The sequence below is a fragment of the Amblyomma mixtum genome, chromosome 2, assembly GCF_055824585.1.
Source record: "Amblyomma mixtum isolate Tamu chromosome 2, ASM5582458v1, whole genome shotgun sequence".
Classification (NCBI taxonomy): domain Eukaryota; kingdom Metazoa; phylum Arthropoda; class Arachnida; order Ixodida; family Ixodidae; genus Amblyomma; species Amblyomma mixtum.
Window position 1 is genome coordinate 228,240,163 of NC_143013.1, and position 136,606 is coordinate 228,376,768.

General features: G+C 48.5%; 2 protein-coding genes and 1 pseudogene across 2 annotated transcripts in view; 2 read left to right on the forward strand and 1 right to left on the reverse strand.

Annotated features, from left to right (window-relative positions):
* The window catches only part of LOC149362833 (uncharacterized), a 20,457-nt gene extending 7,184 nt beyond the window's left edge, over positions 1-13,273 (forward strand). Inside the window, exons 7-10 of the mRNA XM_089568390.1 lie at positions 6,927-7,045; positions 7,934-7,960; positions 9,381-9,548; positions 13,134-13,273. Of these exons, the coding sequence (XP_089424516.1) occupies positions 6,927-7,045; positions 7,934-7,960; positions 9,381-9,548; positions 13,134-13,145 (326 nt within the window). The 3' untranslated portion in view covers positions 13,146-13,273. The remainder of the gene's footprint in view (positions 1-6,926; positions 7,046-7,933; positions 7,961-9,380; positions 9,549-13,133) is intronic.
* Positions 13,274-43,801: 30,528 nt separating this feature from the next.
* Positions 43,802-46,609, forward strand: LOC149362834 (uncharacterized; annotated as a pseudogene).
* Positions 46,610-82,215: 35,606 nt separating this feature from the next.
* Positions 82,216-102,481, reverse strand: LOC149362835 (techylectin-5A-like). The gene is made up of 5 exons (XM_089569826.1): positions 102,352-102,481; positions 100,275-100,417; positions 97,342-97,447; positions 95,475-95,642; positions 82,216-82,730 (listed from the first exon to the last, which is right to left on the reverse strand). Exons 1-5 carry the CDS (start codon positions 102,443-102,445, stop codon positions 82,429-82,431), a joined length of 813 nt encoding a protein of 270 aa, XP_089425952.1. The 5' UTR covers positions 102,446-102,481; the 3' UTR covers positions 82,216-82,428.
* Positions 102,482-136,606: the final 34,125 nt, after the last annotated feature.

Here is a 136,606-nt window from a genome sequence, read left to right on the forward strand (position 1 = left end):
CTAAATGGTCAAGAAACCAGAGAGCATGCAAGCGTCACTGCTGATTCTCGCCATACTAATTTTCATTTCTGCCGCATTGCCGTTTCCTTTCTCACTCCTATAGGCTTAGTTCGTTCTCCTTCCCTTCCACCCAACTGGCTTGTTGTGGTTGGGTCGTCGGAATGACTGTGTGCGTTATAACTGTAGTGGACTTGTTACTGGCCTCAGTGGAGCTTGAAATGAGGGTTTTAATGCGACAAGATTGGGAGGGCCATGATGGAGAAAACTGCCCGGCATCGGCATCAACGTGCAGCCTGCACCTGCCAACCGTGGCATATGCCGTTTAAGGTTTGTGCTTCCCCCTCCAACCTGCTATGACACCGGCTAGAACGAAACACCGGCAGTAATGACGCACCGAATATAATGAAATACCGGCTGCATAGAAACACCAGTGATGGCAACTTGGTAAGGACATTTTAATGACAGTTGATAGTGAATGGGTTCTAATGATGATAGTGGCTTGGAGAAGTTACAAGTAGCGGTAGCGGTACTCCTGGTACTATTCAAGTTCCAGGCTGCAGAACGATAGCAAAAAGGAATAAAAGGAAAATAAGAGTGCTGTCGCCTTTCCTTCGCATCAATCCAATTGACTTCCCCTCAATTTCTTTTGCATACCTTCTACGTCCCGTGATCACTGCGGACAGATTAGTCAATGTGGTAGGGCGCTGACAGGAAGGGAACCTGAGGGGTTCCATACTCTTATGTCACAGCGCGCTGCGCGTCTTCGGAGCGTCACTATCTCCTTCGGCTTCTTCCCTTTTTGGGACCATGGAGGCGCTTGATCAGACTTTGTGGCACCAGGAATTGTCGGGTGTCGGGGGTTCGAATGTCCACAGCCTGGCCCTCCCCTTTTTTCCCACGCTGACAAGCATTCAGCTGGTCAAGCACGCTCCGCGAGAGTGACAGAGCCGCCGGTAGTAGAGGAAAAAGACCCAACCCGGCGAGGGGTCCGAGGAATGCCGCAGGCGCCGGCGCTTTGACGACGGCGAGGTAGAGAGAAGGATCACCCGAATAGACGTGAAAAGCGCGGAAAACAAGTCAGTGGAGTGAATAGCAAGGCCCGAGATGACACCGCTGGGCAGTCTGCCCTCCAGCGTCTGAAGCACCCAAGCCATCGGGGAGGAGCTTAGCCTCATCGAACGAACAAGGTCAACTTCGCAGCCCCTCCGTTCATTCTGACGAAGACTCCGATGCCGACGCAGTTGCATGTAAACCTGGGCGCCCCAGCCTCTTCATCATGTACTCGATAATATGTAATTATTTAATATGCCTGTTTCCCTCCATATGAGCCTAGCGGTGTCTCTTATCTCCTCCCTCCTTTCCGACTTCTGCGCGTGCTAGGCGCTGAAGTCTCATCGCAAACGTTCGCTCAGTTGGAACAAAACAGATATATTCAAGAATTACATATTTTTGAGTAGATGATGCAGAGGATAGGGTGGCCATTCTTACATGCCGCTGTACATAGGCGCCGAAGTCTTAGTCGGAAAGAACGGATTGACTGCGGAGTTGACCTCGTTCGTTCCCTCCGGCTCGGCTTCTCCGTGATGGCTTGGGCGCCTCGGAAGCTGGAGGGCCGACTGGCCCGCGGTGTCGTCTCCGGCCGTGGACGTGACTCGGCCTACCAGCTTTCCTCGTTTTTTACCGTCCATTTGGGCGATTATTCTTTCCAGTCTGGAGCGTCTCCCTCCCCCATGTTCCCCGGATCCCCCGCCGGGCTGGGTCTTTTTTGCCTCCTGCCGGGGCCCCTATCACTCTTGCGGGGTGTGCTTGACCAGATGAATGCTTGAGAGCGTGGGAATAAAAATTAGGGCCAGGCTATCGGCATTCGTACCCTTAATGAGGATTGGCCTCCGACACCCCACGATTCCTTGTGCCATGCCGTCTCTTGGTCAAGCGCATCCGAGGTGTCACAAAGGGAAGATGCCGCCGGAGATAGTGGCGCCTCCCCCCCCCCCCCCCCCCCCCCCCCCCCCCGGAGACGCGCAGCGCGCTTTCACATTTAGCAAGCATTGGTATTGAGCATCGCTCTACTGGACTGATGGCATACTCCACAAGCGTGAAATTTTAACCCTTTTTTTTCTTTATTTTCTATTACATCAGGTGAAGAGAGCATCGAAGGTGAGAACATATGAATACATTCCCTTTTATTCTCTGGCACACGGCTGTAATGCATCCTTGACGCATGATAGCTTTAGTAGCCTATGTGCCCAACGACCTTTCCACGGCCACCCTGGCCAGCTGGCTTTTGGCTGCTGGGGAGAACGTGGAGTAGCTTTGTGCGTCAACTCCCTCCTGCTGTCAACTTTTGCCCACAGCCTGCACTGTGAATACAGATACCCCTGTATGGGAGTAACAAGAGAATAAGCTGTCTTCTAGAGTGCTCCCTGTTGTAAAAGATTGTTCCCTTTTTACTCCTTTCAGTTCAGAGCGGCCAGTCTGGCCCACGCTATGACCTCGTTTTGAAAAAGACACAATTAGCGGCCGCCTCGCTGGCATTGTTATCAGCCTCTGCTGCCTTTTGCCCTGCATGAATGCTAAGGACAGCTTTATTACTAATCTTTTTCGTGCCCATAGACATTGCCAGAGCATAATCAGTTTGCTAGCGTGGTTCGCCTGGCGGGCTGTGAACGCAGACTAATTCGGTCTTCCAGACGTATTCGTCTTGGTTGCCTGCTCATGAAATCAGGAGTACTGGAATCATCGTATTTTGTGATAGAAATGCACGCAGCCACAACGTTCTCGTAGTAACTTAACGACCCAAAGGAAGGCACCGATTTAATTAACAGAGCGGACATTTGCGGCATGAAAACCTTGCTGGCATGAGCACGATCGGCACAGGCGTCGTGAAAAACAAAACAGTAGAACCCGGCCGATTGAAGATGCGAGTGGAGCAACCCAGTGCTGTCGCCAAGTTGTTGGGACTGAAGATAAGTGGAGCTTAGCGAAACTCTGAGACCGCAGACACCTTGTAATGCATTATGCTCTCATTTGTTGGCTGACCAAAAACGCATGTAAGCCAACCTCCTATGTTTGGGGCCGAAAATAGCGCACGCTGTAACATGTGGCCACGTAAGAGTTGTGCGTGCTTGACTGAACCAGGAACGCTTCTGATCTGTTTCTCTTAGCACTGCGGCCTGGTAAGTGGACTCCACAGCATTCTTGGGTTGTCTGCATATATAAGTTATGAAGCGTAAATATGTCATGAAGCGTAAATATGTGATGCAGCGTAAATATCTAATGAGGCACAAATATGTCATGAGACATTGAGCAGTTGTGCAATCGTGCCACACAAGAGTTGTAACGCCAATTATCCCTGAATGAATCACTCAATTTGGGTGTTCGAGTTTCTGAATGCTTTAGAAAACTATAAACCTTACGGGCTGCACGTACAGCAAAAAAGAAAAACCTTTTATTCCTAGTTGGGTCTGGCCAGTTCAAATCAGCTTCCAAACACCCTGACGATTCTAATCGGCTTGTGGGAAACTCGTTCTCTTGCGACGCACGGGAGTTGTGCGGCCGACAATTTACGCTCTTCTTTAGTCCTCTATAATATTTCAAAAGGACAATATTTTAACAGGTTTTTCAAATATTCCTTCAGAACCGACCGCTTTCATAGCCAAGGAAAGACCCAATTTGTTCTGGTTACCGCAGAGAGGTCTCGACCTGAGGCATGATCAGCGACCATCCCTGGCACGAATTTGTCAAACACAAATTGTGACAAACAATTATTTCCGCAAATTTTATGCAGTATGGCCAGTTTTGGAGAGATACAGGTATACGCTGGGGCAAACATGACAGAAAATGTACCAGAAGTACGTGCCACCTGGACCACTCATCCTATCATAATCTAAGATAATGAGAATTAATGAGGCCCAAAGGAGAGAAGAGACAGTTTGGCACACGCGCAGGGGATAACCGATTGAAAGAAAAAAAAATCATGAAATATTCTGCTGGTCTTTACTGGGAAAAGATGGGATGGGATGTGGGGTGAGGTGAGGTCACGTTAAATATGGATAAGAATGAAGACTGCGAGATTTTTCCCTTTATTACTAGAACCAACTGAGGCTTATTTTCAGGGCTGCGGGCTGGTAGGGTGATTAGTTTTTGCTCAGTTGTGCTGTTCTTTAATTCCAATCAAATTTTACACTGTCTAAACTGGGAGCAAACTCTTAAACTCAGGAAGATGAAAGTCGATAAAGCTAAGTAAGGCATGTTGACGGGACAGTTGGTTTTGCATCTTGAAACTTCGGAAAAACCCACCTAGGCGCGAATAATTTCTCAAGGACACAAAAAGAGACGAGAAGACAACGAGCCGGACATTATTGATGTAATGTCTGCAAGGCAATCGTCTAACGCAACCTAATCTCTTGGTATGAGAAATTATCGCTCAGCTGGCCCGCCGGCGTGCTACTGTTATTAGAAGAGACAGAAATTAAAGTTGGAAAGTTCACGGAGCCTATCCCGTCAAACCCTGAGTCCGGAAAAAAGAAATATTTAGCGGGGTTGAGGTGCCCACCTTGATTAAGACACTGCGTCTTTCATTTCCTCGTTACCAATTTAATATTTACTTATAGACTACACAGAAAAAAACTGGAGCGGCTGATAAATGTTAATTTCTGTATAAATCTACAATTTTCAGCTATTGCGCTATCGTGTGCTCGGGGCAGCTTGGTGGAGGTAGCTCTCTGATTACGGTCCAGCTCCAAATGAACCACCTGGAAACGGAAGAAAGCCGATTACTACAGAGCAACAGCTTCGTGAAAGTTTTGCTAAATCAAGATGCCGCTGTAGAGCCGACGCGGAGAGCGCTGTACAAAGGCCAACTTTGTAGCTTTGCTTACGCTGAAGTCGTCTACATTAAAGGAATAATTAAACGTGCCATTTTGTTGTAGGTGCTCTCTTAACAATCGGCCCCTATCGGTCTTCTTGCTCTTTCAGCCGACTGGTAAGCACGCCATAATGCGAAAACTTCGCATGGTAATGTTTCATTCTATTTACGCGCTGAGTTCGCGTGATATTGGGTTTCAGGGGTTGACTACGGCCGGAATAAAATACTGTTCGAAGGCACGAACTGTCTGAAATCTCTAGACGTTGCTGACGGTAATACAAAGCCGGATGTTCTTGATACTGATAAGCAATATAGAAGGGACACAGCAAACCCTTTGCGGGCAGCACTTGGGACGAGCGTTCATTACTGGTGGATCCTTGGACACAGAGGCCGCGGGGGCGAGCCTTTTCATGTGTGAGCCGACTTTGGCGCATATGTGTATAGTTATGCGGCCAGCTTAAACGAAATTGCACTACCATTGGGAGCTGGCGACCATGTGAGATGCTGTTCATTTCCTGGCTCAAAGTTGTTCGCCCTTCCTCGTGATCGCAACATGTGTGCTTGAACAATGCGGACAACTTCCGCCAGATACAGAAATACGTGACCGTGTCCTGATTCGACACATGCGAAACATGTCGAAACGGAGAGTACCTTGGGAGCAAACAATTGAGGTCAAAAGTATCCTTTTTTGGGATCTGTAATGTTGTGGGACGTTTCAGGAGGAATGAGGAAGGGGGGGGGGGGGGGGGGGGGGGACTATAGCTTCAATAGCGTATGCTTCTCTGCAGAACTTCAAAAAGCACCGGAATTTTATTATTGCATCCAACGCCAGTCATGTAAGGTCTTCATAATTAACATCTTGCATCGGTTCGACAGCGTGACCACCCTGGCAGCAAGCATAGCCAGAGTTGTGTGCAAAATCTTGCCGTGTCTTTCCCGTTTCCTAATGGCGTTCTGTACTAGTTACAGGGTACCTGCAAAAAGTATGTACTTTGTGGGCATTCAGAGGCAAAAAAATTGCTGAGGCTTAGCTAAGGTTAAGCCTAGTCAGATGCGAAGCATATTGATAGCTAGGCTTGGTAATACATGGCTTTCCTTGGTTGAATACTTGGTCATTTTAATACAACCACTAGAAGTGTGGCAAGGATTGCCGTGGCAGCTATATACGGGAAACTTCTGAAGAGCGACGGCAGCGACTTGAGAAAGAACGACCGAGGCGAGAAAGGGCACGCCTATTCCGTTTCGTAGCACTCCAGCGTTCTGAACTTCTAGAACTACTGACGGACTCGGTGGCAGCACTAGTGCAAGCATTGCTGACAAGTTCCTCGCTTTGTTCTTCAGTTGTTGTAGAACGTTGTCGCCGCGCCGCATATTGAGCACGCCGCTTAGCCAGACGTTCATCCCGCTCTTCATCGGTCTCTGTGGCACGCTGAAGCTTTTGCTTCTCGTTCAAATCAGCCCTGCTTGTAGGCGGCATCCCAACACCTGGCCGCCTCGTAAGTGCCCGGAGAGCGAGGCAAGCTCAGCTTTATACCGCGGCTGTCGCGTCACGTGGTCAGCTGCAGCGCCTCTGATGTGGAGCCTCCCCCGCCGCGGCCGACCGCGCGAGCCGGCAGCCCATCTCTCCTCTGCTGTGACGTCATGTTGTCACGTGGTGTCACGTGGTCACGCTAAAGGTCAATGGTAGCTCCACCGCCGCGCTCGACGGGCTGTAGTGTAGCTCTAGTAATATGCTTCGCATAATAGAATTGTTTAACCCTTCACGAAACATGCACTGCACAAGAGAGAACGTGGGCTAAAATACCGCAAAAAAGGCGCATCTGCGTGCGCACATCCTTTCCCTTGAATGCTCACGGCTAGTTCTTCCTCCCGCAGGTCAGTGACCTACTGCCTATGCTGTACGCGGTTCATCTCTCTTGCCTCGCTTCTAATACCCAAAAGCTCGCCTGCTCCTCTTTTTATTACTTACTTCACCCACGCGCCTTCCCCATGTCGTACTTCCACCTGGAAGGCGTCAAGGGATGCTCTATAACGTGAAGCTGCCATCGCTTGTGTGCAGGGACCCCGGCGACGCGGCGCTGTCCCGCAACTGCAACAGCTTCATCAACACCATCTGCGGACTGCTCGTGTGTCCCGCCATTGTGGTCACCGCCGTCTTCTTCGTCCTCGAAGGCATCAGTGAGTAAACGCGCTGACTCATCTGTGATTGCCTTGCATTGCCCTTAACTGGGGACACTGGTCTTAGAAAATATTTTTCAGTTAATGAAGTCACAGCTATGAAATGTTAAGAGAATATGAATTTCAGAGCGCCGATTCTGTATCTCATTATTAAGGCGAAAGCCTTTAACGGTTCATACTGTTGTCCGTTAACAAGCGTGCCACACGCGGAGGAGGGGGGGGGGATCACTGCTGGATTGATGAGAAATTTGAAAAGAACAAATTTGAAGTGCAATGAAGTCGTCATATTACCCTGGCCCGGTTTTTTTATGGCTTTTTTAACCTCTTTCACACTAATCGTCTTCCGAGGTGTGGGAAAATTCCGATGTTTGAGGGAGGCGTGGCGTCGTCTTAGCGAACGACGAACGGTGGGAAGAGCATATACTGGTCTAAACTACAATTGAACTGCCAATCCCTACTGAGCTGCAGCATTTGCGAAGGTTGTGTTACGTTCAGCGCTAAATAATAGGCGGGCCATGTTTTTCAAGCAAGAATTCATTAGTAGTGCGGCCATCAACAGTACCCAGTGCTTAAGAACGGGTGGCTTGAAAGAGTGATGCCGCGAAAATATTTGATCGGAAACGTTCGCCTCTGTATCATATTAGGAATAATTAATGGAATGCGTAAGTTTCTGTCATAGACAGTTCAAGACAATTTCTTCTGTTCATGTAAATTTCTGAATTGAAAGGCGAAAGCCTGCGTGTAGGATGCATTCTTAAGCGCTTAAGGCACTTCGTTGCCCGCCAGATTGTATTACCTTGAATGACAAATTTACCTATTTAAGTTAGTAGATTTAAGGACCTACCAATTCTTGTTTTGCTAATTGCATTTCGTTTCTAATTCCTGCAGAAAACCCACCTTTCTTGGCACTACGAGGTGAGTGCATTAAGTATGTTTATCCCATGATTTGTACAGAGGTCAGCGTAGTACCAAATAAATGGTGTTCGATTTACCGCAGCCCCTAAATGAGTCAAAACTTTGATTTACTTATATTTATTTGATTTGCTCTGTGTTTATATATTTCTTTTTGTAAAATCTAAGATATCTGAGTGATTTGGCGCGAAGGACAAATCCTGTTGGGAGGAGCGGTTCTCCTTGTAGCCGTAGATTAGAGTGACACAGAATGGAGCGGGAACCTCCAAGCGGACCCAAGCGGACGAGAACACATAGCTTGTTGCTCATGGCGTGACGCCTCCTATTTCGATCCCCGTCCCAACTTATCAGCGGCCTAATTGAGGTGTTCCCAAAGTTAAATCGACACTGGGCGTTTTCCTTTTTGTACCGAAGTCCTTTGTCCACCGTCGCCCGCCCTTCCAGCACACATAGTCTACCTTGAAACCCACTGCCTCCGGAGAACGGTCCGCGCTGTCAGTTTCCAGCGTGTCGATGGCCTGGCTGAAGATCAACACAGTAAGGAGGCGGGAGGGCGCCCCACGAAGGCCGACCCGCGAGCTTCGAGAGCCAGTGCAGGATAAGGCGAATGTCCTCTTCGGGAGTCTGAAACCCGAGTGGTCCCAGTTACTATATGCTCAGTGGACTCGCTACCCTTGTGTTGCAAATATTTGTAGGATTCTGCATATATTTCGTATTTACATACGTATGAATCTGAAAGTATAGGCTTCCGTCGTCATTGTTTCAAGTGCCCTCTTCAGAGACTCAACAACAACCTGAACATCACTGAAGTGATGCGGGTACTTCGGTGCCACGCGAAGCATGATGGCAGTAGCAGTAGTAGGGGTTTGTTTAAAAAATAATAATAAAAGGAGGGAAGAGATTTTTGCTAGCCCCGGCATCCGCCATCGCTACGGGAAGTAATAAAGGGATAGCAGGCAGACTGGAGAAATGAAATGAAAGAGTTGAGGGGACAGGCAGAAATGATAGCGGGTAGAGAGGCACAGTATACAGATAGGCTATTTACACTGTAACATATATAGAGGTCGGGAGAGTGTGATGTCTATAATGATGACACTAAATAATACTAAATAAGCACTAGATAATATTCCACCTTCTGCTGGCACGTTCAAGATTGCTCTATCCTTGATAGAAACCAAAGCAGCCGCAGTCACTGCGATCTAGGAAAACTGGGAACGTACAAACAGCTTCAATTAGATGGACGTGCTTAATTTAGTTTTTAGAAGTTATATTGCGGGAGAGATGGCGACTAGGAGGTATTTAACAAGTCCGTTCGCATTTTCCGGGTTGACCGAAATTTCTGTCTTGCATCGCTCAATCAGTACCCGCACTTGTGCACTTGCGCGTACGAGCAACAAGGCCAATTCCCAAGCTTCTTTTGCAGGCTACGAAGAGCCCCTGCGTCGTGAGATTTACGAGACAGGCAACCTGTCGGAGCTACTGCCGACCTTCAATACCAGTCAAGTGTTGCGCGGGGAAATCTTCGGCATGGCGGACAACTGGTGGGACGATACGAATGCGACAGAAGAGGAGCCAGAAATTCCCGTTAAATGTACGTGATCGCGTATGTCGAGAGCTCAACGGTGCCCCTTAGTGCCTTCCCGCGCTAAGGAGAAGGTTCTGCTTTGGTTCCTCCTCGCATGCGGTTCCTGGGGGAGCAGTCCATAGCGCCTTCCAACGCACTGTTGAATCCCTCTGTACTGCATGTGTGGGCTTGTTGCGGCATGTTTTATTCATGCATATCTTCAACACATTCTTGAGTCACCCTCAGTTGGTCGTCGAATAGTCGGGTGGCACGTTTGCTAAACTTGGCCGGTACGCTGGATCCAGCATTTTATTTATTTATTTATTTATTTATTTATTTATTTATTTATTTATTTATTTATTTATTTATTTATTTATTTATTTATTTATTTATTTATTTACATTTTCTATAGCGCCGTGAAGGCATAACTGCAGAGGGGATGCATGCATACACAAGTCCAACATACGGCATGGCCGAACGATTTGTACAATGATGAAATGAATGGCGAAAAGAGATTCAACTGCGAATTCACACTCGCCAAATTTCTGTAAAAAAATACACGAAAGAAAAAAAAGTGGAAAATAGCAACTGAGCACGTCACAAGTCCGACACCAGCGTAACTACAAACCTTCGGACTGGCATTCCACAAAACTATGGGGCAGCTTGTTCTATTCATTGATGGCATGCGCGACGAAGGAGTGCTTGAAAACATCAGCACGGCATTGTGTCTCGCGTATTTTCCACCCGTGGTCGCACCTTGTGGATGAGAAGGGCGGTGGCAGGAAGTAACCTTTAGGATTAAGACCGGTTTTATTGAAAGAGATGCGGTCGAGAAAGTCCAACCTAGTTCCCAATCGGTTCTCTTTTAGCGAGTCCATATTCAGCTCCTCTTTCATACAGCTACTACAAACATTAAGACAACACTCGTAAGTAACAAACAGCGCTGCACGATTTTTAACGCATTACAATATAGCAGAATGGGTCCCAGCATGACGATCGCAAACTGCGCAGGCACGCTCCATACTTGGCGAGATATTAAGAAAATATAAAATTTCCTTATCTTTCTGAGGAGCAGCCGACAACCTCCTTTTTGATACGTTTAACATTTGTGAAGTCTTTGTAAAAATATATTGAACGTTTTTCTCCAGGTCAGGAGCCAAAAAATAAACATCGCGATATATATAGTCTGCCGTTTTAGATGAATGCTAGTTGTTGTATGAATAATCTGGCGCAACAGGAGTACGCCTGCGCGTAAAGGAAACGGAGTAGCATTTTGCAGGAATCAAAATCAACTTGCAGTTTTGGCACCAGCCGTAGTGAAGGGGTCCGGAAATTTCGACCACCTGTGGTTCATTAACGTGCACTGACAGTGCACAGTACACGAGCCTCTAGAATTTCGCCCTCATAGGCTGAGTCGCTTTGGGACGTTAAACCCCATAAACTAAACTGAACTAACTAAACTTTTCGCCCCTGCGTTGAATGCGCCCCAAGTTTGCTGGAGATTATCTGTGTCACATGAGGCTTTATCCGGATGATACAAAACTCGGTCATCCGCGCACAACCGCACCCGACAAATAACATTTTTCAGTACGTCATTGACATAAATTAAGAACAGAAGAGGCCTTAAGTGGACAGGGTAAGCAAAAAATCTGAAAAGTATCAATTTTTAGTTTTTGCTAAATATGAAATTACATTCTTTTCTGCATCGTTTGATGTATCACACTTCGTTCTGTGCAATTTATATCAACCTGAAAAAGCTATCTGACAGCAAAGCGGTCAGCGACACACCCCCTTTACGAGCGATGTGTTTTCTCCGTTTTTACTAAAACTAAAAAAACTCGAAATGTTACTGAATTTAGCTGCAAGAGAAAGCTCTCTGGCAACCATCCAAGCTGTCTGGCAACCATTCAAGGTCTCTGGCAACCATCCAGAGCCCAAACGAGTCCTTCAACAACGTGTTATGGGAGTGTGCTGAAAAAATGTCTTTGCGGGCCTACAGACAATGAAGATTGCTACATTGGATGCTGTTCTGACCTTCAATGATGGCGCCGTCGCAATAACTAAAGTTCTTGAGCCATGCGGACTAAGTCCGGGCAGCAACACTGTCCACTGGCTGAAGAAAGTCGACCGGCGTCGAGTTTACTTTGCTGACGAGCTACGCAGCAAGTGACAAAACAGGCACGAGAAGCCGAACAGCAGGAAAAGAAGCGCCGAGCTGACATAGATGATGACTATGCAGCTGGTGCCTACTGAATAAATTGGTCAAAATGAGTTGGCTAAGTCGAAATCTAGGGATTGAAGGTTTTGTTTACTTTTAAGTCGGTTTTCTCAAAACAAATTTTTTGTTACGTCGGTACCATTATTTTCGAAATGACTATAGATATCAAGCTGATTTTTTCTCTGTATACAGTACATATATGTGGCAATTTACTGTACCAAAATTATCAGCGTGCAAATAGCATTGGTTGTTTTAAAATAAAAATATATACAAAATTTAGTCAAAATTAGATTGTAGAAAGTAAAAAAATCACTAATAATTTAATTTCTCGTATACTAAAATAATTTTGGTACGGCGGCTAGAAGATGCAATTCTGAACAAAATGAAGTAAACATCGTGCCGCTATCTTTATTAGTTGCTGCGAAAAGTGCACCACAATGTGCCCCAAAATATATTGGAAAGATGGGGCTTACCCTGTCCCCTTAACATAAATCCCTGCAGAACACCAAAAGTAACCATTGCTATGTATGAAAACTGGTCATCGATCACCTCGTTGCTTGCGCCATTCAAGAAAATTTTTATTCCATTGAAGCACTTTGCTTGTTACACCAAGACACGATAGCTTATAAAGTACCCTGGAGATGGGGAACTGAAGTCCAAGGATGCGCACTCAACCTCCTTCCGGCTGTCGAAAGCAGAAGACAGGTCATGAGATAATTCAGCGAACTGCGTTGCACTTGAACGGCCAGCTCCAAAACCATGTTGGGATTCAGTGAACAATTTATTATATACAAGGTATTTGATCACAGAACTGTAAATCATGTGTTCCATTATTATACAATACATGCGAGTCAGGGAGATATGCCTCTACTTTACAAGACCATTTCGTTAACGACCTTTGTGGATTGGGACTACGTTGGCTTCTTTCCGTTCCTTAATCAGACAGCTTGTTTTGTTATTTGTTATACTAAATAACTAAATAATACGCAACCATATCGGAGCAGGCCCGCAGCGCGAACGCAGAGAGAGCGTCCCACGATGTGCTGCTGTATTATCTAACCTACCCTTCAACCACCTTGAAATGGTTGCAGAAAGTTCTCAGTCACTCACTTTTTCTCCAAAAAGCGAGAAGAAATCAAATGACGCGACGGACAACCTACGACTTTAAACGAAATATGTGCGCCTTGTAACTTCGACTAAACGCTGCTTTACAGGGCTAGTATATTTGTATGACGTAGTCGGTGCGTAAAATGTGCGGCCATGCACGGTTTTGTCGCTGCCGCTGGTGGCGCTGGTAGTCAGGCGCTGTAGCTACCACGTTTTGTAAATGGCTAACCTCAGCCGACGCATTCGTGAAAAGTCAACAGCGCTGCACGTGTCTCCGCTCCACGCAGTGCATTGGCTGACGGTCGCCGACGCTCACCACCCGCGGTCGTCGGTGGCCGCTGGCTTCGACGGCCGCTCGCTGTACTACGCGGGCCGCGCCGACCGGGGAGACGCCTGGACGCCGTGCTTAGTTGCTCGGAAGGCCAAGTAAGCTGCTGAGACTGCGCAACGGAATAAGCGCTTTGCTCTTCTTTGCTGCTTTAAGAAATTTGTATCTCTGTCCCGGGAGTATTTTATGAGCTTTGCGACAACTTTGGGTCTCTCCCGAAAGAGGAAGGTTAAAGAGCACTGCGACCATGGAGGACCATGGAGGCCCTTGCTATCCCAGCTTCTCACCGAAAAGTGCGCCGGAAGGCACGTGACTTTGCAAGGCACTACTGCGAGTCATGGGCAGAGGGTGCAGCCAATGGTAACGCTGGGCGCAGCGGCGTCGTCTGCTGCGGATGCGCGAGCACGCTGAGAGGGCGGCCAAGTGTGTGTGTGTGTGTGTGTGGGGGGGGGGGGGGGGGGGGAGTGAGGGGTTTCCGAGTCGGCTTCAAAAAATGTGACGTAGCCGCCTCTCCTGAGTTCTTTCCTTCCTCCAGGGCTGCAATGTCCTTCCCACAGCATAATTGCCTGGTTGGAGTCCTGATTCTACCTCAAAAAGAATTACTGAAACGGAGCGTGCAAACAAAACTTATTACACTTAGGAAAATCCACATAAGATCAGACGAAATCGCGTCTCACTCGCCTATTGCACTCACCGAGAGAAGTATACAGCCGCTAATTTTGACGACGTCGTTCCTTCGCGTAAGTTCTGTAGACCTTGCAGGCACGACCAACGTTGCTGGCGACTGATTCAGCAAAGGAATCTCCCCATTTTTTCTTTGCGGGTAGCATTGGATGGATAAATTCAGTAAACCCTTCGTCTAACCTCGCGTGCTGTGCGGTTTTTGTCTTCACATGTTTGGCCAATGCGGGTCGATTACCTTTTCTTATCGCTGCCTTCTCGGTGCGGTTGAAACAGCAGCGCTCGCCTCCACGAAAGTTTGAAGCGAACTGGATAGTGGTGCCCCTAGCGTTACTTCTATTAGTTCTTGTTCGCTTTCGCTGCTTCTTCTGAAAGAGGAGACATATCTTCCAGTTTTAAGGCCCATCGGCCCTGTCGGGAGTCAGGCAGGCAAGCAACATGAATGTCTTTGTGCAATTGTCCGATCGAGACGCTGCTTCTGGTGAGGCGAAATGGGAATGGGAAGTTGGAGGGATGTTTTGTAAGGAGTGTTGAGAGCATACGATAGTTTTTGGAGTTGTTGTTGAGTGAAAGTGATGTACATGTTCTGCCCGTGATAAAGTCACATACGCAGCTGTCGCTGAGAGAAGCACCTGAGTACGCAACAAACGAATACCTGTTCTCTGAGGAAACTCGACTCACTTTTCTGATTGAGAGCGGACGATGCACGAAAGTCCCTACCGTGATTGTCATCCCTTACTCCAGTATAGATTGAAGGATGGCCTGCACGCCGGAATACAGTGATACAGCTAACCTCTTGTGTAGTGCTGAAAGTGTGCCCGTCCACCCACACACGGGCAGACGGCATGCGCCTATTTTCTGTGCATGAGCTGCCCACTTTCTCGGCTAACTCACCCAGTACACCCTGAATACCTCCAGCGGTAATGATGGCCTTTGGGGAGCATTGTGAATAACACCAAACTGACTGTTGCATCACCAGGCCGACGTGCGTGTCCAGCCTGAGCTCCGGCCTGGTGCGCAGCGGCTACTTCCAGTACCTCCTGGAGACCGAGGGACTGGTGCTCGCCTGGCTGCCGGCAGGTGTACACGCCAGTGTACCGGACAACGCGGTCAGGGCAGACCCCGCCGCCTTGGGTGACGTCATCTTCTTCGCCAGGCAGCTCAAGTACGAAGACAAAGGGTGCGTCTTTTGAAGAGCCAGTACTCTGATGGCACCTCAGAAAAGCCAAGAATAAAAATAAAGCCAGAGTGCTACGCGAACGAAAAAAAAATTGCCAATAAAAAGTTGCCAGAGTAGGTAACTCAGCATGCTGGTCTATTTGGAACATGAGAAACGTGTCAAAACGGTGAAGACATAAAAGTTGACCGAAAAATAGCAGCGATGGTTAAATGAAAAACAACTGAAAACAGATTGTAGAGCGCCAAAGCTGAGATTAAAAATGAAGCATACATGAGTGAGACATCCTTAAGCAGCACGGGACCAGTTAAATATACATAAATATAGGTCTCCTTAGACGCTGCAGGAAACAGAGTAATCGGGCACGTAAAGTCAACATAATGGGGCAATAGCGGCTTTCCTAAGCCTACATCAGTGCAATTCACACCACTGGAGCACAAAGGGGATGTGCAGTTCTCAGCGTTGAATGAAAATCATAGCATGTAGTGTGGCCAAGTGAGAAATTCACGCAATCTCACAGAGGAAAATTCGTGAACTTCTCGTGTCTCGCAGTGTATTGAGGACTAGTACACCTGGGATTGTTCGAGGCTATGAAAGGGCTCACAGTAAAGCTAGAGGGTCGCTTAATACACACGTCAAACTGTACTGCACGACGGTACATGTGAATTGCATTGGCTGCGGTTGCATCATCATTCTCACGTCGCCGCACAGCCTCCCGTCCGGCGGTCTGCTGTCTTCAGCGCGGCGGGTGCTGTCCGGCCCGGACGGCGTGGTGAGGCCTCCGTCGCGGTCGCTGCAGGTGCTGAGCAAACGGCTGGACGCCTTCCCCGTCGAGCGATGGCTGCCCGCAGTGCTGCCTCGCAGTGCACCTCTGTGGCCCGCGAGGATCGGAGCGGACGAGGCTGTCGGGCAGATCGTGGGCCGCACGGTGACCAGGCACGGGCGGTTAGGAAATTCCTCCGCTGAGACTCACAGTGGACGCTTATGAGTGTGTTTTTCGTAGCCATGTGTGGGTGTAGAGAGGCTATGAATTACTAACTGGCCGCGTAAGTCCACTTCCTCTTGTGAAGATGTCATACGCCATGGATAAAGACTAGTTGGTCTTCCCGGCGATCATCCATGTATCCATGTGAGGTTTGTGCACCAGTGATGAAGGGACATGAGTTTGTGAGGGGTACTGAAAGGTACTGCTCCGCGATGTTATTAATTTCCAGTCATGTGAAGTAGATTTCACCTCCAGAACAAAAAGTAGTGAAGCTAGTTGGGACATCCTTGTCCTTCCTTCCTTCCTCGTCCCTTGCCTGTTTTAGTGCGCTAACACGGTTGGCCACGGTGAACGATTTAAGCGGTCTCTGAGGTCCTCCTGCGTTGCGGAAACAAATCCACGAGGGAAAAAAACACTCCCACGGGTCGGATTCGAACGCGGATATTTTGCGCGTGACAGCAGTACTGCACCTAACAGCCACGACAAGTGCGGCAAGTCTTGATGAATAGAGGTGAGCATGGTCTGTTCGGAAGACAGCAGCGGTGCCAGCAGCGGTGGCAGCAGTACGTTTCTATGACGTCATCTTAGTTGCCTTGAGTGAACAAAAGGTGCATGCAGCATGAGCTGTACCACTACGGCCACTACCGCTACTCTTAACTTCCCTAACACACTGACATTACAAGGACACAATATACATCACATTTCACTGAAGTGTCCTTCGCCGGTGCTTCATTATAGCCGCTGTTTCGTTCTAGCCGGTCTTATGGCAGGAGGATGGTGGTAGGTGGAGAGCGGGAACTCTCCACAAACGCTACCTGCCAAGCTTGGCCGGTCGAGGCTTCACACAGACACCGACGCCGGACACTTGTCGTCGTCGTGGCCCACGTGATGCTCTCGCATTAAAAGCTGTTCGCTGCCTCTGCAGGGGCGATACGCTGCCGTGCTACGCCGACGGCCGCGGCTGCCTCGTGGCGGATCGTGCCACGGGCTGCTGCCGCCTGGCGTCCGTCTTCGAATACCTGGCACAGAGCAGAGGCACTCGCTACCGCTGGCAGCCTCTGTCGCAGTCCTTGGGCGCAGGCTCCCATTGGCTGGTTCCACACGCCGGGGGCGGGGCCACAGTGAAGGCAGTTGTCGTCGTTGCTCACGAGGCTCCCAGCAAGTGGCTTCTGGGGACCACGGCTCGCCACCACGGGGCACTCGTTGTGGGGTACCTCGCCGTTAACGGATTGGGATCCGTTGTCGAAGATGGCGACGTGGTGGGCTGCGACCCGCGGGCGGGGCCAGATTCCCCCGTCGTCTCTGCTCGGCACGATGTTCGGGTGAGTGCGGCCGCTGCGTTTGTCTCTTTCAAGGCACACCGCGCAGTCTGCCTGAAACCTTTCCGCCAGATCTTATTCTTAAATAAGGGAAAGAAATGCGTGGAAACTATGGCGATAAATATAAAACCGGAGGAAATTAAGAAGCGTCTTGACCAATGAACGAAGAAAACAATGTTTCGCGCAGTATTCAGCGCTGGCGCATGCGGTATTGATATGTGCTTTCCGGAAAATCATCTCGTTCTCAGATTCTGCGCGGATTCTACGCTGATTCTGCGTTAACTCAGCGCAGCAGTCTTCGTATACAGTCGTGCCTCCTTAGTATGGACGCTTTCGTTCTCGAGCAGAGCATAAAGCGAGACGTTCGTAATAGCGAACGTTGGTAAACGAGTTTAGAGCCCCTAGGCTCTAAACTTTTGGCAGAGACTGTACGGTAGAGTGTACAAGAACCTAATGAGGACGAATGCCTGTATCAGTCGGCAGAGGTCATTCTCCCTCATGCTCCGTCTCTTGTTGGCGATTCGTCGTATGAGCCGGGTGGTTTGATCGTCCGGGGCGGCCAGTTTGCCCATCGTTTTGTTATTCCTGCGGTTGCTCTGAATGAGCATTCCGAGAATTCAAATGGTAGATACTTCCTTGATAGGGTGTCCTTCTACATTTATGTGTAGCGGAGGGGGGGGGGGGGGGGGTGCCTGGTTCTGAGGCTGCCTCTCGGTCTGTCTCTGAGCACAAGCAATTCTTATTTGGGATTCGAGCCCCGCTCCAGAGGGATAGGACTCGATTACGTTAACTGACGGCCTCCTGCAGCGTCTCCTCTATTTGGCCGTCACTGCCCATGGACATCCACAGGGTGATGTCGTCCGCGTATAAGCTGTGTTGTAGACCCTCGACTGCGGCCAGTTTCGGGGTTAGCGTGATTAGGGAGAGGTTGAATAGGAAGGACGAGAGGACCGAGCCTTGCGGCGTGCCTCTGCTTTCTAAGGGGATGGGATCCGACGTGAGACCTCCGAGCCATATCTCAGCCGTACGCAGGGAGAATTTTTTTCCCAGTCATTCATGCAATGAAGAAAACAGTAATTCGTGTTGACCGGGCACCTTGCTTCTATACAAGCATGAAAGCACTCACACAATAAAGAAATTATTACGGCATCTGCACGTTCGTACTGGTGTCCGCTGGTGGTGGTTTCGCGCTGTTCTGCGCAAAAAAAAATGGATGGGCCGGAACATGTGGTTGAGGGAGTCGGGATTTTGTTATCATCATTGTTTGTATTAAAGGGACAAAAATACATGGGTCTGAATAGGCTCCGTGCATTTTCATGCTTTCCTTTGTCCGCAATTCGATTTTCCATATCAACGAGGCGTAAATATATTGAAAAAGCTTGTTCGCAGAAATATTGTCGACAATTCGAGCCTCATGTAATAACGGGGCACGACTGCAGCATAATTTGATGCTTGTAGCCACTCCTATCTTGGTTCAGCTTGGAATTATGGTGTGCATAATGGAAATAGGTAAATATCTAGTGGGCCTAATCCTTCGTCGCAACATGCGGTTTTTTTTCAAAAATCTGTCAGAGCTGCCCAAAAAAACCTTCAGAAAAAAACAATAGTGAGCAATTCGCAAAACTGTTGAGTACTGCTCAGTGCAGCTTGGTGCGATATCGGAGAGGAGCAAAAACTTCACTTGCGCCACGCCGCTTTGAAGAGAATTCTTACTACGCAGAAATCGGAAGATCCAAATTGGGGAAAAGTGTAAAATGATGTCTGACAAAAAGCTGGAATGTTGCCGCGTGGACAGTTGTGTACGTATTGCAACAAACGATTTACTTATTGAACGAATAAATCTGGAGCTTTTATGCCCTCTATGACGAGAGAACTGCTTCTGGTACTCGTGCATTCTCAAGATCTGCTGAAACGAAGGAGGACTACCTCACCTCTGTTTCTTTACTTGGCTGGAATAAAGTCTTAGCGTTAATTTCTTCATTATTGAAATGAAATATAGGCCTTGCAACTAATTCTGAAAACTGCCTTTTTCAGGGCTCCGCGTTTTCTGCTTAAGTTCCACCCAGCGAATTTCCCCCTCCTAGTAAAAAAAAAATAAAAGAAATCTAGTTGTATCCTTCTCCGCGTTCTCTGCTTAAATTCCACCCAGTGAATTTTTCCTCTGCCAGTAAAAAAAAATAAAAATCTAGTATCCTTCTCTCCAAAGAATTAAACGCGCTAGCACGTGCATCTTTTTTTTTTCTTTTCATGTACCTAATCAAATGTTTTCTTCTTTTCCTGCAGATGCTGGTAAAAATACCTGCCGGCTCTCCTTAGACCAGCCGACGCTTTGACGCTACGGACGGCTGCATCTGCCAACTGAGCCGGCCCGCCGACATCCAGCTGCATAACAAACTTTTTTAAAATTTTATTTCTATATTTCTATTTTTTGCTTTTTTATGCCGTCAGAAAGAGAGTGAGAACGATGAACTCTGAGACCAGTGTGTGTACACAGCGGAAGCCCTGGTGGCGTACATATTGTGCAAGCGGATTTAAAATATTGGTCATTTGATTTATGTAATACCACATACCATTAGCAAGAAGCGATACGCGATTTTTCGAAAGAAAGGACAAAATGCTTATCCCCAAAACGAACTGTAATCTTGCTTCATCGCTTTAAACAGCGAGAAATGATTTTTCCTATGCAGTAACTTCATTACTGGGTATCAGCGCCTAGGTGTCATTCATGTGTAAAATGACCTCATATCACTTCCAATTGCCTGGCTGTTCTTCTCGACATATCGAGATCTCGATAACTTTTGGAACGAATAAATTCGAGAAATGTCGACACGTGCACAAAATATGGTTGGGAAGGAACCTATCCTTTAGCGCAGGCATACATATGGAATATATTCTTGGTTTCAAACGTGTGGTACTTGTTGCAGGTCCTTTCGTGCTCTCGACTTGGCATTCAAAAGTATCAGTCTCTTCGCAGTTTCTGTTTGGCAGTCCTCATGGAGAGGACAAAGCGCGATAATCTTTTGTACGCTTGGAAAAAAGGGGTCTTGTCTTGCCGCACTTGTATCTAAGGCAAGTGTGGCCAAGATTCATGTTTCTACCCTTTCATCAGAGCGACCCTTTCCTGCGGAATTCAGTGCGGCTTTCTTCGGCTTTGCCGTATTAAGTTGTTTCCCCTGAAAACGGGTTGCGATGCAGTGCAAGTCGATTTCGAAAGATGCGATGTTTGCTTTCCGGTTGCTGAATGCTCGCTTCAGTTCGGATTAGCTTTCGAATGTTACGCATAAGCAACTATACTCAAATATTTGCTTGACTGTGTCTTCCCCGAGCCAATGTACCGGTCTTTGTATAGTGGAGGCCGAGGAGGAAATTCTTTTAAAAAAGACAATTTTCTTTGCGTTGCACACGTGTATGTTGCCGGTAAAACATGGATGGAGGAGAAGGCATCGTTTCCTATGGTCAGCTGACTGCTGGTTGAGTCACAAACCTGAGTCAGTTGAAGAAGAATTTATTGACTGCTGGAATGCGCTGCTCTTTTGGAACGCGATCCAGCGGATAATAAAGAATTACCCTCTATGCCGTTAGGGATGCGACTCTTAGGCGTAGAACCGAATCTTGATATACGAGGTCTGTTAGAAAAGTATCCCAACTTTTGCCGAAGAAAAAAACCTGGCATAACTGGAGCGTTGGAAACCTAATCACCTTCAAAGTAGTCTCCTTGGGACTCCACATACTTCTCCCAGTGGTGCTGCCATTGTTGGAAGTATTCCGAAAAGGCCCCTTTCGGAATGGAGTTTAGCTCAGCTGTCGTTGCAGCCATATTGTCCTCTCTTGTCTGAAATCGCGCTCCTTTCAATGGCCTCTTGATTTTGGGAAACAGCCAGAAGTCACAGGAGGCCATATCAGGAAAGTAAGGAGTCTGTTGAACTACAGAAGTCTGGTTTTTCGCGAAAAAAGTGTGAATTTAGTGCGACGAATGTGCAGGAGGATTGTCATGATGGATGCGCCAATTTCCTGTTGACCTCAACTTCGACCTCTTGCGCCGCACAGCACCACGCAGGCGACGGAGGACATCCCTGTAGTATTCTTTTGGTCAATGTTTACTCTGTGGGGCGCGTACACGTGGTGTGCCACACAGAGGGAACCAAAGAAAGCAGTCAGCATCACTCTGACATTGCTGCCCACTTGGCGGGCCTTCTTTGGTCTTGGTGACATGGAATGCTGCCATTGTGACGACTGGGATTTGGTTTCGGGTCGTACCTGTACACCCAAGACTCGTCACCAGCGATTATAGTGTTGATGAAGTCGGGGTCACTGTTTTTGGAATCCAGCATATCCTGTGAGACTTCAACACGAAGCTCCTTTTGCTCCACCGTGAGCAGCTTCGGCGCGAATTTCACCGCAACTCTCTCCACGGCCAAATTTTCGGTGATAATGGAATGTGCAGAAAAATTGGTGATGTCCACCTCTTCCACAATTTCTCGGATAGTCACACGATGGTCCCGCGTCACCACAGCGTTCAGTTCGGCAATGTCCTGGTCATTTTGGCATGTTGATGGCCGATTGGAGCGTGGCTCGTTCTCCACCGATGTGCGGCCATCTTTAAACCAATTGTACCACTGCTTAATGTGTGTGCTGCTCATAGTATTGTCACCGAAAGCCGTCTGAATATTCCGAATGGTTTCCACTTGGCTGTCGGCCAGTTTCTGGCAAAATTTGACGCAGTAGCGCTGCTCCTGTCGCTCCGCCATTTTTCATGCAATAAAAAACCGACGAGAGCACTGCGCACTGCCTCACTTAAACGCTGCGTGCCAGTGACTGACGCTATCGGTAGGCGAGAAAAAATTTGTGCATGCGCACGAAGGTTCAAGGTAGGCTGGTGAAAGCGTGCTTGTATCAAATCCATCAGGTGTTCCTAAAAAATAATAGTTGGATACTTTTCTAACAGACCTCGTATACGATGTAGTCTTCCTTCTTGGCCAGCACAGTATATTTGGCGCAGCAGGATGGGTGTAAGAAAGTTGAAGATGCGCGATCTGTCAGCGATTACTTCAAATAGAACGTGCTTAAGCTGCATGAAGTGCACGAAGCGCTGTGCTTTGGTGATGAAGTGATGGAGGGGATGGGAACAACATTTTAACAAAAGAATAAAAGGTCCTCAAGTGTGCGTTCCTGCTCGTCCAAGAGTCTACAAACCTGGAGCGGTTATGTTCCTTGAAACGGTTCTGAGTTTCTGGTGGCCAACAATTGAATAATATCGACAGTGTTACTACCTAAGCGGTACTATGGGTAGTAATAATATCGATAGTTTTTTTTTTACACTATACATAGCTTCAAAAAACTATCGATACCATAGATAGGCAATTTCCCGGTAGTTATTCATCTCTAGCACGGATAGGAAAACTTTTTATGTCCTACAGAAAGAGGGTAGCCAGAGGGCTGCCCGCCTATACGACGGCCGAAAGGTCTTGACTCTAGGGGGCGGCTGCGGCCAGTCGGACGAGCTGTTATTCTGCACAACTAGATTGCACTTCTGAGTATTGAAGTAGGGACACAAATTACGTTGTTAATACCTTCTTTCTTTGGAGTTCATGACAGGGGGCTGAAACGGCCACCCAAGAATTTCGCTCAAAGAAATTCCCCCCAACAACGCAGGTGGTTGATGCATGAATTTACCCCCCCCCCCCCCCCCCCCCCCCCCCAGAGGAGATATTAGGTCTAGTTAGTACGGGTTCTCCAGCGCCTTTCTTTTCTTAGTACACTTTATATTCCGAGAAGAATTCCCCCGAGAAGAATTAACCCGCGAAGGAAATAGAGGAGGGATACAGTCTTTCTTTGGATTGAATACAAGCCCCCCGAAGGAGGCCTACAAAAATTTGTCTCCACTTGGGGAGCAGGCTTACTACCTTCGGATACGACCCTCATCACACTATGCCGTATTTTTTCTGAACAGATGGAACTCGTTTGGACCTCCTGCGGAAGAGCACTGACGTTACAAATTCGGTACAAGTTAATTCAACTTTTTTTGTGCGCTGTTCTCATTTCATCAACAGAACTGATCAAATTCCTTTGTCCAATGTGTTCTCTTAAATAAAAAGACACTTGTCTATTTGGCAAAGTCCGGTTTATTTAAACTAGTTACTTATTTCTTGTACAACGTTTTAATCCCGAAGGTGTTTCTCTAGCGAATCTTTCAGTCTGAAAGTCTGTGTGTGTTCGATTTCTGCCGATAGATGGCGGAAGCATTTAAGCGGCCGCGCGTCTCCGCCACGGCTCTTTCCTATGACCTTCACATTCGCCGCGGAAGCAAAAATGAGTTTTCTCCGGGAGTTACGCCGTCCGCCGCCGCCAGGGGCGCGACGACCCCAACTCTCGTAGGGTGCCTCGATGCGCGCGCGCTCGCGCGCGCATCGAGGCACCCTAAACTCTCGCGACCGCTCTCTCCTCGCCTGCTTCTGCGACGGCGGCCGGTGATCGCCTGGTTCCGTGCTGTTTTCCGCTGCTTCTCGGTGAACGATTGACCGAGACGAAGGAAACAGAAAGCAGATACTTTATCTGCATGTCAGCCAAAGAAGTTCACACGTAAAAGGAGCTTTTATAGCAAAATTGGGACGTTAGTATCAAAACACGTCCTCCGGCTCAGAGCTGAGCACTTTAACCACTGAGCCATCGCGGAGGATTCATGCCCCGTCATCAGCATCAGCGACGCCCTGGCAGAAACCTACGTGCGTCTGGCGCGTCTGGAGCATCATCCATCATTCCCGGGCCCATACACCTCGCGTTACGGAAGCGACTGCTGCCAGTTTGGTCCGCACGGCCTCAATCATTTTCACGGAGGCGAACAGAGCTAGAGATCCGAACCATTACATGGCGCCTGGTCGGTCAGATTCAATCAACATGTGGTAGATGACGCGCCGCCGGTAGGCCAGATTCAGAGTGTGAATGATGCCCATGTACGCTGCAGCTACATCTTCCACGCAATGCCGATTGGGCAAGCGACGCCATGCCGACTGGCTGGGCCAGCGAGGCTCACAACATGACTCTAATTGAAACTGCAGATCGCTGCCATTTGTTAATCACAGCCCTGTCACAACGCTGCCCCTGCCTCAGGCCCATCACGCTTTTGCTTCTACTTTAGATTCCGCTGGCACGAACTGATTGGCATTGTTGTCTTCTGGCGCGCGACTGTCCTGCGGTTATCTGCAGTTTCAATGCCGCCATATTTATTGCTTTCTTTTTGTCGCCAGACTGTCAGGAATAAGGGGTAGCATGGGGCTGGGAGACACTCTGGCCGTTAAGCAAGCTCGACTATTTCTTTAAAACTCAACGAGCCACGCCGCCGCCCGCAAGGTTTTACTCCCGAGCATCGTGTGCATTCCGCGATGCCGTTAATGCACCGTTAAAGCCCGAACACATGCAAGAAAACAGCTCAAAGACAAACACGCAACCACACTCACCCTTTCACTGTCCGTCTTCGGGACACCTGACCCTCGTTGCGCGGTTGTCCAGAAGGAATCGACAACAGCCATGCCATAAGGTCTGCTTCTTTAATATCTGAGAACTTTCTCAGAATACTTCTTGTTAACTACACCAAGAAAGTCACCGACAGGAACGAGAAGCCAGCTAATTGTATGTGCATAAACCGTGAAGGAAGTTTTTCAGACTGTAAACTTTCCTACCGCCGGTTGTACTTATGTGGATATATATTGCGGCTACAGATTAAAAGAATGCCCAGCATTTGAGGAGGATGGTTTTTTTCTTGTTTTTTGCCGCTGTTCTGACTTCTAAAGCGTTGTTCATGCCTGCTTCTTTGATGGGAAGTTGTTGATCAATGTACTAAACCGACTAAACCTGTAAGAGATGTGCGCAAGTCGCGAGACTAGATATAGACAGTATTTCAGCCAACTGATATATGTTTTGAAAGTAAAACATATTAAAGTTATGGATATGAACGCTCTCCATTCGACAATTTGCAGTTAGCTGCGAATAAAATTGTTTTCTTTTCTTTGAATCCGTGCAGCATCGTGATTTCTTGCTAAAGCCGCTTTCATGCGAAGCGAACACGGCAGCGCTTGAGATTTCATGAACTTTATTCACGCTTCGGAAGCCTTAGGAACCGGTGACGCAAACGCTTCAGGTCACTTATAAATCTGCACACTGGTTAATACCTGCCAGTAGACGAACTGATGAGGCTGGTAGATTTGTTTTTGTGTAAACTTTAGGGGTAAGAAGCGTTGACGTTAGTTTACTCGAAGGCTCATATGCGGCCATACAGTCATACTGAAGGAGAGCGCGTTTTGCCACGCGGTAATTATTCAGTTGTTTTATAAATCTCAGATGTCAAATCGAAGAGGCTGATTGCACGGTCTGTGAATAATGCATAGTGGCGAAATATCAGGACCTGACGGTTATTGCTGGACAGACTTGGAGCGGGCGCGCGTTCTCCTTTCGCGTGAACGGCGGAAACAGCGGGGGATCGGTGGGGCAGTGGCGACCTCACCGCGGTGCGGTGGGAGGCGAAAACAGACCCCGTTGCGAAGGCAGTAAGAAAAAAAAGTGGCAGAGGCTCACCTTGGTTAAGCCCGGAAATTGCGAAAGCAACTTCATCCGTTTCCTCAGCCCGCATCCGCCGTGTCTACCGCCGCTCTGCGCCGACGGTTGGTTGGTTGCGACTAAGAGAAGGATGAAAAGGAAAGTGCACGAGCCTGCCTACTAGCTCCAGTCGAGCCACCACCGCTGCCACGTGCAGATAGAAGAGAGTTGAAAGATATGAGGCAAGATAAACACCACTCATTAAACTTGGCCCTGCACTTGTAGATGCACCCGCATCAAGCGATGTTGACCGGCGTGCTCGCCAGGCTGCTCCATACGCACGTTGTTTAGCTAACCGTTCTTCCCGTTCTTCGTCTGTTTCTTCGGCGCGGCGCCGTCGCTTGGCCGTAGCAGATCGTTCCAGCCTCGCCTTGTACACATCATCCGACATAGCGCACTGAGAGGAGCGCAGCTGCACCCCCCCCCCCCCCCCCCCACGTTTTATCCCGCTCTACCGAGCGCCCACTCTCGGCAGCGGCGCAGCCAGCGTGTCATGCTGTACCTCCGCCATCGATGGCGCGAGCTGGAGCCCCGTCTCTCGGTCTGTCGTGACGTCACACGGTCAGGTGACGCGCCGCTGTGTAAGGAGGCGCCACGACCATTAATGGCAGAAAAGTGGTGGTGGTGGTGTAAAACATTTATTTATACTATATACAAGAGAGGTATTGCTTGGACCGTGCCTGAAGGGCCCGGCCCTCACAATCACTAGGAGGGATCCCTAGTCCGGGACCCCTGTGGCCTCCGCGGCGGCCCGGGCTCTTGTCACCAGGGCTCGTTGGCCCTGGAGAGTTGAGCAGCCGAGCAGGGCAGCCTCCCAGTCCTCTCGGGTGGGGTGGGGGTGGGGTGGGAAAGCAGGATTGGCAGGGCATGCCCACACCATGTGATACGTGTCCGCAAACACTTCCCCACAGTGTGGACACCCGCCCGGAAAGGCCGAATTGAAATGTTTGAGCACTGCCGGGCACAGTACCGTGTTGGTGTAGAGGCGAAGTAGCCAACGCTCCTCTGCCTTATTGAGGCCTTTACAGGGGGGTGGGTATCGGCCGTGAGCGTTTTGATACAGGAGAGATATCTCCCGAAAAGTAATAGCCGGATTAAAATCAGTAGCCGGATCAGGCGGCGAGAGAGGCGATGCCCGGTGGTTAAGCGCGCGGGCGGTAGTGTCCGCTACCTTATTTCCCTCTATCCCCGCATGTGCTGGGGCCCAGATGATGGTACGCCGGGTTGGGAAATCCCGGTACTCACAACTGTGTAAAATTTGGAAAGCACGATCTGGAATTTGGCCCTGTTCAAAATTGCGGCAAGCTTCTCTTGAGTCGGTGATAATGACTCGGGACGCTGGATCCGCAGCTGCAAGTGCGATAGCAACTTCCTCCGCGAATGTAATGTTGGGGGCACGGAAGGTGAGGCCCTGAACTGGGTTGTTTTGGTGGACAACGGCAGCCGTGTACCAACCCCCATGGTGCGGACCTGCCGCGTCCGTGTAAAATACCCCTGGTCGAGCACCGTACTGCTTGGAAATGGCCTCCGCTCGCGCGAGGCGGCGGCCATCATGGGCATCTTTTGTCATGTTATTGGGGAGGGGGCGAACCTTTAGTGCGAAGCGCCAGGCCTCGGGCATGGATACCCGCTTCTCCTCTTGGGTTGTGTAATTGATGTGGAGGCGGGTCAGTAGGCGGCTACCCGCACGTGTTTTGCTTAACCGCAAGTATTGATTGCTGAGATGAGCCTCGCGCAGCTCCCCAAAGGTGTTCGTCATCCCCAGGCCGAGGAGACGTTGGTTGGATGTTGCAATTGGGAGGTCGAGAGCTCTCTTATAGATTTTTCGGAGAATCACTTCGAAAGCGTTCTCATCGCATTTGCGCAGGTGGAGGTACAGTGCCGAATACCGGATTCGACTGGTTACGAATGCATTCGCCAGCCGCAGGGCGTCTTTGCATCGCAACCCCCCTCGTTTGTTTGATACCCGGCGGACCATACGGCCCACCTGATCCCCCACCTTGCGGAGTTTCTTCAGCGTGGTGTCAATCTTGCGGTTCTTTTGTATGTAGAGTCCCAATACTCTGATTTCATCTTGTTCAGGTATCGGGCCACTAAGCAGGGAGAGGGCAATCAGTATTGCTTTCGCAATAAATGAGTGAGCGCGCCCGCCTCGAGACCGGCCGTGCCTCCGCTTTCAGGGCGGGGATTTCCGCCGATAGATGGCGGAAGCATTTAAGCGCGCTTATGTCCGCGCGCCTCCGCTTTCAGGGTAGGGACGCCCTTTGTACCAACGTTTATAGATCTTTGTACCACCCCGCGCCGCCGTTTCTCTCTCGCAGCGTCATGTTGGGTCCCACGCGCCGGTCGCGTACAGTGCGCTATGCGTGTGGCATGGTTTGTATGCGGTTGCGTAGGGACAGGAATAATGCGACTGAACTGGAAACATGCAGTACGTAGTTGATTCGCTCGTCGCAATAATATTCTGGTATGGTACTTTTGAGTGTCTATTATGCATCGTACAGTCGCTCTAATCACACGGCAACCGAAAATGAATGACGGGCTGCTGTGTTCACCAGTCACTGGCTGCACTGAAATAGGACAGCGGTGATTTGGTGTTCCTTCATGGTTGTAATTTATAGTCCCATGGTCGCCGAATTCAGTACAATTATGCTGCATTTGTTGTTCGTAAGTAAGGACTGGGCGCAGGGCGCGAATTTTCTCGCGTACGAACAGAAGCGCGGAGGATGACCTGCCAAATATTTCTACGAGTTAACACCCAACTTTTTAACCATTCTTTGGGAACCCTTCGTCTTATTACTGCACCATATGCGGAGAATTGCACGAAGTAATGGCAAATTTCTCATCCAAACTGTCCGTCGCGCCACACTGCTCTGAGGAGTACAGCTGTGACATGTCTTAAACCTGTTGCTCATACTTTCGTAACTGCTTGTTCCGCAAAAGAATCATGCAGCGGTTGAGTTTCCCTCTGTACGGTGTTGACTACATGTAGATTGATGATACGATGAGATGAGGTTTTGTCGACTCGTATTTGTAAGCAGGCAAGTGCAGTGCTAAGTCCAGGACAAATTTAACCAACACATTTAATTTTTCTGTTCAAAACTTCAAGAAAGAAATCATCAAAAGCGTTCTGTTGCCTGCGTCGGTGCACACATCTGTTCTGCGTCCCAGTCACCGCAAATGCGGCAAATCGCGAATTTCTTTTATTGCGAAAGCAATACTACTCGCACTGTCAAGCCTTCCCGTGACCCCGCCGCAGTTACGTTTGACCTTTAGCGGAGTGAATATGGACGACCAACTCGCTCCTTCAGATAGCCCGGCTGCAGTTACGGTGTGTGTTTGCCGCGCTGCGCACCTGTGACGCTACTGCCTCTGTTATAAGGGAGTAATTACTCATTGGCATCCACCCAAGCGCAGCCATACGGCTACAAAGGAAAGCTATACAGCTTTCTCAGAAACTTCGTAGTTAAAGAAAAATTCGTCCTGGTCCGGGGTTCGAACCCGGAACCACCGCCACACCGGAGCAGTCGCTCTACCAATTGAGCTAACCGGGACGGCAAGCTTATGGTAGGGCGAGAGCGAATTGATCAGTAACTCGAAGTGGGAAGAGTGTTGGTCAAATGTTTAGGGGAATCCCCCAAGGTGGAGTAGATTTGTAATAAGGGAGTAATTACTCATTGGCATCCACCCAAGCGCAGCCATACGGCTACAAAGGAAAGCTATACAGCTTTCTCAGAAACTTCGTAGTTAAAGAAAAATTCGTCCTGGTCCGGGGTTCGAACCCGGAACCACCGCCACACCGGAGCAGTCGCTCTACCAATTGAGCTAACCGGGACGGCAAGCTTATGGTAGGGCGAGAGCGAATTGATCAGTAACTCGAAGTGGGAAGAGTGTTGGTCAAATGTTTAGGGGAATCCCCCAAGGTGGAGTAGATTTGTAATAAGGGAGTAATTACTCATTGGCATCCACCCAAGCGCAGCCATACGGCTACAAAGGAAAGCTATACAGCTTTCTCAGAAACTTCGTAGTTAAAGAAAAATTCGTCCTGGTCCGGGGTTCGAACCCGGAACCACCGCCACACCGGAGCAGTCGCTCTACCAATTGAGCTAACCGGGACGGCAAGCTTATGGTAGGGCGAGAGCGAATTGATCAGTAACTCGAAGTGGGAAGAGTGTTGGTCAAATGTTTAGGGGAATCCCCCAAGGTGGAGTAGATTTGTAATAAGGGAGTAATTACTCATTGGCATCCACCCAAGCGCAGCCATACGGCTACAAAGGAAAGCTATACAGCTTTCTCAGAAACTTCGTAGTTAAAGAAAAATTCGTCCTGGTCCGGGGTTCGAACCCGGAACCACCGCCACACCGGAGCAGTCGCTCTACCAATTGAGCTAACCGGGACGGCAAGCTTATGGTAGGGCTAGAGCGAATTGATCAGTAACTCGAAGTGGGAAGAGTGTTGGTCAAATGTTTAGGGGAATCCCCCAAGGTGGAGTAGATTTGTAATAAGGGAGTAATTACTCATTGGCATCCACCCAAGCGCAGCCATACGGCTACAAAGGAAAGCTATACAGCTTTCTCAGAAACTTCGTAGTTAAAGAAAAATTCGTCCTGGTCCGGGGTTCGAACCCGGAACCACCGCCACACCGGAGCAGTCGCTCTACCAATTGAGCTAACCGGGACGGCAAGCTTATGGTAGGGCGAGAGCGAATTGATCAGTAACTCGAAGTGGGAAGAGTGTTGGTCAAATGTTTAGGGGAATCCCCCAAGGTGGAGTAGATTTGTAATAAGGGAGTAATTACTCATTGGCATCCACCCAAGCGCAGCCATACGGCTACAAAGGAAAGCTATACAGCTTTCTCAGAAACTTCGTAGTTAAAGAAAAATTCGTCCTGGTCCGGGGTTCGAACCCGGAACCACCGCCACACCGGAGCAGTCGCTCTACCAATTGAGCTAACCGGGACGGCAAGCTTATGGTAGGGCGAGAGCGAATTGATCAGTAACTCGAAGTGGGAAGAGTGTTGGTCAAATGTTTAGGGGAATCCCCCAAGGTGGAGTAGATTTGTAATAAGGGAGTAATTACTCATTGGCATCCACCCAAGCGCAGCCATACGGCTACAAAGGAAAGCTATACAGCTTTCTCAGAAACTTCGTAGTTAAAGAAAAATTCGTCCTGGTCCGGGGTTCGAACCCGGAACCACCGCCACACCGGAGCAGTCGCTCTACCAATTGAGCTAACCGGGACGGCAAGCTTATGGTAGGGCGAGAGCGAATTGATCAGTAACTCGAAGTGGGAAGAGTGTTGGTCAAATTACAAATCCCTTATCACAAATCTACTCCACCTTGGGGGATTCCCCTAAACATTTGACCAATACTGCCTCTGTTACGTCATACCAGCTGTAGATTGTTTTCTTTCTCTCAGTCGCAACAACATAAAAAACAAAATATAAAAAAATACCGAAGACGCTCTGAGTTGTCGCGCAGCGGCGGCCGGTAGCCACGCGTGACCTGTAAACGCGGCGCACGGCGTTCCTTCTGTTGGAGGCGCAGCGCTTTTGCTTTCGCAACCTACCAGGCTTGACCAAAGCTAAGCCCCCGCCAATTTTTCGCTTAGGACACACATGTAAGGTATGCTTGAGATAGTTGACGTACTACTGTGGGACGCTTTTGGAGGTGGAAACCACGATTCTTAGCACCATTATTTTTCCTCCAAAAACAAATGGAAGGCCACGTCACCAGAGAACGCCAGGCAAGTCAATACGGCGGCCGACAGGGCGGCTACGAAGCCGTTATGGTGCATCGCGGCGGCAGGAAATTGGGGCAGCGTTCGGTGGAATCACACCATCGGCGTCTACCTCCAAACCGCGTGAAAATCGTAACTCTACCGAAAGGGGTACTGAACCTTGGACTCCTGATGAGACAGAGATCCAAGAAGTGGTGAGAAAAGCGGCAACGCTCGACTCGGAAGAAAATGAAGCAGACACAGCCTGCATAAACGAGACGTAAAGCAAGAACGGACAAGTGCCAAAAGATCGAAAGTATCGCGGTGAAACATAACAGTTGCGAAGTCTAGCGAGAAAGCAGTTCCTTTATCTGTTCCGGTGACAAATAAGACGTGTCATTCAGTCTTAAGTTATTGGCATTGTATGTTCGGAGCACTTCAGCTATAAATTCGAGTCTAGTAGATAGAGTACGGGGGTTCGAGGCTGTTGGAGCGGAGAGGCGCTACATCTACTGTAGAATTCTTAAAGGGGGTGGGGGGGGGGGGGGGGTGATTATCTCTCTGCCATGAGTGAGTGGGAGACGCTTGTCAAAAAAGAAAACAAAGATGGAAACTATGGCAGATAGAAAGTATGGGAGAGAGCGAAGTTGACGGTTCAAAGTGCGCGCGTCTCCGCGGAAGCAAAATTAGATAACTTCGGCAACGTGTATTGGGAGAATGCGAAAGCACTGACGCCTCATCAGTGCTCGTCGCCTCTCTTTATTGATTAATTATCGATCAATCGATTAATTATTTGTGAATTGATTAATTATCGGTGAACTGTTTAATTATAGGTCAATTGATTGATTGTCAATCAATTCATTGATTATCGATTTTTAACCGTATCGGTCGATGATTGAGTACCCATTTCTGTTGTTCAAATTCGACGCCTTAATTTGTTTCTCGTCCACTTACTATATACCCATCCAAACAGTTCAACCCTCCTTTGCTTTTGTTTCTAATTAATTAACTAATTACTCGAAATAAATGATGTGTTTTTAATCGATTTGGATTCAATTCATCATGCACGTTTCAACCCATTTCGAACTTTATTTTTTCACTTCTTTCGTACAATTCTCTACTTATTGCTTGCCGTCTGCGCTATTTGGACATTCAGTTTCGACATTTTGACTATAGTTATTGGCAGTAATTAATCATTTAATCATCTTAGGGACAATTTTTTTTGCGCATCATCCTCACACCGTCTTCTATCGATCACAACCATTCGTTTGATGCTGCCTCTGCTGAGAATGTCACAACTGCGGGGGACACGTTCTGCGAACACGTTTTTTTTAACATGACCCCGCCGACATAGCCTAGAAACGCTTTCGCATTACTAATCTTTTACACGGAGACAGAAGAAACCCTCCGATATTCCGGAGTCTCAATGCATCTCGCAAAACCGAAGGCAGAAACCATACCGATCGAGCCCAATGATGCTTTGAGCGTCCATGTTGGCTGAAGTGCAGCGCCGCCAGCTTTCCCTCTACGCGATAGTGAGAAACTCTATGATTTATTGACTCACGTCCTAGACAGCTTGTGCCACGCTTCCTCCTCTATTCCTGAGTCCCTGGGCGTAACACGATCGCCCCACTCTGGTGTTTCGTTTAGCATTACGTGTTCCGTTAGCGATTATCGATTCAGATTGCAATCCCAGCGATAGCTCGAAGCTCAACAGGCTTACCATTAGTAGTATCCATGTGAGGTGGAGCGGACATCATGGCACCCTTAGCGCGCTTAGGGTGTCTCGATGGCCAGCGGAGCTTTCAGGGTGAGGACACCGCTCTCCACGGAGGCATGCTGGCTCTAACTCTCCCGTTCGGCTACGTTGGGAGCAATGCGGCGGCGGGCTGTTTCGCAGAGAAATGTTCCTCTACCGCGGGAAATTCCGCAAATTTGTTGTCATCTAAAGACAGGGTGGTACCACAGAATGCTTAATGGTGAATCAAAGTCAGTTACGCTAAAATACATCGTCTTTCGCAGTAATCTGCCTTGAAACAGGGTGCCTTGTGAACAGTCGTTACATTCTCAGAACGGGCGTTGCATACTCCAGTGGAATATCTGTATTGGGATGCTTTACATTTCATTCTTTTGCAAACAAAGAGGATTACTTATTTCGGGCTACATTTTCATATTCGCAGAAGTCTGCCATTTAAACAGCTTCTCCGCTCGCCGCTAAGTCAAGTGGGAGAAGTTTACGAGGATGAAACGTTAAAGTTGCGCATTATAATTCCGCAACAAGCAGACATTGTTCCGAAATGCAAGCATTTCGCACGCCTTGCCTCGCATACTTTGGAGCTATGTTAGTTTACAGCCGTCTCACCTGGCCTGTGATTCCCACTTTTTTCGGCGCGCGCTTCCGCGAGCAAACGCGAAATAGCCGCTGCCTTCTTGACAGAGCACCCGGGAACACAGCAGACCCTCACAGCTTGACCTCCGACAGCTGCATCACGATCACAACACGAGCACTTCAAGAAAAGAAGCCTGGCCCAATGGGCGAAATTGCGTATATTTTCGCCCCGGTGTTCCGCGGTACTTTTCTTTTCCCGACTGGAGACGCATCATTGCGTAGTAGCCTCAGTACGCATCGAACATTCTGCGCACCGCTCTGTCAGAAGTCTCGTCTTTTATCCAGACCGCTAGCACGTGCATCGATGACGTCGGCCGCGAAAGCTATAATCGTCCTGCACTTGACTGCGGCAGGGAGAGGCGAGGGTTAAAACATGCCAGGCCACATCCAAATTTGCTGAGCGCTTCCTACAGAACCTGACGGCAACGACGTGTCCCTGTAAGGCACCCATATTATTTTGCCACGCTTTCGCCGCTAAGCGAGTATGCAAGTTTCGTCAAGCATTCTGTTCAATTTATTTATCTTTATTTCACCAAAAAATTCTAACTCCCCTCCACCCCCCCCCCCTCCCCCTCCAGTTCCTTGCGCCAGCTCACTACGAGTATATTGGGGGCGCAGCTACATTCCGTGCGTCAGTAAGCAAAGAAGTCGCGACTGCGTGACGCCAACGACAGGACCCCCCCTTTTTTTTTTCTTCGCTAGAAAGAAAAAAAAAAAGCTCGATTTGGTTGGCGTCACACAGTCACATCAGTAAAATTCGTTACGCGTGTTTTTGGGCAGGCATTTCCTACAGTTTACGCTTTTTTTTATTGCCTCTCTTGATGACAGCTGCCGGGATAAAAGCTTGTCTGTTCTGTTGACTCGTCCGTGTCTTTCTGCGCGCTTTACGTCAAACGTGGTTTTCCAACTAGGCCAGACCCGTACCTTAATGACAGGTCCGTTGTCTTGCCGGAATATTACTGAGTGAGGCGACAAGACAGCGCCTTTTCGAAACTAGAGCAGACGGTTCCGCCGAAGTGAGGAAGGCGGCCCGCATTGCTCCGACCCCCCCCCCCCCCCTTTTTTTTTTAATCTGCCTGGCAGGGAGAATGGGATTCAAGCGCTGTAGTTATGAGAGACTCACTTTACGTGGTTACTTTGTGAATCGTTCACTTTTGATGTTTTTTTTTTGAAGTTTTGGAACGAAAAAATAAATGTCAGTTAAATTTGTCCTGGAGTTAGCACTGGACTTGCCTACTTAGCAACCACTAATCAGCAAAACCTCACCTCATCGTATCATCAGTTTACATGTAGTCAACACCGTTCAGAGCGAAACTAAACCGCTGCATGATTCTTTTGTGGAACAAGCAGTTACGAAAGTATGACCAACAGGTTTCAGATATGCCACAGCTGTACTCTTCAGAGCAGTGTAGTGACGTCCCGTTTGGAAGAGAAATTTGCCACTACTTCGTGGAATTCTTCACATATAGTGCAGTAATAAGACAAAGGGCTCCCAAATAATGTTGAAAAATTGGGTGCTAACTGCGCAGAAATGCTTTTATTTGGTAGGTAATCCTCCGCGCTGCTGGCATACCCGAGAAAATTTGCCTCCTGCGACCACTCCCTACTGACGAACAACAAATGTAGCATAATTGTACTGAATTCGGCCACCATGGCACTATAAATTACAACTACGAAGGAACACCAAGTGACCGCTGTCCTATTTCAGGTGCAGCGAGTTACTGGGGAACACAGCAGTCCGTCATTCATTTTCGGTTGCCGTGTGATTAGAGCGACTGTACGATGCATAATAGACACTCAAAAGTACCAGAATATTATTGCGACGAGCGAACCAACTGCGTACTGCATATTTCCAGTTCAGTCGCATTATTCCAGTCGCCACGTAACCGCATACAAACAACGCCACACGCATAGCGCATTGTACGCGACCGGCGTGTGGGGCCAAACGTTACCCTGCGAGGGGGAAAAGGCGGCGCGGGGTGTCCCCGCCCTGAAAACGGATGCGCGCAGACATCAGCGCGCTTAAGGCCGTTGTACGATCGTTTTTGGACGGATCCGCCAGCGAGCGAACCGCTCGCTTTCGGCCTTCGCTCGGGCGTGGGGCGGAATTGGTGTTGTACGATCATTTTGGAGCTGGCGGACAAGGCGGATGGTTTAAAGCGTTCCGATTGGCGCGCCCGGGATTGCAGTCTGTCCAATAGCATGCTCCTGTTGGCAACCTAGACGGCGCGAAAACGTGGTCTTTTTTTGCTCCTCGGCGACCGGCACCTAGGCTGAACTTCGGCATAGCCATGGCGTGCCGAAGTTCAGCCGGCAACAGGACGAAGAACTTTGCACACGCAAAGGTGACGCCACGCGGCGAACCACGGAGATGCGAACCGGTTTCAAAGTGAATCGTCTCGTGGGTTGATGCCTTGATTCCCCGCTGTGCCCGCGCATTGAGCCGCTGCGAAAGAGCTTCCGTACTACTGGGGCACGTGATGGAAGGCGAAGAAACGGGCGCATGTACAGTATGGTAGCACTCGAAATTAAGGCAGGCTGTGACCTGTACATTTCCGCGTGAGCGAATTCGGAAGCACATATTTGCGGAATCTGTAACGCGTACCAATCCCACGGATGCCGGGATGGATGCGCGCAATGTCAAGACCGCATACTAGGGGTATTTAAAATGAAGAATGTCAAATTTTCAGAAAGGAATGCTGCGACGGTCATACAATGACAAAGGATAACAAATTAACTGACAAAAGAGATTATGACGTCTGCATTTATTGGGAGAAGCCCAAAAAACAACTAAGACAGGTGGAAAATGACATTATGGAGGAACATGTACCAGTGAACAGCCTCAAGAGGGAACAGTTATTGATGGATGAACTGAGGGGGCTAATTAGAAGCACTGTCCCCATAATGGGACAGAGGTGTGAAAAGGCCCAGGAAAGTACCTGAAGGCATTCCTGAGGTTATAATTGAAAATCAGGATTAATGATAGCCATCATGGGTGAACTGCTGACACTTACTGGGAATTCTTGTATGCAGTGCTGTACAGTTGGATACTAATTACCGCACATGCATTTGAGCATTGATCTTGCATAGTGATGGAAATGGGGCAATAGCTGCTGGGTGGTAACTGGCAAAGGCCAGCATTCTGAAGTAAGAAACAGTACGTGCAGCATGCACTCCATACATGCGTATACACAGTGGTTCCTGCACTCTGTCGTTCGTTGCCACAAAATTGTTGCATAGGGTTCTCTGTGCTGCTGAATGATAGCAGTGATGTCGGGTGAATATGACTGTTATTATTTTCAACTGGTAACCGTCTGTGCAATCAAACACATGCTTTTAGTGAGTTTCCATTGTTTGCAGAAGCAAACCTACATCCATCTTGAGTGGAGTACTTTAACACAGACGTTGGCTACCTACCTACAACATAACTGCAAGTAAAAAAATAATGGTGCATTTCATGACAATTGTTAGCTGGATTTGAGGATGGTGACCTTGTGGAACACACATCAGACATCTGAACAAGATGAAATTGCTGTGACTGAAATTTTATGATTCTGGTTCACATACCGCGTACCTCATGTATAGTAGGATAAAACTTAAAAGAAACAGCAGTTGTTAGCACTCGGTCATGGCCCGAGGCATCCTGTATTACTCCACTAACCAATAACAGTAAATAAAATAAGTTGTTCGATGTTTGACTTTATTAATCTATCCAGGTATCAGAATTCTAGAGCTTATCATTTTTTCTTGTAATAAGCTTCTTATGGTAGTATACAATAAAAGTTTAAACAGCGGACTACTTTTTTTGGCGCGGAAGAATTCTGTGCGGCGGTGCAGATGGCAAAGCTTCACTGCAGACTTAAATTGAATCTGACTATAGTGTTCGGTGATAACATGTTCTGACAGCCAAAAACCAAAACTGAACATTGGTTGTTGACTGAGCTTAGATGCCAATTCAATGCAAACAAAAATATTTGTTGTAGGAATAGATACGCATAGTTAACATGAAACAAAAAGAGACAACCCGCAACAAACACCTCACTGATACTGCCAACTGTCCAAAGTGATATCACGAACAGTGTATGCTGGACTGTCCTACACAAGAGGGGACGTAGAGCAGATGCCTCTGTGTGCTCTTAGATAAAAGGGAATAGTACCAAGGCTTAGTCCATGCTACTGCTTCTGACGTCAAGGTGACCTTGACAAGATTGGTTCTTGCATCTGTACAGAGGGCATCTGCTGCTGCTGATGTGGACTGCTTGTTCACAGCCTTTAACAATGCTCTGTCATAGCACGTTAAAGAACCCCAGGTGGTCGAAATTTCCGGAGCCCTCCACTACGGCGTCTCTCATAGCCTTAGTCGCTTTGGGACGTTAAACCCCATAAACCAAACCAAACCAGATCATTTTTGCCCAGCTTGGTTCTTCAGCTGTGGGAAATCCAGCATCACCTGTATATCATTCTTCTTGTGTCCCTGTTCACTCCTGCCGCACTTCAACTCTATCCACATCATAGAATGTGTGGTCAAATGACATCAAACACGCCACTGTCTCTCATTAAAGAAAAGGTGTATGTGTATGTGTGTATTATGTATGCATGAAAAAATCAGCATATTTTAGCATGTTACCATCAGATATGAATGCATCTATACATGAGGAAATTACAATGTTCCCAACCTTTACTAATATGGAAGATCAGTGTTAACTGCAGGTGTTTACAATATCACATCACAGAAAAATGACGACGCAATAATACTGATTTCTTTTTTCTGATTTTTTTTTCGTCATGTTTTTCACACCATTACGAAAATTGAAATAGAAATACCACTCAGTGGCTTCAAAGCGGATATGGTGCGCATCACTGTACTAAAGTGCACGCTTTTGTTCTGCAGTGACAGTGGGCAGGCCGCTTCCTTTTACCAGTGCTTCCTGAGGTGACATTGCAGTGAACATTGTGCAAACCAGTATGCAGCATAGTAAACAAGTGTGGAAAGTTCTGTTGAGAGCCAATCAATGTTGACATGCACAGAAACAAGGTGGCGTATTGTGCGTATGACCACAAAGCATTCTTAACTGTCCCATGAATTTAAAACAAAGTGGTTGGAGTAAGTACACTGGCCTAGAGGTTAAGGAAATGCAAGAACCGATTTGGAAAGTTTACATAGCAAATATTGGCGGAGACTAGGATATAATGCTTTGTATAGTCAAGGGAACGGGAACTGCTTCATATTTTGCAGTTACCTCAAGCAAACACAATCATATCAAGCAGAATGCGAAAAAGTTAATTTTCAGAAATAAGAGCTATGATGTCTCAGGACAGAATGAATTGAAAAATAAGCCATTGAAGTATGTGTGGGCCATAGATGCTTAAGTTCTCCAGTAAAGCTCTACAGCAATCTTGAAGGTACGTCCTTTCTGATCAGTAAAAAATAATATGAGAAATTTTAAGGGCAACTCTGATTCCCAAAGCAGCAAGCAAAAGAGAGAATCTGTATTTGTTAATCGATATCCGCACCACTTGTTATATATAGAATAATGTCGTACTAGTTACTAATTACCAATTTCTTAGCAAAATATCCTTATTCCACTGCCAGTCTGGGTTGCAAGGAAACGAATTAACTGAGCCATCAGTAGTCATAAGGAAGTTGGAAAAAAACCAAGTTGAAGTCAGGCCGAAGGATGATGAAGAAAAACAGAAAGGCAGTGATGACTTTTGTCTTTTATTGCTATCTCTTTGCTGCAATCTGATGATGAGAGCTTTTAAGCTGAACCAATTGCCCAGTTAATACTATCCTTAGTACATGTGACTATATACAAGTTACATGCATAAGCATACAGATGTATAATTCTCACTGAGCCACATCATGAAGTCAGTGTGTTGCTCAGCTGAGCAGAACAGACAAGCACAAAGAGAAGCCTGGTCAACAACAGGTGGGTGCACTAATGCATGTTTAGCTTTGCAGTCGGCGAATGTAGGTAGCTAAAGCTAGCTTGTGCAAAGTTAGCCCAAATGCTACTATTGTGTAAATCTGCCCCGATATAGTTTGAAATAAATTATGAACAAAGTTCTCAATGAACACGTTATGTATAAGAGAGCATTGTACTGGTTTGCCGAGGTGACCGAGTGACTGAGCACTATATCAGATCTATTTGTTTTCATATTTATCACACCTCAGTGGTCCTAAATGACATTACTTTAGTAGCGAGCTTTAAAATGGTGTGCCAGGTAGGAGCTCAGTGAGTTCGTAATTTATACCACGATTTCTGTAGTAACCACTTCGCAGGACAGTAAGATACACAGCCTTGTGGGATGCAAGACCGTTACAGCCTTCTGTGGCACGAACAAAAACGAATCTTGAAATTCAGTGGCATATGAGCTAAACGAGGCACAAGAGTGTTAGTGCACCTAGTGCACGAGAGACTACAAGTTGGGACTGATTACTTGGGGACGTGTTGGTAAGGAGCAAAAAAAACCTGCATAAGATGAAGACATTCAAATATGCACTTTTGGTGCTGTCACACTGGACCTTCAAAAATGGCCTGAGAAAATAAAACAAGCGGCTCAGGACTGAACTAATTCAAGGATTCTAGTTAAGTTAGATTTGTGCCATGTGCCATTAGAATACCCAAGTTGATGACACACAGGGGAATTGAATGCAAGTAACTTGGAAGATGGTGATACTAACAACATGTCATGGTGTAAATATCCTAGGTTGTGGGTGGGTGTATGAGGATTATTAGGTATTTGAACCAGTATACAGTGAATATACCTTTATCGGAAGGCCTTATAAGTTGGCAAAATGTAATGCTGACAATAAAAAACAATATTACTGCATTCTTAGTAACATTAGCAAACAGGACAATCTAGGGCATGCTAATTGTTGTTTTGAACAACTGAAATGCTGGTATTGATTGCAATATGGCACACACCATATGGCTGTCATTGAAGGCATATGACAAAACACTGAAGGGACGGTAATAATGCAAGTAATGAAAAGCTGAGGCCCAAAGGAGTGCCTTGGCGGACGTCCGAGATTGCAGGAAAAGGCAAGATACATAAGAATTGGCAAGGGAAATCTGCCGAAGGCTGGCTGTTTAAGCTTGGATCCAGTTTAGAGCTATTGGATGCAAGTTAAAGCACGAGAAAACCAGCCTCACATAAATAGGGGAAATGCATGCTTTTTCAAAGCAAAGAACAAAAGCATCATAGGGGGATGTTGCAGTCAAGGTGCATGTCGTGAAGAACAAGAAAAAGTTGGCTATTGCAGAAATGTCTTCTAAAAGCTTGCCGATTTGAATCAAACAACTTAATGGGCCAAAACAATCTAGCAGGGTCAAGAGTATGAAATGTGTTTGGTGATTTGCAGCACATGCCAATAACACAAATAGGGCCATAGGTGCTGGGTGATGAAGGATTAAAAACAGAGGGGCCAGGCTATAATAAGGCAGGAAGCTATCTGTACAGCATGCACTAGATATGCCTATACAACCTACTTCCTCTCCCGTTGTTGCTTTCCGTAAATTTCACAGAACTTGATCATAGCGTACTGTGGGGTGCACCGGTGGCAAGTTGGCATGTCGAAACTGTGCTAAGGGACGACAACAGAGCAAGAATTGCTACGCTGTGCAGTGATGTTACCATCGTCTTTGTTCCTAGCGTAGCTTTACCAGCTCCACAGGGCTTATTTTGCAGTCTGCAAGTAGTCATGTCTGTAGCAAGCAGTCACAGGCAAATGAAGGTGGAAGCAGACAGACATATGCAAGTGCATCGACAAGATCTTCTCAAAGCTTCGAGAATGGCTTGTTAAACAAAGTGCTGCGGCTGACCCAGGAAGCACCGCTGAACAACCACTTAACACCAATAAGGCCGATTTCGCAAGCAGCTCTGCAACAATAGCATTGCGAACACATCCAGTTTCGTACCACTGATCCCCGGATCGAAAAGGACCATGAGCAAAATCAACAACAGACACTGTCATTGCCTATGAGGTGCTTCAAGACCACTGTATTTTTCTGATTGCAGTGGAAACCAACATCCCACTTAAACTGAATACTGCCAAGCATTTGTCAATATTGACTTTACACTGCTAAGCAAAAAGAGAAAAAAAGCAATGGCAAAGGTTTTCTCAATATTTTTTTCTTCTTTTTCATCAAGACTCGTTATGCTCAACTTGCTCTGTGGTCAGTTTTGATTGCAAAAGCTGCTGCCACACTTTTTTTTTTTCTGCGCTACATCAATTCAAATGCTCATGAAAACAGACTTATGAGTTGGCACATATTAGAGATTTGTACACTGTCAATCAGTCGTGATTCAAAAGCGGCAATGATTCTTGTTTCCATGTTACAACCTAAACCGAAAGCGGAAGTCTTCAGTCACCCATTCATCACGCCGATATGTTTATTGCAGGCAAATGTGCGCACAGCCGGCAGGAAATAAAAAGAAATGACGCTCCCGAAGTTACATTTGCACTGCACCGATGTTTTCACACAGGTTACACAGTTTCTCCGGCGAGTCGTAGCCCGAGCACCCATCATCACAAAACGTACTGAATGGAGCACCAAAGCGCAGAGGATGGCGACATCGCTGTTGTCGCCGCAAAACAATCCTACGGCCGTGCAGCCAAGCTCGCGTCGCGTCACGTCGCACACACGGCAATTCTCAAGCACAGTGCCAACACGAATCGCGAACAAAATGGTAACGAATGCGTAGCCAGCAACAACGTCGTGTGCACGCTTCGGTCGCGATCACTGCAACCATCGCAACGAATGCGACTAGCTGCACAACGCCACGTTCATTTCAGCATTCCGAAAGCACGGCGTGCGTAGTGAGCTCTCGAAGGTGCACATTTCACTGCCTTGATGTAAAAGCACTCGCTTCGATCGCAATCACTTTCACTACGCGGACACTAGTCACTGTGCTAGGCAGCTCATGCACCCACAGAAGTTCACCGTGAGCAGCTTTTGCTCGCCGCTGTGCGTGATGATCCTCGCAGGAATTAGGAACGCTTGCAGCAACCACAAACAGCTCCATATAAACACTTCGTGACACCGCCAACGCGTAGGTCTTGCGTCGGTTTGAAGAGGCGCTCTGTCAACTACATCAGCGTCGATTACAACTCGGGAAACTGTCGCTGCTCGCCGCTGCTGCACGCGGAGAAGTTCGCAGTCGCTCTGAACACTCGTAATATCAACATGTGGCCAATATAGTATGCCTCGCGGCATAGATGCCACCACTACAGCCACGACCTATGCCTCGCTCCCCAGTTCAGTCGACGGACGGCCATCTTGCCCGGCAGGAGCGGATGCCTACGTCACGTAAAAAGCAGCCAATCGCTGCAATTCGGTCGCCGGGCGGTTCGCTCGTCCGCCCCAAAGTTGAAGTTCACCAACTTTCCTTTCGCCTGCCGAACGGGGCGAATGCCTATTGTCTGGTCGTTCGGTCCGCCAGTCCGCCTGCCTGGCGGATCCGCTCAAAAGCGATCGTACAACGGCCTTTAGGGTGCCTCGATGCCTGCCCGCCGCGCCGCCGTTCAGGGTGGTGACAGCCTTTGTACCGCTCCGCGCCGCCGTTCGCCAGACACGCCGCCATTTTGGTTCGACGTTGCTGGCCGTTGCACGTGTCTCCCGTGCGGTCGACGAGTTGGTGAGGCGGCATTTTCGTGCTCTCGTGCGAACGACAGCAACCGACATTGAAAACATTTTCGCACACGCTCTTGCAGTGTAACAGTGTTCTTATCGTTCACCCGTGGGTGGGTGAACAAGATAAGAGAATGACTGGCTGCTGCGTTCCGCTGTGCACCGGCTCATGGAAAAAAGGACTGCGGACTTTTCGGTTTCCCCGAGACCCTGAGAGAAGAAAGAAGTGGGAGGATCAAGTGAAGCGGGAGAAGTGGAAATCGACTGACACATCGAAGACATGCGAGGTACGTGATCGACGCTTGCTTGTGCCTCGGAGTTTGATAGGGAAGTTGTCTAAGTTGGTCGGCCGTCGTTTAACGCGTAGGATTTCTTCTTCATGCGTGACGTGTACAGAATATGTCCGCAGTGGCTGTGCAGACTATGTTTAGTATACAGCCGCAAGTGTTATATCGTTGGCTAGCTTATGTATAGTAAAATTACGCTGCGCTCATTAGAGGTTTCAATTAATTACTGCTAGTTAATTGTAATTAAATTGCTGTTTACGCTGCATTATTTAGTCATATATTTTTGGAAAGCCTTTGTAGGGAGACTTAAGTGCCTTCGGTACTTTTCTCTTTACTGTTCTGTCTTCTTTGTTTGCAGCTGCAGGTGCGCATGCTTATGTCGCTCTTGTTGGGGGGCTAGTTGGTGCATGTTTGCAGAAAATGGTTGTAGCGCCGAAACAGACAACACATATAAAGCTAGACGGGACAGGCGCAACTTCCAACTTGGAGTTGGAAGTTGCGCCTGTCCCGGCGCTACAACCATTTTCTATAAATGTCGCTCTATTTAGTGCGCGCAACGTGTCGCGACTCAGTGCACCTTCACTGCGATCCTGATAGCGGTACGTGAATAATCGCGGTGGTATAAGCAGAAAGTTCGATGATGCGAATTTGTTTCAGCATCCCAGTAAATAACCAGAATGTTAGCAGTGATCAGCTCGGTGGTGTCAATATGGCACTTTCGTGAATATAAGTGCCTCTGCATGATAGTTCAGAAGAGTCTGTCCCGCTTACTCTGTGTGCTTGCATGTTTGGTCTTATTGTCTCTAAGATTGCTTCCGTGTTAACATTTTCTAGCGCCACTTTGAGCCTGACCAGTACGAAAATGCTAGACAAGACAGGCGGCGGCTGCTGAAGTCTACTGCAGTTCCGACTCTCTTTGATTTTACACGCAAGTAATGATTTCTTGTGAGTCACTGTGTTGCTTCCAATTACAAGCGTTATGAGTATTGAATATGAATGCCTTTATTTCTCCATGCAGTGCAACCGAAACGCGGGAAACCTCCTGTGAGGCGACGAAGTTTAGCTGATTCTGCAACTTCAGCTACCGAATCATTTCAGTCGACAGATATTGCCTCACCCGGACCTTCATCTCCCAACGATCAGGAGCTAGACACAGGTGAACTCTGCGTCAGCGATAGCACAGAAGAAGAGGAACAGGAGGAGCACTGTGACATCCTGGATGTTGACTCACTGTCAACAAGCGAAATGCGGAAAGCTCTCCAGGACACGCAGAAGAAAAGCTCTCAGCTTAAGGAAAGTCTGTCTGTCGCTAAAAAGAAGATGAGGACTGCTACGAGACAAGCAGCCAAGCTGGAAACAAAGGTCACAATGTTGACTGCCAACTTGAAATATCTGAACGAAGACCAGAAGACAGCTCTAGAAAGACAGGATAGAACATGTCGCACGTGGAGTGCCGACACAGTAAAAAAGGCACTGCAACTCAAGTTCGCCTGTGGAAGTACAGGTTATGACCTCCTCATAGAGCAAGGCTAACCCCTGCCATCACGGCGCACACTATGTAGAAGATTGCAGCATCTGTCTTTCAAGCCTGGCGTGCTACATGAAATATTGTCTGCAATGCAAACAAAAATGTCTTCAATGAAAGATATCGAAAAAGATTGCATACTATTTCTTGATGAGATTGAAATCCGGAGTGGGATAGAACTTGACCGTGGCAACGATACTCTGCATGGAATGATAACATTGCCTTCATCTGACCAGCCAGCAAAGCATGCGCTTGTCTTTATGGTGGGTGGCACAAATACCCGTCGGAAACAAGTAATTGCTTTCCATTACACAGGTGCTTACGTCAGTGGAGATGTGCTCAAGGACTTCGTATTCCACCTTGTCAAGCTCTTCACAGACAATGGCCTTCGTGTGCGGTGTGTAACTTCTGACATGGGAAGCTCCAACCGCGCGATGTGGAGGTCACTGAACTTAAGCAGCTCTCGCAACGCTGTTACAGTGTCCAGTGTGCCGCATCCCTTCATAAGCAACGAGACACTACATTTTATGCCAGACCCTGCCCATGTGCTGAAGAACGTGAGGGGACATTTTGTTCGGAAAGATCCGATGCACCTGAGTAGCGAGATAGTTTCACAGTTCAACTTACCGGCAACTGAAATAACAGTCGAACACGTTGAGGCTCTTTTGAACTTAGATAGCAATCAGCTACAAGTTGCACCTAATTTAACCGATGTGCATGTGTCCACTGGGCACTTTACAAAAATTAAAGTAGGAATAGCTGTACAATTATTTAGAGAGTCACCTGCAGCTATTCGGTATTATATCGAGCAGCGGCTACTGCCACCTGAAGCTGAGCCAACTGCGTGGTTTCTTGAACTGATCTCTAAGTGGTACTCCCTGATGACAGCTCGCCACCCAGTTGTGGCTCTTAGCTTCATGAATGAAGAGAAATACAGGGAAGCAATTTCAGTGCTAAACCTCACTGTTGAGGTCATTAATAGCCTAAGCATTGGTGTGAAGAAGGTATGGAAGCCATGCCAGGCGGGTGTTATGTCGACGAATGTTATTTTGCAGCTGCACATTTTCCTCCTGAAGGAATGTGGATACAAGTTTGTATTAACGGGACGGTTTGCACAGGACTGCCTGTAGAACTTGTTCTCTGTTATAAGAATGCTGAAACCAGTCCCGAGTCCATAAGACTTGAAAAATGCCATAAAGATTCTTTCCGTGAGCCAGTTCTTGAAAGTGCCAAAATCCACCAGTTATGACACTGATGACAGTGAGTACCTCGTAGACATTTTTTCTGCGGAAATTAGGCAAGTACAACAAGAGGTCTCAGTTGACGTAAATGATTTTGATTTTGAAGATCTTGAACCTCTTTCTCATATTGAAAGCAACATTGTGGCCCATCTAGCAGGGTTTCTGGTGAGGCCACTGCTGTCAACTGTAACTTCTTGTGCTCCGCATTTGCCTTAGAGATATGATTATGCACAGTGCTATTATGCCACCAATACACTAATTGGAAGCTCAAAATCGTAGCTCATGTGTAATGTAGACTCATCGTGTACAGGATCACTGTGAAATAAAAATACGGCCGGGACTCTATGATACAAGGCCGTGAACTGCTGTTAAACGCAGGAAACGAAACATGTGCTTCAAATTTTCGAGGGAGCCTACCAACACGTGAATAGAAAAGCGTTGTGTAATTTCACAAACGGTTTTGTCAAAAAATTGTTCTACCGTGCAAAGGAAATAAAACTGCGACAGTGAAAGCTCAATTAACATTCCGACTCGCCAATCGCCTCTCCTCGTAACACCGCAGCGCTCCGCCAACAAGACTACTGTGCTTTTTTACAACAGAATATGAGCTCTGCATTTCAGCACGGAAGCATAATTCCACACATGCCAGAAATTTTCAGCTTCCGATGCGATTGGTGAGACTCCTGCCCTCTGCAACGATAGCTCGGCGGTCGCGCTGGCACTCCTTCAAACCAAAATGGCGGCTGCGCGGGGCTGTCACCACCATGGTCACCACCCTGAACGGCGGCGCGGTGACCAGGCATCGAGGCACCCTAAGCGCGCTTAAATGCTGCCGCCATCTATCGGCAGGAGTCGAAAACACAGACACAGGCTTTCACAAAGATTCGCCAGGGAAATACCTTCGGAGTGAAAACGTGGGACAAGAAATAAGTAACTAATTTAAATAAACCGGACTTTGCCAAATAGACAAGTGTCTTTTCATTTAAGAGAACACATTGGACAAAGGAACTTAATCGGTTTTGTTTATAAAAAGATTACAGTAGCCAAAATAAGTTGAATTAACTTATTGCCGCATATGTAACGTCTGTGGATCTCTGCAGGAGGTCCAAACGAGTTCCGTCTGTTGGCAGAGTGAGAGAATGCATCTTGATCGGGGTTGCCTCTGAGCATGGTTTGTTGCTCTCAGCGTAGAGCGTAATTTTTGTAAGCCTCCTTCTGTGGGGGCTTGTGTTGAATGCCGAAAGGAGGACTTCGTAATAGCTCTCTGTGCTGTTAATTTTAATATTCGTGACGCTATTTACGTCGCAGGATGACTCTTCTTGATAGTGTCGCTAAAAAACGCCATAAAATTGTTAACTGCTCTGGTGGAGGTAAGCTCATGCGGAAACCCCCTGCGTTGCAGGGGGGAATTTCTTTGAGCGACAGTTTTGGTCAGGAATTCCATACGAAGAAGTATTCAGAACAAAAACTTGTTCTCCAATGTTCCTCGCTAATAGGAAATTATATTCAATACTCAGCTAATGCAATAATTTCAAAAGTAAGGCCATTAATTAGACGTGTAATCTAGTTTTGCTGGGTAATTATTCCGTGCTAGTGATGCATAACTATCGGGAAAGTGACTATCTATGGTATCGATAGTTTCTTTTTTTTTTGAAGCTATGTATAGTTAAAAAAACTCGCTAATATTACTATTGCTATCGATAGTAACCCTGTTGATATGCATTTGTTGGCCAGCGACATAACCAAAACGTTTGCGTTACTTGGTTTCACGATCTTATGAGGTTTAACATCCCAAAGACACTCTACCTATGAGGGGTGCCTTTCTAATCACCAGCCGTGTGCCATAACCCCCATGCCAGCACAGCGGGATTTGCGATAGCTGACTACCAGTAACACTCAATTTATCCATTTATGAAATATCTTGTGGGCAAATGAAATACTCAATTCCGCAGCAAAGGACCCGGAATATGTTCATCGATACATGCTTACTCAAAAGTAAAGCTTCTCTCAAATTGCACTACTTTGAGCTGTCCGATCTTCTTTGTTTACTTGAACTGTCGCATCCTAATCGCAACATGGTTTGATCTAGATTGTGCGCGGTGTCATGCCGGGAAACCCGCCCGGATTCCAATTCTGCCGGCCGCTAACTTTCTCCTGCGAGCGTCCCTTTTGACAAGCCCTGGTGCTGCGCCGCAAGGCACGCGCCCTAACGCTCCCTGACAAGCCACGATGCTGCGCCGTACGGCAGCGGAGTCCTAGGAGAAGCATCTGCAAGTAACACGCCTGGACCTGTCGCAAGAGGCCAGACAGCGAGGCGCCAGATTCCTTCTCTCTCGGACGCCACCGCGCGCGGCAAAATTTGAAGCGGTTGGCCCGCGCGATCGCTGATTGGTCCTTTCGGACTGCCGTCGAGTGCTGCCTTTGGATTGGCCAGTTCTGAGGGGCCACCGTTCCTCAGGCTATAAAAGCCCCAACGCTGCAGCTTGGAGGTGTGTGACGGAGTGACCGAGTGACCGACCCACCGTGAGTCGAGTGCTGCTCACGAGTGGAGTTGGATGGTGTGACGTGCTGGTGTCTCGCTGATCGTCGCTGTGCGAGAACAGTCGCGTTGTGTAGCTCTCGGCCCCCGTGCCGATGTTGATCTATATTATGCCCTGTACATAATGTATAAAGCATTTTCTTAGTCTCACCGACGCCTGACTCGGAGTCTTCGCTACCGCTAAGATAGGCTAAGGAGGTTAAGCTAGACAAGGCAGCAGAATTAGCTGGAGAGTATTACCTCCGCCGCAGCTTGCACAGCAGGGCAGTGCGTGTAGAAAAAGCAGATAAGAGAGACGGGTTTTCAAGGAAGCCCGACGAACGGAAGCAAATCAAGCGTCGCGAGTTTCGGAAAGACGAGTCCCTTACCAAAGAAACTGCGAAGGAAGGGCAGAATGCATCTCAGAATGCTAGCGATGGTCCCAAGCAGCGAAACGATGCGACGCGTTCTTTTGAAAAACGGAAGCCGTTAATCTGCTACAACTGCAAAAAGCAAGGGCACATCGCGGCGAACTGCCAAGAGAAAGTTGCTTTTGCAACGATACGGGAAACAAACAAAAACATGCGACTGTTGGAGCCATACATGCAGGAAATTAAAGTAAACGGCAAGAAGTGCAGAGCACTTCGGGGCTCGGCAGCAACTATGGACGTCGTCCACCCGTCTTTCGTCTCCTCTAGTGACTTTACAGGAGAATGCGCTTGGATACGGCAAGTGGCCGAGGATGAGAGTGTCTGCTTACCGATCGCAGCGGTCATCATTGAAGGAGAGTTTGGAAAACTTAACACAGAAGCCGCTGTGTCTGCCGCCCTTCCGGAGCACTTTCCCTACCTGTTCTCAAATAGCTCGGAGCAGATGCTGAAGGATCAGGGCAAATCATTCTTTGCCGACGTGGCGTACATGGCCCTCACGCGATCCAAAGCGCGCCAACTGTCGAGGGAACTGGACTTTGAGTCGGTGAACGAACAGCGGTGCGGCACGCGGAGCGATCAAGGTAACTTGAGTGGCGGGCAGACACGGGAGATGCAGAGCTCGGAGACTGGCTTGGGAGAGCGTGGTTTGGACGAGACTGAGAGTGATACGTGCACTGCTAGCCGCGATCTAGACACGACGCCGCAGTTAGCCGACGCGGGCTCCATACTCGCTCCGGTTTCTGCCGGCTGGCAGGAGCTGGCCGCAGTTGAAAAGGAAACGCTCATTCGCGAGCAGCAGCAAGACTGCTCAATAGCCGATCTGATGAAGAGCGTCAAACTGGGAGTGGAGAAAAAGAGGGTTTCATTTTACGAGAGATCTGGCTTATTGTATCGCTGCTACACCGATTAGCAGGGACGCAAATATGAGCAGATTTTGATCCCTCGAAAATATCGCTGTCAGTTACTGGAACTCGCGCACGAAAATCCGTGGGCAGGGCATCTTGGCTTAAAAAAGACCAAGGCTAGATTGGCTCAGGAGTTTTATTGGCCGTATTGTTGGAAGGATGTCGAACAATTCGTGCGATCTTGCGAGACCTGCCAGAGAGTGGGCAAATCCACTGACAAGTGGAAGGCGCCGATGAAGTTAGTGCCAGTCATAACAGAACCTTTTCGGCGACTGGTAATTGATATTGTAGGTCCTCTGCCAGAATCAACGAACGGGTGTAGGTATGTTCTGACGGCCCTGTGCGTCGCGACCAAGTTCCCGGAGGCGGTACCACTTAAGGAGCTAAATTCTTCCCAGGTCGTGGACGCTCTGCTCTCAATGTTCGCACGAGTCGGGTTCCCTTCTGAGATCCAGTGCGACAATGGCAGCGTCTTCACCAGCTGCCTAACTTCTACCTTTTTGGAAAGATGCGGCATTAAAGTGGTGCACAGTTCTATCCATCACCCGCAATCTAATCCAGTAGAGCGAATGCATTCGGTGCTGAAGCGCATATTGAGAGCCCTGTGCTTTGAGCGTCACTGTGACTGGGAGGCCTGCATTCCCGCCGCTATGTTCGCCTTGAGGTCTGCTCCCCATGAGAGCACAGGCTTTAGCCCCGCGGAGCTCGTGTATGGCCGAAGCCTTAGAACTCCGCTGCGCATGTTGCGAGAGTGTTGGGAAGGCAGTGATGACGACCCAAATGTAGTCTCCTACGTCCTCGACCTTCTTCAGAGGCTCGGGAAAACAAAAGATATTGTAGAGAGGCACATGAAGGCGGCGCAAATCTTGTCAAAGGGATATTACGACAAGTCAGCAAAAAAACGCACCTTCGAAGTGGGTAGTCAAGTGATGTTGCTGCGTCCGTCGAAGAAAAACAAGCTCGAGGTTCACTGGGAAGGACCCGCGAAGGTTGTATCGAAGCTTTCCGATACCAACTACGAAGTGAAATTAGGGAGACGGCCCAACAAAATTTATCACAGCAACTTGATGAAGCCCTACATTCAGCGTCACGCGATTGTAAGCATGACGATAAATGCTGCCGATGAGGAAGGGGCGGAAATCCTGACGACAGCTGACATGAAAGATTGTGGTTTAGAGCTAATGTTAGAACAGCTGACTTTGGACGCGCGTCTAAGTACCACCCAAAAGGAGGATTTAAAGGGAATAGTTTCCGAGTTTAAGGAGGTTTTTTCGAACCGTCCCGGAAAGACCACGGTCTTAGAGCACGACATCGAGCTAACATCTGAGCAACCGATCCGCAGTAAACCGTATCGTTGTTCACCCGTGCAGAAAAAAATCATGGCTGAGGAGATTCAGCGCATGCGTGACTTGGGGGTTATAGTGCCAAGTGAGAGCGACTACACATCGCCCCTGATACTTGTCCAGGTTCCGGGAAAGGATCCGAGGCCATGCGTCGATTATCGGCGTCTGAACGCGATCACCCGAGATCAGACATATCCGATACCGAACCTAGAAGAAAGAGTGGAGACGGTGTCGAAGTCAAATTATATATCTACGCTAGACCTCGTGCGAGGCTATTGGCAAGTACCCCTTACAGAACGGGCTAGCCGTTGCGCCGCGTTCGTTTCCCCGTTCGGAACCTTCCGCCCACTCATGCTGAGCTTCGGACTTAAAAACGCGCCGTATTGTTTCTCTAGCCTGATGGACAGAGTGCTTCATGGTTTGGGCGAGTTTGCATTGCCATACCTCGACGATGTTGCCATCTTTTCGGACACTTGGGAAGAACATCTCGAGCACTTGCGAGTCGTATTGTGCAGGTTGAAAGAGGCAGGCCTCACTGTGAAACCAGCTAAATGTCGCCTAGGTTGCGGTGAGGTGACTTATTTGGGCCATGTGGTGGGGCGCGGCCGGCGTAGACCTTCCGACATCAAGGTAGCCGCTATTGTAAACTATCCCCGGCCAACCACTAAGACGGATATAAGGGCTTTTTTAGGTTTGGCTGGATATTACCAACACTATGTGAGAGACTACTCTGACCTTGCGAGCCCGCTAACAGACGCGCTTCGAAAATCGGAGCCCGTTAAGGTGACGTGGGACTCGAAGAAAGAAAATGCGTTCCAAATGTTGAAACAAGCATTGAGCCATAAGCCGGTTCTAACGGCGCCAGACTTTTCGAAAGGTTTCATCATTCAATGTGACGCGAGTGATCGCGGAATGGGAGCGGTGCTATGCCAAGAAGATGCTAGTGGTCATGAACGACCAATTTTGTATTTCAGTCGGAAATTAAGCTGTAGGGAAGAGGCATACAGCACCTCTGAAAAAGAGTGCGCCTGCCTTGTGTGGGCAGTTCAGAAGCTGGCTTGTTATGTCTCCGGTTCTAAGTTTGTTGTGGAAACGGACCATTGCCCTCTAACCTGGTTAAGTAACATGTCGTCTAAAAGCGGCCGTTTGCTGAGGTGGAGCATGACCCTCCAGCAGCACAATCTGGTTGTCTGCTATAAGAAGGGAAGGTTGAACGCGAACGCCGATGCTCTAAGTCGTGCATTCTAGGCCTCGCTTCTTTCAGTGACCTCCTCGTTACTTACCTTCTCTCGCTTTGCAGCAAACTATCATGTTCGAAGGAAGAAAGGGGCAAAAATGAATGACCTCATTTGCTTCCTCAGTAGTGTGTTTTCGGTCCAAATGATTTCAAGGGGACCAATCATATTTTCATTATTATTGTTGATTATTAAGTGCTCCTGCTATTTTGATGTGTTGATACTTTGCAAAATGGTTGTTTGAACCTTGTGTACCAGATCGTACACATGCCTCTTGTTGCAGCGGGAATAAATGGGGACATCAATTTAGTTAGGTTAATTTGGATTATGGCTTCGTCTGGTGTTTGATGGGAGACAGAGGGCACTTGCTTGTGTTGGGTGTTGCCTTTTGCCGGTCGGTTTTGTAGTCTGCAGAACGACCAACCATGACCAGTGGCGAGAAGCAAGGGGATCGGAACGACCTCAGCGAAGCTGGTCGAGGTGCCTTGGCGACAACGAGGTCAACAGAGCTCCTGGCCTGCGAGTGGGACCTGGTGCTCGTGAAGTTACCTGGACTGGACGTGAACTTGGAAGAGCCTGACGAAGATGCGCGCCTGGCATCCGAGCCACGTGGAAGCAGTTCGTCTTCCCGGCGCCTTATCTGATGGCGGGGATGCTGTCATGCCGGGAAACCCGCCCGGATTCCAATTCTGCCGGCCGCTAACTTTCTCCTGCGAGCGTCCCTTTTGACAAGCCCTGGTGCTGCGCCGCAAGGCACGCGCCCTAACGCTCCCTGACAAGCCACGATGCTGCGCCGTACGGCAGCGGAGTCCTAGGAGAAGCATCTGCAAGCAACACGCCTGGACCTGTCGCAAGAGGCCAGACAGCGAGGCGCCAGATTCCTTCTCTCCCGGACGCCACCGCGCGCGGCAAAATTTGAAGCGGTTGGCCCGCGCGATCGCTGATTGGTCCTTTCGGACTGCCGTCGAGTGCTGCCTTTGGATTGGCCAGTTCTGAGGGGCCACCGTTCCTCAGGCTATAAAAGCCCCAACGCTGCAGCTTGGAGGTGTGTGACGGAGTGACCGAGTGACCGACCCACCGTGAGTCGAGTGCTGCTCACGAGTGGAGTCGGATGGTGTGACGTGCTGGTGTCTCGCTGATCGTCGCTGTGCGAGAACAGTCGCGTTGTGTAGCTCTCGGCCCCCGTGCCGATGTTGATCTATATTATGCCCTGTACATAATGTATAACGCATTTTCTTAGTCTCACCGACGCCTGACTCGGAGTCTTCGCTACCGCTAAGAGAGCTGGCAACGCTCAGTCACGAAACGGGTGGCGAGCGCAACGGGACCAACTCTATGGCACAACAGCGGTCATATCTAACTTGTGTTCAGTAGATGGAAACATAATGCGGTGCTTATCAAAGATTTCGAAGATGGTGAGGTTGTAAGCGGGCCATGGTTTGTCGCTCAAACCTCTGAGGTATTTCCAATAGAATACTAGATGAGCAGGACATCTGATACATGAACTAGATAAAAGCTACATATAAACATAAAATCACATATTGCAGGAAACAGTTCAACTGTATCACATCGTAACGAAGGCATTCGACAGCATGATGGCCGGAACACGAAGAACGAACGTTAATTGCTGCGCATCTCATTCTTTGCAGGCTCGTGATAGCATGCCATCCGCACTGCGCATGTCAGGTGCATTTTTCTACTATACGCCGACCTTTGTAAGAGTTAATCAAATTTAAAGATAACTGGTGGGGTGCTGAGAGCATACTAAAGATAAAATAAAGTTACTTTAAACTCAGACGCAAAAGCGGGTCAGTTGAGTTAAAAAAGGTAGCTGGGAGAGTTCGGAAAAATGTCTAGAACTATACATCCGATGAAAGAGCACTCAGCGCAACAACATATGTTGGACTGCAGACGGCGCTTGCTGACGTAACCGCTGCAGAAATGCTTTTGGCACAGATTCTTCGCAACTAGGACATTCGCTACACTATCGTTTTATCCAGTAACTTTACGACAGCTGCTAACTTTACGTAGGGAGCGTCTGCAGAGCTCGGTGCCGCGTAGGCTGCGAAAACGGGCCAGTCCGCGTTCGCCCAACCGCGTTCGCGACATGCTTGCGGCTTACAGGGCGCAGGGACTCATCACTGACAGTGCCTCGGCGCTCCTGTGGCCACGGGGCAGTGCGCGCCCGTGAGTGATCTCTGGTGAGCCTCTGTGTACACTTCGAACAGACGGGCTTGACGTTCCGTGTGTTCTCCGCCAGGTAGCTTTCCGCAGTGACAAGACGCTCCGCGTGTGCTACCTTCGAACGCTTTACAGCTAGGCGCCCCCACACCAGCGTCTCTGTACAGTGAGCCGTGTTATGCCGAGAAACCCGCCCGGATTCCAATTCTGCAGGCCGCAAACTTTCTGCTTCGAACGTCCCTTTGACAAGCCCTGGTGCTGCGCCGCAAGGCGCCGCACCCTAAATCTCCCTTGACAAGCCACGATGCTGCGCCGTAAGTCAGCGCGGTCTTAAGGAGAAGCATCGGCGAGCAGCGTGCCTGTACACGTCGCTGGGTGCCAACTACGAGGCGCCGGTTTCCCTTTCCCCGGGGTGTCACCGCGCGCGGCAAAATTTGAAGCGGGTGGCCGGCGCGGCCGCTGGTTGGACCTCGCGGACTGCCGTCGAGTGCTGCCTTCGGATTGGACAGTTTTGAGTGACCGCCGTTCCTCAGGCTACATAAGCCCCACCGCTGCCGCTCGGATAGCAGCAGCTAGCTAAGTGACCGAGTGACCGTGAGTCGAGTGCTGCTCACGAGTGGAGTCGGATGGTGTGACGTGCTGGTGTCTCGCTGATCGTCGCTGTGCGAGAACAGTCGCGTTGTGTAGCTCTCGGCCCCCGTGCCGATGTTCAACTATATTATGCCCTGTACATAATGTATAAAGCGTTTTCTTAGTCTCACCGACGCCTGACTCGGAGTCTTCGCTACCGCTAAGAGAGCTGGCAACGCTCAGTCACGAAACGGGTGGCGAGCGCAATGGGACCACCTCTATGGCACAACATAGGTGGCAGCGGTGGGATCGACCGACATCAGCTACCTCGGCGCGGTGAGTGCCCGAAGTTTTCCTCAAACGCCAGACTTTCTCTAACACAGGTTATGGTAGCTTAGAGAATTTTGGTGTAGAATTGTGTTAACCTTGTGTGTTTCAAGCCTAGGAAGAATGTTTTGAAAACCAAGGGATGCTGAGGTGGAAAATAAGGCAGTGTGCAAAATGCTTGCGCGTGGCTAACTAGTAGTGATATAGTAGTGTACGGCAAGTATTTTCTAAAATGGCAAACAGCGAGAGGCCATTGTGAACGATGGAGGGTTACAAGGTCAAAGAACTTCTCCAAATTTGTGAGGAGTTAGGCATTGATTTGGGCCCAGCAAAAAGAAAGAATGCGATCCTTGAGGTCATGAGAACCGAGGACGTGACGGCTGAGGAAGCCGAGGAGGCCTGGGCTGATGTCATTGAACGGCGTGGGCGGGAGGAAAAGAGGGAAAAGGAACGTCGCGAGAGGGAAGAAGAGGAGAGGCGGGAGCGCCAGGCGCTTAGAGAGCACGAGGTTAGAATGATGGAGCTGGAGCTGCTCGAAACCTCGCCAGCGCCTATTATTGCTTCTACGACAGTTCCCTCTAACGGTCCAAGAATAAGCGACCAACTGCCGCCCATGGTCGTCGGCGAGGATATGAATAGATACCTCGAGAAAGTTGAGCACGTGTGCAAGGGTAATGACATTGAGGCTCTAATCTGCGGCCCAGAGCGTGGCTGTGAGTCACATGACGGTGACGCTGAAGCGCCAAGCCAGAGCGCAGCGTTAGCTGTAAAGTGCGATGCTACAGAGATTACCGCTGCGGTCCTGAAAGATGAAGGCGTAGCGCCAAGATATAGACCACAGGAGAGCGAGCAGCTGTTCTCTGCGGAAACTGAGACAGGTCGGTCTGAGTTCGCGACGAGCAGTGGCGCACCGATAGCGCCAACTGAGAGTTCGATCGTGGGCGAGGAATGCCGCTCAGCGCTGCATCGAGACAAAGATCAGCTTAGTGAAGGTCAAACTCCAGCGTCTTGTGATAGACTGCCGGAAAACGAGCTATTGTGCTCAAAGGAAATAGCACTGAACGGTTCGTCAGGTGAACCGTCGCCTGGCACTGCTAGAAAAGCGCAGGTTTTGTGGCTGCGCGAGCAAAGTCTTTCTCGGGACGACTGCATGGATTCTTCAAGACCAGATTTTGCCGGTCAGACGAAGGCTGGTAGCTTGAAGGATGAGGGCACCGAAATAACCGGGAAATCGCACAACAGATCCGCTAGGGCAGTTCCCAAAAAGCGGCGGCGTAGAAGAAAAACCAATGTGAATGGTTGCGCTAAAAAGGGAAAAGTGCGGAAGAAGCTTGTACGATCGAGGGCCGGCAATGTGCGTAAGAGCCCGAAATTGTCACCTTGGAGCCCAAGAGTTCGCAGGCGTCGCGTAAAAGGAAAACCGACTCACCAGGCGCAGCCTGGTTTAAAGCGTACTACGCCGCTGTGGAAGAACCGCAGAAGAATTCCTAGGATTCGGGACGGGCGTGATGGACTCCAGAGAAGGGTGCGCGGTCGCCACACAAAAGAGCGCCACAGTGCACGCGCTAGTCAGAAAGGGAAACGACATGACTGGGTCCGAGAAAGGAGGAAGCGCCCCTCTCGCTTTTGGCCTTCCAAGCGCTGCCTAGGCTTTGGACGCAGTCGCGGAGAGGCGTGACTAATCAGCCCCTCCGCTTCTGTGAAGCGTCGGCTGGTCGAGCGGCCGTCCGACCCCGACCGCGCAGGGCGCGGCTGAAGTTTGTGGATTCTAAGAATACATCTTTCTTGTATTTAGTGTTTTTTTTTGGTCATTCACTCAGATGTAAAAGGAAAGATGGAGGCAAACCAAAATTTTTGCTTTGGATTTAGAAACGAGCCGTCTTGTTTTTCAAGCCTGATGGGCAGAGTGATTCATGGTTTCGGCGGGTTCGCATTGCCATACCTCGACGATGTTGCCATCTTTTCGGACACTTGGGAAGAACATCTCGAGCACTTGCGAGTCGTATTTTGCAGGTTGAAAGAGACAGGCCGTACTGTGAAACCAGCTAAATGTCACCTAGGTTGCGATGAAGTGACTTATTCGGATCATCTGGTTAGGCGCGGCCGGCGTAGACCTTCCGACATCAAGATAGCCGCTATTGTAAACTATTCCCAGCCAACCACTAAGACGGAGGATATAAAGGCCTTTTTTAGGTTTAGCTGGGTATTACCAACACTATGTGAGAGACTACTCTGACCTTGCCAGCCCGCTAACAGACGCGCTTCGAAAATCGGAGCCCGTTAAGGTGACGTGGGACTCGAAGGAAGAGAATGCGTTCCAAATGTTGAAACAAGCCTTGAGCCATAAGCCGGTTCTAAGGGCACCAGACTTTTGAAAGGTTTCATCATTCAGTGTGACGCGAGTGTTCGCGGAATGGGAGTGGTGCTTTGCCAAGAAGATGCTAGTAGTCATGAATGACCAATTTTGTATTTGAGTTGCAAACTAAGTTGTAGGGAAGAGGCAGAGGGGAGAGAGTGCGCCTGCCTTGTGTGGGCAGTTCAGAAGCTGGCTTGTTATGCCTCCGGTTCTGAGTTTGTTGTGGAAACGGGCCACTGCCCTCTAACCTGATTAAGTAACATTTAGTCTAAAAGCGGTCGTTTGCTGAGGTGGAGCATGACCCTCCAGCAGCATAATCTCGTTGTCCGCTATAAGAAGGAAAGGTTGAACGCGAACGCCGATGCTCTAAGTCGTGCATTTTAGGCCTCGCTTCTTTCAGTGACCTCCTCGTTACTTACCTTCTCTCACTTCGCTACACTGTTTGAAGGAAGAAAGGAACAATAATGAATGACCGCATTTGCTTCCTCAGTAGTGTGTTTTCGGTCGAAATGATTTCAAGGGGACCAAGATGATTTTCATTATTATTGCTGATTATTAAGTTCTCCTGCTATTTTGGTGTGTGGATACTTTGTAAAATGGTTGTTTGAACCTTGTGTACCAGATCGTACGCATGCCTCTTGTTGCAGCGGGAAAAAAATGGGGACAGCAATGTAGTTAGGTTGATTTGGATTATGGCTTTGTCTGGTGTTTGACGGGAGACAGAGGGCACTGTTCGTGTTAGGTGTTGCCTTTTGCCGGTCGGTTTTGCAGTCTGCAGAACGACCAACCATGACCGGTGGCGAGAAGCAAGGGGACCGGAACGAGCGCAGCGAAGCTGATCGAGGTGCCTTGACGACAACGCTGTGAGCACAGCTCCTGGCCCGGCGAGTGGGACCTGGTGCATGTTGTGGGGTTTAAATGGGGGAGATAAACACGTATTCCCCGTTTAAGCGCGGCTGACATGGTTCAAAACCGCGCGGACCCCACCCCGTGGTCGCGTACGCTACTGAGCGCACGCCGACCACGGCGGGCCGTGCTCTGCGGGAACAAAGGAACGACACACTGGCTGACACAAACAAGGCATTTATTGCTATAGCAACAATAACGCCAGCTAGCAACAAAATACACTGAGGAATCTAGGATGTCCGACTCACCAGCACGGCTACGAGCGAACGTCCGCCCACGCTAGGGCAAAGGGAAGCCCCGAGGCCCGACGGGACGAGGTGGCGGGAGTAAGTTCCAACCACGAGAGGCCCGCGGCACAGAGCGGAGCTTTGCGCGTGAACGTCCACACGCTATCCTGTCCCAGGGAGAAGAGACCCCGTCGCTCCCCGCGAGCGCGCAGCAAAACGCCATCCGTGGCGCTGGTGTCGCTGCGACGCGAGCGCCCTCCCTTGTTAGTTACAGTAACCGAACCGAGAGGAGTGCTTTTCGGGGGGGCAGCTAACAACAGTGGGGTGCGTTGAGGGAAAGCGTACGCAGGGGACGAAGGCGTCCCCACATCCCCCCAACCTTAAATAGACCCACGCGCCTGCAAGTTACATGCTATGGAGGAGTCTCCTGGTCTTCATGCACTTGAGGCAGGTCGTGCAGCGGAGGTCACGCCGACAGGGTGCACGCAGTCTTCCGCGGTATTCCGAAGGCGGCGTGAAGGTCTCCGCTGGGACGACTCGCATGGCCCGCGGGCTAAGTGCCCGCAGGCCCGCGAAGAGGAGGGCCGGTTGACCACTGCAGGCCAAGATTCCGCAGTAGTCGCCAGGGCAACAGCAGCCAGACGTGGCTGCTGTCTGGTCTCGCCACGGCTGCCCCGGATGGATGCGGCGAACCGGATACAGGCCGCTCCGTCGCAGCAGGCGGCAGCGAGACGATGTGCACAGGACAGCAAGCCGCAGTGGCTCCAGATCTGTAAAATTTACGAAACACACTCCGCATGCCTTTAACGTAGGTCACGGGAGGGGAAACGGTGTACACAAGGGCCTGGTGGCTCAATGCTCAACTCGCTAGCAAAATGTGTCGGGCGGCTGTGCAACGCAAAGTTCGAGTGAACAAAGCCCTTTCTTTAGTTGAACGAGAATGCTCGGTTCATGCGAGGTTAAAAAAAACGGGCGGGCCAGCAAAGTGCGCCCCCTCTCAATACCACGGTCCGGTGGTCGTGTCACTTTTGACAAGGTGCAGGCGGCTATGAATAGCCTTAGGCCTCAATGCCACTGTGAAGGTCGACGACCCCCAACAAAAGAAAGACCCGAAACGGGTTTCGTGCGCGCAGCCGCGAGGAGACATCAGCGTTGTGGGGTGGTCCTCCCCGCTCACTGCACGAAGCAGCTGCTGAGTGATCGGCGCCCACCGTATCGGACGGTGTCGGAACGCCCGGTGCCGAGCTGCAATACCAGCGAGCTCGTAATGGCACCCGTGGCCCCAGGCCACCCGGCTCCCAGAGCCGCGACTCCCAGAGTCGAAAAAGAGACAGCGAGAAAATATATACAGAAAACTCGGACCACCCACGCGGCTTCCGTACTCACTCGCTTCGGGCTCGGCAACTCCGCGGGCGCTAGGCCTCGCGCTCCCTCGATGCGGACCAAGTGGTTCTTGAAGAAACTCCAGGAAGAAAACTTCACAAAAAAAAACATGCTGAGCATGTCGAAAAGTTCAAACATGCTGCAGCGCAATACACCTCGCACTCAAGAAAGCATGCCGCAGGTCCTAGCGATCAAAATTCACTCTAGGCCTAGCACTTGTCAAGTCCGGACAAAGAGCGTTCCTCGAACCGAACAGACTGTCGTCCAATGTTCCAAGAGCAGGCCCCACGTTGGGCGCCAGATGTGGGGTTTAAATGGGGGAGATAAACACGTATTCCCCGTTTAAGCGCGGCTGACATGGTTCAAAACCGCGCGGACCCCACCCCGTGGTCGCGTACGCTACTGAGCGCACGCCGACCACGGCGGGCCGTGCTCTGCGGGAACAAAGGAACGACACACTGGCTGACACAAACAAGGCATTTATTGCTATAGCAACAATAACGCCAGCTAGCAACAAAATACACTGAGGAATCTAGGATGTCCGACTCACCAGCACGGCTACGAGCGAACGTCCGCCCACGCTAGGGCAAAGGGAAGCCCCGAGGCCCGACGGGACGAGGTGGCGGGAGTAAGTTCCAACCACGAGAGGCCCGCGGCACAGAGCGGAGCTTTGCGCGTGAACGTCCACACGCTATCCTGTCCCAGGGAGAAGAGACCCCGTCGCTCCCCGCGAGCGCGCAGCAAAACGCCATCCGTGGCGCTGGTGTCGCTGCGACGCGAGCGCCCTCCCTTGTTAGTTACAGTAACCGAACCGAGAGGAGTGCTTTTCGGGGGGGCAGCTAACAACAGTGGGGTGCGTTGAGGGAAAGCGTACGCAGGGGACGAAGGCGTCCCCACAATGTGAAGTTACCAGGACGTGAACTTGGAAGAGCCTGAGAAGATGCCCGCCAGGCATCCGAGCCACGTGGAAGCAGCTCGTCTTCCTGGCGCCTTATCTGATGGCGGGGGTGCTGTTATGCTGGGAAAACTGCCCGGATTCCAATTCTGCAGGCCGCAAACTTTATGCTTCAAACGTCCCTTTGACAAGCCTTGGTGCTGCGCCGCAAGGCAACGCGCCCTAACACTCCCTTGACAAGCCACGATGCTGCGCCGTAAGTCAGCGGGGTCTTAAGGAGAAGCATCGGCGAGCAGCGTGCCTGGACACGTCGCTGGGTGCCAGACTACGAGGCGCCGGTTTCCCTTTCCCCGGGGTGTCACCGCGCGCGGCAAAATTTGAAGTGGGTGGCCGGCGCGGTCGCTGGTTGGACCTCGCGGACTGCCGTCGAGTGCTGCCTTCGGATTGCACAGTTTTGAGTGACCGCCGTTCCTCAGGCTATATAAGCCCCACCGCTGCCGCTCGGATAGCAGCAGCTAGCTAAGTGACCGAGTGACCGACCCACCGTGAGTCGAGTGCTGCTCACGAGTGGAGTCGGATGGTGTGACGTGCTGGTGTCTCGCTGATCGTCGCTGTGCGAGAACAGTCGCGTTGTATAGCTCTCGGCTCCCGTGCCGATGTTCAACTATAATATGCCCTGTACATAATGTATAAAGCGTTTTCTTAGTCTCACCGACGCCTGACTCGGAGTCTTCGCTACCACTAAGAGAGCTGGCAACGCTCAGTCACGAAACGGGTGGCGAGTGCAACGGGACCACCTCGATGGCACAACAGCCGCGAGCGCGCGTTTTTGTCCTGTTTCTCCTTCCTTCCCTCGGGACAGGACAGGACACTTGTGCGGCATTCAAAAAAATGGCCTGGCTTAGCTTATGGTTAAGCCTAGGATGCGAAGCATACCGCCGGGGGAGCCTGCGCGTCCGCAAGCGAGCGCACGAGCTGAGCCCCAGCTTTCACAGCTGTTGTGACGTCAGCGCCCCTAGAGGAAGGAGCGGGAGTTAGGCCGCCGGTGGAGGCTGCGCTTCCGCAAGCGAGCGCACGAGTTGAGCCCCAGCTTTCACAGCTGTTGTGGCGTCATATCACGTGGTGCGCCGATGTAGGTCAAGTGCTAGCTACGCGGCCGCGCGCGGCGCAGCAAGGAAGAGCTGGGTTGTGCGGCTAGTATGTTTCGCATAATATCTACTTCGAGCGGCCGGCCTGCGAGGACCAAATGAGTGTGCGCGCGCTCTGCTGCTCCCTCACGAACAACGGCCCCGCGTGATGCTCTCACTGGCGCAGGGCATCGCATCTGTGCCGGCCTGATAGTCATCGCGTAGGCCACAGTCCCCCCCCCCCCCCTCCTCCACCACGCAATCTGCACACCCGCGCACCGCATACTCCCAGCAACCTTGTGCGGGCAGCACCTCACATTTATTTTTTATTTCAATACCCTTTACTTGTGCACAGTGTATACTTCCGCCCGACCCCTATCCTTTATTATATCGATTCCCCCTTTCCTCCTTCTCCCTGTGTCCTCTCCGTGTTATTTTATTCCCGCTAGCCGCAGCTCAGGTGCTTCAGGCTTCGATGACAGATGCCGCGGCTAGCAACATCTGGTCCTTCATTTTTTTATTTTCTTATTACCAATAAATAGCCACTGACAATTGTCAGTTACTCGTGCCATCACCTCCATACCAGTCACTCGAGATAGGAGGTTGTTTGTACGCGTCGTGGATTTCATAGAATGGATCATCATCATCATCAGCCTCACTACGCCCACTGCAGGGCAAAAGCATCTCCTGTGTCTCTCCAATTAACCCTGTCCTTCGCCAGTTGCGGCCACCGTATTCCCGCAAATTTCTTAATTTCATCCGCTCACCTAACCTTCTGCCACCCCCTGCTACGGTTGCCTTCTCTTGGAATCCACTCCATTACCCTTAAGAACCGGTGGTTATCTTGCCTTCGCATTATATGCCCTGGCCAAGCCCACTTCTTCCTCTTCTTTTCAACTAGGATGTCATTAACCCGCCTTTGTTCCCTAACCCATTCCGCCCTCTTCCGATCTCTTAACGTTACGCAGCGCACATCCAAGGCGCACTCACCACGAAGCTTGTGGCTTGCGGCCCGTTTGCTCGGCGCGGAAACGATGCTGGCTTCGTGGCATCGGGTTTGTTGAGAGGTCTCCTAGAGACTCCGAGAGATTTGTCCAACGGGCTCGGGTCCTCTTATAAGCTATTATTGCATATGCGCACCCAAGATGACAATCACTTAAACAAACTACATTCTATTGAGTCTGCGCAAGAAGAAGCGTTTCAAATACTTTTTTTTATTGCTGTTACTCAGCCCAAACAATTAACCCTTCATCAAAATTCTTCCAGTCAGTCGTGTTACAGTGCGCAACTAGGGCATCATAGTCACCTAGGTATTTACAAACAAACAGTAAGGGTCTGCCATCAGTCGGTTCCTTTTAACGTTAGCCTGCGAGGTGTCAGAGGTATAAAGTAAATCCAAAATAATCGCTGAGCTTTCCTGCACTAAAAAAATTAAAGCTGAGATGAGCAGGCGCCTATGCACAGCCCATTGCACGAGCAAACGCGCCTTTGAGAGAAGAAAATATTATGGCAGCATTACACCGCCATCCGCTCATATAAAGCCTAGGCTGCACGTCTATAGTCGTATGTTCTACCACTTCTTCTTGGCGGAGTTTATTTTTGAATAAGATTGGGCAAAAGACGCCAGTAGAAAAAGAAAACTCGACAATGTTCACTGATGTGCCGCTCGCTCGCTTGCGCATGCTATATCCACCACGTGCACCGCAATGAAAGCGATGGCAGTGCGAAAAATCCCGATAAAGCAGTGCAACATTGGTCGGGGAATTGTTTTGGTATACCTATATTTTTTATAATCTCACATGTCGTCTTCTTATTGCGGCTGAATCGAAGGCAGAAAATGCAAGCAAATTATTCGGGCGCGCGGTCCACTGCGTGCCGAAGCGCGAGCGTTGAAGAAGAACTCTGACGATATTCTCGGCCGCGCAAGCACCTCCACCACGTGCTCCGCAATCAAATCGATCACAGTAAAAAACGTTTCGATAAAGGAGTGAAACGCTGCTCGGGGCAGTTATTTGAGTAACAAATTTTTCAGTCTCTTATGCCATGATCTCATTTTGAGCGAAGCCAAGGCAGACGACAGAACGCGGTCTACTGCGCGCCTAAGGGCTGGCGTTGGGAGCGTCTGCTAGCTTCCTGGTGCCTAGGTGCCGCCACCATCGGCGCCCTGAAGGAGACGGGGGAAGGAGCACCGGCATAGGAGAAGAATGGAGGAGATGTTACTTTTAGTTTATTGAGGGGTTTTACCTTGGATGAAGGAAAAACTAAGGAGAGACGATTTCCACACAAAACCCTGGGAGGAACGTATGGAGGAAATCACGTGGTTTCTCTCGATCAAGAGGCCATCTTATCCGGGCGGCTTAGCAACGGCGTCGTAGTTGCTGTTTACAAAACGGGCGGAAGCAGACGGCCGCGGCGTAGCATTTGCGGTGCGGCGTAGGCGTACTTTCGTCAACTGCTCGAGTTTGTTTTCGATCGTGCTCACAGGCTAACGTTGGCGCCGTTCGCTCACATCTCAGGTGGAATTCGCTGCAAAACTCTCGTTGTTGCGTGCATTGATTTCAACGTGCTCGGCGACCACGATCGCACGGGCATTTAGTCCACTGGGTCACTGCTCGCAGCCGTCGGGAGACCGCCGCTGCTCACTGAGGAGCATTCGCGCTGTTCGTTCACCAGTGATTCAATACGGCGTGCGCTAGAAAGGTTGTCGGCGTATTGTGCGCACGTTTCGCGTCCTGTGCGTGCAGTGCGCGTGTGCCATTCGCGCTCCCGTTTCCATTGGCAGTGAAACCTTTTTGCTACTTATGCATGTTCTTGCAACGCTCCAGCGATTGTCAGTGGTGTTGGTATAACTGTCATTTTCGTTTTTAGGCGATTGCGCTTGTGTGAGAGGGGGGGCCTATGTCATGGGCGGAGGGCGATATTTTAAAGGAAGCAGCGGCGCTCGCTTTGCTCTTAGTATACAGAAACTTTGTTACATGGCCGTTTCAAGCGAGTAACGTTTGAAGCGTCTAGCGAGCTATTAGCCTCCGGGACGTGCCGGGCTCTAGTGTATATATTTGTTCATATCGTGGCGAAGTCTGTGTTTCTGGTCGCGCGCTATGTTTAGACCGGTTTCCTGCAGCAGGTTTTCAATTGCTTTTCTAGCTTATGTCATGGTCAAGAAGTGCGAAAAAGGCGGATCTCCAACTGAATTTGGAGGCCTTTTGTCACATTTGTATTGTGCCCATGTCCTGTGGCAGTGTTATTTGGGGTAAAATGTACTTAGTGAAATGAGGATCCATATGTGCGCTGAATTTCATAGATTCCTGTGGTTATGTTGAAGAAAAATAATTTGATGCATTCATTACGTACAATACATCGGCTTTCATTTTGTTTATTTTTGATCACAAGTAAAGTGTGCTGCTATGCAGCGACATTATACAAGCTAGTATTTCACCAAGTAGCGAAAAGCGCTGCATACAGCGGCAGCTCTGCACATTAAGCATGAAACACAGCATTGAAATGATGCACAACACCATAAAACTTATACTGCAGTCACTGAGTACTCCTAAACTTCTAGAAGTCTGAAAAGCTATGGTATTATGCACCCCAACAAACACAAAACCTCCTCAGAAACTCCAAAAAAGGATGGAATGTCCCAGTCCCAGTACAGCATTTATCAAACGTTTCCAGACCATAGAGGCAAGACATAGAAACACAAGAAAAACGCAGTGCTCCCACCAAAGGTCTAGAAACGTTCTTTCGAGAGTTTTAAGCAGCAACGAAAAAGAATGAATGCATTTTTGTCCCAGAAAGGTAACTGGGTATAACGTTTCGGGACCAATGGTTTTCAACAAGAAATAAAAATTCACAGCTCGCTCTCTTTTCTCTCTCCCTCGCGCCACAAGCTGCGGAGAGAGAAAGTTTTCCTCTTGCACTCGCCGTTATGAGAGATGAAACAGCAGTTTTATTCGAACAGCCGAAGGAAACGGTAAACCCCGCATCTCTCTCGGCGCATGCGTTTCTCGCACGTGGGCCGTCGGCTCCATGCTGCAGGCAGGCGGCGGCGGTCTGCATTTTCATCGCGCCGCCGGCAGCGGCGGTCACCAGCTTTCACGTCTTCTAGCGTTTTCCCAGCTTGCGCCCAACTTCAACATTGTGTGGTGGTCCCTCCAGGCGTCTCCGACTCTCGGCACTCCTCGCTGCGCCGCTGTCTAGCAGAAGTGCAATAATGGCCTCCCGTCGCTCGCCCGGCTTCCTCGCTGGACGGACGCCATTTTGCGCGCGCTTATTCGCACTGCCAGAGACGTTCGAGCACATGTCCCAGCGCGCGGCAGTTCTTGCTCTCGTCACTGCGCCAACTGGGCTGTCGTGGACTTCGTAGCTACGGATTCACGGAAGTTTTCCCGCGCACCTCGGCGTGCCTACACCATTCCTTTTGGAACTGATGCCACGGCGGCGCATCGCAAGTCCTTTGCGCAGCTCCACGGCCCTACTGATGCCGCTATTCGAGGCGGCGTTCGCGGCAGCGGAGTTCGTGGCAATAGGTGACTCCTCGCACGCACCCTGCATTCCTCAGCGCCTCCGACGACTGCAGCACGTTGGTGGTGGCAGAGTGGCCGTCTACTACGGTCTGAGGCGGGAAGGACCTTCGGAGACCCACCACTCTCTTTCTGCGAGTGCCCATGGACTAGCCTGCTCTACCTACTTCGCCACCGCGCAGCCATCCTGCCGTAGCGGTATAGTTTGTGCAGTGTTCGCGTGGTTATATTGACTCTCTCCCACTGGATTAATCGTGCCTTGATCTCGACTCCCAAGCTGGACTGTGCCGCATGCGTGGTCTGCCGCACCATGGATGCAGCGCGCCACCGCACGTACCTGAGCACGTTCACCTTCCCGCCTGGCTCCAAGCAGTCTTATCCCCACACTTAGTCACAAGAAAATAAAACTCCCAGGATCGTTACGAGGGTGTAACGCGTATGTTTGAGCGCTCGCTGTGCTGTGAGAAGGCGCAGGACAGAAGCCTGCGTTTAATTTATGCATGGTTTCAGCTGTTGCAGCCTATTTCATCCCTGGGTTCCCGTAGGCAACGTCGTCAAGGTATGTTGGTTTATTTTAATTATTTTATTTATTTATTTATTTAGGCATACTGCAGGCCCTTTTCGCACTTTTTTATTTTCGCCTAGCAGAACTAATATTTTTTTTCTGTTTTGATAACATGTCGCTGAAGCTTGCTCCGAGTCTCTAAGCGTGAGGGGGGTTTCAACTTGAAGAAAATCCGTGACCTGAAACTGCGTGTCTGCAGCGTACGCCCATCCCGTGTTTTCTTTTGTCACCCAAGTTGCTCATTACATACGTTTGCTTTTACGTGTGCATATCTGCTTTTGTAAACCTTAGAATTCTCGTTTAAGGTGCATCAACTTGCTGCCGCTATTCTGTTTTACTTGCTTCATATTGCAGATTTTTCAGGGCTGGAGAAAAAAGTGGCCATCATTATATGCATGGCGCCGTAGTGTATGTACACTGTGTATTAAATGGTGCATACGTTTGCGTCTGCTGTTTGTATTCATTCAGATTTGCGCCGTTGAACGCAAGTTTTGTTCGGCACGGACTTTCAATTCGGTCTGTATTGTTTTTCTTTGACTGAAACATCAATGCATTTTGATTGTGGTGGTGTAGGTGCGGTCGCCGGCATGGACGACAAGATGCAATTCGTGCTAAGAGCACAGCTAGTAAACTGAAATTATTTCTGTATGGCGCTGCTATTTGCTCTTATATGGGCCAAATCGGGTGACTTTTTGAGTTCATATTTCCTTTGTGTGCAAAATGCTAGGACATTTCACGTAAACGGATAAGTGCAGAACGGCCGAGCCAGCACGCATTCAGACGAGTGGAACGGTGGATTACACCATCTGTAACGTAAGTATGCACCTGAAATTTGTCACATATGTGCGCTTGGACGCCTGCAGGCTGCATGAAAAAGGAGGAATAATTTTATTGAACCGGAGCCGAAAAATCGAGCATTAACCTTTTTGGGCTTTCCATGGGACGCACATCTTTTTGGACATTGCTAGTTGTGGGGACGTTTTTAAGATGTGTTCGGGAAAAATGAGCACCTCTTGGGGAGATTCCAGATGTCCCGATGGGTCATTTTTGGGAGATTTTGAGGAGGTTTTGTGTTTGTTGGGACAATACTAGATCTGTGAATATGTGAAACATGCTATGTTGCCATGCTACAAAGGGTGGATTTATGGAGGGGGGCAGTCACATTTTAGACATATATTCGTTGGGCTTTTTTCATTGAGAAAAAGGTGTTCAGAATGGATGTCCTGTGGAAAATTTCATATAAATCCTCCCCTGCTGTCTACTATATGCACTTTGGCCCTCTACGTTTCTGTCACCTGTGTGCGTGGCTCTTGGAGTTGTGAATCAAAAGTGTTTGCTGGCACGGCCACCATTACAACACGTTATGATATTACATTTTGCGTTCAGGGTCAAGAACTCAAACTTTCTACTATATTTGCCCATCCTCACTGCGGTGTGAGAAAGCATTCCTTGCGTGACCAGCCGCCAGAAAACATGTACTTCATGAAATTTTTACGTTGAGAAAAGGGCGTTCAGAGTGGTTATCCTATGTAAAATTTCAGTCTTTTGGAGGGAGGCGACACCAGCACCCCTATAAATCCTCCTCACCGTCTACTATATGTCCTTTGGCCTTCTCCGTTTCTGTCACCTCTATGAGTGGCTCTTGGAGTTGTGAATCAAAAGTCATTGCTGGCACGGCCACCATTACAACACATTATGATACTACATTTTGCGTTCAGTGTCTTGGGGAGATAAATACGTTCTCCCCACTTAAGCGCGGCTGACACGGTTCGAAACCGCCGGACCCCGTCCCGTGGTCGCGTACGCTACCGAACGCAAGCCGACTACGGCGGGCCTTGCTCTGAGGGAACAAAGGAACAACACACTGGCTGACGCAAACAAGGCATTTATTGCTACAACAAGAGTAACGCCAGCTAGCAACAAAATACACTCAGGAATCGAGGACGTCCGACTCACCAGCACGGTTACGAGCGAATGTTCGCCCACGCTAGGGCAAGGGGAAAAATCCGAGGCCAGACGGGACGAGCTGACGGGAACATGTTTCCACACGAGGTCGCCCGCCGGCGAAGAGCGGAGATGCGCGCGACACGTCCGCGCGCTTTCCCGGGCCCAAGCAGAAGACAACCGCGTCTCCCCCGCGTGCGCGCAGCAAACACCCCATCCGTGGCGTTCGCATCGCTGCGATGCCAGCGCCCTCCCCTGTTACTTAAAGTAACACCACTAAGGGGGGTGCATTGCGGGGAAGCTAACCACAATGAAAGAGTTTAGGGTGCATTGCGGGTAAGCGAACCAAAGGGATAGCGAACCACAGGGGATAAGCGAACCACAGGAAGCGAACCACAGGGGAATAGTGCGTAGTAGAACGGCAGATTGGGCGAGTTGGTGTTCCATGGTGACAAGTACAATTTGCCCATCCTCACTACTCTATGAAAAAGCGTTCCTTGCATCACCACCGCACGAAAAAATCCTATGAAGATAGGTATAGTATTTAAGACCAACAGCAAAATACTGCATAATTTCTCTTATCTTCACTGCTGCAGCAGAAGACACTGTTGACACCGCCAGCTTCCCAAACATAAGCATTGGAGGCAGATTGCAACAATCAGCAACAAGAGCTGCATTAAAAGGCGGGTTGAACACTAAGCTGGGCTGTTACCATGCATGGCAGCATTGTTCACGACTCAGCCGAAAGCACACAAGTGCACACTCATCCAGCATAAAACTGAGAGGTTTGTGCTATCCACCAGAGAGCGCGATAAAAGTGTGGCCAGTGTGTGGGACACTTTTATGCGAGCATAGCATGAAAACAACCCAATGTCAATAACCTTGCTCAAGAATCTCATGCATGAATCTCTAAACTCATTCTAGCAAAGAAGGATTTTTGAAGCGAAAAGCTTCACTAGGCTCGTCACCACCGCGCTTCTCGTGGGCCACCCCTGGGCGCCGCCGTGGCGCGCTCTTTCCCTCCTCGCCACCCCTTCCGTTCTCCTCCTCGCCAACGGTTTACCCTTCGCCGCTGATGCGCGGTCTCCCTCGCAGTCCGAAGAGAAGGTTCTTTCGCAAGGTGTTGCGATAACGCGTGAGCGGCGGCGGCGGCCGTAGAAGAGGCGCAGACATTCACCATGAAAGGAAGAAAAGAAGACCTAGATGTGATAGCGGGGGAGTTGGCTCAAAATCTACACCACTATCGCGGTGCTCCTAGTGCCTTGTGCGCGAACTGCGCACAAAGTCTTTATCTTTATATTTGTTTTTATCTTGCCCTTATAGGGCAAGCGCTTTAATGAAATGCTCGATTCATATCATTTTCCTTTTCTAGCGGAATAACTAAGCAGGTCTAAAAAAAAGACGTTTCCAGTGGCTGTCTAAAGTTTATCCGGTATTCATAAATGGCAAAAAGGTACCGATGATGAGAACGTGGTCATTTTTAAATGGGATTTTTAACCTTATGCGGCTTGCATGTGGCTTGCCATCCCGCGTGTGCAGTTGCTCGGACTAAACATCCTTTTACTGTTGAATACGTATCTGCAGGCTAGTTGGTGGGACATAGTTGCAACAGCAACGCATGGAGGTGGTAAAGAAAGTAACGCAACCAGCCCCTCTGGCTGCAGCCATTTCGTTATTTTTGTCCGTATGCTTACATGCGCTGCTCTTTCCAAGTTGCTTGTATTGTCGGGAGAGCGAGGAGAGAGTAAAAAAAACTGTAGAGCACTGCAGTGTGCTGCATTGAAGAAATGCGAAAGCATTTGATTTTGAACGCCAGCAAATGTTCTTTTTTTTTTGCAAGTCATCGTTCTGTTACATCAGTACACATCCCCCGCACTCTTCACCGTCGTACACTACACAACGCGTTAACTTCGTGCCCCCCGAACACGCCAGAACCAACGACCCTTCGTGGCGTATGCGTCGACTGCCCGTCTGGCACACAGAGGGCTCGAGTTCGAACCGTAATGCCGGCGAATTTCTTTCTTTCGATTGTTCATTTTCGTGCGTCCGCACTAAAATGCCTACCGACACGCTCTGCTGAAAGGTCCTGTACACGCCATTCACCAGACAAGAAATGCCTTCGCTTTAAAAGGTTTTTGGACGAACTGGAAAACGGCTACCAATTTGTGCTTGCTCATCGAACCAAACAGAGGAACTTGTTTGCCACCATGCCTTGCTCAGTTTCTTGGGCTCGATAATTTCCCGGCAAGTAACACTATCACATCCAGAGCTTAAGCAAGACGGAAACGGATAGCTACATACGCACGATGGATATCGAATCGATAGTGGCTGCTGAGTCACCAGGCACTTCCGGCCGAGCGCTGAAAGCGTGAAAACGGACATATCGATAGCGCTTCCGACAGAAATCAAAAGAGCTGTAACACATGGACTAGGACGCTAGCCTCCTTGTGCGACCACTTGCTTTTACATCGGGTTACACGCGTAGCTGAAGGATTTCTTCATTCCTGCTTGCAATGTTTCAGTTACGACGTCTTTGTTATATGATTGTTCAAGCAAAATACTGATTCGATGCTTAATCATTGTTTTTTGAGTCATTCCTTTTTTAAATGAATTAAATCATCGTAGCCTGTGCTTGTTTTGTTTATCCAAACATGTGCCTTAATTCTTCGACTCGGAGGACTTCTGTCAGTACGACCGCATCATGTGTGCAGCGTTTAGGCTTTCTCCTTATGCATAGTTTTCCCGTCAGTAAAAACAACCTGTCCTTCCTGCAACCATCTTGGGCCAACTCTTTTTTTTCTGAGCGTCTTTTATTTACTGAAAACATAGAAGGAATGAAGTATCTGAACTTGAGATGGTTTCGTCAACAAATAAACGCCGAAAGGCACCGACGGTGGTATAACTTGTACCTCATTTACTCACCTGCCTTGGACGTATTCTTTTACTCTGAAGACCCATCGCCTCTCTTGTCACGTGGTGCATTACTGGTCCAGCGACTAACGACAGAAACTAGAAACAGGCATGGAAATAATGAGACATTAGCCTGTAATGCTTTTTCTTTGCTTTCTTTCTTCTTGTGGTTGTACCCGTCCTGGTAGATCAGTGACTTTAGCGGTCGCATGCTGATCTCAAGGTTGCGGGTTTCAATCCGATCGCGGCGACGTGTTTTGATGAAGACGAAAAGACAAACACGCTGGCGTGCTACGCTATGGCAGCATGCGTTAAAGAACCTTAGGTGATCTAAAATATTCCGGCTCCCACTACAACGGCGTTCCTTATGAAGGACGTGCCGATTAGCTATGTTAAAACGCCACATGCCACAACTTGTGCCTTAAATATTGTTCCCCAGGGCTGTTGCAATACTAGGTTCAGTAACAAGTCGTCCACAGGCACGCTTTAATAGCTATTATCCATCTATCTCCGCACACAACGATGTCCAGCATTTCTGGACAAAAATTTTGAATATTCATGCGAAAGCACTATTCCAACGGGTAAACCCCGAGCAAGATATTAAGATGCTTGTATGCTAGCGGTGTTTGGGGGTTTGTGCCAAGTGAAAGAAATTAAGAAAAATAAATCAAATAAACATCAGTGACTGACATTTGAACCCGCCCGGCGCGAAAAGACCACCTTCGCTGGCATTTGCGTGAGAGTACTAGGTTGCCGCCACTTATTTTTAAACATGGTATTTATTGCAGTATTCAATGTTTTATGTGAACTATGTACTGCAAATAATGAAATAAACAGTCGCAAATCAAAACAATGTATAATACGAGACATGTAAGCAGTCAAGCACGAGAAAGGGCGCGACATAGGCCAAGGATTGTTGCATCATAATACGACACACATCAGGAATGATGCACTAAGGCACTGAAGAGCACAGCACTAAGTGGTTCCCACTCCGCTTCAAATTCAGTCGGGGCATACAATTCGTTTAGATGAACAATCATTCTTCTGAAGTGGTCTCTTGCAGAAAGAGTAGGCTTACAATGTAGGCCTATCATGCGCGTCTTCCAGGTGATGTGCAGTGCATCCAGAAAGAACATGTTTAAACGTTCAGCAACAAATCGCAGTGCGGTGGCATATCGCAAAGAACGCGGTGTAAAATTCAGTTTTTTTTTTGCAATGTCCGTTGCAAGATATCTCAAAAGCGCACTGCATCTTTGCAGTTAACGAGACAATGCTCAATATCTTCTGAAGCATAACAAAACCGGCAATTAACCATGGACGCAAAAATGGCCTTGTTTTTCTAACCGCGCTTTAACAGGCAATGTCTCGCTATGTAGCTTATAGAAAAATGTCTTAGTACAAGGCGAGAGGGGCATTTTATGCTCTCTTTTGAGTACGTCATGATCCTGTAAACAAATATACATAGAGCGGTACCTATGCAGAGGGAACAGCATGCAGATTAAATCCTTATACAAGCGTGTCATCTGCATTGAAAACAGGGACTCAGGGGAGAAAACAACAAGCAGGAAACGAAGAACCAAATACAACTCTTGCATGAATTCCCATAAACACGGACGACCAGAAATATTAGAAGACACAGCGATGCTCGGTAAAGCATGAACTGAATTTACTTGCAAGAATGCACGCACTGTTGGGTGGGTAGCGTCATAAAAAAACATGAATCGCGAAACCATCTGTCGGACATACAGGCGGACTAAACCGAGGCCGCTAGCGCTTACAGGTCGGAAAATGTTATCATGCCTCATAGATTCACAAGACGAATCTCGCAAAAACGTTGTGAAAACTCTGTGCAAATGTTGGATATAAAGTCTTGAGCAATTATTAATTTGGAGCACATAATAAATTTTAGTGGCGAGATGCAGATTACATGCGGTCGTTCTTCCAAAAATCGACATATCATGGATCACAAAAGTATGAGCATAGCGCTGAAGAGCTGGTACGCAGTCCTTCCAGTAATGTGCACTATGGTTATAGGCACTCAAAGGAACGCCGAGGTACTTTGCTTGCCTGCATTTCCGTTGCATAGCAGCATATTCAGCAGGTGTGGATCCACAAGTTCCAAAATAGAGACAGCAACTCTTAGAACGATTAGTGTGAGCTCCCGAAACTGAACCAATGTCCTCCGTTTAATCTAATAACTGTCTAGGTGCTTGGCTTATCAGCGCAGGAAATCGCGAGGTCATCTGCGTAAGCCAATACCTTTAGTTCGTGACCCATAATACAAAAACCACGGACAGCTGCACTGTTTATAACACTTGGACAAAGTGGCTCCAAGAATAAGGCGAACAGAAGCCGGGACAGTGGGCAACCTTGTTTTACAGATGACTGAATGCAGACTGGTTGTGAGAGAGAGCCATTTAAAATTAAACGCGCGGAACAGTTTCTGTAGCAAAGACGTATACCAGAAAAAAAATTCAGCCAATGTCGTCGATATTTAAAAGAGAAAAAATAAATGAGTGCCACACTCGATCGAACGCCCTTGCCAGATGAGTCTGCAGCAGGGCTAGCTGATCATGGGCGTCGCAGCAGTACTGCAACACCGTGCGGGCAACATGTAGAGTAGATTGTAGTGACCGTCCCCTCAGGCCACACGTTTGATGAGGTCCAATCAATGTAGAGATTGCAAGCTCTAGTCGACTGGAGGGTACTTTAGAGAAAAATCTGATAATCAACATCAGAAAGCCCTGTCGGCGTGTAGCAATCTACAAACCGAGTTTTTCGTTATCATTAGTTTTAGGTATTAAGCCGTAACGGCTTATGGTAAATGACGGCAGCCGAACTGCTAAATACTCTCGCGCTGTGCATTGCACGTCGTCTTCGTCATCAACTAACGCTACTGTCAAGTTAATATTCGCCCTTTGATGTATGTGGCAGTAGCGACAGAGATGTGCACGGGATGCGTTCACGTGGACAACGTTTTCACAGAAACACGGGACTAGAGCGATATGCTTTGGCGTTGACAGCATTGCTCCAGAAACGTTGAACTGGAGCACGGGCCGCTGCCGTAGATTGGATAAATTTGGAGTAACGAGGAAAAAGTTGAAACCTGGCATAACTGGCACCATAGGTCAGTGGACACCTCGATCGCGCTTCCCGGTACGTGACAGTGGCGTCCGCCTGCACAAAAATGTGCCTTCGCACAATATCTCATGCATAGCGATGCTATTAAAATACCGTAGGTCCTGTTATTCACATATTCAAGGTGATGGTCCATTCTTCCGCTGTGTAGCAAAATCTTTCTTTATAATTGTTTCCATCGCTCGCATCGAGCACTTAGGACTGCTATATGAAAGCAATGGGGAACGGTTTTGACGATAGCAATAACGTTAATAAAAAAAATTCAACCCTGCAGACGAGAAATCTGCGGATATATTGATTGCTACAGTGAAACCTTAGAATCCATGAAAAAATTGCGTACATAAACTCTTTGCAGTTCAAAAATGGTTTTGTCCGGAACTGTTCGGTACGCACACATTTGAGTGCCATTAAAAGGGATCTTCTCTCTCACTTCTAGTTTTTTCTGGCGCTGAGGTTTTTGCTGCTGAGGTCATGTGTACACGATAGCCACAATATCGATGATAACGCACGGAAGTTGTCCCATTGTGAGCGCAATAAGCAGAGCATAGAATTCAGTGAAGGTGGAAGAAGCATCCATAGCCCTTGCCATACGTTGGAACGCAAATGCAACAGTGATGTCCATATCTCAAACAATAGTACGGAGTCCCATCAGAGGACGAAAAACGTTCCTTGCTGGAATGGGCTAAAAGAAGTACTAAACCATGTAATAGTCATCTGGGGCTCATCTGGGACTCTGAGGCTCGAGCCGCACTTTTCCAAGGCCTGAGTACACAGCTGTGAAACCCTGTTGACAACGCATCAAGCTGGCTACTAAGCTACGCGCACATCACCTAATATTATAGGGTGAACTCAAGAGTTTTTTCCATACCTAGCAGAAATCTTAATGGGGGAGAATACCAAACATTTTTAGGAGAATACAAACTGACTATCAACTCCAGTATAGTCACTCTGAAGAAACGGTAGCCCGACATACACTACCCAGGAGCGCTAAGATGCCACCGTGCGTAGCGAAGACCCCGTTGTCCGCAAGAACCTGGCGGACAGGGGACAAGCAACGCTTCAAACCATGAAGCTCACGGACAGAGGCAAACCAAGTTTTAAGCTCTGAATAGGATGCTTTTCCTACTTTTTCTCGGGGCGTGAGGGAAAGAATAGAGGGAGTGAAAGAAGGGAGAGAAAAAATTACGAGGGCGCTTAAGATTTGCCTTGAGAGTAGACGCGATCGTGCCACTTCCCCCTTTTTTTTTAAATCACTACAACATCCGTATACATCTCCAGAACACTTTGCTGTCACACACACCATAATCCGTGCACTTGGTGCCACTGTAACACGCTTGAACCAGCGGCCCTTTGCGTCGTAAACAGAGTAGTATATTTGGTTTACCGACACATGACATACTGAAGAATACGTAATATGCCCCTCAATAAATGTGCAGCAACATTGTTATATAAGCTACACACACATTGCCGGTCAAAACATGGCTAGAGAAAAAAGTATTTTTGTCTCTAAGGCAAATGTCGCCTTTGTGATGGTCCTGAAAGGACTGAGCATTGTTTCGCCCACTGCAAAGATGCCATACCCTTCCGGAACATAATACAAAGGACATTGAAAAAAAGGCAGGTTGGCGCCGCATTCTGTACGATATCTCACTGCACTGCCATTTGCTGCTGAACCCTTATACATGTTATCTTAAATTAGACTACACACCTCTGCTAAACACACATGATGGACCTACATTGTGAATCTGTTGTTTCTGCAAAAAAAAAATCATTTCAGTAGAATGATTGCACGTCTAAAAAATTGTATTCCCTGAAAGAGTTCGAACTGAAGTGATACTCGCTCTTAGTACTGTGCTCTATGTTGCCTTTCTACTAGTTCTTTGCTGCTTAAATGTCTTGTATTATTATGTATTAGCTATGTGCTCTTCATTGACTCTTTTCTCATGCTTGGTTGCTCAGGTGTGTCGATATTCCAGTGTTCCTAATTATTGCGCATAGCTCATTTATATATGACCTCGCATCAATCCAATAAATACAATGTTTAAAAAAAAGAGCAATCATTTGTGGCATATGCGTTGTGTGCCCGCCTGGTGTGCAAAGGGCCTTAGTTCCAACGCCAGTGCCGGCGGATTCCTTTTTTTCACTTCAAACTTCCGGGAATATTTCCGTAATTTTTCTGAGGCCTTCCTGTCAACTCTATAGTTTACGACGACGGCTTTTCGATCGAACAATCCGCATACGCTATCGCGTAAAAGTGGTGCGGCAGTGGACTGCTCCGGATTGATTTCGACCACCTAGGGATCTTGAACGTGCCATCACGTCAAAGAGGTTTTGACCTCCACCAAAACACGGCCACCGCAGCGGGGTTCAAACCCGGGAGCTCAGGCTCAGTAGCCCAGTGCGCTTAACAGCTCGCGACAAATAAGCGAACGGAGAGTTTCACACAGACAGTTCTGGATTCAGCGTTTGTGGAATCAGCGTTATGAGGCGCCTCTTTGTTTCATTTTCTCAATGTGCAACCTGCGTAAAGGTCGGACGCTCACGATGACACACTTATGTTTTCGCCCAGCAGTCCTAAGTGCCCTGTGAATTTTTTTGCTTGTCATCGCTGAGATTTTCTGTATAATGTGCGAACACACACACACACACACACACACACACACACACACACACACACACACACACACACACACACACACACACACACACACACACACACACACACACGCGCGCGCGCGCGCGCGCACGCACGCACGCACACACTGACATATTAACATATTGTCATTAAGACTATTGACGTGCTATGAATGCCAAAGCATGCACGCGGGCCGTTCGGCTTAGGCGACTGCGTGCTGCTCTGAGGCAGCGGCAAGCGAGGCTGATCTGATCACGGCGCGCGAATTGAGTTTGATCAGGACGACGCTACTCAAATCCAGCGCGAAAGACTGGCAGTTCAGCGCGTGGGGTGTTGTGCTTCGGTGATAGCGTACTACCCTAAAGCAGTGGCCAGCGAAGCCGATCTGTTCGCTCCGCCCGAATGAAGCTTGATGAACACGGCGATCCCAAAGCCAGCATGAGAGACTGAGACTACACCTGAGGCCAACAACAACAGTCTGGCGTGCGGGGTGCTGTGCTGTGGTGATTCCGCTGTGCTCTAATGAAGTTGCCCGCGAAGTTGGTCGGTTCGCGCCGGCTTGAACTCGAAAACCGATATCAGGACAAATTTCATTTTTCTTTCTTCTCTGATGATGTAGGCACTGAAGATGTGATCGTGATGTCACTTGGGTTTTATATGACCATCTGTCCTAACTTGTCCTAAGCTTAGCACTGCTGTAGCTGGAAAAGTTTGCTCAAAATGTGATCCCTAGCAAAATGATGACGGTGTGTGTAGCAAAGAGGAACTAGATACGAATAAATGTGGCGAGAACGTACCGTCTTTGTCAAAAGTAACCAGGCTGCATGGTTTGCTTCAAGCTTGTATAGTGGAGCCCTTGTGACTTTCCTAAAGATCAAAATTTATTCGAAGGTAAGAAGGCCCCCAGTCCTTACCTTTAGCGACCATTTCTGCTTCAGGGAAGCTGTAAGGGTTCCACTGTACAAGCTAGAAGCAAACCATGCAGCCTGGTTATGCACTCGACGAGTTCGTCTGTCTCATGGTATCAGTGACTAAGGAGCATGATCTTGCGGCATCAAAGTGGCTGGCAAACCCCAGCGCTTCAAAGCATTCTTGAAAGGCTATTACCTCCTCTTCCTTCTCCCTCCCCTTCTTCGCATATATTTTTGAGCGGTGCCTGGTGTAGTCCGCAGTGTATGGAGAACACCATCGTTGCATGAGGTGAGTCCGCCTTCAGAAGCGTTGAGAATTCGAGGCCAAGCTTTGTGTTGGAAAGGACACGCTGAGCGTGGCTCGCGCATTGATTTCCACGTGAAGCCCGTATGCGGCCTTGCACCTCGTGACCAGTAAAAGGGTGTGTTCTTATTAATTTCAGATATTTCCTGGGTGGCGATAGTCTGAAGAAAGGTAGCAGCACTAAAGTCAGCAGCTAAGGGATCAGCTAAGGGATCAGCTAAGGGATCAGCTAAGGGAGCAGCTAAGGGAGCAGCTAAGGGAGCAGCTAAGGGAGCAGACAGAGCTAAAGTCCTTGAGACTGGGTACTCGCAGACGCCGGGACGAGTCTGATCATTCAGTCAACATTCCCAACCGTGCGAAGGATTTAGCAGTCGACGGGGAGCATAAACGCGCTAAACGGGCAGCCGGAACCGATGAAGAGCTGGTGCTTCGAAAGCAAAGAAAAATCTCATAACAGGCCTTCTGGGACAGGGGACACCTCAGGCGCGCGTCAAGCTATGGGCGGTAGTGACAGATGTGCGCTGCATGCGTAGGCATTGACAACGTTGTGCAAGAAACGCTGCACTGAAGCTCGTCTGCCGAGCCGGAGTGCCAGGGTTCGAACCCGACCGAGGTGGCCGTACTTTGATGTAGGCGGAACGCAAAAGGTGCCCGTGTGCATGTCAGAGATCCCCAGGCTGTAGAAATTATTCCAACCTCCACTACGCCACCTCTTTCTCTCTTTCTTCTTTCACTCCCACCTTCCTCTCTTCCCTTACGGCGCGGTTCAGGTGACCACTCAGATATGTGAGAAAGATACTGTGCCATTTACCTCCCACAAAAATTGGCAGAGGCTTAGCTTGGTTAAGCCTAGTGGATTGCGAAAGCAAGCACCCAGATCAAGAGATGCTGAACGCGTTCGCCTGGCTGCATAATATGCATGCCGTTTAGCTAAACGTTGTTCCTGCTCTTTTTCCGTTTCTTCCGCACGCCGCCGCTTCTCGTTGCAGCTTCACCTTATACACATCATCCGACATGTCGTGGAGGATTCGCTGGGACGACAGCGACGAGCCGATTTGGGGGGCCGCTTTTCCACAGCTGGCATGACGTCACGTACAGCGAGTGCCCCTCGCGGCAGCGGCGTGCAGCTGCGGCATCGAGGATGCGCTGGGACGATCGCGACGAGCCGAGTTGGGGCCCCGCTTTTCCACAGTTGGTATGACGTCACACATAGGTCACGCTAAAGGTAAATGGTGGATTCTCCGCGACGACGTGCAAGAGCGGAAACCTCGAGCAGTATTGCTTTCGCAATAAAAAACCAAACCGATTACCAAGCTACAGGCCGTCAGAGTGCGTTGTGTCCATAGGCTTTGGCGTTGACGTTCAAAGGAAGGGCGGTGGTGGTGAAAACATTTATTTCGAAGAGAAAGGAGGTATGCTTCGATCAGCCCGTAAGAGACCGAACCTTAAAGCACTAGGTGAAGGTCCCTAGTTTAAGACCACAGTGGCGGTGGCCGCCGCCTGGGCGCGCTCGACTAACGCTTGTTGGTCCTGTAAGTCGTGGCAACCGACGAGGGTCACCTCCCAGTCCTCCCGTGTTGGGTTGAGGATGGGGGAAATGGCCGGGTTGGAGGGGCAGGCCCACAGAAGGAAGGGCGCATAACTGGCTCCCTAGGTAAATGGACGCCTCCATCACACTTTGAAGTGCGTGGTGGTGTTGAGAGATGGCTGCATGCGTTAGCGCTGACAGTTTTTAGGCCGGCGTGGGGCGCTGCAGCAATAGGCCGCAGCGTTTATTCGGTGAGCAGCCTTTAGCGATCAACGATTAAACTACCACCTGCCAAGGTGGCAGGGTGGGCGCACAATCATTTCCAAGTATGGCTGGTATGCCTAGGTACTCAAGCCAGTCGAAATTTCCATGTTCAAGAAGGCAGCAATAGTTCAACCAGGTGAGTTGTGTCAAAGTTGCGAGAGTTCTGAAGGTAGTTTCTATAAGCAGTCAGTAAACATGTCAGGATGTGAAAGAAACTTTTAATTATTCATTTACAATAGTGATAGTCTAAATCGAAGACCACAGCAGGTGAGCTAACAAAAGGAGAAAATAAACCACATGTTTTGAAATATGCAGGCATTCATTTCCCATCAAAAACTGAAGCGAACGTAAGAGCGATTCAAGATGGTAGATTATAAATATTAAAACACATATCCCAATAATCAATACCGAGCAGGCATGTGCCGCATCACGGGTGAAAACATGTATAAAACAAGGACAAATCAGAAAAAAACACCGCTCACGAATCAGACGTTATGGAAGTGTAGTGGTGCGTTTAAATATAACAGCATTACTAAGTGTATAGTTCTGTGTGTGGTATGAGCTAAAATAATATGTCTATAGAAATTATTTAGATGGTTCAAGGTTTGTGACCATTGTATGCGATCCAGCAGGACGGATCTTCATGTGGACGCTGGGGTAGGAGTAGTGTAAGAATGGGTAGGGATCCCCTCGAGAACCCCACTCAATGCCGTCAGAGTAACTGTCGTGTTTGCCGTTCAGGTTCAGGCCGTTCAAGTTGGACCAATGACAGTCGCTGTACCACCACGCTCCGCGGAATTGCACGGCGCAGTTCCCCCGCCAATTGTCATTGTCCCGATCGAAAGTGCTGAAACCGCACTTGTTGCTGCTGCTCAGCCCGTCCCAGCCTGCGTGTAACACGATATATTATTGCTAACAGGAAAGCATTGCTGCCACGGCATCAAGAAGCATCTTATATATGTTAGAGCATGATTTAAGTACTCAAGCGCCTCACAAGCCACGCTTGGACTCTACAGCATTGCTTGCGTCTAGGCGCACACTTCAAGAAAGAGTCCGCCCTCTCCGTCGACACATTCAGAACCCAAAAGTGGAAGCTGTGGAATACAGTTCAATAAAGAAATTACAGGCATCAAATACGGCCGAATCTAAATAACGTGATGGGAAAAAAGACCGAAAATTAACAAAATTATAAGAAATGACAACGTGGCCATTAAAGAAATTACAGGCATCGACATATAGCCCAATGTAAATAACTTCATGGGAAAGGAACTGAAGATTAACAAAAATGATACGAAATTACAATGTGTGCATGCACCTTGCTCCTAAAGTAAGAAAACATTCTGCGCGGATGTGAACTTTGGGTAGGCGCTATTGAATAGTCACTGGCCGGCCTTCGAATTCTGACACATCGGTGCGAATCGTGCCCGCTTCGCCGAGGCTGTAACAATAACCTGTGAACCATCGCGACAACTATGCTACTGGTTGCAGACACAGATGGCAGATAAAGGCAAGCAACGCACGCCCACAGAGACCTCTCGAATACTGTGCCATCAAAACACACACGCTTCATTCCCATGGCGCGGCCGCCTAAATGCGCGTCTCCATGGGCCCATCCGAGGCGCACGAGCGCAGCGCCTACGCGTACCAGCGTACGCCGGAGCCGGTCTTCGCATGCGCGAGGAGCAGACGCTTGCTGGCGCTGGCGCGTGACAAATATTTGTCCAAGTCACATGTTTGCGGCGTGCTCGCGCTGCCTTCAGAAGTGGCTCGCTGGTTTCCGGTCGGTGTAACCAATCAGAGAACGCTGTTCGCCCGGCATCCGGTACGGCCCTTCACGCAGTTTTCTTCACTGAGCTGAGATGAGCGCGAGTATCAGCGACAGGACGCGACAGGCCATAGGCGACTGGGCGCGTAGGCGCTGCGCTCCTGTGCCTCTGATGTGCCCATGGAGACGAGACTTAACGCTGGACCGGCGGCCGTGGCATGCCGGCTCTGTATCTTGTTCCAGTTTACCATTCGATGCGTTATACTTTAGATTTACCATTCTCTGTCACCGAAACATGACTGTGTTAGAAGCAGCCAAATGTCTGTCTGAATTAAAGGTAAGTTTAAAGAAGTGACTTCGAAGGTTTCACACTCGCTTTGATAAATATGGGCTCTGAGCCACTTATTTACCGATGTCAAAAAACACCCTTGCTACTCAGCATGCCTTGAGGATGATATCGTTCCTCGACAAAAAAAAACACGCAACAGAAGTGGGCAAATAATTCTTCCTCAGCCGCAGCAACTGCACAAGCAGCAACCAACAGCCAGCAGCAGCAGCAGCAAGCATCATACAGCAGCAAGTAGATTCAGCAAGCATTTTACAGCAGCCAGCAGAAACAGCAGCAGCCGCGGCGAGCCTCATGGCGCAATAATAAGAAGCAAGCAGCAGCAAGCATACAGCAGAAGTAGCAGCATCTGCAGCAAGCATCATGCAGCAATCAGCAGAAACAGGCATCATGCAACAGCAAGCAGCCAGGAGAAGTAGCAGCAGCCGCAGCAACCATCATGCAAAACAGCAGCAGCAGCAAGCAGACTGCAGCCGCCACAGCAAGCATCATGCAGCAGCAAGCAACAACAAGAAGCAGCAATCAGCACCTCCACCAGCAAGCAGTAGCGAGCTGCACATGCAGTAATAGCAGCAGCAGCCACCATGCAGCAGCAAGCAACAACCAGCCGCAGCAAGCAGCATGAAGCAACAACAGCAGCGGCAAGCAGCAACAGCAGCGGCAAGCAACAGCCAGCAGCAGCAGCAAAAATCCACATGCAGCAGCAGGTACCATCACCAGCAAGCAACAGCACGCAACAGCCAGCAGCAGCAAGCAGCAACTACGGTATGCATCATTCAGCAGCAAGCACCACCAAGGAGCAGCAAGCTCCAGCTAGCAGCAGCTAGCACTACCAAGCATCTCTAGCAAGCAACAGCATGCAACACCCAGAAGCAGCAAGCAGCAACCGCAGTATGTATCATGCAGCAGCAAAATCCAGCTAGCAGCAGCAAGCATCACCAGCAAGCAACAGCACGCAACAGCCAGAAGCAGCAAGTCGTAATCACAGTATGTATCGTGCAGCAGCAAGCTCCAGCTAGCAGCAGCTAGCAGCAGCCAGCAGAAGCATCAAGCATCACCAGCAAGCAACAGCAAGCAACAGCAAGCAACAGCCAGCAGCAGCAAGTAGCAAGCACGGTATGCATCATGCAGCAGCAAGCTCTAGCTAGCAGCAGCTAGCAGCAGCCAGCAGCAGCAGCAAGCATTACAGGCAAGCAACATCACGCAACAGCCAGCAGCAGCAAGCAGCAAACGCAGTATGCATCATGCAGAAGCAAGCTCCAGCTCACAGCAGCAGCAAGCATCCCGAACAAGCAACAGCACGCAACAGCCAGCAGAAGGAAGTATCAAGCACGGTATGCATCATGCAGCAGCAAGCTCCAGCTAGCAGCAGCAGCAAGCATCACCAGCGAGCAACATCACGCAAAAGCCAGCAGCAGCAAGCAGCAAACGCAGTATGCAGCATGCAGAAGCAAGCTCCAGCTAAGAGCAGTAGCAAGCATCCCCAACAAGCAACAACACGCAACAGCCAAGCAACAGCAAGTCGCAAGCCCGGTATGCATCATGCAGCAGCAAGCTCCAGCTAGCAGCAGCAGCAAGCATCACCAGCGAGCAACATCACGCAACAGCGAGCAGCAGCAAGCAGCAAACGCAGTATGCATCATGCAGAAGCAAGCTCCAGCTAAAAGCAGTAGCAAGCATCCCCAACAAGCAACAGCACGCAACAGCCAAGCAACAGCTAGTAGCAAGCCCGGTATGCATCATGCAGCAGCAAGCGCCAGCGAGCAGCAGCTAGCAGCAGCCAGCAGCAGCAGCAGCAAGCATCACCAACAAGCAACATCACGCAACAGCCAGGAGCAGCAAGAAGCAAGCACAGTATGTATCAAGCAGCAGCAAGCTCCTGCTAGAGAGCAACCAGCAGTACCAGCAGCAAGCAGCATGCAGGAGCAGGCAGGAGTAGCAAGGAACCGCCAGTAGTGGCAAGCAGCCGCAGCAGCAGTAGCCAGCAAGATCCAGCAGCAGCAGTAGCTAGAACCATGCAGCAGCAAGCAGCACGCAACCAGCAGTAACATTCAGTTGGTACTTCTTATTAGCCGCCGCGGTGGCTCAGCGGTTACGGTGCTCGGCTGCTGTCCCGAAAGACGCGGGTTCGATCCCGGCCGCGGCGGCTAGAATTTCTTTGGAGGAGAAATTCTAGAGGCCCGTGTACTGTGCGATGTCAGTGCACGTTAAAGAACCCCAGGTGGTCCAAATTTCCGGAGCCGTCCACTACGGCGTCTCTCATAGCCTTAGTCGCTTTGGGACGTTAAACCCCAAAAATCAAACCAAACCATACTTTTTATTAAGCTTAACTACGATAACGTTCACCCTTTGGATCATGGTGTTGCCAGCTATATCCTCACTGACCAGCAATCCCAGAGCTAGCTCTCGCCGGTCCGGCAATTCACCATAGCATAGTATTAGCATGCTCTTTAACGATTTACAGCCGCTGACAGTATGATTTGAACCAGGCTTCGGCGTTCAAACTCTTCAGTTTTCGTCTGTGAAACGACTGCCTTTATAAATATTAGGAAACTTTACAAATTACAAAAGCGATCTGTCAGAATAATAGTCACCGTTTCCTGTGATGCTCATAAAGACACAATTTTTCACACTGAATAAGATCCGAATGCCGCAGATGTATAAATACGTATACTTTATTAATACGATACAGAGCAACTGCCGACAAACCAAGCATGTTCTTCAAAACGGATGCTTTGATTTGAGAACAAGTCCCATAACAAAGGCACCCACGCCCATGATCATTTCTACAAGCAGCAAACACGAACAAATTATAATGGTAAGATGATCAGTTCTTATTTACCCCTCTTTATGAACACACCAGACGATTTATATCCTATATAGTGCATTTTCCTATGTATCTGTGCCCTATGTTTTGTATAGCTCTAAAATCATTTTAGAGCGCAGCTCTTTGGAGACCGTTTCTGCGTTTCGCGGCGTCGCCGTCGCCGTTGTCCGCTCTAACCAGCAGTTGTTGTTGTTGCGACTAAGAATGAAAACGAAAGTGCACGGGCCTGCCTAGTGGCTGAAGCCGAGCCACCACCGCTGCCGGGTGCAGATAGAGGAGAGTTAAAAGATAAGAGGAAAGAGTGAAAGAAGAGATGCGGTTCGAAACAACCGCGTCCGCCGAAGCAAAGACACTGGCTGCAACAACCGATACTCCTAAATCTCCCAACCCGTATCAATTACCAGCAGAGGACACCTTAGTCGCGCTTTATGCTGCGAAACCAATGGAGCGGGAGCTTGGAAAGCAGAGGGCAAAATTGGTGGACACCTGAACCAGAGGGAAGGAGCATAACTGCCCTGTTGGAGCAGTGGACACCTCAATCGTGTTTTAAGCAATGTGGCGGCAGTGACAGATGTGCGCTGCATGCGTTGGCATTGACAACGTTGTGCCATCCATGAGGGCGAGTGCTACCGCCGCTTCCTCCGCATCTTCTGCGCGTTTGCACGCTACCCTTGCCGTTATGCGCGTTTTGCCACACGAATCAATGACCACAATCGCAAATCGCGAGTGTTCTGCGCATTCCGCAGCGTAAACGAACCTTGTCCCCATATCGTCTCTGTGGCTGTGTAGGAGAGCTCTGGCCCTGGCCACTCTTCTTCCCCGGTTGTGTTCCGGGTGGACGTTCCGTGGAATCGGGTCGACTCTTAGCGTTTGTCTGATTGCGTCCGGAATGGCGTCTTTCTGGCCTTGTTGTGCGTGGTAACGGATGCCGAGACTTTCCGTGATCTGGCGGCCTGCTGTCGTTCCCGTTACTGTTTCTAGTTGTAAAGTGCGCTGCGCCTCGGCTTTTTCGCTAAGCGTGTTGTGAAGTGCGAGCTGGAGCAAGGGTTGCGTACTGGTGGACTCAAATAGGCCCAGTGCTATCTTCTACACCCTGCGAATGAGCACATTGATCTTGGCTTCTTCTCCCTTGTACCAGTTGTGGAATGCCGCAACGTACGCAATATGGCTAATGACGAAAGAGTGTATAAGTCGTGTGAGACTCTCCTCCCTCATTCCGTTTCTTCTGTTAGTGACCCTCTTGAGGATTCGCATGGCGTTAGCTGTCTTGTGCTTTAATTTAGTGACCGTTTTGCCGTTGACGCCGTTGGCCTTGATTATCATGCCGAGGATCCTAATTGTGCGTACTATCGGGATGGTTTCTCTGTTTCTCGTGCGTTGTCTGATCTCTTCGTATTCGTGCTTTCTCGCTGCATTCCGGCCACTCTCGGGTGGTCTGCCCCTCTGCGTGGGGCGGTAAAGCAGGAATTCTGACTTTTCCGGCGAACATCGTAAACCCGTAGCCACAAGGTTTTCTTCTATTGTTTAGATTGCTAGTTGCAGCGTCGTTTCGATGTGACCGTCGCTGTCTTTGTGCACCCAAAGGGTTATATCGCACGCGTATATTGTGTGCCGGACGTCTTTCAGTTCTTGTAGCTTCTCTGCTAGGCCGATCATGACCAGGTTGAAGACCGTGGGCGAGATGACGGAGCCCTGCGGTGTTCCGGTGCTCCCCAGCGTTTGCTCTTCTAGCTGGAGGTCCCCTGCCACTAAAACAGCTCGTCTGTTTTGATGTTAAAATGATGTTAGAATGATGTTGGAATTCTTTCAAGGTTCCTTCCGGTGTTTTCGAGGTCATAATGCGCTACGTATAAAGGTTGGAAAGTTTTTCGAGCACAATCTTCCTTCATCTGATCTGCAGCTACCTAATCCATCCCCACCAGCTTTCCGCTTTTACGTTATACCTAAGACTTTCTTTACTCCTTGTAGAGTTACCAATGGTATGTGTACATTTCATTCACGCCACCAGATTTATCATTAAAATCCTATTGTTTTGACCACTTTAAAGATCCTTTTTAATATTCCTTTGCTATTGTGGTTATCTCTCCTTTTTAGATTGGTTTGGTTTGGTTTGGTTTATTGGGGTTTAACGTCCCGAAGCAACTCAGGCTATGAGTGACGCTGTAGTGAAGGGCTCCGGAAATCCGCCTTCATCGAAATTAGGCCGCCGCGGCCGGGATCGAAACCACGTCTTTCGGGTCAGCAGCCGAGCGCCGTAACCACTGCGCCCCCGCGGCGGGGCTCTCCTGTTTAGAGTCTCCACAGTCACATCCATGCTGTACATCCTTATATCGTTTAGCTTACGCTTATTGAAAGCCTTTGACCGTTCAGTTAGCTATTTGGTGACTGACAGAGGGGATCGCTCACATATTGATGCTGACAGTGCAGGCAGAGCAGCCAACGCATCTATATCGTCCTAGCGCGTCCCTTTCTTCATGCAGGCATTCGTTCCAGCGGCGATCTGCACAAATTGGTCTTCCGTTTGAATTGGCGGCACGTGTGAACATGACAATGCACTATCTTCTTCCTCGAGGCGTAGCGTATCCCGGATTTCAAAGGCCTGGTGAGGGACCAAGCATCGCCGCCGGTGATACCGCCGACAGCTGCCAAATAAAAGAACGCAGTATCTCTGGACAGAACCACAGAGCGCACCAAGCAGTCGTATGCCGTCTACGTTGGTCTAAAGCGTTTCCTTTCAGATGCAGGGGGTTTTCAACATTCAGTGTAATCGCTGCATGGTTTAGCACGTCGACTGCCCATCTGCTCTGGAATTTCATTATTTCGTGAGTGCTTCTTAATCGTAGTGAATTTCATGCCGAATTCTTTATGAGTGGCTGGAAAATAAGGTGACGCCTCTACGGACTTGGCCAAAGGCCTCGGCGGTGAAGAGCCAAACAGCAAAATGAAGTCACTAAGGCGCTGCTGTAATTAACCACGAAGTTGCTATGCGCTTTCAGTGACCTAAAGCTGCTCTAAAGAAAAGCAATTCGTCCAGTGTTGGCATAAATGCTGAACTTACAACACCCTTCACAGCATAAGCGCAGTTTATCCGTGACAGTTATGAAGAGTGTACGGATGAAGTAAAGTAGTTACGTCTAACGTTGAATGAGGTTAAAACCACAGCCTTTGACATGAAGAAGAAAACCTTATGATACAGTCCGCTTTCTTCTTACTATATTTCGTGCCTTTCCATGGCGTTTGAGAACTGCTTTTCCGTAATGTTCTCTAGGCAGTTTCGTTACAACGAATGCATCAGTGAACAAATGTAGGACACGCGAAAGCATGGCGGAAGCCTGATGGTCGTCTGCTTCGTTTACCCTGCTGTTTGAGGACAGTCTGTAAAGAACACGTTGCATACGTATGAACGGCAGCATTTTCGAGGGAATGCAGCGTGCAGGGAAGAAATGTCACGCTACGAAAGAAGCTCGCGAGGCTTCGTAGAAACACCAAGCGGAGAGAACGCCTCTTGGGGTATATCCGGCTGCACGACACGCATTTATCGTGGCGTTTTAAAAAGATATACTTCAATGACGTAGCATACTCTGTCACATTCTTCTTCGAAGCGCTCGCCGACTGCTCACAGTCAGCCGCCTGCAAGGGTAATCTGTGAAACGAGAAAACTATTTCTGAAAGTTATACGAGCCGCCACGGTGGCTCAGTGGCTATGGTGCTCGGCTGCTGGCCCGAAAGACGCGGGTTCGATCCCGGCCGCGGCGGTTGAATTTCTTTGGAGGAGAAATTCGAGGCCCGTGTACTGTGCGATGTCAGTGCACGTTAAAGAACCCCAGGTGGCCGAAATTTCCGGAGCCCTCCACTACGGCGTCTCTCATAGCCTTAGTCGCTTTGGGACGTTAAACCCCATAAACCAAACCAAACCAAAGTTATACGTGCATATGTTTGAATAGCCCAATCTCCCGTTCCGTACCCCCAGCCGGGGATCATCCCCGCGTGTACTTAACACGGTATTTTAAAAATACATTGCCTTCGAAATGATGCTTCACACTTTCAGAATCTCATCTAGGATGACTTTGGTGGTTCTTCCTGAGGGGACGACATCATAGGTGCACTGTGAAATCAGAAATATGTTTTTAAATCCTCTGCTTCCATTTATTCCTATGGGAATTAAGCCTTCTTTTCCACGCGCACTTTTACCCAGTCACCCCAGCCGGTGACAACGGCGCCACCGCATCTTGCTTACGCCACATATCCGTTATGGTCTATATGTACTCCCCATGCATATCGCTTCTTGTCTATATTAGAAATGATAACATGACGAGCAAATTAGAACAAGCAGTTCACCAGAATTCATTACGAACCACTACCGGACGACGTTCTGTCACTTAATACTGATGATATCTATCATGGCAGTGTTCACACGAAACTAATTCACTTTGTAGTGGCCCCAAGCCGAGCTTTAAGCAATTACCGCAAGGCAGGGAACAATTAATTAATCGTCCAAAACACCAATATGTATTTGGATGAACAACCAGGTTATCGACTTGTGAAGGTAGCAAGACTATTGGTATCGAAAATGGCGGCATCGCAAAGACAACAAATACTGTACTTGGCAGTTTACTGTGCTGCGAAGGTATCTACCACTGCACTCAGAGCAATGAATAAGCAGTATTGTGCAAGGCTTAATAAGCGGGCAGCCCGAGCACTAGGAAATTTCAGAAGGTTACAGAGAAAGACAGGAGCACTTGTTGTGCTCAAAAAACTTTTCCCGGAGAATGTTAACGAACACACTGTTGAAACGTTTAACGCTTTTTTTTTGCTAACATATTGCCACGTTTCCACAAGCAGCCACTAGGCGGCTGCTCTTCGCAAGTCGTGTGCACCGGCGAGTGAAAGAAGAAGAAGATCGGTTCCGGCCTTCTCTGGGTGCTCTTGGCTTGTTCTCCGGTGCCGTCTACGTCACCCCCCATTAAAGCCTTTCGGTTACGAGCCCCAACGGCTACATAACACTGGTGGAGGTGCATTCAAGATCCCATGTCCGGGACCTCTTCTCGCAGTGGTTCAGCGAATCCCGACCGACTCCCGCTGGTGTCTACGCCCGTCCATCGCAGCAGCCGCCGCGTTCACGGCCTCTCCCCAGAGTTCGGTCTCCTTCCCGACCACCGCCCCGTTCAGCTTCATCCCATGGCGTGCGAGTTCCCCTCATCTAACCCTCCAGCAGCCCCGTGTACCGAAGAGTTTCCATGGCGCTCCTGCTGAAGACGTCGACGACTGGCTTGAACAGTTTGAACGCCTATACCTATCCTTACGTAAGTGCTTTCAGTACCTGACCAACAAACTAGAATTACCAAGCAGAATCTGCAACGGGTTAGTGATAAGCGCACTGTAGGTGTATGAAATATTATTCGTCTTTTCTAGTGCACTCGTTAGCAAAGCTACTGGACCGGATGATATTTTGTGCGACTAATCAAGGATAGCATATTTCAACTCCCAGATTCTGTAATCTTTTCTGCCTCTTCTTCCACAAGTCAACATATCCGTCACCAGTCTAGTTTGCAAACCTTATTCGAATATTTAAGGATGCCATCTGTTCAGATCCGCCCATCTACTGACCTATTTCAGTTTTGACTGCAGTTAAGATTATTTTTGAAAAAAAAGCGTTACTCTATACAAAAAAATTGCGCCTCTCCCGTAACCGAGAGCAGATTAAGCATGAAATGTTTACGGGCCTAACACAGGCTCCATTGCTCGGCTTAAGCAGCTGTGACGATGGCGGCAATGAAATCCAGGACGATGCAGAAGCGTACGCCGACACGACAAGACGCAGGCCTGACAAGAATGTATATGCAGCGCGTTCGAATACTCCGCGAGCGTGTATACATCTGCCTGCCAGAGGGGGAAAGGGCATGAAGGCCCTGCGGCCGGTCTTTTACATGCGTGAGTGTAGGACCGCAGCGCCATCCTTGGGGAGCGCGCGAAAGCAGTTTTTCAGCCGAAAGCCCTTCTCGCCCTGGAGCTCCCCTCTTTCTCTAAGCGGCCTTCGCTCAAAGTCCCTAACAGATCACATATGACAACGAAGTGTATCGTGGCATGTATGTGCTTTTTGCACGCGTTATTAGAAATCGGAAATTATAATTCCGTGCATTATCAAATGCACAGCTCGACTGATATCTTGATAAACATTGAGAAGACACTGGCAGCACTTATTTTTTGAGACTCGTTTGAAGAGCAACCGGCGCTTGTATGCCGGTCCCGTAGGAGGGCTTAGAGAGTCTCGTTGAATCTCGGTTAAGTCTCGTACGGTGCCCGGATGTTATCGTTTCAGAGCCCGGATGAGTGGAATTCAGAGCCCGGATGAGTGGAATTCAGTGCCCGGATGAGTGGATTTCAGTGCCCGGATGATGGCTCTCGGTCTCGGCGTGACTTCACCACACTGCCGACAACGGGAGCTAAAAGCATTTCATGCTTAAAAAGTTTTTGATAGTATAGCATTCTTACGCGCAGGAGCATGGATTTCGGTTCAGCTAATCCACCTGATCTGCTATCATTCTTTTTCTCCTTTAACTGCAGAGCTAATGTTTTTGTGGCAGAACCCTCTACATTCAGCCAGCTACCGAAATGATCGCAGGTCAAGGTTGTCACTGAGGACCGTTTCCTGTCTGCAGCCTGCTCTTACTGGAGTTCTCCAAGGTGTACACGCAGGTACACGCAGGTGTATACGTTAATGACTTTCTAAAAGTAGCAACGTCAACAAAAATAAGCACACAGAATTCGATTTACGGAATAAATTAGTTGATTCCATGCATAAAAAATAATTACGAATGACTGCTTACATCAACAACACATTCCTTCAAATATCTTGGAGTAACACTGGACTTGGCTTACGCTGGCAGGCTGGTATCGACGCTCTTAGTGGTAAACTGGCATCTGCATGCTATGTTGTTAAGTTTCAAACGCGGGAACTATTTATTTCAGGTGTGCGAAAATATTTTACTTTGCTGTATCTAATAGTCATTCATCGTATCGCACTGAATCATGTGGAGAGATAAAAAACCGCCTTCATCAAATTCAGCGCACACAAAGAAGACATTAAGAATAACGACCAGCTCGAAAACGCATACACCTAGCAGAGCATTAGATAGCCAATTAGTAATATTTCCTTTCGATCGTCTGCCGTGAACTTAAAACTGTAGTCAATGTTAAACTGCGGTGTAAAACGCAGTCCTCCTTTCCATGTGCAAATGATCCTGCAATAGAAAGCTTTATCTGAAATTTTATTCGGTGTTGGTCAAATGTTTAGGGGAATCCCCCAAGGTGGAGTAAATTTGTAATAAGGGAGTAATTACTCATTGGCATCCACCCAAGCGCAGCCATACGGCTACAAAGGAAAGCTATAAAGCTTTCTCAGAAACTTCGTAGTTAAAGAAAAATTCGTCCTGGTCCGGGGTTCGAACCCGGGACCACCGCTACACCGGAGCAGTCGCTCTACCAACTGAGCTAACAGGGACGGCAAGCTTATGGTAGGGCGAGAGCGAATTGATCAATAACTCGAAGTGGGAACAGTGTTGGTCAAATGTTTAGGGGAATCCCCCAAGGTGGAGTAAATTTGTAATAAGGGAGTAATTACTCATTGGCATCCACCCAAGCGCAGCCATACGGCTACAAAGGAAAGCTATACAGCTTTCTCAGAAACTTCGTAGTTAAAGAAAAATTCGTCCTGGTCCGGGGTTCGAACCCGGGACCACCGCTACACCGGAGCAGTCGCTCTACCAACTGAGCTAACAGGGACGGCAAGCTTATGGTAGGGCGAGAGCGAATTGATCAATAACTCGAAGTGGGAACAGTGTTGGTCAAATGTTTAGGGGAATCCCCCAAGGTGGAGTAAATTTGTAATAAGGGAGTAATTACTCATTGGCATCCACCCAAGCGCAGCCATACGGCTACAAAGGAAAGCTATACTTATAGCTTTCCTTTGTAGCCGTATGGCTGCGCTTGGGTGGATGCCAATGAGTAATTACTCCCTTATTACAAATTTTATTCGCAAGGACAGCAATTTGAGTATATGTTGCAGGCGTCCGGGAGGCCGGTATACCTCCGGGAGACCACCATCAAAGCGCGGCTGCCGCGGCTTCGAAGACATTCTCAGTTCTGGCAGCATGCTTGCCACCACTTCTGTAGGCGGAGCGAAAACTCGATAACTCGATGCCCTCTGTGGGGGACTGCGCCTCGTCTTTCCGGCTCATCCTCGAAACGACCGTTACAAGTTTCCAGCGGGCCTCGTTACTGTATTGTACCACACCTCTGCATAATGACATAGGCATCCAAGGAATGGGAATGCGTGCGCCAGCCTGGTAATGACGCGAAATCAAAGCGGGGTTGAGATATTCGAAACTTCATTAAACCAACTTCTTTCGATTTATAATTATGAGTTTATTCCTTCCCCGCATGGGCGAATGAAACAGCTTGTCTCGACTACTCCTGCTACGCGCGTATTTGCCGTCTTCTTTCTGCGCTTTCCTTTCCTGCTCCACTCCACATTGCTAAGGAGGACTGATGCTGGGAGGAGGGGGATGTGCTCGATTTTGGAGAGAGGAGGGCGTACCCTTCTTTGGCTAGGTGCCTGCAGCTCGATACATTTTTGCGTTGCTTCCTATTTGTACCCATAAGGAAATTGCTGCGAGGTGACTGGCTTGACATACCATCCGGACCAACGAACGCTCCCAGATTCAGCTTGAACAGTTCCTCTTCGCTGCCAACCCGGAAGCTCTTGTAACCAAGAGCGGCTGTATCGCCCGTGTGGTTGCTGAGAACAACTCTCAGCTCCATGTCACTGGGAGCCGAGGTGAGAGCGTGTAACGCCTTGTTCCCTGCGAGTGACGAACATGACGAAAATAGTTGGAAATGTTAGGCAAATGCGATTGAATGCGATAAGCGACGCGCTGCTTTAAATGACATTTTTGCACCATAAGCACTAAGCACCCAGACGTGTGATATCCCCGAGTTCTCTATAAGGAAGAAACAAATACTTCCACAGATTTATACAAAACATTTGGGCAAAAGGCCGCATTTCACCTGATAGGAATTCAGACAGGGAAGTCCGTTGCAGCTCGCTTCTTAGAAAGGTTTCCTTTCTCGTTTCTTTAACATCCTGTTGCACCGAAGCCAAGATACAGACACATTGACCACGTAGTAAAGCGTGTCTTATATCTTTTTTTTGTTTTCCAATGCACCCACACAGACAGGATGTCAAGCATATTAACGTTCATGTCCTATAACATTACTTGCACCGCGCAAGTTTTACCTGAATTCAGAATGCGCTTAATCACTATGCACGAAGAGCACTTAAATCGAACAACCGCGCATTAACGTGTAACAATGCGTATGTGTGCGGCGCTTAATGTCCTAAAGCGATACATCGTCTTTGAGGGACCCCGTATAGGGGAGCAGATTACTTTAAAACGCATCATCGTATAAAATTTGAGCTGGCGTAGCATAGCAGTTAACTTGAAACACTGGTACTCCTGGTCAGGGCACCAGTTAAACTTGAGACACTGTTCATCCTGGTAGACGACACCAGTTAAGTTGCTACAGTCGTAAAATGTCGGAATTGCCGGTTCGTCTATGATCGTATGTGGTCAGCAGCTCTTAGGGCACTTCGCGCCTTCGTCCACTCCTCCGGTGACACGTTGCCGGTTGGGGCCGCAACTCCAAACTTCTTGGAGTTGCGGCCCCAACCGGCAAAACTTGTTTATTGAAGACGGGAATCAAAATAAAGGCAACAGGAGAAAAAGGCGGTTAAAAGAAAGGCTGTCTAAAACCGGCCGAGACTGAGACTCGGCGCGCTCCCTCTCTTTGTTTGCAGTGGGTTTTAATACCTTCGATAATTCGGCGGTGCTTTATTAAATCTGCTCTCGCCCAATTTCAACCAACCCTGCTGCAATGGCACTGTGCATACAAGTGGGCGGGGCCCAGTGCTCGCCAGAGCCCGACTCGGCGCACCGCGCACTTTTCCTGCAACTTTCGCACTTTTCGAGGCGCCAGCAAAGCCGAACTCCACTGCTTAGCGCGACAGTCGGGTGGTTTCAGAAGGCGCCGACCTTACTGACACCCACCCCTTGAGAGCTAATCTCTTCTCAATGGGAAACGGTCGTCAGCCCCTTGGTCCACGTTTCCCGCGGCTTTGGACAGCGTCCGAAGCGCGCGACCCGCTCTCACCATTCCTAATCCCTCCAGACGGACACGGTAGGATGAAATTAGCTACTGGCGCCGTAGGCTTCTACCTTAACAATAGCTCTCGAGCATTCTTGCATTTTACGGATGATGATGATGATGAAATGATGCAACCGTGGACAGGATACGATCCCGCTACCTTTAAACCAGCATTGGAAAGCCAGATGCACTGGGCCACCACGGAGGGACATTGATGTCTAACCTGTAGTTCTATTTTCACCACGTAATTGATATATTAACCCGATATTTTGTTCTGGTGATTCGTAATTGCCCTGACATTCTCCTTTGTCTGAGGCCCGATGAAAATTTGTGAAATGCAAGTCCGCAGTTTCTTACCAATCCAGTATTCCTTGGCTGGATCGCCGAAACCATTGGCGTACTCTGTCCAGTTTCTATAGAAGTAGTAGACAGCATTGCCGAACTGGCCACGCCATTGAATCACCTGCGAAAACACACCAAGGGAGGATAATACGGCCGTATTGTTGCTCTAGAACCCTGAACACCTGAGATAAGCGCAGCAAATCCCATCTCGCGGAAGAAGTAAGCAAATACATATATCGAAGGAGTAGAAACACTAACTTCAGGGATCGCACTTTTTTCCAGTAAAATTGCATATCACGTAAGAAACCTTTAACATGATATATCATTTAGCAAAGCGCCTTACGTAGTAAACATTTCTAGACTACCTCGATGTCGAGAGTTGGTGCAAGCATCCAAGGACCAAACGACGCAAAACAAGTTGCGCTGATCAGTTGGCGGGCATCATGGTAGCCTCCGCTCAGGCGAACACATTTCCCTCAATACATGTCTGTCATGCGAAGAAGTATTGTGGCCCACGTGGTCGTCAGATTGTGGCAATTATAATCACAACGGGTATCGCGTCTCGCCTCGATCACCTATAAAGCAGGAATAAGCAGACGCTAAAGGTTCGCTCCCTTCCCCGGAACATGGACCCCAACTTGCGTGCGGCCCGTAGGGCAGCCCGGGCGAGGTATGTACAACAAAATCTATAGCTACAAAATCCACAACGGTATACACAGACGCGGCTCCGTATACAGGAAGCTCACATAACAGCACAGTGGCGGTAGTTATTGATTAGAACATAAAGGAATTAGCTAGCGCCTCAGTGAGGGATTGCACGGTAACCGAAGGGGAGGAGCTGGCCGTAGCTCTAGCGGCGGTAGCCGGTTATCGAAGCAACATGTCCCTTACCATCCTTACAGATTCGAGAGAAGCGTGCCGTAACTACATGAACGGCCGCATAGGTCGCGCCGCGCTCCGGCTCCTCCAGAGCGCGACCCCACCAAAAGTCACACATAGCATTTACTGGGTGCCAGGACACACCGACATAGCGGGGAACGAACGCGCCGACGAGGTAGCTAGTGGGTATACGAGCCGACCTTCCTCCCAATCGGACGATCTACCCGACCGAGTCAGCCCTACGTACTCAGACATTCTGAACTACTATAAGGGGGTACGGATCCGCTATCCGCCGCCTCATCCTGATTTAAATCAACTAGAGGCAGTGTATTGGCGAAGATTGCAGACAGGAACATTCCCAAACCTGCATATCCTTAGCAAGATTTACCCGACGCAATATCGGGACACTTGCCCGTGGTGTGGCAGCAAACCATCGTTGTACCACGTCACGTGGGAATGCAGTAAAAACGACAACTTTCGCAAAGACCCGAGCGCAGAACAGTGGGAGTGCCGGCTCTCCAGCGGCGATCTGGGTTGCCAACAAGGTCTGATCCAGCACGCCCAACGAGCAGCGAAGCTCAGCGGGGCTCCGGAATAGGGGCACCAACCCTGTGAGAAGAAGGAAGATGGACCTCTTCTTTCTCGTCTGCTACTAGCACCTTTCTAGAGCAATAAAAGTCTTTCCTACCTAAGCACTCTGGGTAGGTCTCTCTTAGTCCTCTACGGCGTTATTCCTCCAACACCCGTTTTCTTGTCTCTGAAGCACGTGTGGATTGTGAAAAACAAGCGTGCTTGTTGACAGGGCTGACTTATTCGGTTAGTGTACGCATATGCGGCCACATAATAGACGTTCATTGCGCGTTTTCAAGGTTCCAGCAACACACATCGGGCGCACGCTAAACACCAGTTATATTGTCACCGGTATACTCAGAGGCAGGTAAGACTGTTAGCGTCCACAGTCGCAACTAATTTCATGTACTGCTACAACGAAGTAACAGCTATCACGAAGAAATCACGGGGTCTCTTCGCCTTCGTTATAAACAGGTTCAACTGTGTACACATAAAAAGCAGCACGAGAGTCATAGCAATACTGTGACGATGCTGTTGAAGCCGGCGCTGCTGCGAATCCCGCTCGAGCCTTAAGGTTGTTTTTTTTTTCTCTTTTTTTCTGCTGTCTATCGTTGTCATGGAAAAATTCGGAAGTATTTGGTTATGTCCGGCTTTTTATTTTGCCGCAGATTTTCAGTGATTTCAGGAAAACGTTTGTCTGAACATAGCGATGTAGGGAGAAAGAAGCATTTCGTGCTTAATAGAATCGCGTACCTTCAAAAAGCTTCAGTACCCGTTCCTGCGATACGAACTCTCCGTACCGAGTCACAAGGTGAAAGGGGGGGGGGGGGGGGAGCTATTCAACAATATATTTGGGCTCGTGAATTAGAAAAAAACATATCGCACGTACTAGTTCCGATCAACTGTTCGCCTGCATGTAAGCAGATTGTGACGCCTGGAAAGTGCGCACGAACGACAAATTTTCTCCGCCCCCAACGGAAGAAATTGTGGCCCGTCCCTAGGAGACAGGGGAATAGAGAACACCTGTTTCGGCCAAGCTACACACCTCTGCGATATAAACTGAGCACTAAGGCAATCGTTATCAACAACACCGGGTATTTGTTATATTATCTCATTACGTGTTTTTCATATTCACCCTGTTCTGTTTCGTTATGTTATGTCGTAAGTATTTACCACCCCGAAGCTGCGTACAAGCTATGAGAAATGTCGTGCTAGAGGCTCCGGATTAATTAGACCGCTTTGCCTTCTTTACGTGCATTGAGATTGCACAGCACACGGACTTCTTATCCACGCAGATTCCTTTGAAATACGGCCGCCGCGGCCAAAGCTGGATACCGCAACCCTCGAGTGGGCAGGCAGGCAAAAGCCACTGAGCCAGAACAGCAGGTGATGCACGACACCTTCTCTTGGGTAATGCAAAACGAGCTCAGGAATTCTTGGGCAAGCGTTAGAGGTAAACGTAACAGACGCTAGCCAGGTAGCTATGTGGATCAACTTACCGTCCAACCTCCCCCGTCCGTTTCCATGTCGCAGTACACAGCCTGTCCCGCCGCGGCATCCACCCAGGGGAAGATTGTGTACACTCCGCTAGTCGTCTGTCCCGCGTGCAAGAGGTCGGTGCAATGCTTCGGCCGCATTCTCACTGCGAACATAGTTGTCGTACTTACAACGTGATTCAATTTTGCGACATTGAGAACTTTTCTTGTTCATATTCCGCTATAAATCAGACTCCGTGACTTGAGCGGCGGAACTAAGATTTACTGATGTAAAAAGAATCCACGTCACGGGAAAAGCCGCTATTCCGAGGCAATGGCGAGGGCCACAAAGCGCCTGTCGTCAACCAGACATTGCTCGTGGCTCAACGCTGGTATTCCATGTGAAAAAATTGCAGGGGACATTAAAGCTCTGCCTTAATTAAGGATATGACGCGGTAGCATCAATGAGTTAATAGACACCTTTAGCATACCGTCTACCGTGTTACCGTAACCGTTACCGGAGTACCGGGTGCCCGCCCACCGCCGCTGAGCTCGCGCTGATTGGTCCCGATGCTACACGCGCGCGCGCAGCTGTCGGGTACATGGCCCCATCTTGCGCCGACAAGGCGATCTGCGCATGCGCATTGGCTGCGCGCGGGCTCCCGGTACTCCCGTAACGCTAACGGTAACACGGTACACGGTATGCTAAAGGTGTCTAATGCCCATATATGCGGAATCGGTCATCCAACTTTACATTCATATGTCCCTGGCAGTCCTCATACCCCGCCTTGAGCAATGGTGCAGCGGTAAAGGTAAGCGCCACTGTCCTGCAACGGAAGATGTTGCCACCGGTACGGCTTGTGCGAACCAAATTGGTCTTCCCGAGCAACCTTAATTTAACGGCCACCTGCAGGGAAGATTAGTTTACACACAATCCGATGGGCAGGTTCTGACGACCCCACAATGCCACGTGACCTAGGTTGCCCAAATAGGTTCTTGTACGAGGGTGGCCGCCTGAGCTACCCTACGCAACCCTATTTATGCCTTACAACGCCGACGCCAAATTTTCTGCGTAACGGGGCCTTCAGCTCTATGGCGCCAAAGCATAGGAATGCTCCCCACAACAGCGACAGGCAAGGGGTCATACAAACACATGAATGTTAAGTGAGGGAGTAGGGTAGGAAGGGTGTCGCTCTGCAATAGCCTGAACACAGCTACCTAGTAAGAATCAGACGTGGAATAGGAAAGCACCTGTATTTCTTCCTGTTATTTTTTTGTCTTGCGCTTCGGTTATTGTGCGCTGCTCGTTTCATCACAGTCCCATGTGTCACTTCGGTCCTTGAACCCCACATACTGTTTCACCACAAAGTAGATTAGAGTCTGCGCGTGAGCGACGTAAAGCAGCTGCAACAGTGGTGAAGTAGAAATGGTCGCCTTGGTTCCTGCTTTGCACCTTTAGCTTGGTGCTTATTGCGTTATTTCTTCGCACATATTCTGCTAGCGCATTACGAGCATATGAATGTGGTACTTCCAAGAAAGTGCGTTCATTTCAGAAATATATATAAACATAAAACTTTCTTGGTTCCGTGAGAAAAAAGCACATAACATCGCGCCAACACTTTTCTCTCCTCATTTTTGTCGCTTAACCGCGCCATTGATTGAGACGATAAAAAATGGATAAAAAATGTGGATGGCCTGGGGGTCAGCAGGGGCCGTGGTCCGCGATGCATGTATATCCCCTTTTGTCTGTTGCAATCAACCGTAATTTCACACTTAAGCGTACCATGAAGCTTATGCGTCTAGATGTTAATGACATCTCATTACCGTCCAGGTCACTGTTCTCGTTTTAAAGCCTCATTACACACTAACAATTTTTTCGCTGAGATGGCGTTTTCTCGTTATTTGCCTCAGCAGAATTTTGTGCGAAATGCCTTAATCAGTCGACAACCCAGAATACTCCCCACTGACGGTAGAACACAAGGCAATAGTCAGGTAAATCACCGGGGCTCCATTAATGGCGACTGCTTGTAACCGAAATTATTTACCTCCCTGACCCGCACCTAGGCACCTAACGCCTCTGAATACCACCGAGAAGACTCACTCTTTATGTCCGAGAGGGCTGTCATGAGGTCATTGACGTGCCCTTCTGCACGGGCGATGGAGCTGTGCACTGAGCCAACAGCAGTCACGTTCATTGCGTACGAGGCCACGAACACGACCAGCAGCTTACTCCCTGTGATGCTCCAAGACATTGTTGCACAGAGATCGTCTACGCTTTTCAATCGCAAGAACCAAATCCTCGAGGACAGCTCCTGCACACAAGAATGGGGAGTAGTGAAACCAATGCCAGTAATAAAGATAGTTTAGAAGAAATTTTTGTTGGGCTAGATGGTGCATGTTGTAAGAAAAGAACAGTGGCGCAACCAAGACGAACACAAGAGAGTCCTGCGTGGTCCTCTCTTGTGTTCGTCTTGGTTGCGCTACTGTTCTTTTCTTATAATAAAGATACTTCAGAGAAGGTACGAGTTTCTGAAGTCGTAGCTTCTTTTGGTACTCCAGGTAGTGGAGGAATGAGATCAGGAAGAGACCAAATTAAACATACTAAAGCAGTGAGGTTGTCGTATGAAAGCTGTCTAGTTGCATGAACTGGAAAGGTTGCTTTGCCTGTATGCTTTTCGAAAGCGGGTGTGTTTTGGCACGATACAGCTAAATTTTCTCGAGCCACAGCGCCGAGGATAATCGCGTTTTCAAAATTCTAAAAACTGATGTGGCTATTACTAACGGCCAGCTACAAATTCCTAAAGATAACTACGCGTTTAACTCAGCTAGTTAAAAAATTCATTATGAAAAATTAGTTAACCAGATTACTACATAAGACGATTCACAGGTTTTTTAGTGTACGCTAACACAGGTAACACCATGCTGAAAAACCGTATTCTTACCTCAAAAATCCTAAATTTGAAAATTTTTGAAAGTCTATCCGAAACACCTCGTATGTTTAAGTAAGTTTGACTTTCTGACTAACATCCCTGCCTTTCCACCCTCTCTGTATCCATCTATCTTCATGGTTACCTTTTGTTGTCGTTGTCATCTGTGCACTGTTCCTGCCGCTGTTTTTGGTAGGAAGGGAGTAATTCTCCTAACATCATGATGTTGAAATAAAGACTTTATATTGTATTAAGTAGCCAGTCCGCACGTAATACATGGATATAACGACTAACTGTTCTCGCGGAAAAAGACTTTGCGGCGCCGGAGCATTTTTTCCGACGTGGTAAAACAGATTGATTTTAGGATATGAGAGCAGTCAGTTAGGCCATGTAAACATTTGTTAAAGACTATATGATTCCTTTTTTCCTCGCATAGTTCACAGATCTTCGAGGTTGCATTTTCTGAGCATTCCCGTATGCCTGCAGCCGAATTGGGGACCGAGGTACTTATGATTACACCTGGCGACTAAAAAGTCTTTAAAAAATGCTATTCATGCTTTAAGAAGGATTCAGATTCACGTTTAGGCTGTGGGCATTTGGCCCCTATTTCTCGGCGTATAAGGACGCGCACGAGGCACCCACGCGGTGGGCCGTGTTCTGTTAGGGGCGAGTGCACTCGGCTGCACTCAAACGACAGCGACCTTATTGCGCATGTCAGGCAGGTCCCAGTACGGCTGCGCGTAGAACTTGCACGTGACCCATCCCGCGTTAGATAAGCCGCAAGCAAACGGCAGTGGTGGGCTTTTCGGCCGCAGCGATTCGCCGGGGGTGGCTAAGCGTTTCACCTGGCGATTCATTACCGCGTGAGTGAAGGGAACTTGAGCAAGTCCCCGCTAAAGCGTGTCCGTTTTCCATTTGCTAGGGGAGTACGTCTTAACGCCTCACCATTGCTGCAGGTTGCCTGGTGCCTCGGCTGCCCTTTTGAGCTGCCTTTCCGCGTGTACCATTGCTGCCTTGCCTTCAATTACTCTTTTTTTTTCTTCTTTGCCCAACCGCATGTTGGTGTTTTCCCGGTCCGCAAGACTTGGATTATTGATTTTGTTGCTCTTTGAATTAAAACAGTTTTGCTACAGTAGTTGCTGGTGGTTCGTCGCACGGAGCGCGGCTCTCGAGCTCCCCTGAGCGAAGGCTGAAGTGGAAGGCTGCGGTTAATATTTATCACCCGGTACTCTTCTGTGCACTGATACTGCACTCTACTCGGGCATCTAGGATTTCGCCACCAAAGAAATGCGATCACCGAGATGGGATCAAACCCGCGTCTTTCAGGTCAGCACCTGAGCACCAAACCACTCAGCCGCTGCGGTGGGTCAAATTCTAGCTTAGAGCGTACAAGCGAACAGAACTATCTTATGAAAACAAGGGGCATAACTGAATTCACATGTGGCAATTGCAACAAATCCTACAGAAGAAACACAATCAATATTGATGAGTTTCTGAAATCTCAAAGAACTGTATATGTATGCACAGAGATTCCGAGTGCTGCTCCCTTTCTTCAGACTATCGCCACCGAGGAAATATTTGAAATTAATAAGAACACACCCTTTTACTGGTCACGAAGTGCAAGGTCGCATACGGGCTTCTCGTGGAAATCAATGCGCAAGCCACGCTCATCCTGTCCTTTCCAACATAAAGCTTGGCCTCGAATTCTCAACGCTTCTGAAGGCGCACTCACCTCATGCAACGATGGTGTTCTCCATGCACTGCGGACTACGCCGGCACCGCTCAAAAATATATGCGAAGAAGGGGAGGGAGAAGGAAGAGGAGGTAATAGCCTTTCGAGAATGTTTTGAAGCGCTGGGGTTTTCCAGCCACTTTGATGCCGCAACATCCTGCTCCTTAGTCACTGATACCACGAGACAGAGGATCTCGTCCAGTGCATAACCAAGCTGCATGGTTTGTGTAGGGTTCGGCACGCTGCCGCCTCTTTTTGCACGTGTGTTGCGAACATTCCGCGAGAGGGCAGTGGCCTAGGCTGCGCGTCCCGTTTTGTTTCGTTTTGTTTTGTTTTAGTGCGCGCCGTTAGAAGGGGAGGAGCGGCTCGTACGCCCATGCTCTTCGGTTAGTCTCCCCGTTCGTTCTTGCGTTTTCCCTTGCCACTCCACACGGCGGGGCTCTCTGCCAACATCGACCTTGGGCTCCTGTACCCCGTCTTCCCGGAATACTGCCTCCCGGGGGGGGGGGGGGGGGGGGGGGGAAGCCGCCGGCCATAAACAAGCGAGAACGGTCTCGGTTTCGTCGCGTTACTCGACGTGCTGTGTACTAGGCCAGCACGGTTAGCAACCGAAAGTGTCCGTTGGCTCCAGACCTCTAGCGCGCATCCGGTCCACTTGGCGGAGGATTGCGCAACCACGTAGGGAGGAATTTCGGGGTGAGGGAAAAACCCTGACATCAGTTCTGAGCTTTCCTATTCGTTAAAACTGATGTCAGGCGGGAAGCGGTAATACAGTTCAGTTTTGCGTGTGGAAAGCGGCGCGGGATCGCGGTGAACTCGTGAAGAGACCCGCGCCCGAGGGCTTTTGGCGCTAGCGACTCGTAGCTGTCAGGCGCTCGGTCGGGCCGAGCGCAGTGGTAGCGGCCGTTGAGAGCTGGTGCAAGGCGCGCCAGTTCGACTGTTGGGACGTGGTGTCCCTCCCCTCTGTGCAGGCGGTCGGCTAGGCCGGCAGCGGATAGGTTGGCCGTACTGAATCTTGTACCCATCTGTAAATAGTCTGTATAAAAGTTCTTCGTTTCTCCCTCAATCGCTTCGTCTGGAAGTCGCTTCATCGAGAAGCCCTACAAACGGTGCATCCAATTGCTGGAAACCACCGGACCAACGCCACCGGCACAACTTTACTGTTTGCTTCTAGCTTGTACAGTGGAGCCCTTACAGCTTCCCTGAAGCTGAAATGGTCGCTAAAGGTAAGGACCGGGGGCCTTCTTACCTTCGAATAAATTTTGATCTTTAGGAAAGACACAAGGGCTCCACTATACAAGCTTGAAGCAAACCATGCAGCCTGATTACTTTTGACGAAGACGGTACGTTCTCGCCACATTTATTCGTATCTAGTTCCTCTTTGCTACAGACACCGTCATCCTTTTGCTAGGGATCACATTTTGAGCAAAATTTTCCAGCTACAGCAGTGCTAAGCTTAGGACAGCTAAGGACAGATGGTCATATAAAAACCAAGTGACATCACGATGACATCTTCAGTGCCTACATCATCAGAGAAGAAATAAAAATGAAATTTGTCCTGATATCGGTTTTCGAGTTCAAGCCGGCGCGAACCGACCAACTTCGCGGGCAACTTCATTAGAGCACAGCGGCATCACCACAGCACAGCACCCCGCACGCCAAACTGTTGTTGTTGGCCTCAGGTGTAGTCTCAGTCTCTCATGCTGGCTTTGGCATCGCCGTGTTCATCAAGCTTCATTCGGGCGGAGCGAACAGATCGGCTTCGCTGGCCACTGCTTTAGGGTAGTACGCTATCACCGAAGCACAACACCCCACACGCTGAACTGACAGTCTTTCGCGCTGGATTTGAGTAGCGTCGTCCTCATCGAACTCAATTCGCACGGCGTGATCAGATCAGCCTCGCTTGCCGCTGCCTCAGAGCAGCACGCAGTCGCCTAAGCCGAACGGCCCGCGTGCATGCTTTGGCATTCATAGCATGTAAATAGCCTTAACGACAATATGTTAATATGTCAGTGTGCGTGTGCGTGCGCGTGTACGTCCGTGCGTGCGTGCGTGCGCGTGCGCGTGTGCGTGCGCGTGTGCGTGTGCGTGTGCGTGTGCGTGTGCGTGCGCGTGCGCGCGTGCGTGCGTGTGTGTGTGTGTGCGCGCGTGCGTGCGTGTGTGCGTCGTGCGTGCGTGCGTGCGTGCGCGCGCGCGCGCGCGCGTGTGTGTGTGTGTGTGTGTGTGTGTGTGTGTGTGTGTGTGTGTGTGTGTGTGTGTGTGTGTGTGTGTGTGTGTGTGTGTGTGTGTGTGCGTGCGTGCGTGCGCGCGCGCGCGCGCGCGCGTGTGCCTGCGTGTGTGCGCGCATCATACAGAAAATCTCAGCGATGGCAAGCAAAAAAATTCATAGGGCACTTAAGACTGCTGGGCGAAAACATAAGTGTGTCATCGTGAGTGTCCGACCTTTACGCAGGTTGCACACTGAGAAAATGAAACGAAGAGGCGCCTCATAACGCTGGTTCCACAAACGCTGAATCCAGAACTGTCTGTGTGAAACTCTCCGTTCGCTTATTTGTCGCGAGCTGTTAAGGGCACTCGGCTACTGAGCCTGAGCTCCCGGGTTTGAACCCGGCTGCGGTGGCCGTGTTTTGGTGGAGGTCAAAGCGTCTTTGACATGATGGCACGTTGAAGATCCCCAGGTGGTCGAAATCATTCCGGAGCAGTCCACTGCGGCACCTCTTTTACGCGAAAGCGTATGCGGCTTCTTCGATCGAAAAGCCGTCGTCGTGACCTATGGAATTGACAGGAAGGCCTCAGAAACATTACAGAAATATTCCCGGAAGTTTGAAGTGAAAAAAAGGAATCCGCCGGCACTGGCGTTGGAACCAAGGCCCTCTGCACACCAGGCGGGCACACAACGCATATGCCACAAATGATTGCTCTTTTTTTCAACATTGTATTAATTGGATTGATGCGATGTCATATATAAATGAGCTATGCGCAATAATTAGGAACACTGGAATATCGACACACCTGAGCAACCAAGCATGAGAAAAGAGTCAATGAAGAGCACATAGCTAATACATAATAATACAAGACATTTAAGCAACAAAGAACTAGGAGAAAGGCAATATAGAGGACAGCACTAAGAGCGAGTATCACTTCAGTTCGAACTCTTTCTGGGAATAGAATTTTTTAGACGTGCAATCATTCTACTGAAATGATTTTTTTTGTAGAAACAACACATTCACAAGATTCACAATGTCGGTCCATCATGCATGTTTAGCAGAGGCTGTGTAGTCTAATTTAAGATAACGTGTATAAGGGTTCAGCAGCAAATGGCAGTGCAGTGAGATATCGTACAGAATGCGGCGCCAACCTGGCTTTTTTTCAATGTCCTTTGCATTAAGTTCCGGAAGGGTATGGCATCCTTGCAATGGGCGAAACAATGCTCAGTCCTTTCAGGACCATCACAAAGGCGACAGTTTGCCTTAGAGACAAAAATACTTTTTTTCTCTAGCCATGTTTTAACCGGTAATGTGTGTGTAGCTTATATAATAATGTTGCTGCACATTTATTGAGGGGCATATTACGTATTCTTCAGTATGTCATGTCTCGGTAAACCAAATATACCGCTCTGTTTATGCCGCAAAGGGCCGCTGGTTCAAGCGTGTTAGAGTGGCACCAAGTGAACGGATTTTTGTGTGTATGACAGCAAAGTGTTCTGGAGATGTGTACGGATGTTGTAGTGATTTAAAAAAAAGGGGGAAGTGGCACGATCGCGTCTGCTCTCAAGGCAAATCTTAAGCGCCCTCGTAATTTTTTTCTCCCTTGTTTCACTCCCTCTATTCTTTCCCTCCTGCCCCGAGAAAAAGTAGGAAAGGCATCCTATTGAGAGCTTAAAACTTCGTTGGTCTCTGTTCGTGAGCTTCATGGTTTGAAGCGTTGCTTGTCCCCTTTCCGCCAGGTTCTTGTGGACAACGGGGTCATCGCTACGCACGGTGGCATCTTAGCGCTCCTAGGTAGTGTGAAGTGTGTCTTCGGAGTTGTAACATTTTCTGGCATAACAGTGTCATGTGAAACATTGTGCTCGGTTCCCTGCACATAGACAGGCCCCATCATAAATGTCGGCCTACCGTTTCTTCAGAGCGACTATATTGGAGCTGATAGTAAGTTTGTATTCTCCTAAAAATGTGTGACATTCTCCCCCATTGAGATTCCTGCTAGGTATGGAAAAAACTCTCGTGTTCACCCTGTAATATTAGGCGATGTCCGCGTATCTTAGTAGCGAGCTTGACGCGTTATCATAGGGCTTCGCGGCTGTGTGCTCAGGCCTTGGAAAAGTGCGGCTCGAGCCTCAGAGTCCCAGATGAGCCCCAGATGACTATTACATGGTTTTGTACTTCTTTTAGCACATTCCAGGAAGGAACGTTTTTCGTCCTCTGATGGGACTCCGTACTATTGTTTGAGATATGGACATGACTGTTGCATTTGCGTTCCAACGTATGGCAAGGGCTATGGATGCTTCTTCCACCTTCGCTGAATTCTACGCTCTGCTTATTGCGCTCACAATGGGAGAACTTCCGTGCGTTATCATCAATATTGCGACTATCGCGTACACATGACCTCAGCAGCAAAAACCTCAGCGCCAGCAAAAACTAGAAGTGAGAGAGAAGATCCCTTTTAATTGCACTCAAATGTGTGCGTACCGAACAGTTCCGGACAAAACCATTTTTGAAATGGAAAGAGTTTATGTACGCAATTTTTTCATGGATTGTAAGGTTTCACTGTAGCAATCAATATATCCGCAGATTTTCCGTCTGCAGGGTTGAATTTTTTTCTTATTAACGTTATTGCTATCGGCAAAACCGTTCCCCATTGGTTTCCTGTAGCAGTCTCAACTGCTCGATGCGAGCGATGGAAATATTTTTAAAGAAGGATTTTGCTAAACGTCGGGAGAATGGACCATCACCTTGAATATGTGAATAACAGGACCTACGGTATTTTAATAGCATCGCTATGCATGGGATATTGTGCGAAGGCACATTTTTGTGCAGGCGGACGCCACTGTCACGTACCTGGAAGCGCGATTGAGGTGTCCACTGACCTATGGTGCAGTTATGCGAGGTTTCAAGGTTTTCCTCGTTAGTCCAAATTTATCCAATCTACGGCAGCGGCCCGTGCTCCAGTTCAACGTTTCTGGAGCAATACTGTCAACACCAATGCATATCGCTCTATTGCCGTGTTTCTGTCAAAACATTGTCCACGCGAACGCATCCCGTGCACATCTCTCTGTCGCTGCCGCCACATACCTCAAAGGGCGAATATTAACTTGACAGTAGCGTTAGTTGATGACGAAGACGACGTGCAATGCACAGCGCGAGAGTATTTAGCAGTTCGGCTGCCGTCATTTACTATAAGCCATTACGGCTTAATACCTAAAACTGATGATAACGAAAAACTCGATTTGTAGATTGCTACAGGCCGATAGGTTTTTCTGATGTTGATTATCAGATTTTTCTCTAAAGTATCCTCCAGTCGACTAGAGCTTGCAGTCTCTACATTGATTGGACCTCATCAAACGTGTGGCTTGAAGGGACGGTCACTGCAATTTACTCTACATGTTGCCCGCACGGTGTTGGCAACATGTAAGGGCAAGGACAAGGGCGTTCGATCGAGTGTGGCATATATTTACATTTTCTGTTTTAAATATCGTCAATATTGGCCTAATTTTTTTCTTCTCTGACACGCCTTTGCTACAAGAACTGTTCCGCGCGTTTGAATTTAAATGGCTGTTTCTCACAACCAGTCTGCATTCGGTCATCTCTGAAACAAGGTTGCCTACTGCCACCCTCCAGTTCACCTTATTCTTGGAGCCACTTCGTCGAAGTGTTATAAACAGTGCAGCTATCCATGGTTCTCGTATTATGGGTCCCGAACTCAAGGTTTTGGCTTGCGCAGATGACCTCGCGATTTCATGCGCTGATAACCCAAGCACCTAAGATGTTATTCGATTAAACGGGGGACATTGGTCCAGTCTCGGGAGCTCACGCTAATCGTTCTAAGAGTTGCTGTCTCTAGTTTGGAATGTGTGAATCCACACCTGCTGAATATGCTGCTATGCAACGGAAATGTAGGCAAGCAAAGTACCTCGGCGTTCCTTTGAGTGCCTATAACCATAGTGCACATTACTGGAAGGACTGCGTGCCAGCTCTTCAGCGCTATGCTCATACTTTTGTGATCCATGATCTGTCAATATTTGGAAGGGCGACCGCATGTAATCTGTTTCTCGCCACTAAAATTTACTATGTACTCCAAATTAATCATTGCTCAAGACTTTATATCAAACATTTGAACAGGGTTTTTCCAACTTTTGTGCGATATTCGTCTTTTGAATCTATGAGACATCATAACATTTTCCGACCTGTAAGCGCTAGCGGCCTCGGTTTAGTCCGCCTGTATGTCCGACAGACAGTTCCGCGCTTCATATTTTTCCATGACGCTACACACCCAATAGTGCGTGCATTCCTGCAAGTAAATTTAGTGCATACTTTACCGAGCATCGCTGTGTCTTCCAATGTTTCTGATCGTCGTTGTTTATGGGAATTCATGCAAGAGGTGTATTTGGCTGTTTGTTTCCTGCTTGTTCTTTTCTCCCCTGAGTTCCTGTTTTCAGTGCCAATGACACGGTTGTATAAGGATTTAATCTGCATTCTGTTCCCTCTACATAGGTACCGCTCTATGTATTTTTGTTTACTGGTTCATGACGTACTCAAAAGAGAACGTAAAATGCCCCTCTCGCCGTGTACTAAGACATTTTTCTATAAGCTACATAGCGAGACATTGCCCGTTAAAATGCGGTTAGAAAAAAAAAAGGTGATTTGAGTGTTCACGGTTAATTGCCGGTTTTGTGATGCTTTAGAAAACATTGGGCATTGTCTCGTTAACTGCAAAGATGCAGTGCGCTTTTGAGATATCTTGCAACGGACATTGCAAAAAAAAACTGAATTTTACACCGCATCCTTTGCGATATTTCACCGCACTGCCATTTGTTGCTGAAAGTTTAGACATGCTCTTTCTGGATGCACTCCACATCACCTGGAAGACGGGCATGATAGGCCTACATTTTAAACCTACTGTTTCTGCAGGAGACCACTTCAGAAGAATGACTGTTCATCTAAACGAATTGTATGCCCGGACTGAATTTGAAGCGGAGTGGCAACCACTTAGCGCTGTGCTCTTCAGTGCCTTAGTGCATCGTTCCTGATGTGTGTCGTATTATGATGGAAAAATCCTTGGCCTATGTAGCGCCTTTTCTCGTTTTTGGTTGCTTACGTGTCTCGTATTATGCGTTGTGTTGATTTGTGACTGTTCATTTCATGATTTGCACTACGTAATTCACATAGAACATTGCATACTGCAATAAATACCATGTTTATTAAAGAGCGGCGGCAGCCTAGCATTCTATCTCAATGGCCAGCCAAGCTGGTCTTTTCGCGCCGGGCGGGTTCAAATGTCAGTCACAGATGTTTATTCGATTTATTTTTATTTATTTATTTCACTTGCCACAAGCCCACAAACACCGCTAGCATACAAACATCTCGAGATCTTGCTTGGGGTTTACCCGCTGGAATAGTGTTTTCGCATGAATATTCAAAATTTTTGTCCAAAAATGCCGGACATCGTTGTGCTCGGTGATAGAGGGATAATAGCTGCAAAATCGTGCCTGCTGACTACTTGTTACTGACCCTAGTATTGCAACAGCGCTGGGGAACAATATTTAAGGCACAGAGTTGTGGCATGTGGGGTTTCAACGTAGCTAATTGGCACGTCGTTCATGAGGAACGCCGTTGTAGAGGCAGCCGGAATATTTTAAATCACCTAAGGTTCTTGAACGCATGCTGCCACAGCGGAGCACGCCAGCGTGTTTGTCTTTTCGTCTTCATCAAAACACGTCGCCACGATCGCATTGAAACCCGCAACTTTGAGATCAAAATGCGACCGCTAAAGTCACTGATCTACCAGGACGGTTACAAGCACAAGAATAAAGAAAGCAAAACAAAAATAACGTTAGAAGCCAATGTCTCATTATTTCCATGTCTGTTTCTAGTTTCTTTCGTTAGTCGCTGGACCACTAATGCACCACGTAACAAGACAGGCGATGGGTCTTCAGAGTAAAAGAATACGCCCAAGGCAGATGAGTAAATGAGGCACAAGGTATCCCACCGTCGGTGCCTTTCGGTGTTTATTTCTTGACGAAACCATCTCAAGTTCAGATACTTCATTCCTTCTATGTTTTCAGTAAATAAAAGCCACTCAGAAAAAAAGAGATGGCCCAAGATGGTTGCAGGAGGGAACGGTTGCTCTTACTGACGGGAGAACTATGCATAAGTAGAAAGCCCAAACGCTGCACCCATGATGCAGTCGTACTGACAGAAGTCCTCCAAGCCGAAGGCACATGTTTGGGCAAGCAAAACAAGCACAGGCGACGATGACTTAATTCGTTTAAAAAAGCAATGACTCGAAAACAATGATTAAACATGGAATCAGTATTTTGCTTGAACAATCATATAACAAAGACGTCGTAGCTGAAACATTGCAAGCAGGAATGAAGAAATCCTTCAGCTACGCGTGTAACCCGATGTAAAAGGAAGTGGTCGCACAAGGAGGCTAGCGTCCTAGTCCATGTGTTACAGCTCTTTTCATTTCTGTCGGAAGCGCTATCGATATGCCCGTTTTCACGCTTTCAGCGCTCGGCCGGAAGTGCCTAGTGACTCTGCAGCCGTTAGCGATTCGATACGCATCGTGCGTATGTAGCCATCCGTTTCCGTCTTGCTTAAGCTCTGGATGTGATAGTGTTATTCGCCGGGAAATTATCGAGCCCAAGAAACTGAGCAAGGCATGGTGGCAAACAAGTTCCTCTGTTTGGTTCGATGAGCAAGCACAGATTGGTACCCGTTTTCCAGTTAGCCCAAAATCTTTTAAAGCGAAGGCATTTCTTGTCTGGTGAATGGCGTGTACAGGACCTTTCAGCAGAGCGTGTCGGTAGGCATTTTTGTGCGGACGCACGAAAATGAACAATGGAAAGAAGGAAATTCGCCGGCATTACGGTTCGAACTCGAGCCCTCTGTGTGCCAGACGGGCAGTCGACGCATACGCCACGAAGGGTCGTTGGTTCTGGCGTGTTCGGGGGGCACGAAGTTAACGCGTTGTGTAGTGTACGACGGTGAAGAGTGCGGGGGATGTGTACTAATGTAACACAACGATGACTTGCAAAAAAAAAGAACATTTGCTGGCGTTCAAAATCAAATCTTTTCTCATTTCTTCAATGCAGCAGACTGCAGTGCTCTACAGTTTTTTTTTACTCTCTCCTCGCTCACCCGACAATACAAGCAACTTGGAAAGAGCAGCGCATGTAAGCATACGGACAAAAATAACGAAATGACTGCAGCCAGAGGGGCTGCTTGCGTCACTTTCTTTACCACCTCCATGCGTTGCTGTTGCAACTATGTCCCACCAACTAGCCTGCAGATACGTATTCAACAGTAAAAGCATGTTTAGTCCGAGCGACTGCACACGCAGGATGGGAAGCCACATGCAAGCCGCATAAGGTAAAAAATCCCATTTAAAAATGACCACGTTCTCATCATCGGTACCATTTTGCCAGCATTTCTTAAACCACTTATGAATACCGGAGAAATTTTAGACAGCCACTGGAAACGTCTTTTTTTTAGACCTGCTTAGTTATTCCGCAAGAAAAGGAAAATTACATGAATCGAGCATTTCATTAAAACGCTTGCCCTATGGGAAAATGTTATATAAGTGGTTCATATGTCTCTCTTGTATAGGCGATCTTCGGATGTGTGTGATATGGGTATCGTAAACACGCGACTATTATATATGTGTTCTGTTGGCCACATATGCCATACGTACCCACAACTCATTTGGGCACGTATGGGACACATACGTCTTATATTCATGCGATAATGCAGGGAGAGAAACGGTGGGTTTGAATAACAAAAAAATCAAACGTAAAATAGATGGGAAACCTTTCAGGCAATTAAAAAAGGGCGAATAAGTAAAACAAATGCACCACCAGAATGCTAACCACAATCCTGCATATTTTCAGCTGAATGCACTAAACCATTACACTTTCTTTTTTTAAACATTCTAGGATTTACAGTAATGCAATGTTCTCTTGCATGAGGTATTTCAGAGCCTTCAGCAAGCAATGCAGAATCATCCCAAAACCAAATACCTGGAGGCAGAAGACGACTAGAACGAAGGCAGTACTGAGTCTGCCCCAAAGAAGGAGTGCCACTCTGGTTCAATGACAGCCTGGTCTTACAGTTGTTCCAGATGAAGGATCATTTAGGTGAAATGGGAGGATATTTTACTCTATGTTATTTCCAGGGGGACTTTTCAGCCTATGAATTAAAGTCGGACTATGTGAATCATGAAAAACATAACATCAGAAAAATGTGTAAAGTAATTAAATCCAAACTGGTGGTTTAATTAAGGAAGATAAAAACAAAGTCATCATCAGCCTGACTACACCCACTGCAGGGCAAAGGCCTCTCCCATGTCTCTCCAATTAACCCTGTCCTTTGTCAGTTGCCGCCACTGTATCCCCGCAAACTTCTTAATCTCATCCGCCCACCTAACTTTCTGCCGTCCCCTGCTAAGTTTGCTTTCTCTTGGAATCCACTCCGTTACCCTTAAGGACCAGCGGTTATCATTGCATCCTTAGTACCCATTTCATGGCCGCATTTTAACTTTTTTTTTCTTTTACCTCTTCCACGCTGCTCTCCTTCTGTCTTTCTCTCCCAAATTCCACTTCTTACGCAGACTAGCATGCCAGATATTTTTAAACGCCGGCTAAATTCTCTGCATTTTATTAAAGAGTCTCTCTCTCTCTCTCTTTCCTTCGCATTACATGCCCTGTCCATGCCCATTTCTTCCTCTTGATTTCAACTAACATGTCATTAACCCACGTTTGTTCCTTCACCCACTCCGCCCTCTTCCGATCTCTTAGCGTTACACCTATCATTTTCCTTTCCATAGCTCGCTGCGTTGTTCTTAACTTAAGCTGAACCCTCTGTTTCTGCCCCATAGGTGAGTACCGGTAGGATACAGCTGTTGTATACTTTTCTCATCAGGGATATTGGTAAGCTACCATTCATGATCTGAGAGAACCTGCCATATGCGCTCCACCCCATTGTTATTCTTCTAGTTATTTCCCTCTCATGATCCGGATCTGCGGAAAAACAACGTATTCGCATCAAATCTATTAGGCAAGCTTTGGTCATTGAAATGACTCAAATAAATCTTGAGCTCATCCTTCATATGCACACAACCACAAGGGATATTAGACACAAAAGCCATCGTGTTTCCCTGAGAAATATAAGAAAGTTGTGTGCTGTCATTTCTAAGCCGCAAGAACCTCTTTCTCACATGCACCGGTCCGTTTTTTGAGGAGCACCTTTCCATTCGCGTTGGGCACACGGATGGAATCAGTTCTTAATCACTTCCCAAAGTTACTAAGCGAGCCAATTGTTTCATAATGTGGCACGTAGGGGCTTGAAATTCACATTCTGGCCTTTAACTATATGCTTGTTGTCATCTCCACACTCTCACCCGAAACAGTTTGCAAGCTTTATCTTTGCGAAATGCCCGCGTTAACAATTTTGCGCCACCGTCATGATCGATGCAGCACTGCAGAATTTGCGTTGAATGCCGCTTTTCTGTTTCACGCAATGGCTGCGCGACTTGTTCTTCCCTATTCTGTGTGAACACATGTAAAATAAGACAACTGAACGGGCTGCTCTACGAAATCGAAAACCACCAAAAAAGGAGTGCACACTAACTCTCAACCAAATCAGGGGCCGGAAGCAAGTGATTTTGACTTACGTCTTTCGGATTTACATGAGTTAGCAGTATTGCGAAACAAATCATGGTTTTTCAGTTTTTGGCGAAGAAAAAATTTACGGGGTGTCAATCAAAGTACAGCGAATCGACGCGCTTGGTGGTCCCTTAACTGTGCTTCACTGCGACAGACTAGTCGGTAAGTGTGCTATACATCAACCCCTAAAGTCCTCAGCATCTTTGAGTGCCCGTGGCAGATTGAACATGCAAACCACAATAACTTGGTTCTGAATTGGCGCCCAAACTCCGGAGTGCCACCGTCGTGGCGTGCGATTCAATTGGTGGTGCAGCAGCTTATTTGGGCTTTGCGGGAGGAAATTTCCTGATCCTAACGCGAAGGAAACAAGCGTCAGGATCGGCAGCTCTGACCAATTAGGTCATGCTGAGCCGCTATGGCTCCAGGAGGTTGCATCCTCTCGACGAAGATATTTGTGATGGGGGGGAGTGCGCTTTAAGGGAGAGCCATTGGAGTATGTGTGAATAGGAGAGTGGGATGGGCTCCGCCTCGTCTGGCTTGAGATGGCGTTGCTCTGTTGTCTGGGAGCCTTGCACTGGTGGCCGTGCATTATTCGCAGCCTTTTCCGCACCAGTGACTCGATTCTTCGAACAGTTTGCACTCTAAGTGCCAGTCCACAGCCCCCGAATCCACTTACTTCTGTAGTGTTTGGTGCTTGATGGCGATTTCATTGTGACCCGTTACCGGGAATGGTGACTTGGTCATAGCTACTGTGCATTTTATTCAGCAGAAAACTGTTGCTCTAAATGATGCAGAATCTTTCAAGGAGGTTGTACTTAACCATTTGAACAAATAATCAATTTTCTGCAAACTGCAATTCCTTCTGCCAGTAATTCATCACTATAGCTACGGGGCGCAATTAAGTGATGTCAGCAAAATATATGACGAATTTCCATATTTGTTCAGATATCGTATATAAATTAAAGGAAACCTCAATGTGTACCGCTAAGAACACCATCAACTGAGAAGATTTAGCTCCCAACAGTCACAAAGCGTGGTCATTTACGAAAGTAAGGTGCTATGCAGGTACGGTAAGATGCTATGCACCATGCTGCATCATGTATATGCGCATCCAGAGACCTTCTTTTGACTCTTGACCTTCATTTGAAGCCTACAGAACAAGCTGTTGATAGCACCTCATTACCCTTCATGCTGGCCTTCGTGTTGATAAGCGCGAGTAGAATATATATATATACAAATTTCTCCGCCGATTCAGATTGGTACTTAAAAGCTATTTGTCTCGGCGGAATTCGCTATTCTGTACCATAATCTGTGCACACCCTAGAATATTTGTCACGGCCAGCAGGAGCGAACACAACAGTCGTATAAAAACCTGGGACACCACTCCTGGCCCCCATGCAAACTAATTGTTTTACCCAGCACCGCCGCTACCAAGATGCCCGAACGCAACGTTGCATCTTTGGGTAAGCTTACCGTTGATCTCCGAGACAACATTCATGAGGTCCTTGATGTGCCCTTCTGCCTGGGCGATGGCGGTGTGCACTGTGCCAGCAGCCGTCACACTGATTGCGTACGAAACGAAACCACGAAGACGACGAGCAGCTTACTCTTGGCGAATGTAAAAGGCATTTCTCACAAAGCTCGTGTGCACTTTACACCCGTGAAATCTAACTCGTCGACGGCAATTCATGTGCACAGTAAAAATATATGGAGTAAAGCTAAAACTATTCTTTTAATTGCCGCACCTCGGACTTCCCTAACGAAAAACACAACAGAAAATTTTATGCTGTCACGATGTCATGAGATTTTCCTCTAGTATTTTGGGGCCTGACAACAGAATTCCTTGTACTAACAGCAGTATTTTCTATAGTATGGTGTAGTCTACTGTCATAGTGCCAGAGCCAGTTTTGTCGCGCCAATAGACGACTTTGCAATACTGCAGAAAAATCTCTCTTAACGACAGGACGACAAAAAATTTGTTTCGTGTTGTGGGGTCAACTCTGTCGTATTTTTCGGCTGGGAGGGCTACAGTTTTCAATTATTAGCTCACTCTTGCATTGCATCTAACGAATGAAACGGCACTGGGGTAGCACGGTGGCTAGAGAACAACTGTTAATTTGTGGCTTTCATGTTATGCTAGCGTTAAAACAGCGCTGCAGGTGTTATAACCTTGGTATAAGAACGACGATCCCAGTCGTTTCATGCGAACTAAAAGCACGGGGGCGGGGTGCATTAAAAATAAACAAATTTGTTAATAACCGACTATGGAAACTAGCGAACCTTACCGCTTACTAAGAGCCAGGCGCCCAACACACGCGACAGCCGTCCTTTCCCTAAATAACCACGGCTCCAAATGCTCGACGTTCCTCGACATTTGCACACGTCACGCGAAGGTGGTACCACCACGAGCGTTGCTTTGCATATGTGATGCAGAGAAACTGAAAAGGGAAGTTCAAGTCCAGCGAAAGAGAAGACGCGTCGGATTGAACCAGCCATTCCGGGACCGCAACACACCCGCCTTCATGGTCAATCAGTGCGCACCACCACACCACCGTTCATTGTGAGCGGAAGAGGGAATCCTTGTACGTTCTTCTCGCTTCTACACAATTTACCCACTGTTTTTATTAACCACTGCCTGAATGCGTTTTTATATTTGCATCTTAGGTATCCCTGAAGCACTCTGCTCAAGTTAGCATATGATTTTCGGACAATTTACAGTTAATTTCTTCCTACCTCTCTCTAGCGTTGCGCTCGCCGACTGCGGCCGCCGACCAGCCTCACCGGCTTCGGCTGTCCATTTCAAGTTTAATAAATACATTAATATAACAACAAAAAGAAACGCGCAGTCGTTAAGACATCTCCGAAGTCCTGACCGCGCTACCTCGCCAACACCGAAAGCTGGAAGGAAAGGACAAGATCGCACTTTCGTGGCTGTGAAATAAGACTGTGGTCACTTAAAGAGATAGTCAACACTTACAAGAATGTTACCAGGAGGCGATGCGGTGCAGTTAGTTGCCTGTTTGTTTCTTTGTTGTCCTTTGTAATTTGCACCACCGGATAACTGCAGAGAAGAAAAACCGCTCCCAGGAGCGTGTGAGCTTTATTTGGCAGGAAACCAGAAACAATTACTCAGTTTATTCACAACTCGGAAAAACTGTGCATTATGTTTTATCACACATGTGGCAGCGGGCATCTGGGTCGCAGAAGCAGGATGGGTGTCCTGCTCATGCAAACAACAAAGTCTCACACTGCAACCATAGCACCTTCCCCGTAATTATTACCAGTTAATCTGAAACAAAGCCAGTCAACTAACATACCAATACAAGAATGAAAGAAGGTAATGCACGGACAAACAGCACAGAAGTACTGCGAATCCAAAACTATGCAAGCGGAATTGACGCACTTCGCTTGCAGCCTTCTAGCGGATGTAAAAGGGAGCAAGCTTCTTGGCCGCGTGATACGAGCTCTACGACTTCCGCCGTTAGCCTTATCTTCCTTTCGGGGATTGCACTTTCAGTGCTCGGCCGGAAGAGGCCAGCCGTTAGCGATTCGATTCCCATTGCGTGTACGTACCCAGGCGTTGCCGGTTTATTTGGCTGTGGGTGCAATAGTGTTACTCAGCTCCCAAGCATTTATCGAGCGTGAGGAAGTGAGCAATGCGAGTTGGCAAACAATTTCCTCTTTGTGGTTCTATAGGCATTATAAAGAAAGTGGCTACACTGCGGCTCGAACGCAAACATTTGCCGTGTAGAGTTTCTTTACCCTACCGACAAGTATATTGTTACGTGCTTAGCACGCACGGGGGGTTATTCACTTAGGGGATCGGTCGGTGCAGGATGGAAGCAGGAAGCCTACCAACGTCCTTCAGCTTTTTCTCTTCCTTTCTCTCTGCTGGTCAGTCCTTCATCTTCTGCTTCTTCCGTCGAGGTTCTGTGGAAGCACGTGACATTCCCCTCCTCGCAGACGAAGCCCGTCGGGCGAGTTAAATAGACCGTCTGGGATGGAATCGCTTGAGGCGGGCTACATGCACCACCTGAGACTGGCGTGACCGTCAACCACTAGCAGTTAGTCGTGATATAACGTAATTAACGTCACTAATGCACTCCAACACAACAAACGGTCCAGTGTAGTGGGATAGCAGTTTCTGACAAAGACCACGCTTGCGTAGAGGGGTCCACAACCACACAATGTCACCAGGGACATAAGAAACTTCTTGGTGTTGGACGTCGTAGCGGTTCTTGGAACGCTCTTGGGAAGATAAAATTCGAACGCGGGCAAGCTGGCGAGCTTCTTCAGCTCTGCAGAGTGTGGTCGCACCTTCTCTTGCGACCACACTCTTGCAGAAAATCAATTCGAAGAATCACATCATGCGTTGACCGTGGTAGCACTGCGAATTCTGTTCTAAACGTTAGACCACCAATAACAACATCCGAAGCACACACACCAAGTGGAACCAAAGGTTCACCACCAACACCACGGAATAACGCTGCACGGTCACCACTAAACATCACTTTCCTACCTAAACGGTTCTTAAACCTCTAACTCATAACGAATACGGTAGCACCAGTGTCCACAAGAGCCATTGTTTTCACACCATCAATAAACACTTCCAGTTTGTTCTTCAACATAAACACGGGCAGAGGTATATTGGACGTCATCGACTCGCCGGCGGCCTCACCTCCATCGGCCGCGCCTCCTAGTTTCCCGGAGGCGGAGGGGATGCACGATGTCGAGGAGAAGGTGACCGCCGTTGGCGCTGAGGTGGCGGCGTCACACTGCGGTCAGATGCAGGTGATGAACTCCGCAAAGTGCTCGGACGGTATGGGTCCCAAGCGGACGTTGAGGATCGCTGCTGCGCGGTGTGCACTTGTCCGTAAGTAGGCGCCGGTGGTTGGCAGTCTTGAGAAGTCGGGAAACGACGGCGGCAATATCTAGCGATATGCCCTGCAATGCCACACCGGTAGCACAAAGGTTGAGAGCGCCAGCGACCGCCATAAAAGTCCTGGCGAACAAAGTCGCGACGTTGGCTGGAGCCAGGATCTCGCTGCTGACGAACAACGTCTTCTGGGTAGGTGGGCGTCCTTTCCGCCGGCTGGTGGCCATAACGTTGGGCAATGTTCCGATCGTCCATGGGCAAAGTGCCGTTAGGTTGAGCCCACGGAGTCGACAGGGCGGCAACATCTTCCTCCGGTGCAGAACTGTGCCGCAGATATTCTGTGCGGCAGAAGGTGTCCCGGGATCTGGACAATTCCTCGCGCACAATCTCTCGAATCATATCAGCCATAGAATTTGGAGGACAGGCTTCAACACTGGCTATAGAGGTGACATTGGCCAATCTTCCGAATTTAGGGGTAATTCGACGCAGCTTAAAGGGCAACTGCAGCACTTTTTTGAGAATTTCGCGACATTCAAGGATACAGATCTTTATAGGCTGCAGGTAAAGCATGCCAAGTGTTTTTTCACTAGAATTTAAAATAGTGACGTAATCGACGATTGAATTTTGCGCTTCTCCTCAATGCACCGGAGAAGTGCAGGGAAACTCAGCGTGACGTCATGGAAGGTATGATTTAAAATTACCGCTGTCGTCAGCCACACCCTGCCCTGACGCGTTAGACGCTGCCAAACAACTCTCGGCAGGGTTCGCCTTCGGTGGCGTTGGTTTTTTTCCTTCAAAGCACGCGTTTGTGCGTTGGAGATGTACCCATACCTTCGATGACGTCATCATGCGCCCCCCACTTGGCGTTGTGCGCTGCGGAGAAGCTGGAATGGCGTCCGGATTTTAATCGGCGATTACTTCACTATTTCAAGTGCTAGCCCAAAAAGACTTCGCATGCTTTACCTGCAGGTTTCACACATTCGACCCTCTTAAGCTCGTTGATTTCTAAAACCTATGCAGTTTCCTTTTAAGAGCTTCAAATGTTCTGCAATGTTTTATAACGTCAGCGGTGGTGCTCAGGCTCTCTTTACTAATCAGGAAATTGTAAACATCTTCCGCAATTCCTTTTAGAAGGTGGCCGACTTTGTCTTCTTCAAGCATACTGGAGTTAACTAGCTTGCATAACTTTAAGATGGCTTCGATGTATGCCGTGCAAGTTTCTCCGGGTACTTTCGCGCGGTGAAGCAATGTCTGTTCCGCACGCTTCTTCTTTGCCGATTCATCCCCAAAATTTTTCTTGATTTCGGTCGTAAAGGTTGCCCATGAACTCAGTGTATCCTCATGATTGTCGAACCAGTCAAGGGCAGTGGCGGCAAGGAAAAACACCACGTTAGCCAGTTTGGTAGCAGCGTTCCAGCGATTGTATTTGCTCACCCGCTCGTAGTGTTTCAGCTACTCGTCAACGTCCTCTCCAGGTTTTCCAAAAAATGTGCGGGGCTCTCGATAATGTGGCCAGTTCGCTGTGGATGTCCCGGGTTGCTCGGCATTGTCGTCTCCAGGCATGTCCGATGACAGTGGTGGGAAGCCTGCGAGTCTACGGCTCCTTCGGTAGATGGAATGCTCCGTGGTCGATACCACGCACCTCCACCAAACTGTTACGTGCTTAGCACGCACGGGGGGTTATTCACAGAGGGGATCGGTCGGAGCAGGATGGAATCAGGAAGCATACCAGCGTCCTTCAGCTCTTTCTCTTCCTTTCTCTCTGCTGGTCAGTCCTTCATCTTCTGCTTCTTCCGTCGAGGTTCTGTGGAAGCACGTGACAATATTATTCTCAGCGACAGAAGTGCTACTCATCGCATAGAGAGCTGCACGCCAACGACACAACGCAACCAGTCAGGGTGTAGAGTCTAATAGTAGAGAGTTTTAGTATAGTCTTAGCGTGTTAGCGGACCTAGGGGAAATTACGCTAGCGTGCCGCAAGCAACTTACCCTCAAATACAGTTTTAGTATAGCGTTCTGAAAACGTTAAACGCGATCTGCTTTACATGGGGAAGAAAGGTCCTTCTAAAATGGTCGCCACTGCCGCTAACTTGCCAAAATATAATTCAGAGTCTTTACGCCCATTCTTACAGCAGCGCTTATTTTCGCCAGCAAAATGAGCCAAGAATTGAAATAAAGTGAAATAAAAAATGTTTAGCAGTGGCGCCATCTAGTCAAGGCAATGTTAACTACAAACCGTTCGAGCAAAAATATTTTCCATCACATGGCGTCTAACACCACCACCATCTGATGTTACGATTCTGTACAATAACACCAGAAGTATCTTGAATAAGAAAACACCTCTTTCATCGGCGATCGACACCTGTTCTGCGCATATCATCGCACTTACTGAAACTTGGCTAACATATCAAATCCACGATAACGAAATCTTTCATAACGCAGACCGCTTCACAATATATCGCAATGGCCGAACTATTCAGCGGGCAGGCGGCGACGGCGTACTCCTTGCTTTTCGAAAAACATACCGTCATCATGCATCTACACTAATAGCGTCTTGGGAACTGTATGGGCATCAGTTACTCTACACCATCAGAAAAAAATATTCGGCGTATGCTATCACCCTCCTTCTTCTTTGCGCTCGTTTATTAACGAGCTTCACGACGAACCTAACATAATACACACCATATTTCCATCGGCTTCCTTGCTTTTACTAGGTGATTTTAACTTTCCCAATATTTCTTGGGATACCCAGCCTCCCACCCTATCTCATTTTTCATCTGATGCCAGTGACTTTCTTGATTTATGCTCCGTTTTTTCATTTACCCAATTAGTCACTAACGCTACCAGAATCTCTGTTAACACTGCCAACACTTTAGATTTGATCCTTACCTATCGAGCCGACTTTGCTTCCGCAGTCACCTAATTACCTAATATAAGCGATCACTCTTTGCTCGTTTTCAACATTAACACTGCCTGTTCTACACATACAAGAAAGAAAAAGACCATACAAGATTATATTAGAGCAGACTTCGATGCCATTAACAATGAATTATCAGTGTTTTCTCAAAACTTCCTAAAAAACTTTGACGATCGCTCTGTGCAAACTAACTGGGATATGTTCACGGCCAAAGTTCACGAAATAACTCAGAAATATATCCCAAGACGCACCATCACTTCTAATCCTCTAGCCCCATGGTATACCGCCCATATAAGACGCCTATCTAACAGAAAAAAGCGCCGCTATCGTATAGCTAGGCTATCGCCATGTAACGCACACTGGGACGCATACAAGACTGCCGCTGATGCCTATACAACTGCACTTAAGCAAGCAAAAGATAACTTCCTTTCCAACACGTTACCATCCACGCTATCTACCAACATTAAAAAATTCTTGCGCTTCATCAACCCACATACCGAAGAATCTATTAACTTAACTGACGTGTCAGGGGACCCTATTCCGGCTCATTTATGCGCATCAGAACTTAACGAAACCTTTATTCAAAACTTCTCGCGCACATCAAACACCAAACATCTTGTTCCACTCCGGTATAATTACCCTTCTATGCCTCAATTTCTCATCGATTCCTCTGGCGTTGCTAAACTTATATGCCCTAAAACTTCATTCATCGCCCGGTTTTGACTGCATTCATGCTAAATTTTTAAAAAGGACTATTGCCTCCAGCTCCTTAATACAAACAAAGATTTTTCAGCAGACTCAATAATTACATTCTACCAACACAATGGAAAACCGGGAAGGTGGTTCCATTATACAAATCAGGAAATCGAACCTCCCCTACAAATTATCGCCCCATCTCGCTTACTAGTACTTGTTGCAAACTATTAGAACACGTCATCTTCACTAACCTTGTGAACTTTCTCGAGTCTAATTCCTTTTTTATACCCGCACAGCATGGCTTTCGGAAGTCATTTTCTTGCGAAACCCAACTTGCCAGCTTCACTATCAAACTTCACCATATTTTAGATAGCGCATCACAAGCTGACTGCATTTTCCTTGATTACTCTAAAGCATTCGACAAGGTATGTCACCGCTTATTATTTTTAAGGCTAACCCAACTGAATATCGACTACAGCGTTCTGAAACGGATTGAATACTTTCTTCTTAACCGATCGCAGTTCGTTTCCGCTAATAATTTTAACTCACCTTTCAGCGAAGTTTACTCGGGCGTGCCACAAGGCTCAGTGCTCGGACCCCTTTTATTTCTTATTTACATCAACGACCTCCCTTCCACTGTATCATCTAATGTTCTTTTGTTTGCTGACGACTGTGTTGTTTTCCGCGAAATAAAATCCCCCGACGATGCTAACCTTCTTCAGCGTGATCTCTCTAACATTTCTCTTTGGTGTAATGAATGGCTTATGGAACTTAATACTAATAAGTGTAAAATTATGTGAATATTAAGAAGTGCTAACATTCCGCCTGTGTACTACTTAAAGAACGTTCCCTTAGACGCGGTTACCTCATGTAGGTACCTGGCTGTTCATATTTCTGCTGCCCTTAACTGGACGCGCCATATTGAGTACATTGCTAACAAAGCTAACCGCATATTGGGCTACATGCGCCGTAACTTTTCCAAAACTCCGTCTTCAATCAAATTAATGCTTTATAAAACACTAATACGTCCTAATCTGGAATACGCCGCCGCACATGGGAACCCCATCATGAAAAACTGATAACTTTGCTTGAGCTAGCTCAAAATAACGCTGCTCGTTTTATCCTGTCCAACTTTAACCGTACCGCAAGTGTAACAAGCATGAAAGCTTATATTTCTTTGCCTCTTTTAGCATCCCGCCGCCATACAATTCGTTTGAGCCTCTTTCATAAACTGTACCATCATCACACGCTACATGATGCCCTCATTTCCTCCCCCAGATACGTGTCAAACCGCATTGATCATCGTCACAAAGTTGACATTGAAACGTGTAACACTGTAACTGCATTTCAATCTTTCTTGCCCCGTACATCACGCGAATGGAACCGCCTTCCCGGAGATATCGTCGACATAAGTGATAACCAGCATTTTCGTTGTGCACTAGCTAACATTGTAAAACAGGATTATGATAATACATTGTTTTGCATCATGCATTGCAAATGTTTATGTATTTTCTTGTTTTGTAACCACTCTGCTCTTTAATGCCTTTGGCCTGGAGGGCCCAATAAATGAAATGAAAATGAAATGAAATGTTCAAAACAGTTTTGTAAATTTAATATAAATTGTGTGTTACAACATTTAAGTATATGAAACACCGCGAAAAAGCTCTAAATCTATTTTCTTTTTCGGATGTTTGTGTTACGTTCCGGGCAGTTACAGACGGTAGCGGAGCAGCTTGAGGTCCTATAAGGCTTGAGTGCTCCAGAATCGACACCGCATCTCAAAAACCAGGTAGAAATGCAGCTTAAACTTTATCGCCGAACCAAGGTAAGCCATAGCGAAAAGCAGGGACACCAGTAGTTGCCAGTAAACATGCCGACCGTAGTCGCAAGGAATGCTGAATCAGCTGAAACGGGCGGCTGTCGCTTGGAAGGACGCCGCCATGTTTCCACGCTAAGGCTGCAAAAGCCGCAACTGCCGCAACGCTAACTTCTGAAAATTGCGCCCGTACGCTAACGCTATTTCCCCCTTAGCGTTCTGCGTATGCGCACTCTGGACCCGCTATGCACGCAATTACGCAAAGCACGTAATACTAAAACTCTCTAATGTGCCGCCAACAGCGATTATATGTGCGTCATTACAGTAACTAAAAGACAACAGTTCACTCTCTTCTGAGTTTACCTAGAGTCAGGTAGACGATTCGATGTTCTTAAATCGAAAAACACGATAGCGTCGACTCCTTCTGCACATAATATAGGCATATGGGGACTTCAATGCCTCTAATAAATTTGGGGCAACTGGTACACATTTGCGCGAGTAGCCAAACGTCCGAATGGTGACAGTGTAAACTGCTTTGTGAGCTGCAGAACTTCAACTGCAATGACGTGGTTTTAATCTAGTCTTGCTGCACAAAATTTCGGCCCGTACATTCATTGAAAAACCCATGGAAGTGGTTATTAACCGATTTTCATGTCAAATGTCAGGGCATGAATGTCGCCATACAAATTCTTATAAAATACGCGAACTGGGATGCTTACATGAACGCCGCAAGCAGGGGAATTACAGCTGCAATGCTGAATGCTGAACTGGTCCCTTCAATAGCGTATTGCCTAAAAGCTTGTCTCAGCGTTGTACCTGAAGATGGAAACTAAGCATGAAATGACGACATGCTTGAACGGCTATGCCACATTCGGAGGCGCGCCCAAAAGGAAAGCCTTTCACACAAAAAACATTGAAGACTGCTGCTCCTGACGGTGAGAGCAATACATCATCCCGCGCTACTCGGCTATTAATACTCGCAAAGGTGGCCAGACATTTCTCCTACGCTGGATGTGCGTCAATCGGTAACCAAAATCTGTTGAATTATTAGGGCCATCCGCACACAGCCCCAATGCGTTTGTCAATTTTCTTAGCTTTCTTTGCATGAGCGCAAAGCACCGAGAGAAGTATCTGAAGACAAATATGCATTTCTGTATGCAGAATTACGGTCTACGCCACTCTCCCCAAATCATCAAACTGACCTTCCACGGGTGGCAATGACAGCGCTGGATCTACCCTTAACGGTGGAAGAGCTGTCGGCAGTCATTGCCGAATCAAACAAGTGCTTGTCACTAGGAAATGACGATATGAGCTACGAGGCTATCTCTCGCCTACCCCGCATCTGTCGCGTGTAAATACTGCTTGTTTTGGATCGACTGCAGCGATGGGGTAGACGTAGAGCCCCCGCCTCGCGTGCAATAGGCCCGAGGTTCGCAACCTGGTGCCACGCAGTTCTCCACCGGATAAAAATAAATGCGCGCGTCGGTGGAATTGCATAACAAGGCCTGGGATGCACCCTGACTTAAGTGCTAGAACTGACAACGCTCTCTCTTACCAGAACAGGATTATGCCACCATGGCGCAGTACTTGGCCACAACCTCCTGTATGGCTGCACCAATTAAACCTCGGCCCTCAGACACCAGCGGCTGCTATGCAACTGACCAAGGCGGCGGTGCTAAGAATATCTGACTCCGGATAGGCGGCCGTTTGAAACTGAACCTGGCAATGTTGAAGGCTAGAACCCTATTCAGTGAGGCTAATCTAGCACGGCTGTTCGAGGAACTAGCGTGCATTAAATGAGATGTCTTAGGGCATGGTGAGGATCGCAGGACAGGTTAGGCGTATATGGTGCCAAAGTGCGGGCACGTGCTGTTCCATTGTGCATTAGGGTGCAGACAAAATAGTGGGTGCGGGATTCTTCCCCAATCAGAACATAGTTGAAAACATAGAGGAATTCTACTCTTGTAATAAGAGGTCGCAGGTGTCGTAATAAGCTTAGTTATAGTTACCATCTCAAGGTAGTATAGGGGTACGCACCTGCATACAGCCATATGAAGAGATCGTCGAAGACTTCCATGAAGACGTGGAATCGGCAATAGGCGAATTAAAAACACAGTACACTGTACTGCTACACTGTACCGCTCATAGACTAAGGATAACGTTAGGCTTCAATCAACCAAATGATCAGGCAGGCTTTCGTAAAGGCTACTCGACAATAGGCGACATCCACACTATCAATCGGGTGATATAGAAATGCCTCGCATATCATCAACCCCTATATATAGCCTTCTTAGATAACGGGAAAACATTTGACCCAGTAGAAACCACACCTGTCATGCAGGCATTGCGGAATCAGAGTGTAAATGCGTGTTATGTATAAATTCTCGAAGACATATAACGGCTTCGCAGCCACCACAGTCCTTCATAAAGCCAGCAATAAAATTCCTATAAGGAAGGGTGTCAGAAAGGGAGACACGATCTTGGAAATTTTATCTTCCGCCTATTTAAAAGAGGCTTTCAGAGGACATGATTAGAAACAGTTGAAGAGTTAATATAAAATACATTAGTAATCTACGATTCGTTGGTGACGCTGTCTTGCTAATTGTTTCAGACGACGAACTGCTAAGCGTGATCAATGACTTAGGCAGGCAAAGCAGAACCGCGGGTCTAAAAATTAGTATGCAGAAGACCCGAGCAACGTTCAACAGTCTCGGAAGGGAACAGCGCAGTGAGGCGCTGGAAGTGGTAAGGGAATTTGTCAGGCCTCAGATATCGATCACGAGCGTGAAATAGCTCGCAGAAAACGTTAGAGATCCCTGCGGCACCCGCACTGGAGAAATGCGTAAGCATCGGCAATACCTTATCGATACCCTATCGATACCACAATTAATTGTTTTACTTAATAAAGTTTCATCCATGGCCATGTGAGTTTTAAAAGTTCGCGCCACGCTTCGTTTTCAAATTTGGCGCCAGTTTTCCTCCGGCCCCGCCCTTTTTTTGGGCATGTTTGGCTCTAATTAACCCACCTAACCCCCCCCCCCCCCCGCCCCACCCATTTGCTGTACGAAATTTTTTTGATGCTCTATTCGACGGTACCAATCTTTTTCGTATTAACCCATTCGTACGGACATAATCGTACGGACATAATCGTACGGACATAATCGTAATTACCTATTCAACCCACCTCAACACCCCCCCCCCCCCCCCTTGATTTCCCATACGAGATTTTTTTGTGCTCTATCCGATGGCACTATTCTTTTGCGCATACACCCATTCGCTCGGACGTAATCGTGCGGGCAACTCGTGATGACACGAAACCGCAAACATAGCCATGCAAAGCTCACGCACTAAGAACGGGGTGGATCGCATATGGCAGGTTCTCTCAGATCTTGATTGGCAGCTAACCAATATCCCTCGAGAGAAAAGTATGCAACAGCTGCGTCTCACCGGTGTTCACCTATGGTGGAGAAACGTGGAGGCTAACTAAATGGGTTCAACTTAAATTCAGGTCAACGCAGCAAGATATGGAAAGGAAAATGTTAGGAGTAACGCCAAGAGACTAGATGAAGGCAGAGTAAGGAAACAAACGCGGGTTAATGATATTCAAGTAGAAATCAAGAGGAAAAAATGCGCTTGGGCACGTTGTGTAACGTGAAGTCAGGAGAGCCGATGGTCGTTAAGGATCACGAACTGGATTCCACGGTAAAGCAAGCATAGCAAGAGACGACAAAAAAGTTGGATGGGCGGATGAGATGAAGTTTGCTGAGAAAGACTGGCCGCCGCTGGCACAGGGCAGGATTAATTGAAGAGAAATGGAAGAAGCCTTTGTCCAGCAGTGGGCGTAGTCAGACTAATGATTATGATGTCGTGTTCGGCTTAGTTTATTGACCGATGAATGTACTTAGGAGGTTGCATAATTAGTACTAGACACAGGAGCCTAACCGTGCGCCTAACCGTGAAGCTCGTCCTTTCTGCACCCTCCTTACCTGTGTCTGGTCTTGCAGCGCCCGCAAATGCTTTCATCTTTCGCCTTAGTGTTCTATAATTCATGAATACTTCCTGGATGAGTGGAGCAGGCCACATTGCCTGGGAGCTCGCGACGGTCCTATCCGCTCTGAGACCTGCGAAGTAGCCAGCGAACTATGCATCTATGCATAAACTAATGGAGAGTATAATCTGGGTTTGTTTGAAAACGCGAAGTGTATATCCTCGAGAAATGAATGGGTTTCCGCCAAACAGATCCACAAGTAAAAATGTCGTCGCCCTCGTCTGATCTCTTGAACAGGGCCTTCACCGTGGATGTACACCGATCGCTGGTTTTCTCGACTTCAGAGCTGCTAGCGATCTGTTTTAATCCGTTTGAATTAGAATCCCAACGTGGACAGGAAGTACACAGTGTCAGGCAAGGTAGTGTTCTGTACACTTGCCCCCTTCCACCTGCTATAATTGGCCGGTGTTGAAGTGGAGAGAGTGAAAATACTCTCTCAATTGGAAGGAAGAGCAGGGGCAGACTGGAAGGTGGGTGTCACAGTAAGAACCCAAAAAAATGACTTTGCAGAATTGATAATGACTCAAAATATAATGTCAGAAATATACAATAATATATGAATATTATACAAAGGTGTCCCCAGCTAACTTTAGCGAGGATTAAAAATATGCCCCTGCACTCCAAGACGACGTGGCCAAATGCATGTTGCTTGCTATTGCATAGAGCAAGTCGCACTACTTTTTCATTGTTTAATTGCATAATTAGTCGATATTATTTAACAAACTTCGCAACCAACGGAGACATGCAAACATATCCATAGAGAAACTTGTACAACGGCCCGCAAAACGTACGGTCGAACGGTTTCTGACTATAAATCTATTACGTAATAGTTTTTTTTTTCGCCCACTTCAGATGCCCGCGAAATAGAAAAATCAATCACACGTGACATGTCCGCTTGCGCGCAGCAATTGCAGCGCGCTCTAACGTTCGGCGTAGGAACGAACATGTAATTTAGCCGGCCGTGCTGCCCTTTAAAAAGGCGACAGGGCAGCGAAACAACAGTTGGCTGCGCGTTTTACGCCAACGGTATATGCTTCCCTCTCGGTGGTTCATGATAGCGATAAGCAGACGCAGCCCTTATCTCTTGATACTAAACAGATTTTTGCGCCGAGACAACACAAAAATCGTTTTAGTATGCATGATCACCAACTAGCCCAGCAGCTAACTCTTCTGAAGCATGTTATCACTTGATCCGGCGCAAATACCACAGCCAGCGCCTGCGTCGCAGCCATCGCAGCTCTGTCACCTTTTAAGAGGCAGCACACCCGGCAAAATGAGCTGTTCGTTTGTAGGCAGAACGTCTGAGAGCACTGCAATCGCGGCGCGCAAGCGAGCGCGTCACATAGTATTTTTGTATTTCGCGGGCATGTCAAGTGAGCGAAAAAACCTAACACATAATAGATGGAAAATTAGTAACTGTTCAATCGGACGTTTTGCGGGGCGTCCTACAACTTTCTCCTTGGAATTTTTCGCCTTCTGAATTGCTTGCGAAGTTCGGTAATTAATTTCAACTAATTGTGCAATTAACCACAATACAATAATAGTTTGACTAGAACGTGCTCAAAAACGCCCACGAAAAAGAAAAATAAAGCCACGAAGCTATTTGTGTGTCAGGTTGGCTCGTCGCGTACTTAAAACGTTTATTATTATAGTCGTGTCAGCGCTACCGTCCTCGTCAAGCAGACCGACCAATTCAATTCAAGCACCTGTATTGTGGGATGGCTCGAGGCCGCAGAGGGTTAGGAGTTTGGGAATTAGGGGAATAAAAAGCGGCAGCCATGCGATTATAGCCGTTCGAAAGTACGTGTTTATTCATCATTTAGAAGGGACACTTAAGCTCTGTTTAAGGGCATTAGTGGGAAAGTGCCCATATAAGCGGGGCTAACAAGAGTTGGAGGGCTTCCAAGAGTATTATACGGAAGTGTTAGAGAGTATTATACAGACGTGTTAGAGCTTTTAAATGAGGCCTGCCTAGTGTTGCGACCCGGGTAGCATGACCGGACCGGAGATGGGATGAGGAGGATGGGAGACTGGGTTAAGAGGAAAGCAACGAAAACTTTATACAATTATTTACATAATTTACAAAGAGCGACTAAGAATGACTCTCAGTGGAAGGGAACATCGTCAACCGGAGTCGACGGGAGTTAGCAGGCTTTTCTCGGCCACACTCACGGCAGAGTTAAATAGAGTTCGGATTCCCCAGATCCCTGCCTAGGGAATAAAGTTCAAAGAGCACTGTCAAATCGGATGGACCGAAGGGGACGCTGGTGTTACCACCCACGGCAGGGGTGGTGCGGCTATTCCGCTCTCTCGCAGCTCGGTCGATGGGAAGGGGTAGATGCTGACTAATCCAACACGGCTGGAAAGGATTCTCCCGCAGTCTACCAGCAGGTGAATGAACGTGCTTCCCCGCCGGATGTCTAGAACACGAGATCTCTGTCGGGGACACAGCCGTCTTCAAATAACAGCCACCGTGACTGTGCGTAGCCGTCCTTCGGCGACCCGAGGGTACACTCGGCCTGACTGGCGCCCTCACGTCGCCGCCGCTTCTGCGGCGGTTTGCCCCTGTCAGAGCCCCCCTAAAGTCGACATTCGCCACTGCTGCCGTGGTCACGCTGCTGCCGTGGTCACCTCCGCTCAAGGAAGTCCGCTGCCCTAATCCACTTATGCTAGGAGTGGCGCATCACAAGCACCACACCGCACCGCCGCCATCGCGAGGTTGTCGAGCTTGTCGACTGTTCACGGTTGCTGCTTGATCGGGCCCACGTGGCCAGAAGTACAATCACAACACTAGGCACCACCATCTGGCAGAGCCAGCGTACAGCTGGTGCCGTCTAGCGTCTCTCATAGAAAGACTCCGCTCCGCGGCCATCTTGGGCTGTTGGAGCCTATTCCACGTGCCATGGCACAGCACCCCGTGCTGTTTATTTTCAAGCATATTTTTACCTGTGGGCTTGTATTCCTTGTCGTTTTATGATGCGCATAACGGGTGCGTTGTGTGGAAGGTATACCAGATATCGGATTGTAGATTTGCGCCCGGTCGTGTTCATATAGTGCCCGAGGAACGGTCAGACGGATTCGGGATGGCGTGAGCATAGCCCGCATCGACGCCGTCGTGCTTACCTTCAGCGCAACACAATACACCTGTCGATGCTGAAGGTGAAGCCACTTGCATTTTAACTCAGCGACCAGCTCGTTTGATTCGTGCCAAAAAGTACACACTGCGCTTGACATCGAAGCTCGCCTATGGTCGATTTCGCAAGTCTGCGTCTGCACACCGCTTCATCAGACCCTTCCGGCTCCATGTGCTCCATGTGGGCCATTCGTGACAACGCATCCGCCACGTTTTCACTGCCCTTCTGAAATTCTATTGTGTAGTTGTAATCGAGTAGCCGAGCATGCCATCTGGCAATTCTGAAGGGTCTGCAACCCACCCCTTTTGATGTCAGCAGAGTTACGAGGGCCTGATGAATTGTGCACGAAATAAACGAACGATCCTACAGGTACACACGCCAATGTTCGCAGGCCCATGCACATGCCAAAGCTTTAAGCTCGCCAAATGAACACTTTTCCACGTCTGTCAATCCCCTGGAAGTGAGGGCAACAGAAACAAGTTCGTGAACACGCCGCTTCTGCACTACTGCTCCGAGGACAATTACGGACGAATCATTTGTAACGATGGTCTCAAGAGCAGCATCAAACTGCTGCAAGCATCTGTCAGACAAAAAACAACGCACTTAGAATACCACTGGAACTCGGAATCTTTTCGCAGCAGCTCACGAAGGGGTTCGACCATCTCGGCGTAACGCGGAATAAAATTTAGCGTAATAGCCAGCCATTCCAAGAAGGGGACGTAACGTTGCCTTGTCTGTCGGCGCAGGCGCTTTCTGAATGGCATCAGCGTCGCTCTGCAGTGATCCCAGGCCCTTATCACTCACGAGGTGACCAAGAAATGAAAGTTCACTGCCACTAAAAATGTACTTTTGATTTAACTTCAGCCCATTATCATTGATAAGATGCAAAACTTGCCTAAGGTTCGCGTTATGTTCGTCAAGTACGCTGCCAAAAACGATGATGTCATCTTTGTAGCAGACGGCATTTCGGCACGCATGTAAAATCGTAGTCATTTTTTTGAAAAGTTGCCTGTGCTGAAGCAAGGCCGAAACATACACCTTGGAATTCGCACAATCCTTGGTCCGTAATAAGCGCTGTTAAATCTCGCCTTTCTGGGCTCAACGGAACTTATTGGTACACTCCAGCTAAATCCAATCTCGAAAAGTATTTTGTACCATGCAACTTATTCATAAGCTCTTCGGTGTGTGGCAGCGGGAACTTGTCGACGACAATTGCCTTGTTCTGCTCACTTAAATCAACGCATAAGCGTATTGACCCATCCTTTTTCCGCACAATGACAAGCGGCGATACCCATACAGAGTTGTCAGTTTTTTTAGTGATACCCTCACGTTCAAGACGCTTTAGTTCCTCGGACTGCTTGGACTTACTGCTAACGGCAGTCGCCGCAGTTTCGCAACAACTCCAGTTGCGCCTCCACAAACCCGCACCTTGTGAATGAATTTCATTGCTAGGCCTAGCTTCCCGTCGAACAAGTGTGAAAAGTCGGCGTGCAGTTCTCTGGGAATGCCCTGAGGCGCATACGAACGTGTCATGCAGTTTACGCACCTGCCATCGATTTGCAGAGGCAGGGCGACGATGGCGTCCAACCCCAGGATATCCGTTCCTACAGGAACGACATGGAAGAGGCAGGTTTGCTGGGCGGTCGCGGAATACAACGGAAGCGACGAAACATCCCCGCACAGCAATACGATTGAGTGAAAAATCGAAGAGGGTGGCCGTGCATGGTTGCAACGAAGTCGAAAGCTTCAACGTTTCGAATTTGGAAGCAGACAAAATTGAGACCGCAGAGCAAATGTGCACTAACAGTGAAATAGTAACAGCGTGCACTAGCACGTCCACATGTATTCCTGTTGTATGCATTCGCCCAGGGTGAAGATAACTCCAATGTCATCTTCGGCAGTGACCTCTTGAATGGCCAAGGATTGCCTGGGCTCCGCCAGACTTCTGCACATACGTTCGAAATGACCCAGCTTACCACATTTGTCGCGTGTCCTTGTTTTCGCTCTGCACGTTGAAGAACTTGCTAAGTGAAGTGGGGAGCCGCAGCGGAAACACTCTACAATCGGTTGCTAGCTGTCCTAGCGCGGCTCTAGAGACTGCAGTACGCTCTTCTCGCGCGGCTGGTGATGCATGGTGCCCTATTACGTGAACATCTCTAAGTGGAGTGAGTTGCTGCGAATATTGTTCTGTCGCTTCCATTGTTCTGGCAATGTCGAGCGCACGTTGCAACGTCACAGTAGAACCTTCTAGCAGCAGTCGCTCCCATAGCTGGTGGCAGCCCGTCTTTTCTACAAGCTGGTCCCGAATGAATTCTTCCACTTGCGTACC

What these genes read in the sequence shown, in the direction of transcription:
- LOC149362835 (XM_089569826.1), bottom strand. Translation starts at nt 102,445, where the DNA reads ATGAACGTGACTGCTGTTGGCTCAGTGCACAGCTCCATCGCCCGTGCA. An exon ending in AGCCCTCTCGGACATAAAGA is followed by an intron (nt 100,418 to 102,351) that starts GTGAGTCTTCTC and finishes CTATGTTCGCAG; the next exon opens with TGAGAATGCGGCCGAAGCAT. An exon ending in AGCCAAGGAATACTGGATTG is followed by an intron (nt 95,643 to 97,341) that starts GTAAGAAACTGC and finishes CGTCACTCGCAG; the next exon opens with GGAACAAGGCGTTACACGCT.